This window comes from Mobula birostris, chromosome 11 (assembly GCF_030028105.1).
Source record: "Mobula birostris isolate sMobBir1 chromosome 11, sMobBir1.hap1, whole genome shotgun sequence".
NCBI lineage: Eukaryota > Metazoa > Chordata > Chondrichthyes > Myliobatiformes > Myliobatidae > Mobula > Mobula birostris.
In genome coordinates this window covers 12851390-12995568 of record NC_092380.1, presented here as the reverse complement: position 1 = coordinate 12995568, position 144179 = coordinate 12851390, and the positions used below count along the sequence as shown (strand labels likewise).

The 144179-nt window shown below is 45.7% G+C and overlaps 4 protein-coding genes across 7 annotated transcripts; 3 read left to right on the top strand and 1 right to left on the bottom strand.

Moving 5' to 3' along the window:
* Positions 1-6984: 6984 nt before the first annotated feature.
* Positions 6985-27660, top strand: LOC140204831 (apoptosis regulator BAX-like). Its single transcript, XM_072271668.1, has 6 exons — positions 6985-7132; positions 11664-11712; positions 14086-14253; positions 14728-14863; positions 23108-23212; positions 27260-27660. Exons 1-6 carry the CDS (start codon positions 7036-7038, stop codon positions 27353-27355), a joined length of 651 nt encoding a protein of 216 aa, XP_072127769.1. The 5' UTR covers positions 6985-7035; the 3' UTR covers positions 27356-27660.
* A 25672-nt stretch (positions 27661-53332) lies between these two features.
* cdaa (cytidine deaminase a) lies at positions 53333-67544 on the top strand. Of its 2 annotated transcripts, none has more exons than XM_072271667.1 (4): positions 53333-53612; positions 55685-55796; positions 62195-62249; positions 62502-67544. In XM_072271667.1, the coding sequence occupies exons 1-4, from the start codon at positions 53456-53458 to the stop codon at positions 62613-62615; spliced, it is 438 nt and encodes a 145-aa protein (XP_072127768.1). In that variant the 5' UTR covers positions 53333-53455; the 3' UTR covers positions 62616-67544. The 2 variants fall into 2 exon arrangements, with proteins under 2 accessions (XP_072127768.1, XP_072127767.1); XM_072271666.1 differs by having other exon boundaries at positions 62192-62249.
* Positions 67545-77363: 9819 nt separating this feature from the next.
* On the top strand, positions 77364-129860 carry LOC140204829 (uncharacterized). Of its 3 annotated transcripts, XM_072271662.1 has the most exons (10): positions 77385-77456; positions 77503-77658; positions 94328-94441; positions 96879-96913; positions 102820-102910; positions 104328-104622; positions 110628-110789; positions 120906-121047; positions 123228-123323; positions 124754-129860. In XM_072271662.1, the coding sequence occupies exons 3-10, from the start codon at positions 94351-94353 to the stop codon at positions 124859-124861; spliced, it is 1020 nt and encodes a 339-aa protein (XP_072127763.1). In that variant the 5' UTR covers positions 77385-77456; positions 77503-77658; positions 94328-94350; the 3' UTR covers positions 124862-129860. The 3 variants fall into 3 exon arrangements, with proteins under 3 accessions (XP_072127764.1, XP_072127766.1, XP_072127763.1); XM_072271663.1 differs by having other exon boundaries at positions 77364-77658; positions 94331-94441; XM_072271665.1 differs by having other exon boundaries at positions 77364-77658; positions 102823-102910.
* Positions 82757-87349, bottom strand: LOC140205373 (cytidine deaminase-like). Its single transcript, XM_072272968.1, has 4 exons — positions 87205-87349; positions 86355-86466; positions 85186-85237; positions 82757-82852 (listed from the first exon to the last, which is right to left on the bottom strand). The coding sequence occupies exons 1-4, from the start codon at positions 87347-87349 to the stop codon at positions 82757-82759; spliced, it is 405 nt and encodes a 134-aa protein (XP_072129069.1).
* Positions 129861-144179: the final 14319 nt, after the last annotated feature.

Sequence of the window (144179 nt, the reverse complement as noted above, 5' to 3'; positions counted from 1 at the left end):
GCAGATTTTCTCTTGTTTTAGAAACTTCAGAGAGCTGTGAACACATCTCAGCACACCACAGAAGCCAGTCTGTCCTCCATGGAATCTGCCTATACTTTTCGCAGCCTCGGTAAATAAAGCAATGCAAACGAAATATATGCAAAAGAATAAACACAGTAAAAAAACGTTTTACATTCATTGTGTCATGTGGTAAATACATTCAATGGTGCTAACTTATTTTAAAGCATAGCACTGTTATGTTTTTGTAACTTCAAAGCATTAAATTAACTTGAAAGGAAGACACGAGAGTCCGAAATGTGAACGGGTTTCCTTCAAGCGAGGCGGGCACGTATCGTGCGGTAGCGCGATGACGTAACAATTCGCGTATTTGTACATACCTGTATACGCCGCAATGAGGATTGAAACGAGCAAGAATGTTTAATCAAACAATAAATTTACAATATCACTCAAATATTAAATACACCGTTGCTACTCATGTGGGCCCCTCAGGGATGATATACCATTTCAATGTTTGAGCGGCTTCCCTTCCCTATTCAGGCTCTCCAGGTGTGGTAGCAGAAAGACCCCCGACTGAGGTCCTGCTGCACTGAGCGGCCTGGATCGTGCCTTCGGCAGCACTCCCCTTGCGGAGATCTCACTGTGATAGAAGACCGACAGGTTTCGGGAAGGCCAAAGGACTTGCACCAAGTTGATGATCTTCCAGCTGCACCCGACGTTTGCCTCAGCGTGTCCCCCCCCCCCGGGAACACCCGTAGATCAGAGAGTCGTCTGCTAAGCAACTGCTGGGGATGAACAGGGACACTTTCTATTCATAATATCTCACTCTCTTCCCGCCACCTCCCGGCTTTCTCTCCCTGTCTGTCCATCTGTCTCTCCGCAGTACAGCAGGTGGCGGTAGTGCACCGTTTCAGTCGGTCTACCAACCGTCGGAGAAGAAGACTTCTGACTTAAGGGGATGGACAGCAAGCGCCTCCTGAGGACAAGAGGAGGAACAGCGCAGGGAGCAGTCAAGAGTTACAGCTCCCCCAAGAGCCAGAGGAAAGCATCGAGAACGGTGCCCAAGTTCTGCCGGGCGCTGCCTAGGACAGAAGGAGGAAGAGGAATAACACACTTCAAAAAATTTACGCAAGTCAAATGGAACTTCTAAGGATATATTTTCATCAACAGAAACAGGATTCGGCTCTCTAGAGAAGCACATACAACTCTGATCAGAAGTACAAGCCACTAAACTTAAATGAGATACAACCCAGAAAAATGAAGAAAGTATCACTATTGAAGAAAAAGTTAACCAATGAAAGAGCATGAGCATTGATGGAAGGCAGCCCCATGATCTGAGCAGACTAGATTTGGACAAGGAAGCGTCAAACACCTGGATCAGAGTTGGAGACCACTTCCCAAAAACAGAGGGGGTTCCTCATGGCAATACAGGACCAGGTGGTTAACACAAAAAAAAGAACAAAAATACAGAATAAAAGTCCAACAAATTTAAGATGATAAATGCAGAAAATGCCAAGAGAAACCAGGAATAATCCAACACATTACAGGATCCTGCAGCAGTTTAACTCAACCTGATTTCTTACACAGGCACAATCAAGTGGCAAATCCCATTCATCGAAATCTTGCTTTAAAATACAAACTCATAACATAAATCATACCTTACTATAAATAAATGCCTGATCCAGTTTTAGAGTCAGAATATCAGAAATTATATTACGACTGATCTGTTATTTCAGATAGGATGATCCATAATAACCGTCCAGTAGATCAGGAGAGCTACCTGGACTTGATGTTTCAATCCCTATGGTAAGTTGGCACTCTCGATGTTGGCAGTGGGTTTGGAGTGATGACAAGGAGGGAGGGTCGGTACATCATCGGGATCATCAGGTGGGCACCCTCCTTCTTACAGGATAAACAAGCAAGAACAACTTACTTAATAGATATAGCCATTCCAAATACATACACAATTTATAGAAATCATTAAGTGAAAAAAAACTCCAGAAATATGCTGATTTAAAAGAAGAAATTGAAAGACTTTGGAACATGAACAGGGTATACATTGTCCCAATAGTAATATCGACAACTGGTATCATCCCAAAGACACTACACAATGCTCATTAAACAATTAGGGCTACTCAGCAATATATATGGAAATCTTCAGAAAGCCACAATACTAAACACTACTAGCATAATCCAAAAGTTACTAGCAATTGAGAAATGAGTGTACTTGGCTATGTCCGTACTTCAGGCTTTACCAGCTTGAGCTGAGGAAAAATAAATTCCTATAATAATATCAACTAATTAAATAAATATATAAGTGCCCAATGCTATTGACTTAAATTGTATTAAATTTTCAAGAACTTAACAATTTTCAAGAATTTAAACACCTGCTTATGCTTCTCTCTTGCTTCTTGTCCATACCCCACCAAACTATCCAAAATAACAATATTGCTTCCCAGCATCGACTTACTCTCCCACTCATGTGCCCTACATTCCAGCAACACATGTGAGACTGTTCCTGCAAGTTGGCACTGTCTATATTCACCTGAAGTACGTTTAGCAAGTCTAAACAATGTGGCATTTAAACCTATATGGCCAAGTCTAAGCCGAGTAATTATAACTTCTTCCCTTCTGGTCATTTCTCTCCTCCAAAGTAACCTTTTTTTCTAATTACATATAAATGTCTCCTCTTCAATTGTGTAACCCACAGTCCTCATCAGATTGAGAGAACATGGTTCTTAATTAATCCTTTGCCCCCCCCCACCCAATTTAGTGGAATCTGTGGTTGTCCATTGTGTCCAATGATAACAAGAAACCTGTGTGTGAGTTTTTTTAAAGTTACACTGGGCATATCCACTCTCTCTAAACCTCAGAATCCAGTGGTATGAACAAGCAAACTGAGATCTTCCTCGGTTACAGTGGATGACCATGACGTCTTCTGTGCCTTGTCATGCCCTTCGCTCTCCATGGAGTGTCGCAGTACCACCTTCCTGGCCGTTGGATCTCATCCACCCAGTCCACTGGAGCTGATTTTGCATGCTCGGAATGGTATGTCCCTATCTCAATGGGGTACGAGGCCGCCAGCTACCCTCACCTGGTTCAGCCAGCCTGTCGAAGCGATGTACCGGGGTGTTACTGCTGTCTCATGCAAACAGCAACTCGGAGCCACAGGTGAGAGCTCAGTGTCCAGCGGGGACCAAAGGTGACTCAGCTGCCCTGGAATGGACACGACAAGCCCCTTCACCAGAGGTGCTACCACTCCCTGGACACCCCAAACACCCTACTTAGTGGAATATCAGTATCAGAAGCACTGACCTTCATAGATTGTTAGCTAGCCTATCAACTACTTCATTTCCTTCCACCCCTGCATGAGCTGGGATCCACACAAAAAAAACCACTCCTAAATACAGCAGCCACTATAATGTTTGTCTAACTTCCTACAAAACGTCTGGATGATGACTGGACACACTCACCATAAGACTACATAATACAGAGAGGAATCAGAACACACAACTACACAGGTAGACTATAATCCTCTATCTGCTGCAATGCCAGAAGTATTGCCATAATTTCAATAGTATAAACTGAAAGTTTATTAGATAACTATTTTCTTTCTTTCTTTCTTTTTAAATCTTTTTACTAATTTTCCAAAATTATAAACAGAATAACAATATTGATACAGAGAGATTGGAATAATCTTATTGTTGATAAGCATGTACAAAAAAGGTTTCAAATAATACAGGTATAATAGATTTCCAAACTCTTAATATAATTAATCATAGAGAAAAAAGAAATAAAAGAAAACCATCCCCCCCAAAAAAACAAAAAAAAAGAAACTAAATACTAAACCCAAAAAAAAGCAAATGGAACAAGGCTAGACCAATATCTTAAATCAAACACGTTCAGTAATGTCGCCAACTCCGCTCCTCTATTCATATATTTTAAGTTAAAAAGGATTTGGAAAGGTCAAAGTACATCATATGAAAATGTTGAATAAATGGTTTCCAAGTCTCTTCAAATTTAACCGAAGGATCAAAAATGTCACTTCCGATTTTTTTCTAAATTTAAACATGATATAGTTTGGGAAAACCATTGAAATGTGGTAGGAGGGTTGATCTCCTTCCAGTTCAATAAAATGGATCTTCTGGCCATTAAAGTAACAAATGCGATCATCTGACAGACTGAAGAGGATAAAAATCTATGTTCTATCATCAGCAAACCAAAAATTGCCGTAATAGGATGGGGTTGTAAATCAAAATGCAAAACTATTGATATTATATCAAAAATATCTTTCCAGAATTTTTCCAAATGAGGACAGGACCAAAACAAATGAGTTAAGGAAGCCACCTCAGAGTGACTATAACCATTTTCTAATTGACAGCTGAAATCCTGGGACATAGACTGCAACACTGGCATTGTGAGACACTGGGTCTTCAGAGCCATCAGTAAACACCGGTACCATTCCATAATATTGATTATGCATATATAGGGTCATACTACCTATTCAGATACACACCAGGCACATTCTGACTGCCTCTCCAAACAGTCAAATCCATCCTAGGTGAAAGAAATCACCAGGGAGGAATAATGCTTCAAAATTTGCTATCTTTATGTTCCCAAAAATCTTTCAACATATTCTTAATTGAATGATTATCCTCATGACCACCAATAATTCTAAGCCATCTGCAATCTTCGCAAGTACATTGGCATCACCTGCAGAGCAGTAACGGGAGCAGACCCAAAGCTCCACAACACAGACAAAAAGCAGCTATTTTTTTCCAAAAGTGTCGCTTCCTCAGAATTTTATTTTCCTTATGATAGACTGCTTGCAGCTAAACATAATTTCAGGCTGCTTGTATCACATAGGAATTTGGAGAAACGAAGCATTATTTTTTTTGAATCTAATGTGTTTAATTGCACAACGGTGCTGATGCATTGTAATAGTTTAACTGAGCTGAAAATGTTTTGTTGATGATTTTCATTTATACTCAGTGTCTGAGGCTTCTTGCTTAAGAGTAAAACAGTAATCAACCAGCATTGATGGATTCCAGTTGCCCTGATTCTGTTTCTCCATGACTGTGATGTCCTGGTGAAACCTTTCCCCATGCCCGTCACTGACAGTGCCAATATCTGCAGGGACAAAGTCGAAATGGGAATGCAGGAAATGAATCTTTAGTGAAATTTTGCACTTCATGCTTTTGTATGCTTGAAGCATGTTGCCAACCAGCTGCACGTAGTTTGGTACTCTGTAGTTGCCAAGAAAATTTTTAATAACATCCTCGAATGCCTTCCATGTGATTTTCTCCAGTCCCACTAGAAGTTCTTCACACTGCCTGTCACTGATGACGTGTCTGATTTGTGGACCAACAAAAATGCCTTCCTTAATCTGGGCATCAGTCATTCTGCGAAACACCTGTTTCAAACATTGAAATTTTTGTGCCTGGTGACAGCAAATTCCATCCTTGCCGTCTTACTGAACCTAGTAATTCTGCTTTTGCCTTTGACAAACCCAAGTCGCTAACCAGGCATTTAACTCAGACTGAGTTATCAGATGAGGCTCACTGGACATAAAGTGTTCAAAATCTATACCAGTATCAGTGTCCTTTTCATTCCCGGCTTGAGCATCATGGCATCTTCTTCTGCCTCCTCTAGACTCCATGTCCCTGGTGGCCTCGGTACTAGGGAAGAACAGGTCTCAGGGCTGAAGGGCGATTGGGTATTCAGTAGATACATTGTTTTTAGTGGAGAAACCAGACGTACTGGTCAGGCAGAAGTCGTACTCTGTCACATGATCCCACTGCTCTCGCCATATTATCGGCACTGACTTCCGAGTAGCTCTCAGCCAAGCTCAAAGCTCGACAGCGCAGTCGCACAGTACGTGAGGACCCCAGGCTTTGTCTTAGTCGCAAATTTCACACCCAAAGAAGAGCGCTTGATACGAGGAACCATGCTCCGTCTTTCGTACACACGTCAGAAAGAATCGCGGCTGTTGTAACATCGGCGAGACAATTTGCTATCACAAATAATCCTGAAGATACACTCAATATGTTATGCGCGTAGAGCATGCGCATCAACGTGATCACAAACCGATATACACGTAAACGCAACGGTGTGTGTGTGATGCTTTTACAACCTTTCAAAAACCTGTCCCGCTCTGCCTAAGCATGCCCAGACATGCCTGGACAAGACAGAAATCTTTTCAGTTTACATTATGAGCAACATTTTAATTGACTTGAATTATGAATGTAAATAACAAATATAGACGACTCTTTGTGTGATAGTGAAAATTCATGGTGATTTTCGTGAGCAGCCGCCCACAATCCATTAGATACACCCACACGCATTCAGGAAGCAGTGCATCCCCGATTTTAAAAGCCATAATGTAAGACTGCTACAAGATAATCATACGTTCTCTATTAATCCCCCACTCATAACCCACCAAACACCGTAGCACATCAAGGACAGTCAAACATCTCCCAAGTATTTTGTTGGCATGATGCTGTCAAACTTCACATCCATCCACATACCAGGAACCTAATCACCGACACTTGTTCCGTCGTCTGTCCAGACCGTCTAAGATCCGTTTACTAAAACGAATAAACCGAGTTTTTTTTTTGCTACTGCAAATTTAAACTCCCCTGTACAGGAAGTGGAAAAATGGAGTGAGCAGCCTGAACCTTATCATTTACAAAATTTAGATTCCTGCCCTTTTTTTCCCATACAGCCCCCATCATCAGCATACAAGGACTTGGAAATGTCAGGATCAACTTTAGAAGAAAAAAAATATCATTTATCATAATATTGATCGGGACAGGACAACTCCGTTTTTGGGCTAGTCCGGAGTTTGAAGACTAAAGTCAGAAGTCTTCTTCAGTCAGGCGAAGCGTTCCGTGATTGGACGTTGGGCGGAGGACCGCCCGCCTTATGAATATTAATTAGCGGTGGTCAGCCCGATGGGCGGGCTCACGCATGCGTGTTGCGCCTTAGCAACCCTGGGAGCGCCGGGCTGCAGAGCTTCGGGTGGCGGCTGTGTGCGCGATGGCGGAAGTTGGCGGCGGTGATTGTGGCTGCGGTGATGCCGAGAGTCAGAAACAGAGACCGAGTGGCAGGACCGCGCCCGGGCGGGTGGCAATGGGTGAGGAGCAATCCGAGCGGGCCGGGCTCCCGGGGAGGCCTCTTGCGATTGCCTGGTGTGTTGGGGGAGGCCTCTCCCCTCCGCTCGGAGGGGGAGGCCCATCCCGTTACTGAGGCTGAGGTGGGTGGTGAAAGAGGCCTGAACCGTTGCTTGGGGCGTGGGCGGAGAGGCCTATTCTAGTCCTTAGATGTGATGAGCTCGCCGTTTTATCGGAACGCTGGAAAATTGAAGTTTAAAAAAAAATGCTGGGAATCCTCGGCAGGTCAGATTCCATGGATACAGAGTGAGGTCTATTTCGTTGCCCGGGGTTTTGTAGAGAAGGGAGAGGTTGGTCTCCTTTGCATCGGAGATGGCGGCTGCTGAAGAAGTTGGCGGGCGGCGGGAGCTCCGCTCTAGGTTAACCTGGTTTGTCACTTTTAGGGGACCGGAGGGTGGTGGTGCTCGGTAGTGTGTGTTGTAGGCCCTGTCTCCCTTGCTTGGATGTTGGCTGTCAGCTTGCCGCTGGGCTTTGTGCGTATACTGCTTGCGGGCAGGTTCCTTGAGTTCGGAAGTCATGCCCGTGGTCCTTCAGCTGCTGGGGAGATGGAGGCGCTATCTTCTTGCCGTGTTGGCCATAAAAGTCCAATTTCCCGGCTCCTTAATCAGGTTGGAGGGGCCAAGATCTAGCATTGATGTTGCATCGTGGGTTGCTAAAGGGCAGTCAGGGCTGTTTGCTTTTTCTACCGAGGCTGAGGGAACTTTTGACCTGTTATACTTCGAGAGTTGTGCTTCTCGCTTCCTTTGCTAAAATGACTGGTTTCGTATTGAACGTTCTCTTGGACATCATTGCACATGAAATCTATTTCATTTTGATTGTGTACGCTGTTTGTTCTTTACAGCTGTGTTTACTGGGAGATACAGTGCAGTTTTTGTAAACTTAACTAAACTGTTAGATTTATAATAATTGCGGTTTAAAATAGTTTATACTCGTCCTGGGCTTGTGTTTGTGTGTGGAACTCCAGCTGTTTTCGACCATAGAACAGTATGGTATAGTATGGGCCCCTTAGACCGTGATCTGCTGACCTTCGAACCGGCCCCAACTTCAACCTAACCCTTTCCCCCTGTATAGCCTTCCATATTTATTTCATCCATATAACAATCCAAGAGTTTCTTAAAATCTCCCTAATGTATCTGCCTCTACCACCACCCTGACAATTTACCATGCTCTGGGTAAAAGAAAAAAAAAGACTTTCTCTCCCCCCCCCCCCCCCCCCCCCCGCCCCTATCACCATAAAAGTATGACCTTGCATATTAGCCATTCTTGCCCTGGGCATAAGGCACTGGCTGACCACTCTGTCAGTGCTTCTTATCTTATTCACTTCTATCAAGTAACATCTCGTCCTCCTTTGTTCCAAAGAGAAAAGACCTAGCTTGTTCAACCTTTCCTCATAAGGCAGGGGTGGCCAACCTTTTACATTCCATAAGTCAATTTTTTTCACTCCTGAGTTCAGATGCGCCATACAACTCCTGTACCTCCATTCAATTCTTGCAGAAATATGTTAATATAGAACTTGTGCGTGAAAAAATTGACGCATGGAATGTAAAAGATTGGGCACCCCTGTCATAAGGCATGCTCTCCAATCCAGGCAGCATCCTGATAAGCAACACACATCAAAGTTGCTGGTGAACGCAGCAGGCCAGGCAGCGTCTCTAGGAAGAGGTACTGTCAACATTTCGGGCCGAGAACCGTCGGACTGTACCTTTTCCTAGAGATGCTGCCTGGCCTGCTGTGTTCACCAGCAACTTTGATGTGTGTTGCTTGAATTTCCAGCATCTGCAGAATTCCTCGTGTTTAAGCATCCTGATAAAACACTTCTGCATCTTTCCTGAAATTACTGAACACAAATGTGGTCCAATCAGAGAGTTGCAACATTACCCGGTGGCTTTTGATCTCAGTCCACCAACTAATGAAGGCCAACACAACGTGTTCAAAGTATTTTCCCTGATTTGTTGCTGGTCTAGATGATCATGTCTCATTTTGGGACCCTTGTGTTGTTCACAATATTTAACTGGATGAATTAATTGGTGTGGGTTTACTGGAAATGGCAATAACTACAATCTGTGTTATAGATCAAGTTCAATAAAACACTGACAGTGTCTTATCACAGCCTCGTTCCACCATCTTTCACTGTGAATAAAATTGTGCAAATAAATTCTGTGCAGTTAATCTGAATGCACCCAGCAAACCTCAGCAAAATGCTCGCTCATTGGTCAGTTTCTGCTGAACATTATATTTAAGAATGTGCTCAACAGATCAGGTAGCTCTTACAAATAAGGCAACAACATTGATGTTAATAGCTGTGTCAGGTCGGTCTGTTTGTGCCAAAGCCTGACCTGCCACCGTGGCTTAAAATTAATGTTAAACATCTCTGTTGGACAGCATATGTGGTGGTGGACCTAATTGTGCTTTTGTCTGGTGAAGAAATTGCTTTTCTGTTTGGGGTTGAACGCATGTCAGGTACTAGATTAAAGACAAGAGTTCCCTCCGAAGCTGCAGTTTGGTGTCACTGTGCACCTGCAAATCTGCTGTGTTCTTGACTTATGTTCTGAACCTCTGTACCTTGGGTTCTGCCAGGCACGTGCTTTGTCATGCAGTATAAGATCAGGTGCTCCAATTTCTTCCCATGTCTAAAAAAGACATGGTTAGGTTAGTGAGTTTTGAGCATGCTATGTTGTCACTGGAGGTATGGCGACAATTGTGGGCTCTCCAGCTCAATCTTTTATTGATTTGACACAATGGTGCACTTCACTTCACGATTTGCTGTACACGTGACAAACAAAGCTAATCTTTATGTGGCTTGGTTTCCTATCACAAACTGATTGCTACCCTGAGTCCTGGAACAACACACCCATTCTCACTTTTAATCTTGCTGTTATGTGTCCATGGCTTTATTTAGCTCTTCATGTTACATTATCTGCAGCAACAAAATAAGGCTCTCTTTGACAAAGTAAGATTAAATTGCTTCAGACACTGATCACTGTTCTGCTATTCCCTGTGAGTGTGTGCTTTCAATAAGTGCTTCCTAGTGCAATTTAAGGATGGTTAGCTAATACGGTAATAGTGCAAAGTAATTGCACCTTATCTCAACAAGCTGTGTTTAACACAAAGCCTTGGAACATTTGATTCAAAGCACAACTTCAAAAAGCTGACAAGCTAAAGGTAGAGACTTTATATCAAGCTGGAAAAAGATTTTTGTGGAAGTCTGATCAGAGTAATCTCTTGAATGGGTGAGAAGTTTATGGAGGCTTTTATGGAGTTTTGGATCTAGAGAGCTGAACAGCATGTCTGCTGGTGATAGGATGAGGCTGGAGGTAGAGGTCAGAAGAAAATAATACTCTTAAGCTTTCATTTCTCACTTTTTTTAAAAAAAAAGTGTTTCAGCAGGCTGCTGGTTGCCTATAGCTGCCTGAACGGTACTGGTTCCCTTCCTAGACCCACGCAATTCCCGCTGCTGTCTAGAAGGAGTTTGTATGTTCGCCCTGTGACCACGTGGGTTTCTTCTGAGGGCTCCTGTTTCCTGTTGGTAGTTTAATTGGTCATTGTAAATTGTCCCGTGATTAGGCTAGGATTATATCTGGGGATTGCTGTGCAGCGTGGCTCGAAAGGCCTGTTCGGCACTGTATCTCGTTTAAATAAATATGCTACAGGGATTCAGCAAGTCAGGCAGCATCTATGGAGGGCCTGCTCAGCCCGAAACACTGCATGTGACTGACTGGAAAAGCTCAGTGGCACAGGCAGCACCTGTAGAGGAAGAAAACTAACTTTTTTGATAACCTTTATTTAGAATATTTTTTTAAAAGTTGAGTAAGTTTTAAGTTGCAGAGAAGAGGGTCCGGGCTTGTCAAAGTTGGGCACCATGGTAGCGTAGGAGTTGAGCACAACACTATTACAATTTAGGGCATTTCCAGAGTTCTGTTCCGCTGCCGTTCTGAACAGATTCTCTGTGCATCCTCCTTGTGGAATGTGTGGATTTCTTCTGGCTGCTCTGGTTTCCTCCCATTGTCCAAAGACCTGCCGGGTAGGTGAATTGGTCGGCGTGTCTCGAAGGGCCAGCTTGACACTGTATCACTCTATACATAAAATACTGGTTAGAAAGCATTGAAGGGCATCTGTATATAGCACGATGCCACTGAGAGAAGACAGTGAAAGCTTTTGATAGCAGCTGATTTGTTTAGAGAAGGTGTAAAGGATGAACATAGGAGTGAAATGGAAGTTGCTGCTTCCTGTCTCAATCTTTTTTTTGTTCCATCCCCTAATTTGCTGTTGGTCCTTTTCCTACCTAATTTAATTTTTCAAAATATGGAACATCTCTTCCCCAGTTTAATGGTTTTTATTTCTGTTGAATTCTTTCACTTGCTGGGAGTGAAAGTTGTGCTGTATATTAACAATGACCGACAGTGTGTGATATCCTGCAGCTGGGCCTCTGTATTTATAGGTGACTATATTCAAACAAGGTGATCTAACTTTGTTTCTCTCTTTTTTTTTATATAGATCAAATTAGTGAGCAAATTATGCATACAGGGAAAACACTTTTACGTGAGTAAGTGTCAGATTTTTTTTGATTGCTTCATAACAGTCACTGCAAGGTCAGAATTGATGTGTCTTTGTGCTCAGATGTGTGGTGCAAATTCCCAGTTTTGGGCCATGTTAGGAACCAAGAACTGGCCAACTGTTTCTCCGTGGGTAAAAGATCTATGGAATATCTGGCGTCACCTGCAGTAGGTGTCTGATTTGCTGGTTAGAAAGCATTGAAGGGTGTCTGTATAGGGTAATGAGAATGGAAGGTTCTGAAAATGCAAAACAACTTGGCTGCATTTGTCGGGGTGGAGAGAGTGAGCAATTTCAAGTTCCTGGTTGTCAATATCTCTGAGGGCCTAACCTGAATGCAACATATTGATGCAACTATAATGAAAGCAAGACAGCGGTTATATTTCATTCGGAGTTTGAGGAGATTTAGTTCGTCAACAAAGATGTCTATAAATGTACAGTACAGTGGAGAGCATTCTGACTGTCTGGTATGGGGGTACTACTGCACAAGATCGAAGTGAGATGCAGAAACTTGTAAAATTAGTCAGCTCCACCATGGATACCGGTCTCCGTAGTATCCAAGACATCTTCAAGGAGTGATACTTTTGGGAGGCAGTGGCCATCATTAAGGACCCCTACCACCCGGGACATGTCCTCTTCTCATCGCTACCATCAGGGAGGAGGTACAGAAGCCTGAAGCCGCACGCTATGGTTCCGGAACAGCTTCTTCCCCTCTGCCATCCGAAATCTAAATGAACATTGAACCTATGAGCACTGCCTTCCTACTTTTTATTGCACTCATTTTAAGTTAAATATTTAATAGACTTGAAGGTAGTGGGTAGTGGCTCCATATGTCACTACTACAGGGCGTGACGACCCTGCCTTACACGAGTCCCGGGCTCAGCTGGCTCCGGCTGACAGTACCCGGTATGGGCCCCTATCCAGGGTGACGGATCCCACTGCCTTGTGGGTATCTTCGGGAGAAGAGAAGGCTAAGGAGTAAACCCTACACAAATCCGGAGTGGAGCCCCTAAGGCAGTACGATGACATATCATGTCAGCTCCTGCAGCCAAGCTGATGCCAAATGTACTGCTTGCATTCCTTTGGACCACATCCATGAGGCCGAGAGGGGGATCTTGATGCCTGGGCAGCCCAGGATCTCCATATTCATCACCCAGGTCTGTGCCCCGGAGAGAAATTATTACCGGGTCCATCCATTATCTACTTAGACGAAGCCATTATTATTATTATTTAATAGACTTAATGTAATTCAGATTTTTTACTCTATTTGTCATGTATTTCATTGTACCACTGCCATAAAGTTAACAATTTTTGTGACACAACCAGTGGTGGGTGCGTGAAATGCACTGCCGGCGACTTGGATGGGTGCATGGAGCTTAGAAAATAGAGGGCTGTGTGGTAGGGTAATTCTCGGCAGTTCCTAGAGTAGGTTACATGGTCAGCACAACATTGTGGGCAGAAGGACCTGTAATGTGCTGTAGATTTCTGTGTTCTATGCAGGTGATATTAAACCTGATTCTGATTGAACATATGCAAAGAAGACGGATGTGGCGTGGGTGTAAACGTAACTTCGCTAGATCAAATAACGTCAGCACAAAAAGATCATTACTTATATTTCCACCCGTTTATTTCTTCGAGCTCAGCCAGCGAGTGAACTTGGACCCAACGTCAGGGAAAGAACCTTTCTTACCTCCCGGGTGGTTCTACAAGTTCACTGCCGGATGTCAGAGTTGTCAGAAGTTATAAGGCCACTGATACAAAAGAACAATCAGTTTGATAACTATTCTGGTCAAGTCAATGGACTATTGATACAAAAGAACAATCAATTTGTTAGACACTCCAGCCACCTTAATTAAAGAAAAGAATGTCCTACCTGGTTTGCTGGAGCCACAAATTAATTACAAAGATAAGAACATCCGTCAAATTTATGCTTTGATTAAGAAAGGAATGTTCTGTCTAATTTCCATCAGGTATTGCTTTTTGTCAAAATCAAAAGGTGTGAAAAGCCCAGCGACATCTCATGTTGATCTGGGTGAACCTTAACCCTTATCTTCTCCAAAGAAAGCAGCTGTAAGACATTATTCAAACACACTGCAGTCACAGACATAGTCAGTACTGGATCTATTATTTTACAGGAATCTTGAGAATCCCCTTTCCCTTAAACTTTATCATGGGTTCAGTATAGATCTGTGGCCTGCAGGGTAAGGGAACCCTTGACCAATCAAAAAGAATTGTGGGATCCGAGGCACTGTGCACACTTAGCTGAACAGGGAAAGTGGGTAATTAATACTAAAGAAGGTGGAGGAACGGTAGGTTCCTCCTGCTTTATTGCTTCTGAGAAAGTAATGAGATATTTAAATTTCAGATTCATCGTGGATCGAGCAAATAGAGGAGTTGATGGTTGTGAGCTGCATTTAACTGCAGCTGAGCTTGGTGGTCGAGAGGAGGAACTGCATAATCCCGATGTGAAACGCCTTGCCGTCTGCCTGAGACAGATTGGGGACGAGCTTGATGGCAACAGAGAATTGCAAAAGTGAGGTGCAGTCCAAGAAATGTCCCTGTCCAAAGATGGGGTCCTTAGCTCTGTTACTACTGTATGCTTCATCTCACCACTGGCCAGTTTGGGTTCACTTCTGCCCAATCCCGACCCATGAGACATCCTTGCTCTCATCACCTGACTTTCCATTACAAAACACTTGGGGAAAGTGATCAGTTGGGAGTGGTTTGGTGTGAAAGTCCAGGAATGCTTTATTTGCTGGCCCACAATGACCTTGTGGCAAACTGGCACAAGTTGACACCATCAACCTGTCAACTGAAAGCCAGCTTTGGCGTAAACATCAGTACCTGGATGGTCTGGTACCATGTGATGAGGTACCTATGATTGTCAAACTTATCTCCTGATCATTCCTTATGCATTTCCTAATTTCAATTCTCTGCACCCTGAATCCTTGTAAGTGTAATGGTAATACAAGTAAACCAAGTAATTTGCACTTTCTGCTGCACACAGGATGATCGATGGTATTAGTGCCAAGTGTCCAAAGGAGACATTTATCAAAGTAGCCAAGGAACAGTTTGCTGATGGAGTCATCAACTGGGGGAGAGTGGTGACACTCTTTTACTTTGCCTGCAAACTTGTTGTGAAGGTATGAATGGTTACTGTGGGTGTGGGCAATGTGCCTGTTAACTTGAATGTCGATTATTCTGCTATTGGCAGTGAGATTGCTGCATTGGTAGATAGTCTTGATGTCATCCATGCATTCACCAACTTCTTGATCGAGTAGTAGCTCCCGGGGAAAGAAAGTAACAGGTTACCTGTGGAAGGAAAGGAATGTTTCTAACTTGCATCTGAATTTTTGAGTGATGCAGAATGATTAACCCCCGGTGTAGAGGGATGAGGGGGCAGAAATGATAATCTTGTGTAAGGGCAGGTCCATAAGTTAGAGAAGGAGAAAAGTTCTGCAGTCTAAAATAGTTCAGTGGGAAACACAAGAAAATCTGCAGATTCCAGAAATCCAAAGCATCGTGCGCAAGAACTCAGCAGGCCTGGCAGTATCTATGGAAAAGAGTAAACAGTTGATGTTTTCGACTGAGATCCTCCATTGGTCCTGTTTAAAGGGACACTTGGGCAAATCTATCAAATTTTAAGAGTGGGCTTACTTGAGTGAGGGAAACGTGAATTTGAAACAATGGAGTGATGTTGGTGAAGACAGATTAAGTGTTTGGAAGGGGAGGTTTTGAAAGCCTTTGAAGAAGGTTTGATAGAAGAGTTGGAAATCTGTTTCCTCACATAGTTCCATGCATTAGTAGAGAGAAAGATGACAAGTTATTTCATAGCCATTGCTAATAGAGAAGTTAATCTTCTGACTGCAGTCCTCTGAGGCACAATGCAAGCTGCTAGTGCACTTTCCATGGAACAGTAATAGTGGAGAAATGGTTTGGATTTGCTGATGACACACAGCTCTTAACCACATGGATCAATGATTGGTTTGAGCTTAATGACATGAGAAAAGTTAAGTAGTGGAAGCCTGTCTTTTAGTTACGGAAATTCTGGGTATGAGACTGATTTATGTTCTTTTTTTGTGTTCTCCTCTTTGTCTTTGCCTCATCCAGACATATTGTCACAGGTAATCTAAGTCCTCACCAACCTTTCTCAGTCAGCAGCGGAGCCATCACCACCTCTGTCATTGTCTTTCGCTCACCTTGCTATCATAGGCATTCTTTCCATTTCCTCCACCTTTGCCCTTCTTTACAACTAATGTATGTTTGATTTCTAAATTTTCTCATCAACCCGAGATGTTAACTCTGCTTTCCTCACACAGTTGTTCCCTAACCTGTTTGTTTCGAGCAGTTATCATTTATTTTTTTTTGAAAATAGGAAGCTGTGGGACTGGAGGCAAATTTTAACCTTTGATCCCCAGACTTTGAATTTTCGCTCCGTTTCTGATAATCCAACAATTCTAAATTAGTACTTACTGAGTCATCTTTCACCAGCTCTGTGTAGTGTTGTTGTCTCTGAATGTAATTAGAAAAACTACAGCACAGAAACAGGCCTTTTGGCCCTTCTTGGCTTTTTTCTGCTTAGTCCCACTGACCTGCACACGGACCATATCCCTCCATACACCTCCCATCCATGTGTCTGTCCAATTTATTCTTAAGTGTTAAAAAAGAACCCGCATTTACCACCTCATCTGGCAGCTCATTCCATACTCCCACCACTCTCTGTGTGAAGAAGCCTCCTCTAATGTTCCCTTTAAACTTTTCCCCCCTCACCCTTAACCCATGTCCTTTGGTTTTTTTTTTCTCCCCTTGCCTTAGTGGAAAAAGCCTGCTTGCATTCACTCTATCTATACCCATCATAATGTTATATACCTCTATCAAATCTCCCCTCATTCTTCTACGCTCCAGGGAATAAAGTCCTAACCTATTCAACCTTTCTCTGTAACTGAGTTTCTCAAGTCCCGGCAACATCCTTGTAAACCTTCTCTGCACTCTTTCAACCTTATTAATATCCGTCCTGTAACTTGGTGACCAAAACTGAACACAATAGTCCATATTGGGCCTCACCAACACCAATGCCTTATACAACCTCATCATAACATCCCAGCTCTTATACTCAATACTTTGATTAATAAAGGCCAATGTACCAAAAGCTCTCTTTACGACCCTATCTACCTGTGACGCCACTTTTAGGGAATTTTGTATCTGTATTCCCAGATCCCTCTGTTCCACTGTACTCCTCAGTGCCTTACCATTTACTCTGTATGTCCTACCTTGGTTTGTCCTTCCAAAGTGCAATACCTCACACTTGTCTGTATTAAGCTCCATCTGCTATTTTTCAGCCCATTTTTCCAGCTGGTCCAAGTCCCTCTGCAGGCTCTGAAAACCTTCCTCACTGTCCACTACACCTCCAATCTTTGTATCATCAGCAAATTTGCTGATCCAATTTACCACATTATCATCCAGATCATTGATATAGATGACAAATAACAATGGACCCAGCACTGATCCCTGTGGCACACCACTAGTCACAGGCCTCCACTCTGAGAAGCAATTCTCTACTACCACTCTTTGGCTTCTTCCATTGAGCCAATGTCTAATCCAATTTACCACCTCTCCATGTATACCTAGCGACTGAATTTTCCTAACTAACCTCCCATGCGGGACCTTGTCAAAGGCCTTACTGAAGTCCATGTAGACAACATCCACTGCCTTCCCTTCATCCACTTTCCTGGTAACTTCCTCGAAAAACTCCAATAGATTGGTCAAACATGACCTACCAAGCACACAGCCATGTTGACTCTCCCTAATAAGTCCCTGTCTATCCAAATGCTTGTAGATTCTGTCTCTTAGTACTCCCTCCAATAACTTACCCACTACTGACGTCAAACTTACCAGACTATAATTTCCCGGATTACTTTTCGATCCTTTTTTAAACAACAGAACAACATGAACCACTCTGTAATCCTCCAGCACCTCACCCATAGACACCGACATTTTAAATATATCTGCCAGGGCCCCTGCAATTTCAACATTAGTCTCCTTCAAGGTCCAAGGGAATACCCTGTCAGGTCCTGGGGATTTATCCACTTTAATTTGCCTCAAGATAGCAAGCACCTCCTCCTTTTCCATCTGTACAGTTTCTATGATCTCACTACTTGTTTCCCTTAATTCCATAGACTTCATGCTAGTTTCCTTAGTAAATACAGACGCAAAAAACCCATTTAAGATCTCCCCCATTTCTTTTGGTTCCGCACATAGCCGACCACTCTGATCTTCAAGAGGACCAATTTTATCCCTTACAATCCTTTTACTCTTAATATACCTGTAAAAGCTCTTTGGATTATCCTTCACTTTGACTGCCAAGGCAACCTCATGTCTTTTAGCCCTCCTGATTTCTTTCTTAAATATTTTCTTGCGCTTTTTATACTCCTCAAGCACCTTATTTACTCCCTGTTTCCTATACATGTCATACAACTCTCTCTCCTTTTTTTTAATCAGAGTTGCAATATCCCTTGAGAACCAAGGTTCCTTATTCCGATTCACTTTGCCTTTAATCCTGACAGGAACATACAAGCTCTGCACTCTCAAAATTTCTCCTTTGAAGGCTTCCCACTTACCGATCACATCCTTGCCAGAGAACAACCTGTCCCAATCCACGCTTTTTAGATCCTTTCTCATTTCTTCAGACTTGGCCTTCTTCCAGTTCAGAACCTCAACCCTAGGACCAGATCTATCCTTGTCCATGATCAAGTTGAAACTAATGGTGTTATGATCACTGGAACCAAAGTGCTCCCCTACACACTCTTCTGACACTTGTCCTAACTCGTCTCCTAACAGGAGATCCAATATTGCATCCCCTCTAGTTGGTACCTCTGATTTGGAAAACTTTCCTGAACACATTTTACAAACTCTAAACTATCTAGACCCCTAACAGTATGGGAGTCCCAATCAATATATGGAAAATTAAAATCCCCTACCACCACAACTTTGTTTCCTGCAGTTGCCTGCTATCTCTCTGCAGATTTGCTCCTCCAATTCTCGCTGACTATTGGGTGGTCTATAATACAACCCCGCTAATGTGGCCATACCTTTCCTCTTTCTCAGCTCCACCCATAAGGACTCAGTAGACAAGCCCTCTAATCTGTCCTGCCTGAGCACTGCTGTAACATTTTCCCTGACAAGCAATGCTGCCCCCGCCCCCCACCTTTCATTCCTCTGCCTCTTATCACTTCTAAGACATTGGAACCGTGGAATATTAAGCTGCCAGTCCTGCCCCTGCTGTAGCCAAGTTTCACTAATTGCTATAACGTCATAATTCCACGTGTCAATCCACGCCCTCAACTCGTCCGCCTTCCCCGCAATACTCCTAGCACTGAAATATGTACACCTCGGAAGATTTTTACCACCACTCACAACCTTTCTATTTGCAGCTTTGCTTGAACTTTTAACATCATTTATTTTCACCCCAGCCACACTGTCAGCTCTGGCACTCTGGTTCCCATCCCCCAGCAAATCTAGTTTAAAGCCTCCCCGATAGCACTAACAAACCTCCCTGAAAGGATATTGGTCCTCTTGTAGTTCAAGTGTAACCTGTCTCTCTTGTACAGGTCCCACCTGCCCCAGAAGAGGTCCCAATGATCCTGAAATCTGAAACCCTGCCCCCTACACCAGTTCCTCAGGAATTTGGTCACATCATCATGATCTGTTCCTCCCAATTCCTGTACATTATCCAAGATGTTGGTGGTTGCCTAGGTCTGCCTTCACTGCAAATAAAAAGTTAATGACAATTTTCTGATTGCTGGCCAGATCAGTCTCATACCCAGCATTTCCATAACTAAACTTAAGTGCAGCCAGAAAATATTGTTTGTTCTTTGTGTTATGTCACATGATGTGGGTGATCATGGTCTTTTCCTGACCATTGTTCTTGGCAAATTTTTCTACAGAAGTGGTTTGCTACTGCTGTCTTCTGGTCAGTGTTTTTACAAGACAGGTGACCCCAGCCATTATCAATACTCTTCAGAGATTGTCTGCCTGACATCCATGTCACATAACCAGGACTTGTGATGTGCACCAACTGCTCATACGACCATCCACCACCTGCTGCCATGACTTCATGTGACCCTGACGGGGGGAATAAGCAGGTGCTACACCTTGCCCAAGAGTGATCCACTGGCTAGCAGAGGCCTTGCCTCCTTTGGAAACATTTCTCCACCCTACCACCCAGAAGATATAAAATGTCCAATGCTGCTTAGATCCTGCATCAGTGCCATAGGGATGATAATGCTGGGTTAGATGAATCTGTGACTGGTCTTTCCACCTCTGCTACAAATGACCTCCCATATGGAAGGTACAAATATAGACCACCAGACTCCTTCATTCACTATGAATGTTGTTGATTTAGCTAGATCTTAATTCCCAGTCATAGAACACTTCAGCACAAAAACAGATCTATTGGCCCATCTAGTCTGTGCCAAACTATTAATTTGCCTGGTTCCATTGACCTGCACCTGGACCGTAGCCCTCCCTAACCCTCCCATCAAAGTTTAATGTAACATTTATTATCAAGGTACATGTGTCAGCACATACAGCCCTAAGATTCTTTTTCTGCGAGCATACTTAGCAAATCTATTGCACGGTAACAGTAAATGTCAGGAACTGTTAACAGTAAACAAACTGCAAATACAGATATAAATGAATAGCAATAAATAACGAGCATGACATAACAATAGACAATAGGTGCAGGAGTAGGCCACTCAGCCCTTCGAGCCAGCACCGCCATTCACCGTGATCATGGCTGATCACCCACAATCAGTACCCCGTTCCTGCCTTCTCCCCATATCCCCTGACTCAACTATCATTAAGAGCTCTACAGTGAGTCATAACATAACAATATAATATAATGAGTCCTTAAATGACTGTAGTTATCCCCTTTTGTTAAGAGCCTGATGGTTGAGGGGTAGTAACTGTTTTTGAACCTGGTGGTGTGAGTCCTGAGGCTCCTGTTCCTATCCAAATTTCCCTTAAATGTTGAAATAGAACTCGAATCCACCACTTGTGCTGGCATCTTGTTCCATGCTCTTATCACCCTCTAAGTTTCTAAACATTTCGCCCTTAACCCATGGCCTCTAGTTCTAGTCTCACCCAACCTCTGTGGAGAAAGATTGTTTGCATTAACCATCTACAGCCCTCATAATTTTGTATGCCTCTATCAAATGTCTCCTCATTCTTCTAGCTCTAGGGAATCAAGTCCTCACCTTTTCAACCTTTCCCTACAACTTGGTTTCTCAAGTCTTGCCAACATCTTTGTAAATTTCCTCTGCACTCTTTCAATCTTATTGATATCTTTCCTATAGGTAGTTGACCAGAACTGCACACAATACTCAAATTAGGCCTCATCGACATCTAATACAACTTCAATATAACATCCCATCTCCTGTATTCATACTTTAATTTATGACGGCCAATATGCCAGAAGTTCTCTTTAAGACCCTACCTACTTGCGATACCACTTTCAAGAAATTATGGATCTGTATTCCCATACCTCTGTTCTACTGCACTCCTCAGTGCCCTACCGTTCACTGTGCAAGTCCTACCCTGGTTTGTCCTTCCAAAGTGTGACACCTCACACCTGACTACATTAAATTTCATCTGCAATTGTTAGTCCATTTTTTCAGCTGTTCCAGATCCCACTGCAAGCTAGGATCACTGTACTTGCTGTCCACTTCGCCCCCAATCTTGGTGTCATCCATAAATTTGCTATTCCATTTTATTATGTTACCACCTAGATCGTTGATATAGATGGTAAATGACAATGGACCTAGCACCGATCCCTGTGGCACACTATTTGTCACAGGCCTCCAGTCAGAGAGGCAACCACCTACTACCACTTTCTGGCTTTTTCCACGATGCTAATATCTAATTCAATTTATTTCTTCATCCTGATTGCTAAGCACCTGAACTTTCTCGATCAACCTCCCATGCGGGATCTTGTCAAAGGCCTTGCTAAAGTCTATGTAGACAATGTCTACTGTCTTGCCTTCAACTTTCCTAGTACTTCCTCAAAACTATAAGATTGGTTAGACACCACCTACCAGACACAAAGCCATGTTGACTATCCCTAATCAATCCCTATCTATCCAACTACCTGTATATCCCTTAGAATACCTTCCAATAACTTGCCCACTACTATTGTTAAGCTCAGCTGCCTACAATTTCCATTTTATTTTTAGAGCCTTTCTTAAACAACAGAACAACATTAGCTATCCTCTAAACCTCCTGCACCTCACACATTAAGGACAGTTTAACTATCTGATAGAGTCCCTGCAATTTCTGCACTAGCCCCCAACAAGGTCGATGGGAACATCTTATCAGGATCTGAGAATTTATCTCAACAGTAAATGCCTCCTCTATAATCTGTATACAGTCCATGACCTCACTGTTGCTTTGCCTTGCTTCCGTAGACTTTGTATCCATCTCCTGAGTAAATACAGATGCAAAACATCCATTTAAGATCTCCCCCATCTCTTTCGTCTCAATGGACAGCTGACTACTCTGATCTTCGAGGACCAATTTTGTCCCTTGCAATCCTTTTGCTCTTAATATAATCTGTAGAACCCCTTGGGGTTCTTTAAGTACCTCATTTGTTCCTACTTGCCTATACCTTCTATTTGCCTGCTGCTTAACTCTCTTGAAAACTAAGTTTCCCTAACCCTGTTATCCTTGCCTTGTATTCTGACAGGAACATAAAACTCTGTCATCAATTTCACTTTTGAATGCTTCCTACTCACCAAACACACCTTTGCCTGAAAACAACCTATCACAAACTATGCGTGGCAGATCCTTTCTGATACCATTAAAACTGGCCTTTTTCCAATTTAGAATTTCAACCCAAGGTGCCAATTCTCCATAAGCTCTCCATTCTTAAATCTTTCAACAATGTATTTACCTCCATTTTATGTACCTCTAATGATATAGCTGCCACAACCCTGCAGGGTAGAGAATTCTTCAGATTCCCACTGATAGAAGAAATTCAGATGCAGCTCAATTTTAAACAGCACCCGCCTTAACTGTTCCTTTCAACTGAGAATCTCCCAGCAATGAAATTATCTTGACATAATCCAGATTATGTTTCCTTGAGATCTTGATATTCCTATTAGTTCCTCTTCCCACCTGTGTCCTACTTAATTCTCAGGACAAGGGTTTGTATTGGGTCTTCGGTCATGTACCAGTTGATATTTTCTTTAATTTAAAAAAAAAATTGCAACTTGTGTCCCAGTTTGTTGCAGTGATATATTTTCAATTTCTTTATCTCATAATAGAAAGATTAGTCTCTGGTTACTCCGTGTCCCTTTAAGGCATGTGTCCAATCAATAATCTGTCACTTCTAGGCCCTGTGCCAGAAGATTCCAGACATGATCCAGACTATAATCAGTTGGACTATGGAATACATCCAGGAGCACATTCTACGTTGGATTCGTGACCTTGGGGGTTGGGTGAGTACTTTGGTTCCTCTTGCTTTAAAAGTGCCTGGATAAAAGGTAGAGTGGAAGCTTTCTTCAATGTTGGAGTGTGACTAGTCATAGTCACACTTTATTGATCCTGAGGGAAATTTGGTTTCATTACAGTTGCACCAACCAAGAACAGAGTATAAATATAGCAATATAAAACCTTAAATAATTAAATAATAATATGTAAATTATGCCAGGAAATAAGTCCAGGACCAGCCTATTGGTTCAGGGTGTCTGACCCTCCAAGGGAGGAGTTGTAAAGTTTGATGGCCACAGGCAGGAATGGCTTCCTATGACGCTCTGTGTTGCATCTCGGTGGAATGAGCCTCTGGCTGAATGTACTCCTGTGCCCACCCAGTACATTATGTAGTGGATGGGAGACATTGTCCAAGATGGCATGCAACTTGGACAGCATCCTCTTTTCAGACACCACCGTCAGAGAGTCCAGTTCCATCCCCACAACATCACTGGCCTTATGAATGAGTTTGTTGATTCTGTTGGTGTCGGCCACCCTCAGCCTGCTGCCCCAGCACACAACAGCAAACATGATCGCACTGGCCACCACAGACTCGTAGAACACCCTCAGCATCATCCGGCAGATGTTAAAGGACCTCAGTCTCCTCAGGAAATAGAGACGGCTCTGACCCTTCTTGTAGACAGCCTCAGTGTTCTTTGACCAGTCCAGTTTATTGTCAATTCATATCCCCAGGTATTTGTAATCTTCCACCATGTCCACACTGACCCCCTGGATGGAAACAGGGGTCACCGGTACATTAGCTCTCCTCAGGTCTACCACCAGCTCCTTGGTCTTTTTCACATTAAGCTGCAGATAATTCTGCTCACACCATGTGACAAAGTTTCCTACCTGTTTCTCTGGAGAGAAGGACTGATTACGTAGTGGTGGTTGCAGCACCCTTCCCCTGCTCTTCACAATAAGCCCATAGGATAAGAAAACGGGAGTGCTCCATTCAACCCCTTGCTCCTGTACTGTCATTCAAAAAAATTGAGGTCAATCAGATCTTTGGCCCTATTCCCTTAACCCCTGATTCCCTTATAGTTGACATTCATACCCCCCTGGGGTAGAGAATCAAAATATTCTCAAAAGAAATTGACGCTCATTTCATCCTTAAAGGACTCAGTCTGTTATCTTGAACTTGTGCCCCATAGACCAGAGATGGCCAACCTTTTACATTCCATGCGTCAGTTTTCTCATTCACGAGATCAGATGCGCCATACAACTCTTGTACCCTCATTCAATTCTTGTAAAAATATGTTAATATAGAACTCGTGAAAAAATTGATGCATGGAATGTAAAAGGTTGGCCACCCCTGCCATAGACTTTCATTAACCCTCCCCCCCCCCCGCCCCCAGTCAGGTGAAATGCCTGTTAAGATTTCCTCACAAACTTGTGCTTCAGCGAGCTTTTCCTCTGCCAGGTATAACTTGCCCCTCAGCTTCCATAACAGATGTCCCAGCCCAATGAACCTTCACTATGCTGCTTCCAAGGTAGGTGTATCCTTAAATATCCTCCAAGAGGACCACAACCTTGTCGTGGCTTGGAGGCTTGTGTGCCCCAATGACCCGGACAGCTATATTGGCTGGAGACAGGGCCTTGTGCTTTGGCTCTTGGTAGGGTCACCCATGCCAAACAGGTCAAAGGGTAGAGGGCAGGCTAAGAATGGTCCACTGCCCGCCCCCAGGTTTGAGGGTTCAGCTCAGGGCTAACAACCCTGACTGGTAAAACAAAACTGTTACAGAAACAGCAATGAAGAACCGTACATCTGAGTGCGACGGTATTCCTGAGTCTCCACCCGGGACTTGCATGACTGACAGCAGTGAAAATCGAGAGGAAGCTACTGACACGATGAAGGAAGCTCTGAACATCACCAAAGATGGAGGACCTTCATTGTTGCCTTAAATGCCAGAGGCATAACAAGCAGTAAGTAAGGGGACGTAAATTGTGGACACTGCTCCAAATTGGTAAACCAATAGCTAGGGTTTCCAATGTTGTGCTCAGTCCCTTCCTTGCAAGAGAGGCCAGCTGCCTTGGTCTGTACCTGAGTACTGTCTTTCTCAGTTTGCAAATTGCTTGATGCTGATAATCACCCTATTGAAGTTCAGGCTATAACTGGATGAGAAATCAAGCAAGGGTGTAAAAGATTTTAAAGAGAGGGTAGAATTTTTTTCAATGTGAGAATTCTGTGCAGGGTGTAGAATGTGTTGCTTTATGCCTTCAAGCCAGAGATTAATTTTTCATTTTACTTGTTTTAAACTGTAGCTTCTATTCTTCCCTTGGCAGAATCTCATTTCTTGGTTCTGTCTATTCTCTTTGTCTCCTTCATGGGTTACGACTATTGTTCTCCCAGTGGCTGTATGAGTTTTCTCTGGTGTTTGCATTTCCTCATATATGCTGACAAATGAATTGGCATTTACATATTATCATTTAGTCTAGTTTACACTGGCAACTAATTTTTCCGAAATTCTTGCTTCCTCAATTTTTTTTGTTTATGATAGACCACTTGAACACAAATAAATATAATTTCAGACTACATGTATCTTGTAGGAATTTGGAGAAACAAAGAATTGACTTTTATTGAATATAACGCATTTAATTGCATAATGATACTAATGCTTTGCAGTAGTTCAGCTCAGCTAAAAGTGTTTTGTTGATGATTTTCACTCGTACTCAGTGTCTGTGGCTTCTCGCTTAAGTGTCCAACAATAATCACCCAGCATTGATGGATTTCAGTTGCCCTGATACCGTTTCTCCATGACTGCAATGTCCTGGTGAAACCTTTCACCATGCTCGTCACTGACAGCGCCAAGATTTGCAGGGATAAAGCCTAAGTGGGAATGCAGAAAATGAATCTTTAGTGACATGTTGCTCTTCATGGTTTTATGCTTGAAGCATGTCGTCAACCAGCTGCACATAGTTTGGTGCTCTGTAGACACTAGAATACTACAGCACAGTACAGGCCCTTCAGCCCTCGATGTTGTGCTGACCCATATATTCCTTTTTTAAAAAAAAAAAGTACTAAGCCCACACTACCCTGTAACCCTCTATTTTTCTTTCATCCATGTGCCTGTCCAACAGGCTCTTAAATACCCCTAACGTTTTAGCCTCCACCACCATCCCTGGCAAGTTATCCCAGGCACCCACAACCCTCTGTGTAAATAAAAAAAAAAAAAAACATACCCCTGATGTCTCCCCTAAACTTCCCTCCCTTAACTTTGTACATATGCCCTCTGGTGTTTGCTATTCGTGCCCTGGGAAACAGGTACTGGCTATCCACCCTATCTATGCCTCTCATAATGTTGTAGATCTCTTTCAAGTCCCCTGTTATCCTTCTACTCTCCAAAGAGAAAAGTCCCAGTCCTGCTATCCTTGCCTCATAAGACTTGTTTTCCAATCCAGGCAACATCCTGATAAATCTCCTCTGCACCCCCTCCATAGCTTCCACATCCTTCCTCTAATGACGTGACCAGAACTGAACACAATACTCTTAAGTGTGGTCTCACCAGAGATTTGTAGAGATCTGTAGTTGCCAAGAAAATTTTCAACATCTGTGAATGTCTTCCATGCAGTTTTCTCCAGACCCACTAGAAGTTCTTCGAATTACCTGTCATTGATGACCTGTTGATTTGTGGACCAACAAAAAAGTCTTCCTTAATCTTGGCATCAGTCATTCTGGAAATCATCTGTCTCAAATATTGAAATCCTTCATGGAAATTTATAGCTATTCTAAAACTTGCCCTGCCTAAGCATGCCTGGGCAAGATAGAATACTTTGCAGCTTATATTAACATTTTAATCTTCTTGAGTTATGAAATTAAATATAGGTGATTTAAAGAAAAAGTGTGTGATAGGGAAATTTTATGGTAATTTTCACGATCAACAGCCCAAAATCCATAAGATTCACCCAAAAGTACTCAGGAAGCAAATCTTTGTTTTCCAGTGTTACAGGGTGCTTGAGAATGTGGACAGTGTGATGCATGTATAGGTGGTTTAATGTAACATATTTTCCTTTCACAGGAAGCGCTGCTGGGCACCCCCACCTGGCAAGCTGCTGCCATCTTTGGCCTGGGAGTCCTCACCACTTTGGCTGTGGTACGATGGAAATCTTCCTAAAGCAGCGTGTGGAGTCCAGGGGAGTAGTAGAGGAAAGTGTGCTGGCATGACTGCACACTGCTTAATGACCTCAAGCTGCCACGGATCATCGGCTAGCCTGCCGGGCAGATTCCAGAAAATTAGACTTGTTTCTTGTCACCAGATGAGGAAGTGCTCCTCTTTTTTTTTTGTCTTAAGGAAACCCTGTGACAAAGCTCCATGTGTTTTCTCCAAGTTCCAACCCACTGTTGAGCAAGCATTTTTTTTAGTGCGGCCTAATAGGTATTCTATCAGTATTGTGAGAATCTAAACTGCACTTGCTTTAGCTGGGGTGGGTGGGTGGGGGGATAATTGGGAAAGTTGGGTGGACTTGTCAGCGAATCAGTTATGTAGCTGCCAGCTCTCCAACATTTTGCAGCCACTTGCAATTCTTCTTTCCATCTAGTCTCTGTGTGGAGACCTCTGGCAAAGTCACTGGTGGAGTGGCGTCTGACACGGAAGTGCGCAGGGGCAGTTCACACTCTAAGCATTGATTAGCAATAATTTGTTTTATAAAGTGATGGACCTCGTGGGTCTCAGATTTACAACACAGTACATTATTTGAGTTTGACTTCCATTGCTTGTTGCATGCAGTGTACATTGTTGGGCACATTGTATGGGGAAATTAGGAAACATTTAAAATGGAGATTTTCTGCCGGCATATGAGAGCTGAACAAACTGAACATACTTACGAGGGAAAGTGTAATGGAGATGATGCTCCAACGAATGAATTGATCATTTGCACACTGATTTATAGACTTATTCAAATTACATTAAAGCTTCGCTACCAAGAAAATTGGTTTATTCCTGAAACTGGGGCATTAAGGAATGTGTTTTCTTTGAAAGTACGTGCTAGTTTTGACTGTTGAAAAATAAAGTTCACAGGACTAGTGGGTTGGTGTTCATTCGTTGCTTCTGGGTAACAGTGGCAACAGGTCTGCAAAAGTAAGCTGTGAAGAACCCAGGCAAGGTTTCTGTTCTTGTTCACTGCCTCACTCAAATCCCTGTCCTGAAGAACATTTCATGTTCTGAAATATCTTGGTTTTACAATGGGATGGAAACATTGTCCTGCCAGGAAAGGAGCAAGGTCAGGGATTATTCCAATGTACATCACCTCAGAACAGGAGATCAGGTGTGTTTTCTGGCTTCCAGATTTTGTGTGCCAATGTTGAAGGCGGTAATTGTGGCTGTTAGCAGAATCGCAATAGTGGAAGGCGAGAAACCCAATTCCCTTTTTTTTTGTTCTAATTGGAGTTGAAAGGGCTAAAGTAAAATAAGGTGATAATAACGTCAAAGGATGGGCAAGAAGCGGTCCAACAGATATTCAAACTGTCAGTTTAAGTAATGAGTTCAGCAACTGGTACTGCCTATGAAATATGCAGGGTGCTGAGTATCCATTCTGTTGCATCTCTCTGGTTGCTTCACCTTCACTACATCCAGTATGAGCTGCTGTGCCAATTAGTGCCTTTCCGATTGCTTTGCTCAGTCAGTTTTACTGCCACTTCATTAAACAGGGCATGGCATTCAATTCCATTCCACCAGCACTGCAATGCAATACACTCAGGAATGTCAGAAAAACCATCTTCCTGTTGCGGTTGCTGAGCATCTGCTGACCACGGAGCAGCCTCTTGCCCTCGTGTGTCTTTATTAAAGGGAACAAGATCGAAGGGCCTGTCCATCTTGCCTTGGGGTGAGCTACCTCAAGACCAGATTTGTTTGTGTGCATTTGTTATACCAACTCTGTCGCAGAGTTTGTAAGGATGTTCTCCTTGAGCTTGCCTCCTGCTGAATCTGACAAGGCGAAATACCACTGTTTATCATATTCCTGTTTTTGGACTAACACATCGAGGTACAATCTACAGGTTTCTGTTAAAACCACCTTCATGACTAAATCTGGGACACGTGGCATCACATATGCTCTTGTCAGTTCTTGAGAGGTAACTCATCCCAAATCTTGTTCCCGTTTCCCTCTGTTCTCGACAGAAATGGTTAGGCCTACAGAATGTAATCCTCCAAAACCAATGCTACAATTTGGGCTCTACTTTTTCATGGTGAATTTGCAGTGAGTCATGAAACCATGAGTACAATTACATTTCATGATTGCGAGCAATGTTTGGAGGGTGCCTTAATGGAATGATGTTTTGAATTGTTTTGATTGTATGTAACTTGCCGCCATTGTTTCATATGTACCTTTTTAATGTGATAAAGCTAAGGGCTTTTAGATGGTAGAATTGCTGAGAATCCAGGGGAAAGGGACAAACCTCTTCTGCCATATAACTCTTCTAATGGTAGTCGGGTGCCTATGTAGCATCTGTTGTTGGCCAGTGTGCTCTAGCATGTTTGTATCCATGACATCCTTCAAATGCCTTATCTTGTATACAAGAATGTGAAATAACCTTTTATTGCTGTGAATATCCAAGGAGCAATACATCTAATTCCTGATGAGTTCTGTTCCTATATTTGTAATCCTTTTGGAAGAACCTGAGACCTTGCACATGTTATTTCTGGTGCTGTTTCTGACTTGCAGCAGGTTTGGGTACTGCAGCCTTGCATGGTGGGGTTGTGGTGCCCTGCACTGCGTGTGGTTTGATCTCTACATACAATGCCTATGCCACATATTCTTTATTTCAGGACTTTAGGCCTTTGGGAGGGGATGTCCTGTCCCATCTCCTCATTTAAAAGGATCAGAAAGCCAAGGTTCAGTACTGTAACTGTCCTCTGTGGGGATAGTTTTTAGTTACTTCACCATATCCTGACTCTAGGATTTTATACTGTACTAAAATGTATGCCTGTGTGTAGGTAGTTGAATCCACAGTAAAACCAGTTACTGATGCAATCCACAGGATGTTAAAATTGAGGGCCAAAGATTGGCACGGGTGAAGGTGACTGACAATCAGTTATCAATTCAGTGAATATTTAAACCTCTGTGCAATTCTATCCATAGACCTTCCTCATTTGTGACTGATCTGCATACACTCACCTATCATGGGAATGTAGCTTACGAACGCCTGAAATCGGAGCAGGTTGTCTTGTCCCTCAAATCTGCTTGGCCATTCAGTAAGATCTTACACAACTTCACTGTATTCTTTTATTTTTATTCAGTATTCCTTGGTACCCATTTTTACCAAATTTACCAATCTAAAACTATTCCACAGTCGATGAATTCTAAGACTTCAACCCTCTGGATGCTGATACTATCCCTCATTTCATCCCCAAGGAAGTAGCAGAACCCCCTTTCTGGTCCTATAGTTCCAGAGGGAATGCTCTGTCAGCATTTGCCCCCTCAAACCCAACCACTTGAACACTTCATTCTTCTAAATTCCAGTGAGTCTTGCACACGCTTCTGGGAGGAACTGTTGCCTTCCTGATCAGTTCCTTGAATGTAGGTTGCTGTCTCCTTCTTCTGGCATACGGACCAAAGACTTCTGCTACACTGGAAGTGATTTTAACAAACCTTATAGAATTGCAACAGAAAACTGACTTCCTTATACTCTAATCCTCTTCGCATGAAAACAAAAAAAGTACCATTTGCCTTCCTATAGAATGTTGTGCCTGAATATCTTGTGTAGGGACACCTGGTCCCCTGTATACACCTGACAAATCAGCTACCCAGATCAATCACATCACTTCTCCACACAATGACTTCTATCTATCCCCTATCATGTCCCTCCCAGAACTTATAGCCATTGAAACATCTTGCTTTTGAAAGTAGACACCTGTAATGTAGGACTTCATAATGCAGGCTTCATCTTCTCATTCATTTAATCTGATTTTTCTGCTCATGGGTCCCTTTCCTACCCAGCCTAATGCAATCAATAAATTTAGATGATGTGCATTTTTCAACTTAATCATTAGTATAGATTCTAAATAGTTGTTGGTATATCTATCCTTATCACAACAGCATACAGACTGAAAAGGATCCTTTAAATAGTCCAGTATGTATCTTAATCTGTGAGCTTCATATCATTTATCAACCCTTTTGTGTAGGACCTTGCCAGATGCCTTGTGAGAATCCGGATTACTCTACTTGCCAACTTTACATTCTCTGCCCAGCAAGCTGCATCTACAAATTCTCTTCTATGGAGTTGTACAATAAGATCCAGGGTTCAGCTACTCTGAAATTCTGTTGGTTCAGTGTCCACTTTGCCAGATAATCTTTGCTACGCTGCTGTTCAACTCACTGGGACCTGATTTTTCATGCACTCTGCAAAATAATTGGAGTAACTTTTCCTGCATTCCCCTGAACTTCTGGGAGATTCATTATAGTACAATATAATATCCTTTTTATTAAAAAAATGACTACATTTTAGTAACATCCAATATCTTAAAAACTCCACCAAAATCCTGCGTGTGCCGGATTATTGGAGTTCACGGTACTGCCTCTGAAATACATTCTCCCTTGTATCTACTCTTCCTTGTTCTAAACAGGGCTTCATTCTGCTGTCGTGACTAAACTGAGATAGCTCACAAATTCAGATTTGCAAGCAATGCAGATAATTTTAAAAACTATTATATAACTGCCCTTGATTTATACTGCCAACTGATCTTGATGACTGTAATCAGCACTGCTAGCTATAAATTGGGTTGTTGCTGTACACCGTGGTTTTACTGTGTTCAACAGCCTGTGCTTAAGGTGCAGAATTTTCTGTCTGAAACTTCAATCTCTTTTAATATAAAATGTAATGTGAATTAAATACTGTTAGACTCTATGGATTGGAAATGTTCTGAAAACTCTTTCATTGTACAATTATATCATGCTGTTATCTCAATTTCAATATCAAAAGACATTTTGTACTCTTGTTAAATTCCTTATTTTAGTGAATTTTTTTTTCCAGAATAAACAATAACTTGAATTTCAGTTGTTGGGTGATTCCATATGTTTCCAACTTAATGCATTGGTTCAGTGTTCCCAAGCATTGTTGTAGTAAAGTTGTTCCCAGTATTCCTGCATGGGCACCGCAAACAGATTCTGCAGAAGTAGCTCATTCGGTTACACCTGGATTTTCCATTCTGCATCTAATTGGAACCGGTAATTTTCAATCAATCCAACAAATAGTGAGTTGTTTTAATGAGGAAGGTTTTTTTTTTAAATTGCATTGACTGATTAACTCATTATAACAAAGCTGAAGGTTTTAACTGAGAGAGTGTCTATGGGATTGTATCCCAAACTGTACTGATGGAGAGGAGATTGACCTCCAGTGCCCACTGCCCTGTGAAAGTGTAATGGGGCTGTGCTCTTGCCAATCTGAGTTCTGCCAACACTGTGCTCTCTGGGCTGTTGCACCCAGGGAGGGTGCATTAAGTGGAATTGGGCACAGGACTGAGCAAATGCAGAGCAAAGTAAGCAAGTTTAATTCTAACACACTCACAGTTGATCTTATCACTCCCATAAATGTCCCTCATAAACACTAGATCTTTTTGACCCTCCTCATTGCCTGGAACCAGATCCAGAAATACCTCCCGCCTTGTCAGGATGGGAAAATGCTGCAAAGTTTCCTGAAAATAAATTCTCCCCCATTATGATTTCTATCACCAGTTTCCTCATTAGAACAATTTGACGGTTCTAACAGTTGCCTGTAAATTTGCTCTTTAAACTTCTCAGTTGTTGGACACTCAGTAGCGAACTGCTAACTTTTATAACTCCAGTAATGAGGACTATGACCTTGACATCTTCCCTCTCCAGCACTGCGACACCCTCCTTAGTTTCCCATCCCACCTTGTTCTGACCTAGTTCTATGCAAATGCCCCAACTTGCACCTACAGCTCATCTTTATCAGAATCAAGGTTATTGCTGATATGTTGTGAAATTTGTTTTGTGCAGCAGTACAATGCAAGACAAAATTACTACAGGTTACAATAAAAAAGTGTAAAAGAAGAATACTGAGGCAGTGTTTATGGAATCTGACAGCAGAGGGGAAAATGCTGTTCCTAAATGTTATGTGTGCATCTTCAGGCTTCTGAACTGTTGCTAGTGGTAAAGAGAAGGGGGCATGTGCTGGGTGGTGAGGGTCTTTTATGATGGATATGACAATACAAACTCCACACAGACAGCTTCGGCACTCAGGATTGAAGCCAGTGGTCTGGATCCATGAGTCAGTGGCTGTGCCCGTTGTGCCCCTGTGCTGTCTCGACCAATGTCCTGTACGACTTATTTTCCCCTTCCAATGCTGCATTCTGCTTCGTGTCTCTCACGGTGATGGAACGGAAACTGGTCTCGGATCCAATTTTTAAAAATCACACCTTGCCCCAAAGTGTGTCTTGGTACTTTATACTTACTTTGACACAGAAAGAAGCCATTTGGCCCATCAGTTCTCCGTTGGATCCCATTCCCCCTTTTACAGCCCATTAACCTATTCTCTTACACGCTCATCAACCTCTCCTTGCCTTTTCTGCCATTTACTGCCATCAAGGGCTAGTTTTACTGCCATTTACTGCCACCAGCACAACCTTGGGAAGTGAGAGGAAGCTGGAGCCCCCTGGGGGAACATAGAGCCAGCAGGAGAACATGGACACTTCCGACAGACAGCACCCAAAGTCAGGATTGAACTTTAGTCTCTGCAGAAGCACTAACTGGTGTGCTACAGGAATCTAAGTTTCTTTGTCCTGCGCCATCTTAACCACATATTTCTCTCAGCTATCCTCCTACTCCTACAATAACTACTGGGAATGTATCAGACAATTGAACTGGTTTCAATTACTATCCCAGAGGCAAGCCTCAGGAATGTGTCTGATTCGCCTTCTGTTCTCGCCCCACCCCTGACCCCACTAACCTCTTACTTGTCCGTCAGCACAGGGCTCTTTCTCCCTCATTCAGCCACAACACAAACAGTGCCACACGGTCGTAGCTCCAGTTAGTAATACTCAGTCAGTGGGCTCTTGTATTGTGGACGTCGCTCTCAGCCTCATGACTCACTCCAGCTACAGTAGCTCTCCTTCGTGATCCAAATATCTGCTCTGCCAACCAGTGCTGCTCCCTGCACCGTCTCAGACGGGAGACAAATGTGGTTTTCCACATGATGTAACAGTTCATTCATTAGGATTAAGAGGATTTACCTTCTCTTCATTGTATCAGTTAACTCGCTATTAGAAATTCTTTCAGTATTCTCACTGAACCTTATCACTTCTACTTGATTTGCTATTTTTAAGTTTTGTTAACCAACTATTTAATTGATGTGAGTTAAAAGTAATGAACCGTTCTGTTTTCCCTAATTATCTACATTTAATCTGCAGTTTACACCAAGATAGCAGTTATGCTCACGAGCCAATCAGCTTCTTGCAGAGCTCTGATGTCATTGTGATTTTTTTTAAATTGCTTTAAAGTTTGGAATGTCAGTCTGTTCCTTTTGATCCATAGAGAGGGGCCATTGAGTGCGGATCTCCATCTGTCATCTGGTAAGAGAAAATCCCTGAATGTCTCCACTGTTTGTACATGACTTTGTGTGGTTCCCTGTATAAGTGAATCACAGAGGCAACTTTAGAAGCAAACATCCTGTATAATAGGCAGTAACTCTCAACTAATATCTGCAAAGTGTGAAATCCACTGAGACAGCACTCGAGGTCAGGACTGAACCTAGGTCTCTACAGCAGAACGAATGGGTGTGCCAGAGGAATCTAACTCTCTTTGTCCTGTATTATCTTGGTTCTTGATCCTCCAAAATGTTCCGCGTGGAATTTAAACTGGAGGTAGCAGAGGGTGGGTTTAGGAAGGAGATTTTCGAAGAAGAAAAGCTGCCCTAAATTTAATTGGGTTTGGTTGTGTGACTGTGGTAGGATGAAGATTATTCCATGCTTTAATTGTGCGGGGGAGAAATGAATTGCTGTACACATCTGACTTGCTGCTCACTGCACCGTCTCAGACAGAAAGAATGTGGATTTCCGCGTGATGTAACAGTTACACTCACCAGGGTCTAGGTGGCTTCCCCTCCCTTTATTGTATCAAATGTTTAACTCACCGAAAAAGGATCTAGTGCTTTTCCTGGGATGTATGTCAAATAAACGCTTCAGGTATCAATTTTAACTAACATTTCAATGACAAACTCTTAAACTACATATTTATCTCTGCTATCCTCCTAATCCTACAGTCATTACTGGGAAGTACCAGACAATTGAACCGGTTTAAATTACGATCTCAGAGGCAAAGCACGGTATTGATTATAGCCTCAGGAATGCATCTGATTGTCCTTCTGTTCTTGCCCCACCCCCGAACCTACTAACCTCTAATTGTCCGTCAGCACAGGGCTCTTCCTCCCCTGTTCAGCCACAGCACAAACAGTGCCATATGGTCATAGCTCCAGCTACATGCTCCAGAGAGAGGATACCAGACAGTAATACACAGTCAGGGGTCTCTTGTACTATGGGCATAGTTCTCTGCCTCATGACTCACTCCTGCAACAGAAGCTCTCCCTCATGGTCCCATCTTTTGCTGTATCAGCAGATGCTGCTCATTACACCGTCTCAGACGGAAGAAGAATGTGGATTTCCACGTGATGTAATAGTTACACTCACCAGGATGGGTGGTATCAATTTTAACCAACATTTCAATGACAAACTCTTGCCATCTTCATCAGGGATGATCCCTATGTATGTCTAGTCCTGTGATATATACAGTTGCAAGAAAAGGTTTGGGAACCCTTTGCAATTACCTGGTTTTCTGCTTTAATTACTCAAAATGTGGTCTGATCTCCATCTTAGTCACAATAATAGACGAGCACAATCTACCTAAGCTAATAACACACAAACAATTGTAATTTTCATGTCATTGAACATTTTGTTTAATCATTCACGGTTCAGGCTGGAAAAAGTATGTGAACCCTTGTATTTAATAACTGGTAGAACCTCCCTTAGTGGCAATGACCACCACCAAACATTTCCTGGAGCTGCTGATCAGACTTGCACAGTGGCAAGGAGGGATTTTAGACCATTCCTCCATATAAAACCGTTTCAGTTCATCAATATTTCTGGGATACCTTGCACAAACAGCCGCCTTCAGGTCATGCCACAGCATTTCAATTGGATTAGGGTCTGGACTCTGACCTGGCCATTCCAAAACACAAAGTTTCTTCTTTTTAAACCATTTTGTCATTGATTTACTCTTTGTGTTTTGGATCACTGTCTTGTTGCATCATCCAATTTCTATTAATTTTGTTCAGTGTTTTTCTTTATAGTGGAGACATGAACGGAGACTTTAGCAAGTTTGAGAGATCTCTGCAGATCTTTTGCCGTTACCTTGGGTTCTTTTTCACCTTCTTCAGCATTGCATGTTGTGCTCTTGGTGTGATGCTTGCAGGATGCCCACTCCTAGGGAGAGTAGCAACAGTACTGAATTTCCTCCATTTCTAGACAATTTCTCTTACCGAAGACTGATGGGCACTCAGGTCATTAGAAATACTTTTGTGGCCTTTTCTAGCTTCATGCATCTCTACAATTCTAAGGTCCCCTGGAAGTGGTTTTGATTGAGGCATGGTGCACATAAACAGATCTTTCTTGAGAAGAACAGGCTCTTACCAGCAAACATGAGAAAATCTGCAGACGCTGGAAATTCAAGCAAAACACACAAAATGCTGGTGGAATGAAGCAGTCCAGGCAGCATCTATAGGAGGTACAGTCAATGTTTCGGGTCAAGACCCTTCATCAGGACTAACAGAAAAAAAGAGATAGTAAGAGATTTGAGAGGGGGAGGGGGAGACCCGAAATGATAGGAGAAGACAGGAGGGGGAGGCTCTCATAGCCAAGAGCTGGGAAGTTGATTGGCAAAAGGGATACAAGGCTGGAGAAGGGGGAGTATCATAGGACGGAAGGTCTTAGAAGAAAGGAGGAGGGGAGCACCAGAGGAAGATGGAGAAATGGCAAGGAGTTATTGTGAGAGGGAAAGAGAGGGGGAAAAAAGTAAATAAATTAGGGATGGGGTAAGAAGGGGAGGAGGGGCATTAACAGAAGTTAGAGAAATCAATGTTCATGCCATCAGGTTGGAGGCTGCCCAGACGGATTATAAGGTGTTGTTCCTCCAACCTGAGTGTGGCTTCATCTCGACAGTAGAGGAAACCATGGATTGACATACCGGAATGGGAATGGGACATGGAATTAAAATGTGTGGCCACTGGGAGATCCTGCTTTCTCTGGCGGATTAATGCTATCCACAAACCCATAAAGAAGCTCAAATCACAGCTTAGGCGCATCAAAGATGACCCTGGTATTCAGGATGGCTGGCACTTACAGGATTTCCTGTGAATGTGGAGCAGCGTATATCGGCCAGGTGGGGCACATGGTGGAAACCCGCATCGAGGAGCACAGCAGGTGCATCTGTTTGGGTTACCTGGTGAAATTGGCGGTAGCAGGACATTGCACCACAATGGCCACAGGATTGACTTCAGCACAAAACTACTGTGCCGAGCCAATGGCTTTTGGGACTGCCTGGTGAAGAAAGCCATTGAAATAAGAATAAGAATTTTAACAAAGACGAAGGTCTTGCTGTAAGTAAGAACTGGAATTCAATTGTAAACAAAGTGGGACAGTGGAAACCTGATTGGTTAGTCCTCAACCAATCAGGAAGGATAGACAACAGGGGTACATATACCATGAGACTAGACATGCCAAGGCATCATCCCTGATGAAAATGGTGGACTTTGTCATTGAAACGTCAGTTAAAATTGATCTGTACCTGGCTAGAAGCCTGAGAAGAGTTTATTTGTTAGACACGCTGAGAAAGCACTAAATCCTTTTTTTGTCTTCACCACATAAAGTGCCTATAAGAAGCATTCACCACCCCACGGAAATTTACATGTTTTATTGTTTTACAACGCAGTGAATTTAGTTTGGCTTTTTTTTGACACTGATCGACAGAAAAAGACTTTTGTGTCAAAGTGAAAACAGATTTCTACAAAGTGATCTACATTAATTGATTGCATAAGTATTCACCCCCTTTAATATGACACACCAAATCATCACTGGTGCAGCCAATTGGCTTTAGAAGTCACATAATTAGTTAAATGGAGATCACCTGTGTGCAGTCAAGGTGTTTCAATTGATTGTAGTAAAAATATACCTGTATCTGGAAGGTCCAACTGCTGGTGAGGCTGTATTCTGGCAAAAGCTACACCAGGGAGACAAAAGAACCCTCCAAGCAATTCTATGAAAATGTTATTGAAAAGCACAAGTCAGGAGATGGGGACAAGAAAATTTCTAGGTCATTGAATATCCCTTGGAGTACAGTTAAGACAATCATCAAGAAATGGAAAGAATATAGTAGATCTGCCTAGAGCAGGCCGTCCTCATAAAACTGAGCAACCGTGCAAGAAGGGGACAAGTGAGGGAGGCCACCAAGAGACCTGTGACAACTCTGGGGGAGTCACAAGCCTCAGTGGCTGAGATGGGAGAGACTGTGCATACAACAACTGTTGTCCAGGGGCTTCACCAGTTGCAGCTTTATGAGAGCAAGACAAAGAGAAAGCCACTGTTGGGGAAAAAAAACTCTCATGAAATCTCAGCAAGAGTTTGCCAGAAGGCATGTGGGAGGCTCTGAAGTCAGCTGGAAGAGGGTTCTATGGTCTGATGAAACCAAAATTGAGCTTTTTGGCCATCAGACTAAACATCTTAGCTCAGTCTCTCCCCACCTACATCCGCGATACATCCCATGCCCTCCACCTCTTCAATAACTTCCAATTCCCCGGTCCCAACTGCTTCATTTTTACTATGGATGTCCAATCCTTATACACCTCCATTCCCCATCAAGAAGGCCTCAAGGCCCTCCGCTACTTCCTGGATAATAGACCTCACCAGTTCCCCACCACCACTACCCTCTTCCGGTTGGCAGAACTGGTTCTCACACTTAATAACTTCTCTTTTGACTCTTCCCATTTTCTTCAGACTAAGGGTGTAGCTATGGGAACTCGCAAGGGACCCAGCTACGCCTGCCTCTTCGTTGGTTATGTGGAACAGTCTGTGCTCCAAACCTATTCAAGTACTGCTCCCCAACTTTTCCTTCAGTACATTGACGACTACATTGGTGCTGCTTCCTGCACCCAGGCTGAGCTCGTCAATTTCATCGACTTTACTTCAAACTTCCATCCAGCACTCAGATTCACTTGGTCTATCTCGAACACTTCTCTCCCCTTTCTCGATGTCTTGCTCTCCATCTCTGGAGACAGACTGTCCACTGACATCTTCTACAAGCCCACTGACTCTCATAACTACCTCGACTATACCTCTTCCCACCCCGCCACATGCAAAAATGCCATTCCCTATTCCCAGTTCCTCCGTCTCTGCTGCATTTGCTCCCAGGATGAGGCTTTCCGTTCCAGGACATCTCAAATGTCCTCTTTCTTTAAGGGTCATGATTTCCCTTCTGCTGTCATCAATGATGCCCTCACCCGCATCTCCTCCATTTCCCGTACTTCGGCGCTCATCCCGTCCTCCCGCAACCACAACAGGGACAGAGTTCCCCTTGTCCTCGCCTACCACCCCACCAGCCTCCGGATCCAGCACGTTATCCCCTGCAACTTCCTCCACCTTCAACAGGACCCCACCACTAAGCACATCTTTCCCTCTCCACCCCTCTCTGCCTTCCGCAGGGATCGGTCCCTCCGCGACTCCCTGGTCCACACGTCCCTCCCCACTGATCTCCCACCTGGCACTTATCCCTGTAAGCGCAAGTGCTACACCTGTCCCTACACCTCCTCTCTTGCCACCATTCAGGGCCCCAAACAGTCCTTCCAGGTGAGGCAACACTTCACTTGAGTCTGTTGGGGTCACCTATTGCATCCGGTGCGGCCTCCTCTACATCGGTGAAACCCGATGCAGATTGGGGGACCGCTTTGTCGAGCACCTCCGCTCTGCCCGCCACAACAGACAGGATCTCACAGTAGCCACCCACTTCAACTCTGCTTCCCATTCCCATTCAGATATGTCCATACACGGCCTCCTCTACTGCCGTGATGAGGCTAAACTCAGGTTGGAGGAGCAACACCTCATATACTGTCTAGGTAGTCCCCAGCCCCTTGGTATGAACATAGAATTCTCCAACTTCCGGTAATTCCTTCCCCCTCCCTTCCCTTATCCCTATTTCACTCTGCCCCCTCTCCCAGCTGCCTATCACCTCCCTCATGGTTCCGCCTCCTTCTTCTACTACCCATTGTTTTCCTGCCTATGACATCAATGCTTCCCCTCCCCCACCCCCTTGTCTTTCAAATTACTGGTCTTTCAACTGAAGCTACAAGCATTCTTCAAATCCTTCCCCCTCCTTCATTCTTCAGTCCTGACAAAGGGTTCCGGCCCGAAATGTCGACTCACCGTTTCCACTGATGCTGCCCGACCTGCTGAGTTTCTCCAGCGTACTGAAAGTGTTGCTTTGATCACAGCATCTGCAGATTATTTTCTGTTTAAGACTAAACACTTTGTTTGCTGTAAGCTAAAAACACCACACATCATCAAAAACACACCATCCCTACCATGAAGTATAGTGGTGGCTTCATCATGCTGTGGGGATACTTCACTGCAGCAGGCCCTGAAAGGCTTGTGAGGGTAGAGGGTAAAATAAATGCAGCAAAATACAGAGAAATCCTGGAGGAAAACCTGATGCAGTCTGCATGAGAATTGCGACTTAGGAGAAAATTTGTTTTCCAGCAAGACAATGATCCCAAGCATAAAGCCAAAGCTACACAGGAACGCCGTAAAAACAACAAAGTTAATATTCTGGAGTGGCCAAGTCAGAGTCTAGGCCTCAATCCAAGTAAGAATTTGTGGCTGGACTTGTAAAGGGCTGTTCACTCACGATCCCCGTGCAATCTGACAGATCTTGAACAGATTTGTAAAGAAGAATGGGGAAAAATTGTAGTGTCCAGATGTGCACAGCTGATAGAGACCTAGCCACACAGACTCAAGGCTGTAACTGCTGCCAAAGGTGCCTCTAATAAATACTGACTTGAAGGGAGTGAGTAATTATGCAATCAATTATTTTGCGTTTTATATTTGTAATAAATTTAGCCCTATTTGTAGAAATTTGTTTTTACTTTGACACAAAAGTATTTTCTGTTGATCAGTGTCAAAAAAGCCAAATTAAATCCACTGTGATTCAATGGCTATTACAGTAAAAGATGAAAACTTCCAGGGGGGTGGGGGGGGGTGGAATACTTTTTATGGGCACTGTATTTCTCTCTGCTGCCCCCTACAGTCAATACTGGTAAGTACCAGACAATTGAACCAATTTAAATTACTATCTCAAAGGCAAAACTCTGTATTGATTATAGCCGCATGAATGTGAATGCTTACCCCTCCGTTCTTGCCCTACCCCTGAACCCACTAACCTCTTAACTGCCCATGACTACAGTGTCTTTCACTCCTGGGCAGCCACAACACACAGTGCCACATGGTCAGAGCCCCAACTGCATGATCCGCAGATCCAGAGCTGGATACCAGTTCGCAATTCACAGTCAGGGGACTCTTGTACTCTGGGCGTGGCTCTCCCTTGTGGTCCCAGCTTTTGCTCTACCAATAGATGCTGCTCCCTGCACCGTCTCAGAAGGGCGAAGAATGTAAATTTCCAAGTGAGGAAACAGTTACACTCAGCAGGATCAAGGGGATTTCCCTTCTCTTCATTGCATCAAATGATTAACTCACTATTGGAAGTTCTTTCAATATCACTTTTTTACTTTGTCAAGTTATTATTTGATTTTCTATTTAAATTTTTTTTTGTAAATCAGCTATTTAATTGATGGGAGGTATTAACTTAAAAGTAATGAACAGTTTTCCCGATTATCTTCATTTAATCCCCTGCTTACACCAAGACAGCAGTTATGCTCACGAGCCAATCAGCTTCTTGCACAGCTCTGATGTCATTGTGATTTTTTAAATTGCTTTAAGTTTTGGAATGTCAGTCTGTTCCTTCTGATCCATAGAGAGGGGCCATTCAATGTGCATCTCCATCTGGTAAGAGAAAATCCTTGAATGTCCCTACTGTTTGTACATGACTTTGTGTGATTTCCTGTATAAACACTTAAACTTAGGCAACCATTGAGGTAAATGTCCTTGACTGTAGGTAGTAACTCTCAATCAGTATAACCATATAACAATTACAGCACAGAAACAGGCCATCTTGGCCCTTCTAGTCTGTGCCGAACTCTTACTCTCACCTAGTCCCACTGACCTGCACTCAGCCCATAACCCTCCATTCCTTTCCTGTCCATATATCTATCCAATTTAACTCTAAACGACAACATCGAACCTGCCTCAACCACTTCTGCTGGAAGCTCGTTCCACACAACTACCACTCTCTGAGTAAAGAAGTTCCCCCTCATGTTACCCCTAAACTTTTGCCTTTTAACTCTCAACTCATGTCCTCTTGTTTGAATCTCCCCCACTCTCAGTGGAAAAAGCCTATCCACGTCAACTCTATCTATCCCCCTCATAATTTTAAATACCTCTAACAAGTCCCCCCTCAACCTTCTACGCTCCAAAGAATAAAGGCCCAACTTGTTCAACCTTTCTCTGTAACCTAGGTGACAAAACCCAGGTAATATAGTGCAATGTATCAAGTCATACCATGCAGTAAAAACAGTTCTTAAAGACACGCAGCACCTGTAGATAGACAACACTGGTATCTTTTAAGTAAAGGAAACCAAGTGAACGATCACCCTTCAGAAAGGGTAAGATGATGGAACACACACCAGTCCTCACAGAGGGCTCAGATGTAGAAAGAGTGAGCATTTTCAGCTTCCTTGGTGTCAATATCCCTGAGGATCTAACCTGGACCCAACTTATCGATGCGGCTACAAAGAGCGCTCGACAGGGGCTATTTTTCATTGGGAGTTTGAGAAGATTTGGTATGTTTCCAGAAAACACCCAAATTTCTGCAGGTGTACTGTGGAGAGCACTGTAGCTAGCTGTCTCACCGTCTGGTGTGTGGGGTGGGGCGGGGGGTGCTACTGCACAGGATTGAGGTAAGCCGCAGAGAGTTGTGAACTCAGTCAGCTCCATCACGGGCACCAGCCTCCATAGTATCCAGGACATCTTCAAGGAGAGATGCCTCAAAAAGGTGGCGTCCATCATTAAGCACCCCCATCACCCAGGACATGCCCTCATCTCATTGCTACCATCAGAAAGGAGGTACAGGAGCCTGAAGGCACACACTCAGTGATTCAGGAACAGCTTCTTCCCCTCTGCCATCTGATTTCTGAATGGACATTGATCCCATGAACACAACCTCACTACTTTTTTAATTTCTATTTTTGCACTATTTATTTCATTTAACTATTATATATAAAATACACTGTACCTCAGTTTTTATTATCTATGATGTATTGCATTGTACTGCTACTGATTTCATGACATACTTTGGTGATATTAAATCTGATTCTGATTCTCTATGTAATAGTACAAGATTTAAACATTTATATAAAAATATCATTCAGCCACAATGAATTTACTTGGTTTCTTTGTCACTGAAATTTTCACTGCTAGCAATATATACATTTGAAATGTCTCTTGCAGGCCCTGGTAAGTCCAGCATCACACCTTGATTGCATCTGCTCTCACATCTTGCTCTGTTAATATAACCGTCATTATTTCTCTGAATGCCCCAGATTACTTAATCAGGTTTACCATCTTCTTGCTGTTGATTGTACCTTCTTGTCGACAGCCACAGTGGTTACAGTTGTATTTTAGTATGCCACCAGGGTGGTAATGCGATTACTTGAGTCAGGTATAATGTTGTCCTCCCCTTAATGACATTGAACAATGCGGGGGTCGACGCACAGGATACCACCACACGGTCCTTGACAGATCGGGGTCAGGGTCCAGTGGCCTGGAAAGCAAGACTGCTGCAGCCTTCCTCCACCTTTCCTGCTGTTGTGATGTGTCTTCACCTTCCACCAGATCCACCACTAGGTCTTGGTTGGATCACTCTTTGTCTGGAATGTCCCCCTTTGACCTTTCCACCATGGGTGACCCTACCAGGAGCTGATCTGCAGGCAGCCTTGGTCACAGAATCTCAGGAACTTACAAGCCTCTCCACTAATCCTTGGAGAAGTACCAGAGACCATGAAATCAACTATAACAGAGTCAGGAGTCCTATCCTGATTCATTGTGGGTATCAAACATTTGCCCTTCCCTGCCCTCACCTTCAAAGCCACAAAGTCATCTCCGACCTTCCTTGGGATCATCTCAAGGACTTTCAATTCTGGCACGATGGTGATCAGTCTGGTCTGCTTGTGTTGGCCACTCTATTGGGTTGACCTTCATGCTCAGTGTAACATTGGGACACCTGTCCTCTCTCAACAATATCCATCCATCCATTGCCCACTTGCCACTGTTTCCCAACTCCAACCCCCCCCCCCCTCACTACCCATCCTTTTCTCACCACTACCATCGGACAGGAGACACAGGAGCTTCCGGTCTCACACCAACAGGTTCAGGAACAGTTATTACCATACAATCATCCTGTCCTGGCTAACTTCAATCACCACAACTCTGAACTGATCTTCTGCCCTACAGATTCACTTTCAAGAATTCTTTACAACCCGCATTCCAATATTTTTTTATGTGCACAGTTTGATTCTTCTGCACATTGGTGTTTATGTATAGTTTTTCATAAATTCTATTGTATATATTTTCTTTTCCTGTGTGTCTCAAGGAACCGTTATACACACCTTGATAATAAAGTTACTTTGAACTCTAAGATCCTTTGCCCCTCCTCAGTCCACCAATCACCTGCTGTCTCACCACTCCCCCTCTCTTGTTGATACTGACCATTCCCCCCACCCCCCCGCAGCCTGATGCCAGGTGCTGATCCAAAATACTGACATTTCCTTTCTCCCCACGGGTGCTTCTCGACCTGCAAGTTGTCTGTTGCTCCAGATTGCAGAGTCTGTCATGTCTCCATCCCAGTCTGTGCGAGGTTCAATCCGTTCATAGGAGAAAATTTGCAGCTGCTGGAAATCCAAAGCAACACACGCACAAAATGCTGGAGGAACTCAGCAGGTCAGGCAGCGTCTATGGAGATGAACAAACAGTCAACATTTCGGGCCGAGACCCTTCCTCAGGATGGGGGAAGATGCCAGAATAAAAAGGTGGGGGGAGGGAAAGGAAGCATTTGATCAGAGGTGCAGGAGGAGAGCAAACACAAGACCGCTTTGAGTCAGTTGGCTGGACCATAAGATATAGGAACAGAATTAGGCCACTCAGCCCCTCAAGTCTGCTCCACCATTTCATCATGGTTGATCCATTTCCCCCTCAGCCCCAACTTCCCACCTTCTCCCCGTATCCCTTCGTGCCCTGACTAACCCAGAATCTATCAACCTCTGCCTTAATTATACCCAATGACTTGGCCTCCACTGCCACTTGTGGCAACGAATTCCACAGAATCACCACTCTATGGCTGAAGAAATTCCTGCTCATCTCTGCTGTAAATGGATGTCCGTCTATTCCAAGGGTGTATCCCCTGGTCGTAGACTCCCCCACCATAGGAAACATCCACTCTGTCGAGACCTTTCAACATTCGATAGGTTTCAATGAGATCCCCCACCCACTCTCATTCTTCTGAATTCCAGTGAGGAATTCTTCAACAGGTATGGACAATTACACCACAATCTTCACTGACTTTCTCAAGACCTGCACAGGTGTCTTAATAAAAATATACTGGGTCTTCCCAGAGCAGAAAGCCGTGGATGAACTGGGAGATTCGTAGTCTGCTGAGTTCAGAACTGATCATTCAGAGACCTACAAGAAATCCAGGCATGACCTTCAGAAGATCGTTGCGGGGCGAAGAGGAAACTCCGGAGAAAACCAGGGCCACAGACGGGTGCTGGACAACAGTGGCAAGGCTGAAACAGCCTCAGTTCCTGCAAGGCAAAGATGAACTTGAAGTCTTACGCACGTGCTGAGAGGGAGAATGCTGCCGCACTTCACGGTACTTGGTAACCCTGCATTCTCTGTCTTGGAGGCCAACGTCAGCACTTTCTCCTAGCCCTTGCAAGGCGCGTATCTAGTCAAGTGCTAAAAACCTGCTTTGACCAGCTGGCTGGAGGATATAAGAAATTATATAAAGAAAAGAATAAAGAAAGAAACAAGGTAGTAAAAGTGACAAAATAACAAGTCACTAAGCCATTCCTCACAACATACTGAAAGAGCGAACCACAGGTATCCTACAGTTTTTCCAGTCTCTCTCTATCCCTCTGTCTCAATATCCTTGTCTCCAACTCTTAGCACCAATCGTGACCCAGCCTGGGAGAAGATTCCCACTCGTCGCTGAACTGAGGCTGTGGTCTGCTCCTGCTGCAGTGATGCCTGGCTTCGTGTCTTTAATAAAACTTCAATTCTGAATGCTGTTTGCATATTTTTTTTCTCTCTCCGCTCATTTTGTTTGATTTTTTTTTAACGGGGTTGCTTTGTTTCGCGGCTGCCCTTAAAGCAACGAATCTCAAGGTTGTGTAATGTATACATACTTCGATAATAAAGGTACTTTGAACTCCATCTCCCATTAATCCAGCCAAGTTTCCAAAGGATGCATTTCTTCTATCCTTTGATAACCACCTGTGCTGTATCCTTCGATAGCTCCTCCAATTCTGTGGTGTCTGCAAACTCACTCATTACACCACGTACATTTTCACGGAGATCAGTTGTCGACATCAGCAGATGTCCCAGGACTGCTCCATTGGTCACAGCCCTCCTCCGCTGAGTGGTGACGTTGTTGAAACTTAGGATCCTAAATGTAAGGACATCGAAATACTTCATTTAGTAAGGGATTCTTGAACGAGGGGTCACAATTACATGATAAGTGGATCGAGGTTTAAAATTAGGGTACGTGGAACTTCATGTAGAGGGTGTAACCTTGGAATTTCTACCTTGGTGGGTTGTGGAGGCTAGATGACTGGAGGTATTTAAAAATGAAGAAACTGGGGTTCTTGGGAAGAGTATAGAGGAAGAATGGAGGTGTGTGGCAGATTGGCCATTATATTATTGAATGCCAGGGCAGGTCTGAGGGGCTGAGTGGCCTACTTCCCCACACACCTTGTACTAAAGATCTGATTTGGAGGATTATTTATAGCAGAGGTGGAAAACTCAGTCTGACTAATAGATCAATCCACCTCAATCAACCCAATTTCACTGCTCCAAAATCTAAGCAGCTCAGGAGAAACCATTGAACCACTTTATAATTTCTTGGGTGCATTTATTTTTAAGGTCTGAAAACTCTGGGCACGAGGTCGATCTGACCACCAACCACGGGCCTCCCAGTCGGGAAATGGTCACTCCGTCAAGGTTGGCAGGGAAGGCGGAACTTGTCAAAGTCTGACAGGTTGCACGGCCAATGGCACGGGACTGGGGAGGCACAGCTGATGGGCATGTGATCAGACTTCCAGGAACGACGTTCAGAGTCCATGGCACCAACTCGGGCTTGGTGAAAGGGACTTTGCCCACCAGCTAAATATTGTTTTAGGTCCCAGGAGGGCAACTTTCGGATAATCAGAAAAAGCAAAAGATCAACAAAGCCCCGGTTCTACGACCTCATGGTTTCTACAAAAGAAAACTCAATAAGTGTTGGAAAGAGTCAACAGTTTAGTAGGCGTCTACAATATTTCCCTCTTTTTTTAAAGAATTAAAAATTCTCTCTTACGTTTACGTTTCACTCGTACAAATTGATAGTTGGCATGTCTCCCTCAATCAATGTTCAGCTCATTAGCCAGCTATTGTAGTGTTTACCAGTCTAACAAAATGCCCTCATTAAATCGATTTAGATTGCAGAGATCTTTCAGCTCTCAGCTTGCGCCTCACTACCTCAGCTCCTGCTTCCACTCCACTCCCCTCATCCCTCCTACACCAACTGAACCTTACCCCACTCAGGGATTGAGGTGAAGTTTAAAACCCGGAAGCTCAGTCTTGTGTCTGCTAATCGCCCTCCCTGGGAGTTTACCAATAGGGCGCACGATTGACTTGATGGGAGAAAGCAGGGGGTGATGATGGAAGTTTTTTCTCGGAGTGAAGGGCTGTGGTTAGTGGTGTGCCTCAGGGGTCGGTGCTGAACCCACGCTTTGTCACCTACATCGATGTTTGAATATGGATGTGATTAGTTTGCACTAAAATAGGTGGTAGGGTGAGCAATGGAGAAGGGAATCAAAGTTCAAAGCATATTTATTATCAAAGGTTGTATGTCACAGGCAGCCTCAAAACAGATGTAACTCTCAGGTTCGGCTAGCCGCTTAATCTAGGGGGAGATGGCCTCCGGCCCGGCCAAACTTGAGAAATCTTGTCTGGATAGATGCTGCGGGATGTGTTCCCGTTACAAATCAGTACCAGGAAATAACAAACAGCGCACAATATGCAATTAAAACGATTGAGCTTTATAATTCTCAATTTGATGATAGGGTTAGTAAAGAAAAGAAAATGGGCCCATTTTAATGAAACAGTCTGATGCGCACTTTGAAGCTCACTGTTTTTGCTTCTGTTCGTTCCCTGTCGATCTCCCCCTGCCGCGGTTGACGTCTGACCCCATTCCAAGTCCGCTCAGTCCTGCAGTCTACGACTTCCCCGTTCTGGCATCTCCTCTCTCCATCTTCTCCCGAACCAAAAGCCCATGAATCCATGCTCTCAGGCACACAAGAAGAAACAACACGCCTCTCATTGGATGGCACACATTCCAAATCCCCCGTTATCTCCAGTCATAACCCAAACACTGCTGCTACAGATAAACCATTACATTAGCAGTGAAACCTTACAGAGTGTTACACTGAGAAACTCAAAGAATCCATGTGGGCGGGGGGGAAAGGCCAACAAGCACCCAACGTGCAGAGGGAGGAAAAAAAACAAATTGTGCCAACATTAAAAGTAAGCAAATAGCATTGAGAAGGAAAGTGAGTCCACAGAAACGAAGCCTGAAGCAGGCCTCAGCCTTAGTTCAGCACAGAGCAGGGAGCAGAACCAACCCCACCCTCACCTGTGGTCTGGACACCCTGCCTTTTTCAATCCAGCTGCACCAAGGTTTAAATCGTCCAAGCATTAGGTCCTTCCTTGCTCTAGGACCTAATCCCTGTCGTATCAATACGCCTTGGGTCTGGACCCCGCTGCCACGTTTCAGCCCTTATCCGACCTTTCCAAATCGTCCTGGCACTTAGATTGATCAAACCTTGCTCTTGGTTTAGGTGGATGGGCCACGAATCTGCCTCTCCTCTGCTCTTCTCACCCCGACTTTGCCTCGAATATTCCTTGTCCTCGCATTGCACTCGTTCACTTTGACCCTTCACCTCAGCCTCGCTTTCACTCGCCCCTCCATTGTTTGTGGTGATTGTTTGCCACAAATTTTACCGGTAACAGTGTTATTAATAAAGTATTTTGTTGTATTCTGTGTTTTGTTTGCTGCCAACAAGTAGTCACTGGGTTTCACCAGCGCCATCTTAAACCGGTATTGAAAAATACAGGGGGCACAAAACAACAAATTTCACATCATGTGTCAGCAAGAATAAATCTGATTCAGGTAGGACTTTCACAGTGAACGGCAGGACCCTGGGGAGTGTCATACTACAGAGGGAGTACAATTACATGGAACCATAAGACCACAAGATATAGGAGCAGAATTAGGCCATTTGGCCCTTTGAGTCTGTTCTACCATTTCACCATGGCTGATCCAATTTTCCTCTCAGCCCCAATCTCCTGCCCTCTCCCTGTATCCCTTCATGCCCTAACCAATCAAGAATCTATCAACCTCTGCCTTAAATATACACAAAGACTTGGCTTCCACAGCCGCCTGTGATACTAAACTCCACAGAATCACCACTCTCAGGCCAAAGAAGTTCCTCCTTGTCTCCTTTTTAAAAGGACGCCCCTCTATTCTGAGGCTTTTTCCTCTGGTCTTAGACTCTCCCACCAGAGGAAACGTCCTCTCCGCATCCACTCTATGAAGGCCTTAGACCATTTCATGAGGTCACCTCTCATTCTTCTGAATTCTAGTGAATACAGGCCCAGAGTCATCAAACGCTCTTCATATGACAAGCCATTCAATCCTGGAATCATTTTCATGAACCTCCTTTGAACCCTCTCCAGTCTTGGCACATCCTTTCTAAGATAAAGGGCCCAAACCTGTTCATATTACTCCAAGGTACCCTGAAAGTGTTGTACAGTGGTGACGAAGGCTTTCATCTAAGTCAGGCCACTGAGTACAAAAGTTGGGAGGTCTTGGTGTGGTTGTACAGGATGATGGTGAGGCTGCACGGAGTATTGCGTTCTGTTCTGGTTGCCCTGCTTTGGGAAAGATATTACTAAACTAGAAAGAGCGTAGGAAAGACTTACAAGATGTTGCTAGGACTTGAGGGTTCAGGTTACAATGAGAGTTTGGACAGGCCAGGACTCCTATTCCATGGAGGGGAGGAGATTGAGTGGTGATCTAATAGAGGTGTATAAAACCATGAGGGTCACAGATAGGGTGAATGTGCCCAGTCTTTTCCCCAGAGTTGGGGAGTAAAGAACTAGAGGGTATAAGTTTAAGGTGCGAGGGGGAAATATTTAACAGGAACTTGAGGGGCAGTTTGGTTGACAAATTAATGAGAGGAGAGATGGGATAAGGGAGAGAGAGATGGAGAAGGAGAGAGAATGAGGTGGGGACAGTGAGCAGAGAGTGACTCAAGGGACTGGTAAACACTGTGGAATGTGGTAAGAGCAGGTTCAGGGAATTAAAGTGAAAGGAGGTTTCCAGGAATGCCCAGAGGATCAGGCAGTGTCCGTAGAGGGAGGAAACTTCAGTTGATATTATGAAAGCCGAAGAAACTGCCCAGCCCTGAAAAAAAAAACAGAAAGTGTGCATTACATGAAAAATTGTGGAATTCAGTATTGAGGCCAGAGACTGCAACGCGCCCGGAGGCTCGTGGTGGGCCTCGTTGGAACAGTTCAGGGGGTTACTGACAGAGAGGGTCAGCTCTCCCCACCATGAGAATATTTCAGCAAGGCAGTGACCATCATCAGGGACCCCCACTGTCTGGGCCACGCCCTCTTCTCGAGATCACGCCATCTTCCCTCTTCTGGAAGATTCACACATCGAGGTTCAGCAACAGCTTCTTCCCCACTGCCATCAGGTTCTTGAACCCTAACTCCATCTCAGTCTATAGTCAGAGGGTGGTCATCATCAACACCATCAATATCATCATCAACACCATCAACATCATCATCATCATCATCATCACCATCATCAACATCATCATCATCATGGGCCGTGCCCAGTTTGAGCTTTGACTGCCATGGCCCACACACTCCTGTTTCGGGTCAAGTGGATCAATTCATTGGTATTCATTTCCAGTTCTCTGGCTGCTGTCTCCATCATCACTTGTCTTTGCCTTCCTCTTGCTTTCTTCAGACTGTGGTATCAACGTGGAATGAGCTGCCAAAGGAAGTGGTTCAAGATTCAAGATTTGACGGTACACACGTGTAAGAAAGAAAAAGAAGAAACTTCACACATCTCAATACCGAACTGATTCCAGAACCTACAGATGCACTTTTGAGAATTCTACAACTCATGTTCTCAGTGTTATTTCTTGATTTTGTGTGCTTACACTCTGTCTCCTTTTGCACATCGGTTGCTTGTCAGTCTTGTCTGTGTTCAGTTTTTCACTGATTCTAATGTATTTCTTTGCACTACTGTGAATGCCTGCAAGAAAATGAATCTCAAGGTAGATATATATGTACTTTGATAGTAAATGTACTTTGAACTTTGATTGGTTGAGTGCAGATTGGTGGCTAGAAGGTGAGGACCGGGGGAATTATTTTATTTCTCTGTCCTGGAGGAGTGGATGGGGTGGGGGGAGGGGGAGAGCAGAGACGTGGAATGTAGATGAAATGAGAACATCTTTGTCAAGCATGTTGGGTGAGAAGCCACCGACCAAGAACGAGGCAAATGTCAAAACCCTCATCATCCAAACAAGATTGAGGAACTGGGAGACTGGACTGGAGTAAGAGGCAGGATGGGAGGAAGTAGCATCACCATAGTTACAGGAGTCTGTGGGCTTGTAATGTTCGTTTGTGGCTAAGTGGTCTGGGAGGGAGACACATACAGAGTGGGAAGTGTTGGTGGGGGGGGGAGGGGAGTCACAGGACCACGTGAACGTGAGGTCATGGTGGAAACTGGTGGCTATAGTTTCCACTGAGTGCAGGAGGCAGCAACAGTACAAGGGAGAAAGAGGGAAGGAGCACGAGTAAGAATGGATCCCAGTGTCCCAGCAGAAACTCCCACTCAGTCCCAGCACATCTATGACCTGTTCCAAACAGAACTGCCACACACTCCTGGCAGAAACTCCCACTTACCCCCAACACATCTGTTATTTGTTCCAGACAGAACAGTTACTCACTCCCAGCTGAACATCCATTCGCTCCCAGCAGAAACCCCCACTCAGTCCCAGCACATCTACTGTCTGCAACAGAACTGCTACTCATTCCCAGCAGAAACCCCCCCATGTACCCAACATACTGCATCTGCTACCCCTTCTCAAAAGCCTAACTCCCACCCCCACCCTACAGAAACTCCCCACTCAGTCCCAACACACCTGCTACCCTTTCCCAACAGACCTGCCACCTACTCCCAGCAGAACTCCCATTCACTTCCAGCAGAAACCCTCTAGCCTCAGCATATCTGCCAACTGTTCCCAACAGACCTGCCACCTACTCCCAGCTGAAACCCTCTAGTCTCAGCATATCTGCCAACTGTTCCCAACAGAACTGCAACCCATTCCCACTCACTCCCAGCAGAAACCTCACTCATCCAGGCAGAGCTATTTCCACTACACCGCCACTCCCAGCAGAACTCCCACTCACTCCCAGCAGAAACCTCACTCATCCATCCAGAGCTATTTCCACTACATCAGTACCTACTTTAACCACTCCCAGTAGAACTCCCACTCACTCCCAGCAGGATCCAATTCATCCCCACACACCTCGCATTCTAAATAGGAAGTGTAAATTCTCCGAGAAGGCTAATTGCCTCATCCCGTGCTGCTGACACGTGTTTGGCCGGCTCCAGCTAACAGCGCTCACAGACACACACACGCGCGTACAGTCCGTCTCTGACACGGGAGCCTTCTCGGCGTTGTCTAAAGCCGGCCTCCGTGTGTGTGACAGGACAGGATGTGCACTCCCGCGGAGCAAACAGCCACCCAGAAAGCGCAGGAGGCCGACAAGCTGATCGAGAAAAGCCACGAGGCCAAGGCCTGTTCTTACTCTCCGTATAGCGGGTTCCCGGTGGGCGCCGCTCTCCTGACCGAGGATGGGAAGATCTTCACAGGTGAGGCGGCTGGCCGCGCACCGCTAACCCACGCCAGGCGGCTGGGCTGAGGGAGGTGAATGTAACGCAGGTAACTTCCGTGAGGACGGAGGAGCAGGTGGTCTGTATTCAGTGCGGTTCTGTTAGACTTCTGTGGAAGACACGGAGGCGCAGCCGGGGACCCCGGGTTCGATCCCGACCTCCGGCGTTGTTAGTCATTTGCGCGTTCTCGCGGTTCCTCGGGACGCTCCGGCGGTGCCACACGAAGTGCACGGGGGTAAATTAACTGCTCTAAGTTGCCCCGAGTGTGTGGGTGAGAGGTGGAATCTGGAATTGGGGGGGAGGGGGGAATAAAAGGAATTATTGATTGTTTCAGGAACAGTTGCCATACCAATATCGGGCTCCTAAATCGGCGTGGATAATCTCACCCACGGCAACTCCGAACTGATTCTACAACCCTTGACTCTTTCCAACTCACGTTGTCGGTATTTTAATTTTAATTTGCACACTTTGCCGTCTTTTGCACATTGGTTGTCAGTCTTTGCTTTTGTTTTTGTGAAGTCTGTTGTATCTATTTTTCTGTAAATGCCCGGAAGAAGATAAATCTCATGGTGAGATATGGTAACATATACGTGCTTCAGATAATTGTTACTTTTCTTTTTTACTTTTACTTTGAGTGTGAGTGTGTTGTTGATGGTTGACACGGCAGAAGGGCCTTTTCCTGCTTTATTCCTCTCTCTCACTAGTCTTGACTCCTTCCCTACCTGTGCTAGAGGGAGGACAACAGCCGTGAGCCGGGTGGGGCCTGAGTCTTAGGGCAAGGTGTGTCCATTAGGAGTCTGGCATGTGGAAGAAAATTTTGTTGCAGAGAATAAACTTTCTCAGGGCACACAGACTGTCGCCTGGCCTATCCAGAGCCAGGAGTCAGTCGCAGGATAAGGATCTAGGATAGGATCGAGATGACGAGGAAAGCTTCTCCTTTGAAACCCTCCTCCCCAGAGGACTCTGGGCGCCCAGTCATTGGACTTATTCCAGGGGGAGATTAGTAGAGCTTTGTCCACGGAGGGGCTGGGAAATGTAGTTCTGAAGATCAGCTCTAATCTTGTATTGAATAGTTTCTTCCCCCCAGCCATCAGACTCCTCGATACTCAAGAGTCTAGACTAGTCTACATCATTTATTATTACATTGTAATTTGTCCTCTACTGTGCCTATTGTCTTGTTTATTAATTATTGTATTGCCCTGCACTCTTTTGTGCACTTTATGTAGTCCTGTGTAGGTCTGTAGTCTAGTGTAGCTTTTGTGTTTGTTTTACGTAATCTAGTGTAGCCTTGTGCTGTCTGACATAGTCTAGTGTAGTTTTGTGTTGTTTCATGTAGCAGCAGGGTCCTGGAGGAACGTTGTTTCGTTTTCACTGTGTACTGTACCAGCAGCTTACGGTCGAAATGACAATAAACTTGACTTGACTTGACTTGAATTGTGGAACAGATCGGGTGAGCTGTCAATTCTACACCCATTTCCTCATCGCTGAATTTTAACCATGGCATTCCTGTACCTCTTACCCCAAAACATTCTCCCTTCCCTCTCTAGACCTGCTCCCTAGCAGCCTCCTCTGTTTAGCAAGCTCTCTTTTGGATGTGGCCCAAAAGAGAAATCCATTACCTGCTCCGGCCTCTACTGACCAAGAGTGACCACAGATGAGTCGGGATTTGGTCTTTGCTGACCCACGGGCACCCAGTCTGACCAATCTGCTGGATAACAGGGCCCCGCACACCCCGACACCAGCTGGCCTGCTGGGGGGGGGGGTTGATTCCTCAGGAGGGAGTGGTCTCTGTGGGTGAGGGAGGCGGGAGAATCTAAGGTCAATCGCCGTGGGTGAAGGAGGAGGAAGACTCCTGGGACACGGGGGGGGTTAAATCCAAGATCAGCCCCTGTGGGTGGGGAGAGTGGAGATATCTGGGACAACGTCCCTGTGGGTGGGGTGAGTGGAGATTCCTGTAGGTAAGGGAGGGGTGAACCTGAGGGGAAGGGGGGGTCCTAAATCAAAGAGATGGCGCAGAGTGCGGCCACTGACCCATTCTCCTCGTTCCCCAGGCTGTAACATCGAAAACGCAAGCTTAACGGTGGGCATCTGTGCCGAGAGAGTTGCCATTCACAAGGCCGTGTCGGAAGGCTGCACCAAGTTCAAGTCCATCGCCATCGCCAGGTACCCGCGGCATCTGGAAGCGTGACCCCCCTCGAGGCATTCGCACTTTCTCCACCGGCCCCCAGTATGACGTGCTGCAGATGCTCTGGAATCAGGAGGGTTGGGCTGAACGAGGTCAGAATGACCCCGGGGAGAGGCGTCAGAGTGGACAGACCCCACCCCCGTCTCACACAGAGGCTTCAGAGGGGCTGCTTTCATCCTGGGAACAGAAGAAATAGACCATGAGTAGGCTACTTGGCCCCTCTAGCCTGACCCCCTTTCTATAAAATCTTGGCTGATCTACCTCAGACCTCATCTCCTCCCTTGTTCCAGTTCCCTACAGCCCATGGTTCTCCAGTCACTCAAAAATATAAATCCCTTATCTTAAGGACGGCATAGCTCTCGTGACCAGAGAAGGCTCGCTCCCCCCCCCCAAGAAAAATAATGTCTATATGTCTTCTTTAAATGAGCTATCTTTATCTTGTAAATATATCCCCTTGTTAGAGATATTCTGACTACTGGAGACATCTCAAGATCTACCCTGTCCTTGTATATCGCATGTGGATCTAAACCATCCAACCTTTCTTGGAGGACAACCGTATCATCTCAGAAGTAGTTTGGGGAACCTCCTTTTGTACTTTGAGCCAACCCCCCCCCCCCCCCCCACTACTTAAGGAAAGATGTGCTGTCTCCAGACGAGGCTTGTAATCTCAGGCTTGCTACCAGTGCCACGTGCAGGCAGGTTTAGAAATAGTAAGATAGCGCAGATCAACACGTGGCTGAAGACATGGTGCAGGAGGGAGGGCTTCAGATTTATAGATAATTGGGCAGTTTTCCAGGGAAAGTGGGACCTGTTCTGGCAGGGCGGTTTACATCTGAACTGGCGGGGGGGAAAATATTCTTGCAGGTAGGTTTGCTAGAGAGGCTGCAGTGGATTTAAACTAGATACAAGGGGGGAGGGGAACCAGAGTTTAGGAACAGATGTAGGGGAGAAGGAAGAAAAAGGAGATTGTAAAGTTGTTCGCACCATTAGTGATAAACAGAGCAAGAAGTGGAAAATTTCTTAAATGCACTTATTTTAATGCTAGGAGCATTATAAGAGAGGTGGGTGAGCTTAGAGCATGGATTGATACCTGGAAGTATGATGTTGTAGCTATTAGTGAAACATGGTTGCAGGAGGGGTGTGATTGGCAACTAAATATTCCTGGATTTCATTGCTTCTGGTGTGATAGAATCGGAGGGACAAGAGAGGTAGGTGTTGCATTGCTTGTCAGAGAAAATATTACAGCGGTGCCCTGGCAGGATAGATTAGAGGGCTCGTCTAAGGAGGCTATTTGGGTGGAATTGAGGAATGGGAAAAGTGTAGTAACACTTGTGGGGGTGTATTATAGACCACCAAATGGGGAGCAAGAATTAGAGGAGCAAATTTGTAAGGAGATAGCAGATATTTGTAGTAAGCACAAGGTTGTGATTGTGGGAGATTTTAATTTTCCACACATAGACTGGGAAGCCCATACTGTAAAAGGGCTGGATGGTTTGGAGTTTGTAAAATGTGTGCAGGATAGTTTTTTGCAGCAATATATAGAGGTACCAACTAGAGAAGGGGCAGTGTTGGATCTCCTGTTAGGGAATGAGATAGGTCAGGTGACGGAGGTTTGTGTTGGGGAGCACTTCGGGTCCAGTGATCACAATGCCATTAGTTTCAATATAATTATGGAGAAGGATAGGTCTGGACCCAGGGTTGAGATTTTTGATTGGAGAAAGGCTAACTTTAAGGAGATGCAAAAGGATTTAGAAGGAGTGGATTGGGACAACTTGTTTTAAAGGAAGGATGTAACAGAGAAATGGAGGTCATTTAAAGGTGAAATTTTGAGGGTACAGAATCTTTATGTTCCTGTTAGGTTGAAAGGAAAGGTTAAAAATTTGAGAGAGCCATGGTTTTCAAGGGATATTGGAAACTTGGTTCGGAAAAAGAGAGATATCTACAATAAATATAGGCAGCATGGAGTAAATGAGGTGCTCGAGGAATATAAAGAATGTAAAAAGAATCTTTAGAAAGAAAGAAATTAGAAAAGCTAAAAGAAGATACAAGGTTGCTTTGGCAAGTAAGGTGGAAATAAATCCAAAGGGTTTCTACGGTTATATTAATAGCAAAAGGATAGTGAGGGATAAAATTGGTCCCTTAGAGAATCAGAGTGGACAGCTATGTGTGGAGCCAAAAGAGATGGGGGAGATTTTGAACAATTTCTTTTCTTCGGTATTCACTAAGGAGAAGGATATTGAATTGTGTAAGGTAAGGGAAACAGGTAGGGAAGTTATAGAAACTATGATGATTAAAGAAGAGGAAGTACTGGCGCTTTTAAGGAATATAAAAGTGGATAAGTCTCCGGGTTCTGACAGAATATTCCCTAGGACCTTGAGGGAAGTTAGTGTGGAAATAGCAGGGGCTCTGACAGAAATATTTCAAATGTCATTAGAAACAGGGATGGTGCCGGAGGATTGGCGTATTGCTCATGTTGTTCCATTGTTTAAAAAGGGTTCTAAACCTGTGTGGGCACGTGGCCAAGTAGTTAAGGCATTGGACTAGCTACCTGAAGGTCGTGAGTTCGAGCCCCAGCCGAGGGAACGTGTTGTGTCCTTGAGCAAGGCACTTAATCACATATTGCTCTGTGACGACACTGGTGCCAAGCTGTATGTGAGTTTGACGTCAGTGGTGGGTAAATTGATGGAAAGTATTCTTAGAGATGGTGTATATAATTATCTGGATAGACAGGGTCTGATTAGGAACAGTCAACATGGATTTGTATGTGGAAAGTCATGTTTGACAAATCTTATTGAATTTTTTGAAGAGGTTACTAGGACAATTGACGAGGGTAAAGCGGTGGATATTGTCTATATGGACTTCAGTAAGGCCTTTGACAAGGTTTCACACAGAAGGTTAGTTAGGAAGTTTCAATCATTAGGTATTAATATTGAAGTAGTAAAATGGATTCAGCAGTGGCTGGATGGGAGACGCCAGAGTGTAGTGGTGGATAACTGTGTGTCAGATTGGAGGCCGGTGACTAGTGGTGTGCCTCAGAGATCTGTACCGTGTCCAATGTTGTTTGTAATATACATTAATGATCTGGATGATGGGGTGGTAAATTGAATGAGTGAGTATGCAGATGATACTAAAATAGGTGGCGTTGTGGATAATGAAGTAGGTTTTCAAAGCTTGCAGAGAGATTTAGGCCAGTTAGAAGAGTGGGCTGAAAAATGGTAGATGGGGTTTAATGCTGATAAATATGAGGTGCTACATTTTGGTAGGACTAATCAAAATAGGACATACATGGTAAATGGTAGGGCATTGAAGAATGCAGTAGAACAGAGGGATCTAGGAATAATGGTGCATAGTTCCCTGAAGGTGGAATCTCATGTGGATAGGGTGGTGAAGATAGCTTTTGGTATGCTGGCCTTTATAAATCAGAGCATTGAGTATAGGAGTTGGGATGTAATGTTGAAATTGTACAAGGCATTGGTGAGGCCAAATTTGGAGTATTGTGTACAGTTTTGGTCACCGAATTATAGGAAAGATGTCAACAAAATTGAGAGAGTACAGAGAAAATTTACTAGAATGTTACCTGGGTTTCATCACCTAAGTTACAGAGAAAGGTTGAACAAGTCGGGTCTTTATTCTTTGGAGCGTAGAAGGTTGAGGGGGAACTTGATAGAGGTATTTAAAATTTTGAGGGGATAGATAGAGTTGATATGGATAGGCTTTTTCCATTGAGAGTAGGGGAGATTCAAACAAGAGGACATCAGTTGAGAGTTAAAGGGCAAAAGCTTAGGGGTAACATGAGGGGTAACATGAGGTAACATGAGGGGGAACTTCTTTACTCAGAGACTGGTAGCTGTGTGGAACGAGCTTCCAGCAGAAGTGGTTGAGGCAGGTTCGATGTTGTCGTTTAAAGTTAAATTGGACAGCTATGGACAGGAAAGGAATGGAGGGTTATGGGCTGAGTGCAGGTCGGTGGGACTAGGTGAGAGTAAGCGTTCGGCACAGATTAGTAGGGCCGAGATGACCTGTTTCTGTGCTATAATTGTTATATGGTTATAATCACAGGAATGAATGTTAATTTAAGAGGAGCGTTCACTGTCTCTGGACCATTACTCAATGGAGTTCCGAAGAATACTGAAAGAGCTGGATAGAGTGGATGCAGAAAGGGTGTTTCCGTCAGTAGACCTGAGGGTACTGCCTCAGAATGAAGGGAAGTCCCTTTCGAACTGAGATGAGGAGGAGTTTCTGAATATGGGGTGGCCATTCTGTGGAATTCACTGCCACTGAGGATAGTGGAGACCAAGTCAGTGAGGCAGAGGTGGACAGAGTCTTGCTTGGTGGAGGGGTTAAGGTGGGAGAATGGAGTTGAAAATGAAATCAGTCGACTAAATGGCCAGTTTGATGGGCCAGTCGGCCTAAATCCGCTCCTGGCTCACTGTCTGATGGAATCCGTCCTGTGCTGTGATATCCTTTCTGAGTTAAGGGGCTAGAACTGTACCTGGTGCTCTAGATGTGATCTCACCAACACCACACAATTGTAGCAAGGCTTCATTTCCTTTACCTCCACCTTCCCCCACCTCTACGTGGACTCTACCTTGCAGAGGCCAGATGGCAACTCTTGGACACTGCCTCTTACTTACCACTTAACCAAAACCCTACTGAGAAGCATCAGGCCACTGTCTCCCACCCCATCATCGACCTCATCACCTCTGGAGATCTCTCTGCAGCCTCCAACCTAATTGTTCCTCAGCCCTGCACTGCCTGTACTACCTCCTTCTCAAGATCCACAAACAAAATTGCCCCAGTAGGCCCATTGCTTCTACCTGCTGCTGCCCTAATCAAACTTGTGTCCTTGTATCTCCACTCCATCTTGTGCCCTTGGTTCAACCCCTTTCCACCTATATCCATGACACCTTCACCACTTCAACAACCTTCAGTTCCATTCCCGTGACCACCTCACTTTTACCATGGACGTCCAGTCTCTGTACACTTCTGTCCCCTTCCCCCCCCGTCAGGAAGTTTGAAGGGCTCTGTTCTTTCTTGAAGACAAGCCCAACCAGTTTCCTCCACGAACACCCTCCTCTATCCAGCAACTTGCAGCTCATCCTGCTTTCTTCAGACCCAAAGTGTGGCCATGGACACGTACATGGGACCATTTATGCCTGGCTTTTCCTTGGCTGTGTGGCACAGTCCATGTTCCAAACCTACATGAGGAATGCTTCCCAACTGTTGTCTGCTACATTGACGACTGCATTGGTGCTAATTTCTGCAGCCATGCTGAGCTCGTCAATTTCAGCAATCTCACTCGCAACTTCCTCCTACTTCACTCCGTCCACCTCCGACATCTCTGTCCCTTTTCTTGATCTCTGTCTTCATCTTGGGAGACAAGTTATCTACTGACAAGCCCACTGACACCCACAGTTACCTCGACTACACACCTTCCTACCTTGTTGCTTGCAAAGATGCACTTCCCTCTTCTCAGTTCCTCACCCGCATGATGAAACTTCGTACTCCAGGACATGCGAGATGTCCTCCTTAACCAGAAAACAAGGGCACCACCCCCCTTTCCCACTGTTATTGATGCAGTCCTCATCTGTATCCCTTATGCATCCAACGTACAATTCTCCGCAACTTCTCCAATGGGATCAGAGCACCAATCTTCACCTCCCTTCCACCCTCTGCTTTCCGCAGGGATCACTCTCTCTGCAATTTGTTCGTGCCTCCCCACCGATTCTCTCTCCAGGAACTTATCCCTGGAACCGTGCTCAGTATTACATCTGCCCCTACCCCTCTGCCCTCACCACCATTCAGGACCCGGAACAGATGAGACACTTGAATCCTTTGGTGTTATTTACTCATATCCCTTTTGCCGATCAACTGTAAAGCTCTTGGCTCCACCCCTCCCCCTCCTGTCTTCTCCTATCATTTCAGGTCTCCCCCCCTCCCCCTCCCACTTTCAAATCTCTTACTATCTCTTCTTTCAGTTAGTCCTGGCGAAGGGTCTTGGCCCGAAACGTCGACTGTACCTCTTCCTAGAGTTGCTGCCTGGCCTGCTGCGTTCACCAGCAACTTTTATGTGTGTTGCGTGTAATTTACTGTGTCAGGTTCTCCAAATGTGGCCTGCTCTACATCGATGAGACCAGATTCTGATTGGTGGGGGGGCGTTGGAAATTGGTTCATCGACCACTGAGACCTCCTGGTGACCAACCATTTTAATTGCACTTCCCATTCCCAGACTGACAGGCGTTTCTATGGCCTCCTCTGCTGCCACGTTGAGGCTAGACACAAATTAGAGGAATGATGCACACTCATATTTTGTTTACATACATCGCTCTGGCTGACGCCAATGAGGTTTTAAAGCTGTTCCGTTTTCTTTCAGCAGCAGGGCCGATGACTTCATCACTCCCTGTGGAGCATGCAGGCAGGTCATGAGAGAGGTGAGATCTTGTGTCCAGTGTTTCCCAGTGGCCTGTGAGGCAGGCAGTGAGCATGGGGCTCAGGCTGGGTTCTATTGGACATTCTGTGGGGTGGGGTCTGTAGTCTGTCCGGGATCTGGGGTCGTCATTATTTAAAAGGTTTGGGAAGAAAAATCTGCCGGTTGTGAAGAATTACCAACCTGTATTTCACTTGCTCCCCCTCACCTCCCTTCCCCCAACTCTCGCCTCCCCCCACCCCCCATCCCATCGCAGTTCGGAATGAAGTGGGAGGTCCACATGACGAAGCCCGATATGACCCGCAAGACGATGACTGTAGAAGAACTCCTGCCCATGTCCTTTGGACCCGAGGACCTACAGACCAAGTGAACCTGAGCAGACCTGGTGCGCAGGGAGTTCAGAGCAGAAAATACAGTCTGGACACACGCTTTGTATAATTTTAAATTATATTTAATTCTCTTTGAAATGGTGATGTATTTGTGATGTTATGGTTTTGAATATTTGAAAAGTTCTAGACACAAATGATGTTGAATTAGTTTTATTTCATTTAATATCAGGAAGAAAATTTCACCAATCACTCCGGCGATTTAGACTACGTCACGCCAGCAGCTGGAATGAAGTTGTTGTACCACTTGGGTGATTTTAGGACATAGACCAGTATAGCACAGGGACAGGCCATTCCACCTGCAATGTTGTGCTGAACCAGCTGAAAAGTAAATCAAAACCACTCAAACACTAATCCCTCTACCTACACAATGCCCAAGTCCCTCCATCTTCCTCACATCCAAACGTCTCTTAAAAGCCTCTAATGTACTTGCCTCTGCCACCATAGCAGGCAGCCACCACTCCCTGGGTAAAAACTTACCCCTTAATCCCCCCTGAACCTGTCCCCTCTCACCCTCTTGGTATTAGATGTTTCTACCCTGGGAAACAGATACTCTCTGCCCACTCTATCGATGCCTCTCATAATCTTATAAACTTCTATCAGATCTCCCCTCAGCCTCCAGTGCTCCATTGAAACAATCTAAGTTTATCCAGCTTCTCGTGATAGCACACGTCCTCTAAACCAGGCTGCATCCTGGTAAACCTCTTCTGCACCCTCTCCAAAGCCTCCACATCCTTCCTATGGTAGGGTGACCAGAACTGTCTGCAATACTCAGTTTTTGTGCATCTAACCTAGGACGGGGTGGCGGGGGTCTGAAAGTCAAAATGCAGAGGGAGCTTTACTCTGTGTTTAGCCTGTGCGGTACCTACTCCAGAAGTGACATAGGCAGAGCTTTGGACTGTGTCTAATACATGGCGTACCCTCCATGGAGCTTAATGACAGTGTAGAGTTCTGGTCCATGGTGTATCTGAACCGGGAGTATCTGAGGAACACTTAATGTTCTGTATCTGACCGGGGCTGTACCCCCCACTGGGAATATCTTATGGGTGATGTCTCTGTGCCCGCATTACTTTTGTCCACTCAACTCTGGACCTCAGGACCCTTGGGAATGCTTAGTGGAAAAGAGTAGAAGGAGCTTTCTAACCTGTCTTGTTTTCAAAGGGTGGGGAAGAGCGTAGAGCAGGAGTTCCCAACCTTTTCTTTTAAACAAAACTACAAAAGTTTATTTACACCCAAGTGCACAAAATACAAACATGAGGAATTTTTAAAAATTCATTTACGGGATGTGGGCATTGCTGGCATTTACTGCCCATCCCTGTTTTACAGGACAATGAACCCATTCAAATTAAAATATGACTATTACTGTCTATAAAACAGTTTCCGGAAATTCCCCACTGCTCCTTCTCCAAGGACACTAGGGCATGAAGTTTACCCTGGAAGAGGGGCAGGCGGGTGGCCCTGGCAGAGTTCTCAACTGTCCACCGCCCGGACCTGTGAATGGCCCCCCCCCCCGCCGTCCTGGGTGCCCATGTATCAGGAGCGCGGGGCTGAAGTGTGACCAAGTCTTGAGGAGCAGCCCCTTCAGATATTGGTTACCAACTTTTTTTTATGCCGTGGGCCAATACCATCCAGCAAGGGCCCTGTGGACCCCAAGTTGGGAAGTCCTGATGTAGAGGGAGCATTGCTCTGTAGATATCTGTACACACTGGTTTGCAGGGGGAGATGTCCAATAGAGGGAGGTGTAAAGGGAGCCTTGCTCTCTCTGTACCCACACTTTCCACCCTGAGAACATTGGGTCAGTGTGGTGGGAGATTTCCTCTTTATCAAAGCTGTGCCGTGTCCGCCCTGGACGTCTCTAATAGGGTCAGTGTAGAGAAAGCTTCACTCTGTGCCTGGTCTTCCTGCCTATTCCCATCCATTCATCTCTGGAGCTCCAGGCTTTGGTCCAAAGCAGCATAAAGAGAGCTGAAATCCAGAGTGAGCCGACAGCGTTTGACAGAGTACAGCGTCAAGGTGTCCGGGGAACGGAACAGAATGAGATTTGGGGGAAAGTGTCCGTGGACCGGATCACAACCGGCTATGGCGGGATGTGAATTACCTCCAGGATTTTAGTCAACTACACTCGACTCTATCCAGCTGATCCAGCAGCGGCACTCTCTTCAGGGTAAGGAGGTGAATCCCCCTTTGATAACTGCACGCTCTCCCCTTCCACTCACGGCTCCTTGGTGTGTCAGTCTCCAGGTCGGAAACTTAACAGGAGCCACCACATCAGAGTGTGGAAACAGGCACTTCGACCCAGCTCATCCAGGCCATCGAGTTACCCACCTCAGCTGCTCCCGTTTGGCCTATATCCTTCTCAACATTTCCTATCCGTGTCCCCTTCTAAATGTGCAGTAAAGATCACCCCCCCTTCCCTTCCCCTCCCCTCCACAGCCTCCTCTGGCAGCTTGTTCCACATACACACCTCCCGCTGTGTGAGAGAATTCTACTCCACACACACAAAGTTGCTGGTGAACGCAGCAGGCCAGGCAGCATCTCTAGGAAGAGGTACAGTCGACATTTCGGGCCGAGACCCTTCGTCAGGACTAACTGAAGGAAGAGTAAGAGATTTGAAAGTCGGAGGGGGAGGGGGAGATCCAGAGTGATAGGAGAAGACAGGAAGGGGAGGGATGGAGCCAAGAGCTGGACAGGTGATTGGCAAAAGGGATATGAGAGGATCATGGGACAGGAGGCCCAGGGAGAAAGAAAGGGGGAGCGGAGCCCAGAGGATGGGCAAGGGGTATAGTGATAGGGACAGAGAGAGAAAAGAGACAGAGAGAGAAAGGGAAAAAAATTTAAAATAATAAATAAATAAATAAGGAGTCGGGTAAGAAGGGGAGGAGGGGCATTAACGGAAGTTAGAGAAGTCAATGTTCATGCCATCAGGTTGGAGGCTACCCAGACGGAATATAAGATGTTGTTCCTCCAACCTGAGTGTGGCACACAAAATGCTGGTGAACGCAGCAGGCCAGGCAGCATCTATGGGACACAGTCCACGGTCTTTTTTTCTGCTACAATGAGGCCACTCTCAGGTTGCAGGAGCGACATCTCATACTCCATCCAGGTATCCTCCAACCTGATGGCATCAGCATTGATTTCTGCAGCCTCTGATAATTCTTTCCCCTCCCCTTCCCTTTTCTTCAATTTCTATTCTCCTCCCCCCTTGTTTTATCTCATCTCCTCATATACTCCTCCCCCGATGTCCCCCCTCCTTCTGTTTCTCTAATGGTCCACTCTCCTTTCCTATCAGATTCCTTCTTCAACAGCCCTCTACCTTTTCCACCTTTCACTTCCCTGCGTCTTACTTCATTCCCCCCCCCTTCCCTCCCACTTGGCTTCACCTTTCACCTCCATTCCCCCCCCCCACCTCCTTATTCTAACATCTTCCCCCTTCCTTTCTCCTGATGAAGCATTTCGGATGAGTTTGTTGATTCTGTTGGTGTCTGCCACCCTCAGCCTGCTGCCCCAGCACACAACAGTAAACATGATCCCACTGGCCACCACAGACTCGTAGAACATCCTCAGCATCGTCCGACAGATGTTAAAGGACTTCAGTCTCCTCAAGAAATAGAGACAGCTCTGACCGTTCTTGTAGTCTTCTTTGAGCAGTCCAGTGTTCTTGACCAATCCAGTTTATTGTCAATTTGTATCCCCAGGTATTTGTAATCCTCCACCATGTCCACACTGACCCCCTGGATGGGAACAGGGGTCACCGGTGCCTTAGCTCTCCTCAGATCTACCACCAGCTCCTTAGTCTTTTTCACATTAAGCTGCAGATAATTCTGCTCACACCATGTGACAAAGTTTCCTACCGTAGCCCTGTACTCAGCCTCATCTCCCTTGCTGATACATCCAACTATGGCAGAGTCATCAGAAAACTTCTGAAGATGACAAGACTCTGTGCAGTAGTTGAAGTCCGAGGTGTAAATGGTGAAGAGAAATGGTGAAGAGACTATTCCTATATTACTAATGCCCGATTTATGGACACCCCTACATACAAGTGAGCTCCCATATTATTAAATTCAAAAATCCAACATATGTACAAATATACGTTTCTAGAAAGAGCAGAGTTAGTTTCCTCTCTTAGTTGTAGTAAAATCCTTTATTATTAGTGTTTTGTAGTTTTTCAGTATTCTAGAGGTATGGTATACAACATTAGCTTGGTAGCCTGGAATTAGCACAACAGTTTATAGTGCAGGTGGTGTGGGTTCAATTCCTACTGAGGCCTGTAAGGAGTTTGTACATTCTCCCCGTAACCGCTTTGGTTTCCTCCCAAAGACCCGCTGCTGGTAAGGTTAGTTGTCCAAGGATTAATTTGGGAATTGTTTTTTTTATTTGAGTTGGCAGATCGATGTTTTTTTTTAATGGGAGCTTGTATGGCGTATAGCTCCGGGGTTGTGCTCCCGATGTCTTTTTTTAAATTTTTTTTTTGTTAGCAGGGTTTTTTTGTTTTAGTTAGTAGGGGTTCTTTTTTTTCCTTTTTTTTTTCCTTAAAAAAATATTCTTAACACTTTATTTTTCCTTCTTATTATTGATATATTGTCTTGCTTTGTTAATCAGTTATTTGGTAATTTAATTCCTCATTGTACATATTGACATGTTGACTTGATTACCGTCAAGTATTTTTTTTGTTCAATAATAATTAATCAAAAAGATTTTAAAAATGAAATTTGGGTATTGCTGGGCGGTGTGGCGCAAGGGGCCAGAAGAGTCGTATCTGAACACATAAATAAATATCAAGGGAATTTTGTGTATTTCATGACAAGGATAAAACTTATGGACCCTGTACGTATGGAACCTGTCTGTTAGTCTGTAACTGAATGGTAAAAAAATATAATATGTTCTATTCCCACTGTGAGATGGAGCAGTGAGATGGGTGCTACACTAAACCCATGCAGGCCCTGCCCTCAAAGTGCCGAATAATTATGTTATAAATAGTATTGTGTTACATATTGATCATATTTCCAAAGGGCAAGGTAGTGTGGGTTTTGGGGCAGGTGTGGCGCAGGAGCTGTTGTTAGCTTGGGTTTTGGACACTGCTCCAATTACCGCCCGTGCCCAGTTCACTGACCTGAGCGTGGGCCATCTGAGCAAACTATCAGGTGGGCAGCTGAGGTATCAGGTGAAGCCTCCCCTGGAGTTATCAGGTGGGCATCGGGTGCATATTGTAGGGATAGAGAAAGTGTAAAAACTGAAACAGGGGCAGGGAGAAAATCTGTGTATCAGAAATCCAAAGTCATTTGTAGATTAGTCCTGCCGAAGGGCTTCGGCCCGAAACGTTTACTGTAATTTTTTTCTATAGATGCTGCTTGGCCTGCTGAGTTCCTCTGGCATTTTGTGTGTGTTGCTCGGATTTCCAGCACCTGCAGATTTTCTGTTGTTTGTTAGTTTAACAATGAGTGGTTTTACAAGGCCTCCAAGAGGCCCACAACCTTATTGTGGTTTGGAGGCTTGTGCGCCTCAGTGACCCAGAGAGCGATGCAGGCTGGAGTCAGGGCTTTGTGTTTTGGCCCTTGGTAGGGTCACCCATGCCAAACAGGTCAAAGGGTAGAGGACAGATTGAGAGTGGCCCACCGGTCCTCCAGGTTCGGGGGTTCAGCTCAGGGCTAACAACTCTGACTGGTGAAACAAAACTTATGGAAACAGCAATGAAGAATCCTCCTACATCAGAGTGTGACAGTATTCCTGAATCTCATAGTCATACTTTATTGATCCCGGGGGAAATTGGTTTTCATTACAGTTGCACCATAAATAATTAAGTAGTAATAAAACCATAAATAATTAAATAGTAATATGTAAATTATGCCAGGAAATAAGTCCAGGACCAGCCTATTGGCTCAGGGTGTCTGACCCTCCAAGGGAGGAGTTGTAAAGTTTGATGGCCACAAGCAGGAATGACTTCCTATGACGCTCTGTGTTGCATCTTGGTGGAATGAATCTCTGGCTGAATGTACTCCTGTGCCCACCCAGTACATTATGTAGTGGATGGGAGACATTGTCCAAGATGGCATGCAACTTGGACAGCATCCTCTTTTCAGACACCACCGTCAGAGAGTCCAGTTCCATCCCCACAACATCACTGGCCTTACGAATGAGTTTGTTGATTCTGTTGGTGTCTGCTACCCTCAGCCTGCTGCCTCAGCACACAACAGCAAACATGATAGCACTGGCCACCACAGACTCATAGAACATCCTCAGCATCATCCAGCAGATGTTAAAGGACCCCACCCGGGCACTGCATGACTGACAGTAGTGAAAACTGAGCGGAAGCTACTGACATGATGAAGGAAGCCCTGAACACTACCAGAGATGGAGGATCTTCATTGCTGCCCCAAACACCAGTGGTGTAATGGGCAGTAAGTAAGGTTGTAGGAGCAAAGGTGCGGGCAAATAGGGGACGCAAAAGAAAATACGGGCATCTGTCTCTACCAGAGAGGAAACTCTTTGATCCAAGACCCTTCAGATACTGAATGGTTTAACATTGACCTGGGGAGTAATAGGGAAGCTGGATCTACTTCAAATAAATGTGGCTGGGTCTGGGTGGGAGGTCTGCTTTGGTCAGAAATGCTGGCTGTTACCCTTCAACCCTCCTTAGACGTGTCAGGAACCCAGATTTTAGTCCCTCATATCCAGAGAGGAACGGAAAGCTCAGTAAAAAAAATAAGGAAGTATAAACCCATAAGTAAACTCAGAAAGGTTAGCAGTAGGAAAGACAGAAGGCTGAAGACGGCAGAGTCAAATGCTGGAGGAACAACGTGGACAGTCAATGTTTTGGATCGAGACACTTCAACTGGATTGATACACGGAGGGGAGGTAGCCAGTACTAAAAGGTAGAGGGAAGGAGAGTCTGTCAACTCCTCTCCCACCTTTCACCATCCACTCCTTCTCTTCACATTTTGATGCTGGCTGTCTCCCCTCTACCTTTTAGAGCAGATGAAGGTTGGCAGAGATAACATTACTGGCACAGGGCATTTACCAACATGATTTCTATACTGAACACCATTTTAACATCTGCGGGGACTGGCAAGAGTGGTAATAACCAGGAGGATTGTGAAAGAGTTCAAGATGACATGTACATACCGTTGGGCCAGATCCTTGCAATTCAACAAAGGACAGTAAAGAGGCAAGTTTTACCAGAAAGAACAAGGCAATAGAACAGTGTAACACACACAAAGTACTGAAGGAACTTAGCAGGTCAGGCAGCATCCATGGTAAAGAGTAAACAGTCAATGATCAGGCCACGACCCTTCATCAGGACTGGAAAGGAAGGAAGGAGGGGAGGGAATGTTGACTCAGACCATGAGGGGCCTGCGTCGGGCATTTTCATGCCTTACAAGGCGCAGATTGGAAGTCTGTGTGGGGCACCACTCCTCGCACAGACTAGAGCAACATGTGATTAAGTGCCTTGCTCAAGGACACAAACACGCTGCCACAGCTGAGGCTCGAACTAGCGACCTTCAGATCACTAGACGAACGCCTTAACCACTTGGCCACGTGCCCAAGGAAGGGAGGAGTCAGACTAAAAAGGTGGGGGGAGGGGAGGAAGATGTACAAGGTGGCAGGTGATAGGTGAAACCGGGCGAGGGTGAGAAGGGTGAAATAAAGAGCCGTGAAATTGATTGATGAAAGAGATAAAGGACTGGAGGGCGTGGGGAATCTGATAGAAGATAGAAGACTATGGAAGAAAGGGAAGGGGCAGGAGCACCAGTGCTTTCGATTTCCAGCATCTGCAGATCTTCTGGTGCTTGTGAGTGGAACAGAAAGAGTTGAATTCTAAAATGATGCAGGAATAGAAATAGTGTCCATGTGTAGAAACTCTTCATGGTGGTAAGAGAGACTGAGGAAATGCTTTCAAAAGCATGTAGGTGGAGCAGGGAGCAGTCAGGGAGGTGTCTGGATATCCCACCAGGTCCTGGGAGGCCACTCTGCTGGTTTAGGAAGAGGTGCTGGGAACCACAGAACCAGGAAGCTCCACGATGGAAGGTCACATGATTGACACTGGCTCAGTGTCAACAAGAGCACATGCATGAGATAGCTTTGTATCTCAGTTTGAGCCACCTCACTGTGAATCATCTGCAGCTCAGAACACAGATGAGGCCACACCCAGGTTGGAGGAACAATACATATTCCATTTGGGTAGCCTCCAACCCGATGGCATGAACATTGATTTCTCAAACTTCTGGTCATGTTCCCCCCCCCCTTCTCCTTCACTATTTTCCATCCCCTTTTCCCTCTGTTACCTTATCTTCTTGCCTATCCATCGCCTCCCTCTGGTGCTCCTCCCCCCTTTTCCTTCTTCCATGGCCCTCTGTCTCTTTCAACAATCAACTTCCCAGCTCTTTACTTCATCCCCACCACCCCCCCCGCCGCTCCAGGTTTTACCTATCACCTGGTTGTTCTCTCTCCCCTCCTACCACCTTTTAAATCTACTCCTCAGCTTTTTTCCCTCCAGTCCTGCCAGAGGGTTTCGGCCCGAAATGTCGACTGTACTCTTTTTTTCCATAGATGCTGCCTGGCCTGCTGGGTTCCTCCAGCATTTTGTGTGTGTTGATCAGAACAAGCAAATGGGGACTGTTTTGGAAACTTGACATCTTAAGGAAGGGACAGTCTGATAAATTGTGAAAGAATAAACAGACCCTATGATAAGGAGCAAATGCTTCAGGTAAATTGCGGGAAGACATCAGCAGTTTTGAAAGGGTTAAATCAGGGAGCCCCAACCTGGGGTCCGCGGACCCCTCAGTTAATGGTAGGGTTCCATGGCGTAAGTATGATTGGGAACCCCTGGATTAAATAAACATTCATATGGATAAGGACAGGACTTGTAGCTGTACAGTTGGCAATAAAGAACCAAGCAATATCTCTAAGGTATGCAAAGAAATTTCTGGTCACCTCACTATAGGAAGGATGTGGAAACATTGGAAAGGGTACAGAGGAGATTTACCAGGATGCTGCCTGGTTTAGAAAGTATGCATTATGATCAGAGATTAAGGGAGCTAGGGCTTTACTCTTTGGAGAGAAGGAGGGTGAGAGGAGACATGATAGAGGTGTGCAAGATAATAAGAGGAATAGATAGAGTGGATAGCCAGCGCCTCTTCCCCAGGGCACCACTGCTCAATACAAGAGGACATGGCTTTAAGGTAAGGGGTGGGAAGTTCAAGGGGGATATTAGAGGAAGGTTTTTTACTCAGAGAGTGATTGGTGCGTGGAATGCACTGCCTGAGACAGTGGTGGAGGCAGATACACTCATGAAGTTTAAGAGACTACTAGACAGGTATATGGAGGAATCTAAGGTGGGGGCTTATATGGGAGGCAGGGTTTGAGGGTCGGCACAACATTGTGGGCCGAAGGGCCTGTACTGTGCTGTACTATTCTATGTTCTATGAAATGTCTAAAAATGTTGCCCTGTGAGATAACAGACAGCAGTAACTCCAAAAACCAACCACTGCGGAAGGCAACCCTGACTCAGGGACTCAGAATTTCCCAAGACTGAAGGTGTTACATATAGTTCAAAGGAAGCATTGTAGATATGGATTTGTTTGAATTGTCCATTGATCTTTAGCACATAAGATGTTGTGTAGTGTTGGGTCAAGCAGACCCTCTTCTGCTGAAAGGCATCTCAGTATGACCCCTGTAGTATCCCAAACTTACCAGTACCAAACTCCAGTGACTTCATTCACACAACACCAAGGTACAAGGGGTACCTAATAAAGTGGCCACTGCATGTAATTCTATATTTGGTATAATTGCTGAATGTTGTTTTTTTTTTGTTGCATGTAACAATAACACACCACAGCAAATTCCCAAAGCACGTAAGTGTACCTGGTGAATAAAATTGAGGAAGTAAAATGCCCTTTCTGTATTTGTGTCTGTTGTCATGGCGACAAGGCTCCCAGAGTCTTGGACTATGAGCCTTGGTGATGGGTGATCTTCTCTGCTACTCTCCGGCCTCTCCACTTTTCTGGTGTTCGGCCTGATAATCAGATCCTCTCCTCTGCTAAAAGGGGGCAAAGGCGGGGGGCAATTGGCAGAAGGTGACTAGGTCCATTACTGGGAAGAAAGCCCTTTGACCTGACTGCACTGAGTGCCCAGAGCTCGGGGTCACGGGGCTGAAGCAACCTCCCACGTACTCACTAACACTGATACTTCCAGAGGTTGAGATAATGGGCCATCCGGAAATCAGTAAACCAGCTGAAAATGTTGGAAGTGGGAGGCCATTCAATGCAATGCTTGTCACCTGATGCCTTTAATATAAATGGGGAGGACTACTGAATGATTGGACCTCTACTGGGGAACTCCACCCTCACCTACCTTGCAGAGTGCCTGGATGGAAGATGAGGAAGAGGAAGTGGAGAGTGTAAGTACAGACCCTACAGGGAACTCCTTCCCCCCCAATGAAGGTACTTTTAGGAGATGGCTCAAGTTGGTGGGATTGGGTCCCATGGTTCTTGGGCTAGGGTCTGACAAGAAATTCATGCCCAACATATGCAAGGTTGATCTGTAGGGCTCCGCACTCCCAAGACCCCTTCAGCATCCCCGGTGACCAGGGCCCCTGGAGGTGTATAGCTTGCTTCTCCAACGCCCAGTCTGTCCTGACCTCAGCTGGCCACCTCCATGAGTCAAATGTCATCTTTTATCTCCACCTAAACCCCTGTCAGTTTACAGGCCAGGCTTTTTCTGGGGAGCTCAGGGCAGACTCTTGGATAGAGGGGATGGGGCGCTGATCCACATGTTACCTCAAAAAGGCACAGCAGCGCCTCTTTCACCTCAGACGATCGAAGAAGTTTGGTATGGGCCCCCAAACCCTAAGGACTTCCTACAGGGGCACAATTGACAGCATCCTGACTGGCTGCATCACTGTCTGGTATGGGAACTGTACTTCCCCCAATTGCAGGACTCTGCAGAGAGTGGTACAGACAGCCCAGCGCATCTGTAGATGTGAACTTAACATAGAACACAGAACATAGAACATAGAATAGTACAGCACAGTACAGGCCCTTCGGCCCACAATGTTGTGCCGACCCTCAAACCCTGCCTCCCATATAAGCCCCCACCTCAGATTCCTCCATATACCTGTCGAGTAGTCTCTTAAACTTCACTAGTGTATCTGCCTCCACCACTGACTCAGGCAGTGCATTCCACACACCAACCACTCTCTGAGTGAAAAACCGTCCTCTAATATCCCCCTTGAACTTCCCACCCCTTACCTTAAAGCCATGTCCTCTTGTATTGAGCAGTGGTGCCCTGAGGAAGAGGCGCTGGCTATCCACTCTATCTATTCTTCTTATTATCTTGTACACCTCTATCATGTCTCCTCTCATCCTCCTTCTCTCCAAAGAGTAAAGCCCTAGCTCCCTTAATCTCTGATCATAATGCATACTTTCTAAACCAGGCAGCATCCTGGTAGATCTCCTCTGTACCCTTTCCAATGCTTCCACATCCTTCCTATAGTGAGGTGACCAGAACTGGACACAATACTCCAAGTGTGGCCTAACCAGAGTTTTATAGAGCTGCATCATTCCATCGTGACTCTTAAACTCTATCCCTCGACTTATGAAAGCTAACACCCCATAAGCTTTCTTAACTACCCTATCCACCTGTGAGGCAACTTTCAGGGATCTGTGGACATGTACCCCGAGATCCCTCTGCTCCTCCACACTACCAAGTATCCTGCCATTTACTTTGTACTCTGCCTTGGAGTTTGTCCTTCCAAAGTGTACCACCTCACACTTCTTCGGGTTGAACTCCATCTGTCACTTCTCAGCCCACTTCTGCATCCTATCAATGTCTCTCTGCAATCTTTGACAAACCTCTACACTATCTACAACACCACCAACCTTTGTGTCATCTGCAAACTTGCCAACCCACCCTTCTACCCCCACATCCAGGTCGTTAATAAAAATCACGAAAAGTAGAGGTCCCAGAACAGATCCTTGTGGGACACCATTAGTCACAATCCTCCAATCTGAATGTACTCCCTCCACCACCACCCTCTGCCTTCTGCAGGCAAGCCAATTCTGAATCCACCTGGCCAAACTTCCCTGGATCCCATGCCTTCTAACTTTCTGAATAAGCCTACCGTGTGGAACCTTGTCAAATGCCTTACTAAAATCCATATAGATCACATCCACTGCACTACCCTCATCTATATGCCTGGTCACCTCCTCAAAGAACTCTATCAGGCTTGTTAGACACGATCTGCCCTTCACAAAGCCATGCTGACTGTCCCTGATCAGACCATGATTCTCTAAATGCCTATAGATCCTATCTCTAAGAATCTTTTCCAACAGCTTTCCCACCACAGACGTAAGGCTCACTGGTCTATAATTACCCGGACTATCCCTACTACCTTTTTTGAACAAGGGAACAACATTCGCCTCCCTCCAATCCTCCAGTACCATTCCCGTGGACAACGAGGACATAAAGATCCTAGCCAGAGGCTCAGCAATCTCTTCTCTCGCCTCGTGGAGCAGCCTGGGGAATATCCCGTCAGGCCCCGGGGACTTTATTTTAACAACTCCAACACCTCCTCTCCCTTAATATCAACATGCTCCAGAACATCAACCTCACTCATATTGTGCTCACCATCATCAAGTTCCCTCTCATTGGTGAATACCGAAGAGAAGTATTCATTGAGGACCTCGCTCCCTTTCACAGCCTCCAGGCACATCTTCCCACCCTTATCTCTAATCGGTCCTACCTTCACTCCTGTCATCCTTTTTTTCTTCACATAATTGAAGAATGCCTTGGGGTTTTCCGTTACTCTACTCACCAAGGCCTTCTCATGCCCCCTTCTTGCTCTTCTCAGCCCCTTCTTAAGCTCCTTTCTTGCTTCCCTGTATTCCTCAATAGACCCATCTGATCCTTGCTTCCTAAACCTCATGTATGCTGCCTTTTTCCACCTGACTAGATTTTCCACCTCACTTGTCACCCATGGTTCCTTCACCCTACCATCCTTTATCTTCCTCACCGGGACAAATTTATCCCTTACATCCCGCAATTGGGGATTTTTAATTGGGGAAAGGCAAATTATGAGGCTATAAGGCTAGAACTTGCGGGTGTGAATTGGGATGATGTTTTTGCAGGGAAATGTACTATGGACATGTGGTCGATGTTTATCATAAATTACTATAAATTGCACACTTAGACGGAGACATTTAGAGATTTTTATTCCTCATGTATATGAAGGATGTAAGTAATAAAGTCAATTCAATTCATCTCCTTTGCCAGGGCCGCCTGACACATTCTTGGGCATTAACATGGCAATCAATATGTCCTGGCCCAGCACAAAGAAGGCATAGGAGGTTAAAGAGATTTCTGATGGAAGTATCTAGACTGGTCGCATCGCAGCAACTCCCACACACGGGTTTGCAAGAGGCGGTGGAGAGAAGTGGGCATGGGTCTCTCTACCATTGACAGATGCTGCCTCAGAAACGACCCGCAGAATCCAGACATGCCCGATTGTCACTGCTACTGTCTGGCAGGTGGTACAAAAGATTTAAGTCTCAGACCACTAGGTTGAGGAACAACTACTCTCCTTCAACCATCAGGTTCTTGCACAACACTATCCCTACCTCAGCAAATGGACACTATGGACTACCTCTTGCACTACCATGGGCTTGCCTCTTGATTGTGTCTATTTTTGCCCTTGTTTTGCCGTCTTTCTCATGCAGGATTTATATGTTCGTGTTTGAGTACATGATGCACTTGCAGGAGGTTTTACTGTGTACCTGCACCTCGCGGTGCTTGTGGTGACCACATAGACTCTGCAAAGATCCACGTGAGGGACATGCGGGTCTCCCGGAGAGTGGCAACTGCTGACAAGATCAGAGAGTAGGCAGGTCTCCTGGAGAGGGGCAACTACTGATGAGATCAGAGAGTAGGCAGGTCTGTCGGAGAGGGGCAACTACTGACAAGATCAGAGAGTAGGCAGGCAGGCAGGTCTCCTGGAGAGGGGCAACTACTGACAAGATCAGAGAGTAGGCAGGTCTACCTGAGAGGGGCAACTACTGACAAGATCAGAGAGTAGGCAGGTCTCTCGGAGAGGGGCAACTACTGACAAGATCAGAGAGTAGGCAGGTCTCTCGGAGAGGGGCAACTACTGATGAGATCAGAGAGTAGGCAGGTCTGTCGGAGAGGGGCAACTACTGACAAGATCAGAGAGTAGGCAGGTCTCTCGGAGAGGGGCAACTGCTGACGAGATCAGAGAGTAGGCGGGCAGGTCTAACTGAGAGGGGCATCTGCTGACGAGATCAGAGAGTAGGCAGGTCTGTCGGAGAGGGGCAACTACTGACAAGATCAGAGAGTAGGCGGGCAGGTCTAACTAAGAGGGGCATCTGCTGACGAGATCAGAGAGTAGGCAGGTCTCCTGGAGAGGGGCAACTACTGATGAGATCAGAGAGTAGGCAGGTCTCTCGGAGAGGGGCAACTGCTGACGAGATCAGAGAGTAGGCGGGCAGGTCTAACTGAGAGGGGCATCTGCTGACGAGATCAGAGAGTAGGCAGGTCTGTCGGAGAGGGGCAACTACTGACAAGATCAGAGAGTAGGCGGGCAGGTCTAACTAAGAGGGGCATCTGCTGACGAGATCAGAGAGTAGGCAGGTCTCCTGGAGAGGGGCAACTACTGATGAGATCAGAGAGTAGGCAGGTCTCTCGGAGAGGGGCAACTGCTGATGAGATCAGAGAGTAGGCAGGTCTGTCGGAGAGGGGCAACTACTGACAAGATCAGAGAGTAGGCGGGCAGGTCTAACTAAGAGGGGCATCTGCTGACGAGATCAGAGAGTAGGCAGGTCTGTCGGAGAGGGGCAACTACTGACAAGATCAGAGAGTAGGCAGGTCTGTCGGAGAGGGGCAACTGCAACAGGCAGGCGGGACTTGGGAGAGGAGGTTCGCCGCTTGCGTCACGCCGACGAACTGCCCGGTTTGGTAGGAGTACCGGCCTGATCCCCGTCCGCTCGGCGGTGAGGAGAACTTGGAGGAGGTGGATAGAGGGTGAGTGAGCTTACTCGGCGAACCCGGGGACTGCGGGGGCTGCGGGGGCTGAGCTGAGGGCCCGGCTTGCCAGGCCGGAGCCTCGGGCTTTCTGCACCTGCGTTCCGACTTCAGCCGGCGGGTTGGAGGACTGTAAATCGCTCGGTAGTGCAGCATAAATGAGAGCGATTCCCTCAGGCTCGGGCGGTGCCTGTTGCATGTCCTTAACCTGCCCCTAACGCCCTCAAAATTATTCTCTCCCTCCTTTCTGTACCTGCCACCCACTTCTCGGCACTCTTCGCCGTGTTCCACCTATCCCCCAGCATCTACCCTGTCCGTTTGCCTTGCCTTTCGCTTCTCCCCTCCCCTCTTACATCCTCTCGTTCTCTCCTCCACCCCTCCGCTCTCCCCTTCCCCTCCCCTGATCTCCCCTCCCCTGATCTCCCTCTCCCCTGATCTCCCCCTCCCCTGATCTCCCTCTCCCCTGATCTCCCCCTCCCCTGATCTCCCTCTCCCCTGATCTCCCCCTCCGCTCTCCCCTTCCCCTCCCCTGATCTCCCCTCCCCTGATCTCCCTCTCCCCTGATCTCCCCTCCCCTGATCTCCCCTCCCCTGATCTCCCTCTCCCCTGATCTCCCCCTCCCCTGATCTCCCTCTCCCCTGATCTCCCCCTCCCCTGATCTCCCTCTCCCCTGATCTCCCCCTCCGCTCTCCCCTTCCCCTCCCCTGATCTCCCCCTCCCCTGATCTCCCTCTCCCCTGATCTCCCTCTCCCCTGATCTCCCCCTCCCCTGATCTCCCTCTCCCCTGATCTCCCTCTCCCCTGATCTCCCCCTCCCCTGATCTCCCCCTCCGCTCTCCCCTTCCCCTCCCCTGATCTCCCCTCCCCTGATCTCCCCCTCCCCTGATCTCCCTCTCCCCTGATCTCCCTCTCCCCTGATCTCCCCCTCCCCTGATCTCCCCCTCCCCTGATCTCCCTCTCCCCTGATCTCCCCTCCCCTGATCTCCCTCTCCCCTGATCTCCCCCTCCCCTGATCTCCCTCTCCCCTGATCTCCCCCTCCCCTGATCTCCCCTCCCCTGATCTCCCCCTCCCCTGATCTCCCTCTCCCCTGATCTCCCCCTCCCCTGATCTCCCTCTCCCCTGATCTCCCTCTCCCCTGATCTCCCCCTCCCCTGATCTCCCTCTCCTCTGATCTCCCTCTCCCCTGATCTCCCCCTCCCCGATCTCCCTCTCCTCTGATCTCCCTCTCCCCTGATCTCCCTCTCCCCTGATCTCCCCCTCCCCTGATCTCCCTCTCCCCTGATCTCCCCCTCCCCTGATCTCCCCCTCCCCTGATCTCCCTCTCCCCCGATCTCCCTCTCCCCCGATCTCCCTCTCCCCCGATCTCCCTCTCCCCTGATCTCCTCTTCCCCTGATCTCCCCCTCCCCTGATCTCCCCCCGATCCCCCCCCCGATCTCCCTCTCCCCTGATCTCCTCTTCCCCTGATCTCCCCCTCCCCTGATCTCCCCCCGATCTCCCTCTCCCCTGATCTCCTCTTTCCCTGATCTCCCTCTCCCCTGATCTCCCCCTCCCCTGATCTTCCCCTCCCCTGATCTCCCTCTCCCCTGATCTCCCCCTCCCCTGATCTCCCCCCGATCCCCCCCGATCTCCCTCTCCCCGATCTCCCCCCTCCCCTGATCTCCCCTCTCCCCTGATCTCCCCCCGATCCCCCTCCGATCTCCCTCTCCCCTGATCTCCCCTCTCCCCGATCTCCCCCTCCCCTGATCTCCCCCCTGATCTCTCCCCTGCCCTGATCTCCCCCCTCCCCTGATCTCCCCCTCCCCTGATCTCCTCTTCCCCTGATCTCTCCCCTCCCCTGATCTCCCCCTCCCCTGATCTTCCCTCCCCTGGTCTCCCCTCTCCCCTTGCCCCCTCTCCCCCCCCAAATATTTTTCCCCTCTGCCCCCCTCCCCCTCACACTTCTCCCCTCTCCCGACCCGTAGGAACTTTTGAAGTGGGTGTAACCTTTCTGACCTCAGCATAACATTGTTTATGGTGTTTCTGACATACTACCTTTGTAATTATTTACAGGAAATTCAAATGTCACAGGTAGGGTGTAAATATTCCCTGCATTGTGTACGTGTGTGGTGTGAGGTATGCTAATTATGTATGTAATTAGCCAGTTTACCCAATTTCCCTCAGGATCAATAAAGTATGACTATGACTATGAATTGGGAGTTTGGAAAACAAAGAATACAGGCTTTGAGATGAGATGGGGTTTGTTCTTGTATAGCTGCATGGACCCTAGATCCTGGAGATTGGGAAATCTCTTTCCCGTATTCCCCACCTTATCACAGGGACAAACCTGAACCCTGGATAGAGCTCCTCAAGGGTTGGGAGGAAGTGGGAGTCATACCCTCTGTAGAGAAGGCCACTTAACCAGTGGGACCCAATGTTAAATAGTTCCCCATCTTCTGGGCCTGTTTGTGGGGAGACTGGTCTCTCTTTGCCTCAGGACCTGGCTCTGTCTGGACTTCAGGTTGGGGTCGGTGGGGCTATTCCTTGGGATATTGAGAGATTCTGGTCCATTGTCCAGATTCATCAGAAGACCTTCTATGCCACTGACCCTGGTGGTGGGAATGTGATGGAGATGGGCCTTGCCACAGCATGTAGCAGAGGGGGAAGAGATTGTGGTCTGTAACAGAAACGATGGGGTCGATATGGATTTAGGGACTCAGTCAGTGGTAGACTCCACGGCACACTCACTGAGACTCCACACTGAGGAATTACAGGCCTTGTTTTGGGGATAATAATTGGGTCCAACTCTGTGGTGGGAGCTGGTGCTGTCCATGGGGCTCCTGAGAGGATGATGAAGCATGCAGATACGACCCCTAATGAAGCAGTGTTGGTTTAAGGAGTTTCTTACTGGGCTACTGAGGCAGAAGGGGTTGGTGAGTGACTCTGTTCCCTCCCCAAAGTGGGGTGTGAGTGACGGCATTTGAGGCAGCAGTGGATGTGAACTTAATCATCACTAGCCTCGGCATTATCGATCGATAGGTTTAACAATCTCCTGGCCCTCCAAGGAAGGGAGATGTCCGCACTGTTCTGACACCACACGGTTTCTGCTGAGGTGGGTTGGCAATGGGATCTGTGTGGATTATCTCAGCTCAATTTCCAGTGAGGTAGGTGCTTTATTAGCTCTGATTATCAGTTGCTGGAATTCTGAACTAAGAACAGTGCTGGAAACACTCAACAAGTTGAGCAGCCCCTGTGGCGATAGAAACTACTTAAGGATAACCTTTCATTGACAGAAACAGTAATGACCACAAATGTGGCCTGACCTGAATATTGAGTGCTTTCTGTTTTTATATTTAGCTTGACATCGTGGTTACAGAGCCACTTGCATCTCAGTTTGACTTGGTGACGTGCTTTGCAATTTGTAAATATATACACAGCCAAGCCCAGTATTGTCTGACCATCCTTTAATAAAGCTTATGCTCTCTTGAGCTCCATCATTGGTGGAGGTGTGTGTCTGGTGTTACAGTTCCACACCCTGCGAGCTCTCTCCCTTCAAGTTGTGGCTACATCTTCAAGGATCCAGAGGGAATAGGCAACTCGGACCACACCATTTAAGGGCGCTGTGTTCCCTCTGGGTCTGCCCAGTACGAATTCGCGAATACTTGCGTAAGGAACTGCCATCAGTTGGCCCACGGGTCCGCGGGCAGAGCTGATCAGTGCCCACCACTCTCGGGAGGTAAGTCCCTGTGACTGACCGTGAGGGTCTTAGAGTTTCTGTGGTTGGGTGCTGGGGAAAGCGTGTGGAGACCTTGGACAAATCCTTCTCGTGGTAGCAAGCAGACAATGTCTGCTGCCCTAAAACAGGCAGCTTCTGCCTTTTAAGAAACTGGTTATGCTTGGATTAGCTGTGATCTTTGGAATGACAGGGGAGGGCTGAGGGGTTAAGTGATCTGTTCTTGCTCTAGGTACGCCTATGGTGGTAACACGGGCATGGCAATCATCTGCTTCTGCACTGGGCGCGTACCTCTGACTTGTGCATCTCGACCTGCATGTTTTCTTTTGTTCTGTCCTCCGCAAAGTGTCAACAGCAGGTGATCTCCCACACTCTTAGTAATTATTGAAGGTTAGTCTCACTGTCCGAAGAGTTAATACAGTTTGCATGGTGAGTTATGATCTCCCCTTTCTGGATTCCTACCTGCCAAAGGAGTGTCAGAGTTATGTTTGTGCCTGAGTGTTCCTGGCGGGACTTGTGATGTTTGGAATGTGACAGGGTTGGGTTCTCGGTCAAACAGAGCCCTAGGGATAAGGGCAGCAGCAATAGCTTAGTAAAATTCCCTGTACAATTCCTTATCAAATGCTGCCCCATATATATACCTTTCTTTCAGTTTCATTTCTCCAGAGCTGTTCTAACATTCCACAGTATCAACAAGTCTCTTTGTTCTTTTGTTCTTGTTTGTCTCTCTGACCTTGTGTCTCTCTGTCTTTTTCTCTCCCTGCCTCTCTCACTTTCTTTGCCTCCCTCTGTATGTGTGTGTGTCTCTCTATCTCTCCCTCTCCCTCCCCACCCATTCTCTCTCCCCCTCCTCTCTTTCTTTCCATCCCTCGCCTTTCCCTCCCTCCCCCCCTCTCCCTACCATCACTCTCCCTGTGTCTTTCTCCCCCTTGCACCACCTTCCCCTCTCTCCCCACCCCTTCCTCCATCATCCACAGGGACCGCCACTGGGTTCCCCCTTACTCCCAACTCCCAACCCTGGTTGTTTCTTGGATGCTCTTTCTAGTCCTCCCAACTAACAGTTGCAAGATGTGTAGAGACTAAGGATCTCACCAGTGAAATATTAATGCAAACACTCACTGCCATTCCGGCATTTCATTTTGCAGCATTTTGCATTCCAATTGTTTTGAAGTGAATAATTTTAAACATTTGCAGTGTGTAAATGTGTATTGAAGTTTCTGGGCAATGGTACAATTATGCTCAGGAACACAGTACCATTTCCTACAGAATTAAATGCAACTGGAAAAATGATCCCAAATGCTGTACTAAATCCGTACTTATCGGGACGACATTCCCGACCTAAACAAATCGGCCGAGGAGTCACCCGGCATTTGGTCCGCTACCTGTCCTTACTTTCCCAAGGGCAGTGGCAGGAGGTCGGCAATTGTCATGGTCTTGCGGCTCCCATCTTGCATGGTCATGTGGACCTCTGTCTTGTCTCCAAACTGCCACAAGAAAGGTAGAGAGGGTCAGGGCAAAGTATTGCTGCCTTCTCGTTCAACACTTGCATTCTCTAAAACAAGACTCTATTCCCGGGGAGCAGATGTGTTGGAGGAGGTAACTGGAGTGGTCACTAGCAGACCCAGAACAACACTGGAGAACACTGGAGGTCCTCAGCAGGTCGGCCAGCATCGAGGACGTATCAGAAACAATAGGGGGGGGAGTTGTAGATGTAGTATATTTGGATTTTCAGATGGCACATGACAAAGTGCCACGTACAAGAGTTGGTACACAAAATAATAGCTCATGGTAATGGGATAGATTGAAGATTGGTCAAAGGCTCAAAAGCCAGAGAGTTGAGATTAACTGAACAACACAAAATGGAAGAACTCAGCAGGTCAGGCAGCATCTATGGCGATAAATAAACAGTCGATATTTCGAGTCAAGACCCATCATCAGCATTGGAGTTGGAATTAACAGATCATTTTCATACCGGAATGATGTAGCTAGGAGTGCTCCAAAGCTAAGTTCTTGTTGTCAATTATTTATAGAATCATAGAGCACTCCCGCATGGAAACAGGCCTTTTGGCCTGTCTAGTCTGTGCTAGACTTGTTATTCTGCCCAGTCACATCAATCCATACATAGATCATAGCCCTCCATAGCCCTCTCATCCATTTACTTATCCAAACTTCTCTTACATGTTGCAGTCGAACCGCATCCACCACATTTTGCTGGCAGCTCGTTCCACACTCACACCCTCTGAGTGAAGAAATTCCCCCCTCAGTTTCCCCTTAAATATTTTACCTTTTGCCTTTAACCTATGAACTCTTAATTCTAGTCTCACAGAACCTCAGTGGAAAAATCCTTCTTGCATGTACCCTATCTATAACCGTCGTAATTTTGGATAAATATATCAAATCTCCCTTCATTCTCCTATCCTATTTATGATTTGATATTAATCACCTGATGAAGTCGGGTAACCAAGTTTGTTCAAGATCATTTGGGAGCATGCTTTTAGTGAGGATACTTGGATTGTCCAATGCGATGTAGATTGAGCGAGCGAAAGCTGGGCAAAGGGAATTTAATGTGGGAAGTGGAAGGTCAGGCACTTTGGTAAGAGAGATCTTGGAGGCAAGTGGTGATCTAACTGGAGAAAGACTGCATGTGAGCGAGGTACAGAGGGACCTAGATGTTCTTGTGTATGAATCACAAAAGGTTAGCGGGTACAGACAGCAGGTGGTTGGGAAGAAACATAGAAACATAGAAAACCTACAGCACAATAGAGGCCCTTCGGCCCACAAAGTTGTGTCGAACATGTCCCTACCTTAGAAATTACTAGACTTACCCATAGCCCTCTATTTTTCTAAGCTCCACGTACCTATCAAAAGTCTGTTAAAAGACCCTATCGTATCCGCCTCCGCCACCATTGCTGACAGCCCATTCCATGCACTCACCACTCTCTGAGTAAAAAACTTACTCCTGACATCTCCTCTGTACCTACTCCCCAGCACCTTAAACCAGTGTCCTCTTGTGGCAACCATTTCAGCCCTGGGAAAAAACCTCTGACTATCCACACAATCAATGCCTCTCATCATCTTATACAGAGAAATAGAGGGTTGGACTTTATTGTAAGAGGGCTGGCGTGAGAAAATAGGAAGTATTGTTACAATTGTACCGAATGTTGGTGAGGCCGCACCAGGATTATTATGTTCAGTTCTGGTCTCCTTAATATAGAAAGGATATGTTGGTGTTGGAGTTAGTTCAAAGGGTTAATTCCTGAGGTGAAAGGGTTGCCCAGTCACTAACAGCTTGGGAATTAGCTCTATATTCTTTGGTGTTTAAAAGAAAGGTGATCTTATTGAAACACTCCCTTTTGGAAGAATCTGGAACGAGGAGACACGTTACAAGAGTAGGGGGCAGCAGTCATTTATCATTGAGGGTGTCGAATCTCTGGAATTCTTTGTCCCGGAGGGTAGAGGAGGCTGGATCACAACCAAAGGAGGAAGTAGATAAATTATTGAATGGTAAAAGAATTGAGGGACATGGGGAACTGGCACAGAAGATGCAATCGGTGGAAGGTTGACCATGATCGTACTGAATGATGGGACAGGCTTGAGGGGTCGAGTGGCCTACTCCTGCTCCTGTGTTCAAAGATACTGCTTCAGGTGGAAGATCACTGTCACTGGGTCTTTCTTTCCGCAGATGCTGCCTGATCTGCTGGGTGTTTCCAGCATTTCCCCATTTTTATTTCAGATTCCCAGTATGTCCACTGGGGTGCTGTTTTCAGCTCAGTGCATTGTAATGGTACCTGCCAATATATTCAGACTGTGGCCTCACCTCTCTCAGCACCTGCCTGCAGCCACCACAGGGTGTGTAGTCCCTTCTGTCACTGTAAGAGAGCAAAATGTGGTCAGGATCCCACTGTTAAAGGCTGACTGTGTTACTTTTGTGTGTGTGTGTGTGTGTTGGTTGATTCTATGCCTTCTCTTCTCACATCACTCCCTTACTTTAACCAACCGTTCCCAAGTGATCCCTATCACAGTATGCAGAATTCTCTGTCCAGAAGACTCTGATCCTTTATTTCCTGCAGAGCTTCAAGAAAGCTCACCTCTGTCCCAGGATACTGACGGACTTTTACTGCCGTACCATTGAGAGCATACTCACCAACTGCATCTCAGTGTGGTATGGCAATTGTCCCGTATCAGACCGCAAAGCACTCCAGCATGTGGTGAAACCTGCCCAGCGGATTATTGGCACCCAATTGCCCTACATTGAGAACATCTACCATAAGTGCTGCCTGGGCAGGGTGAAAAGCATTATCAGGGATACATCTCACCCTAACCATGGACTTTTTACTCTCCTCCCATCCGGTAGGTGCTACAGCAGCCTCTGCTCCCGCACCAGCAGGCACAGGAGGAGCTTCTTCCCAGAGGCTGTGACCCTGCTGAACCTCACATCACAGCGCTAAGCAGTATTGCATCCGTATTGTACTGTCTCAGTACTTTTATATTTGTGTGCTGTAGCACTCTTTTTATTCGCAGTTATTTTGTAAATAACACTCTTCTTATTTCTGGTCAGATGCTAACTGCATTTCATTGGCTTTGTATCTGTACTCGGCACAATGACAAAGTTGAATCTAATCTAATCTGATCTAATCCTTTTGTATCGGATTCCATTGGCTGTCCTGTCAAGGAGCCCCACTCACCACCCCAACGTCTTGCCTGTCCTTGTGCATTGAGACCCTTCCCAGTTCCCTTCTCAGCCAAACATTGCTCTGGAAGGCAGCACGTTCCAGACAGGAAAGTCAGAGAGCGGGGCCACCTCCCTGGTCTCGATCGCCTGCTCCCTCCCCTCTCCAACCCTCCCACAGCGGGTAAAGCACTGCAGTCTGATCTTCCTTCAGAACATCCCACACCGGACTCCAGGCCCGACGTCCAGCCAGCGCTTGCAGCTGCAGGAAGTCACAGCTGCTCTATCGCAGGTCGGCAGGCCCGCTGAGTCGGTACCTGCAAACCGCCAGGGACTTGAACTTGGTGCAGCCTTCGGAGACGGCCTTGTAAATGGCAACGCACTCCGCGCACGCCGACATCCCCGGGCACGCGTTTTCGATGCTGCAGCCTGGGACGGGGACGAGGCAAGTGAGAGTGTTAGAATCGGTTAGATCCCTTCTTCCACATATCACCTCCCAGCTGCCTGTTTCATGCCTCCACCCACCCCTCACCCTGCCAGTTCGTGCTCCCCACTTCCTTGTTCAGGCTTCTGCCTCCCTTCCTCTCCAGCCCTGATGGACGATCATGGCCCAAAATCTTGGCTGCATATTTCCTCCTCAGACGCTGCCTGAATTGTTGGGTTCCTCCAGTATTTTGTGTGTGGTGTTCAAGATTTCCACAAACAACAGAATCTCTTGTGCAGATGCTGCTTTGTATTGATTTACCCCACTGTCCCCTGTCCCTCCCCCTACACAGGGACTGCCCCCCCCCCCGGGTTCTTCCCCTGACCCTCCCCCAAAGCATTGTTCATAAAACCATAAGGTATAGGAGCAGAATTAGGCAATTTGGACCATGGAATCTGCTCCGCCATTTCATCATGGCCGATCCATTTTTCCCTCTCAGCCCCAATCTGCTTTCTCCTCATGTCCCTCCATGCCCTGACTAATCAAGAACCTATCAACCTCTGTCTAAGTACACCCAATGACTTGCCCTCCACAGCCGCCTGTGGTGACGAATTCCACACAGACTCACCACCCTCTGGCTAAAGAAATCCCTCCTCATCTCCGTTCAGCTCCATTACACGCGGTCCGGTCACCTGGGGGCTGGGCGCACGGTTTGAGGGTAGAGTGCTGGTCAGATTACTCACCTGTGAATGTTTTCCCATTCTCAGTCAGCAGGGCGGCACCTGTTGAACACTTGGTGTATGGAGAATAGGCACATCCCTTGGCCTCTTGGCTTTTCTTGATCAACATTTCTACCTCATCTGATTTCTGGTCTGCGGGAGTGCACATCTTGCTCTGTCACACACAGATATCAAGAGTTTTAAAAAGTGTTGCGTTGGCCAACGGAGACCACTGGGCAAGAGGTACTGGAGCCTTAAGTCCCACGTCACCAGGTTCAGAGGCTGCTACTTTCCTGCAAACATCAGGTCCTTGAACTGACCTACTACACAGCCCCAGCCCTGCCTCAGCAACAAAACATCACAGGTCACCTCTTGCACTGCTGTGGACTTGTTCCTTCAGAATCAGGTTTAATATCAACGGCGTACGTCATGAAATTTCCTGACTTTGTGGTGGCAGTGTAATGCAATACGTAATAATAGAGAGAAGAAAACTGTGAATTACAGCAAGTATATGTATTAAATAATAACTACGTAGTGCAAACAGAAATAAAAAAGAAGTTAGTGAGGTAGTGTTCATAGACTCAATATCCATTCAGAAATCGGTTGGTAGAAGGGAAGAAGCTGTTTTTTAAATTGCATCAGAGTTCTGAATGGATAGTGAACCAACTCATGAACACTACTTCACTAATTTTGTTCTCTTTTTTTGCACTACTTGTATATTTTCTTACTCGAAATTTCATACTGTAATTTATAGCGTTTTTTATGTATTGCACTGTACTGCCGCTGCAGAACAACAAACTTCACAACATTTTTCATTGATATTAATGAAAAATTAATCGGAATTCTGCATGCTTGGCAGCCTCCATTTTCTTCACCATCTTGTATAATTCACGTGCAACTTTTGTCACGAGTGTTGTCTGAAACTACAGGTGCTGCAGTCGAGTTTTGACTTTTGCGCCCCTTACTGTGACACTAGGTGGATTAGAGAGCGTGTCTTATGAGGGTAGGCTGAGCGAGCTAGGGCTTTTCTCTCTGCAGCAAATGAGGATGAGAGGTGACTTGCTGGAGGTGTACAAGATGATAAGAGTGGACAGCCAGAGACTTTCTCCCAGGTCGGAAATGGCTCAGACCAGGCGACATAATTTTAAGTTGAGTAGAGGAAAGTATGGGGAGGGGGGATGTCAGAGGTAAGTGTTTTTTTCACATAGAGGGTGGTGGATGAATGGAACGCCCTGCCAGGGGTGGTGGTAGAGGCAGATACACCAGGGACATTTAAGAGACTCTTAGATAGGTACATGGATGATAGAAAAATGAAGGGCTGTTTGGGAGGGGAGGGTTAAGTTGATTTTAGAGTAGGTGAAAAGGTCAGCACAACATTGTGGGCTGAATGGCCTGTACTGTTCTATGTTCTATGCTCCACCACAGACATCACTAGAGGCCAGAATCAACCATAGATTTCTTGAGCCGTGAGACAGCAGCTCTCACCATGTTAATTAACTTTACTTAAAGGAAGACATGGTGAATCAGCGGCTACTTTAAATAATGGCACAACATTCAAAAATCCAGTCTCTCAACAGCTGGAGATTACTTACCGTGCTATGGCCAAGAATGTAGGTAAAAGCTGTTGACACAAATACGAAACTCTTAGCTGGGCACATGGATGACAGAAAATGGAGGGCTATGTGGCAGGGAAGGGTTAGTTCAATCATAGAGTAGGTTACAATGTTGGCAGAGCATTGTGGGCTGAATGGCCTGTACTGTGCTGCAATGTCCTATGCACTGGAAGAATTCGCCTTTGCCACTTTGTGGTAAAGTGGCAACTGAACTGTTCCTTAATACAGAACCCTCATCAAGTGGTACCTCTACTGAGGGCGACAGGAGAGGGGTGAGGAAGTGATTGGGTGGGGGTGGAGGTGCAACTAGTTAGGAACCCACCCCCACTGCGTTGCTCCCACAAGAAAGAGCAACCATATCATGCAAACAAAGGACATCATCCCACCGGCTGACTTGCACCCAGCGTCAGACAAGTGAGAGAAAGGTCAGATCTCAAGAGTCCCCTGCATCGTTGTGGTGATGGACCACGTTTGTCCATTCATAACTGAGCATCATTAAATCATCACCTCCAGGGGAATCTAAAGTTAGCCCTCCAACTCACAGCCAGTAACACTATCAAACTTGAAATAACATTGGCATTCGCAGCCAATGTTAGACCACTAAAGCAGAGAATATGTGTAATTTTAGTGGGTTGCCCCTTTTGACGATCTTCCCAAATTCCACTTACAGTAAAGGGTGTTGTTGAACAATCCAAATCAAATCTGTGTTACCCTTTCTAGGCCCGAGTCCAACTGACCCCAAGCGTACGATAATGGTGTTTGGGCTGTCAAGGTAACAAGTCCAAATATAGAGAGGGTCAACATAAAAAGGAGGGCAGATGATTACACAACAATGGATGACAATGACTGCCTAATAAGACCATCCCCTCCATATATGGAGAGTATGCTTACAGCTCCCACCAAGTAGTTGCTGATTGGACAGGAGCTATGATGCCATACCAAACATAGTAGAGTCTAGACCTGAAACATTATTTGTCCATTTCCCACCATAGATGCTGCCTGACTTGCTGAGTTTCTCCAGCACTTGTTTGCTGACAACAGTAAATGGCCACATTCATCCACGGCCTTTGTAATTCAGGGCAGACAAGTTAATTTTAAGTGCAATTTTAGGAGTACAAGATAAATTCGGGAATATTCTCTGATCTCATTCAGTAGTCAGTGCTGTTTAGGGGCCTTATATTGGCTGTTTATTATATTGAAAGAAAACTTATATTTTCCAGCTGATCATAAGCACAAGAGATTCTGCAGATGCTGGAAATTCAAAGATTCAAAGATTCAAAAAACTTTATTGTCATTCTAACCATACATCAGCTCTGCAGGGCAGAATGAGACAGCGTTTCTCAGGGGCAGTGCAATCATAACATAACAAACGCAACACTAAATAATAAACATAACAATAAATAGTAAAACACAACAGCCACATGTCAGTTAAAATCAAGTTATAAGTGTCCAGTGCAAGTTAAAAGTGTCCAAAGCAGAGTCAGGTAGAGCAGCTATTTAGCAGTCTGACTGCCTGTGGGAGGAAGCTGTTTAGTAGCCTTGTGGTTTTAGTTTTGATGCTCCTGTAACGTTTGTCTGATGGCAGAAGAACAAACAGTTCATGGGGAGAGTGTGAGGGGTCTTTAATGATGTACCGTGTCTTCTGGAGGCATCGACTCTGAAAGAGGTCTTGGACAGAAGGTAGGGAGACCCCAGTAACCTTCTCTGCTCCCCTAACCACCCTCTGCAAGGCTTTTTTGTCGACAGCACTGCAGCTGGAGTACCAGGTTGTGATGCAAAAGGTCAGCACACTCTCAACCACGCCTCTGTAGAATGTAGTTAAGATGTTAGTGGGGAGTGATGCTTGTTTAAGCTTCCTCAGAAAGTGCAATCTCTGCTGGGCCCATTTCACAATCCCAGTGGTGTTCCTGGACCAGGTGAGATTGTCCGAGATCTGCACCCCAAGGAACTTGATGTTTTCCACTCTCCACTGTGGAGCCGCTGATGCTGAGGTGTGTCTGCTCAGGCTGAAATCTGGAGTAACACACACAAAATGCTGGAGGAACTCAGCAAGTTAGGCAGCATCTATGGAAAGGAATAAACAGTCGATGTTTTGGGCCGAGATCTCTCATCAGGACTGTCCAGCTGATCTTTGCTTAGAAACAAGTCCAGCTCACACCTGACTGATGTACTGACCTTTAGCAGCGCATTCTGATTCTCTTGCTTTCTTGGAAAGAGCCGTCCACAATATCAAACTTAATTCAACCACGTCCCATAATCTATGCGGGTGATACAGTTCCCGCGTCTTGGCACAATCCAGTAAATGGTGCACCTTTTATGCACCCTCAGTTGGCAAGTTCATTCCTCTGGCACTCTACAGTGAGCCCAGAATTAGAGAGCTATTTTCCACCATTCACAGTGCAAGCTGTGTATAGTAATGATTGTGGATTATGGTACCTGGTTGTAACTGCTTTTGAGCAGCAGGATGTAGTATCAGAGGGGGTCCGGAGGATGTTCCCAGGATTGGAGGATGTTACGGGGTTACACAGAGACCAATGGGAAATTTAATCGCTATTTATAATACTCTAAGAGAGCTGAGCTGATCGAGCAGTTCCAGAGATGGGTGGAGGGTATGATAGAGGTAGGGTGTGGAGGTTTGCCTGGCTGTTCGCTCTTCGGAACCTACTCTCCCCTTGGAATTATGGGGGGCTGCAAAGAAAAGAGAATCACGGGGGCTGCTGAGCGAGCCTCCAGATGGCTGTGGATCAAGAGATGTGACCAGTGCTGCTGGGACACAAACCAGGACCTGATCAACCCTGCCTGGGTCGCCTGGGCGAGGGTATCCGAAGCACCCGAGGACCCCAGGTTACGTTACTGATGGTGCGTCCCAGCATGTATCCCGGCAGCTAGAACGATTTGGTGCCTCGAATTGTATAGAGGGAACTTAATTATTTCAGCACGGAACCAGAATCAGATTTATTACCGCTAACTTAAATGATGTGAAATTTGTTTAGTGGCAGCAGTACAGTGCAAAGACTTAAGCTTACTATACATGACATAAACAATAAATGGTGCAAAAAGAAGGACTAATCGGGAAGTGTTCATGGACCATTCAGAAATCTGAAGTATCTGTTTCTGAATCGTTGAGGGTGGATCTTCAGGCTCCTGTGTCACCTTTCCTGACGGTGGTATTGAGGAGAGGTCCTGGTCTGGATGGTGAGGGGTCCTTCTTGAGAAACCACCTCTTGAAGATATCCTTGATGGTGGGGAGTACCTTGAAAATAATAAGTCTTGCAGGGATGTGAGGAGAGTTCGCAAAGAGCTCCAGAACGTAAGGTAGAAACCATAGAAACCATAGAAACTACAGCATAGAAACAGGCCTTTTGGCCCTTCTTGGCTGTGCTGAACCATTTTCTGCTTAGTCCCACTGACCTGCACACGGACCAAATCCCTCCATACACCTCCCATCCATGTATCTGTCCAATTTATTCTTAAATGTTAATAAAGAACCCACATTTACCAGCTCATCTGGTGGTTGAGTGGTTGGTGGCATAAGGTAGTTGAGTTTGAAACCCTTGTCTTGCCGAGGAGCATTTGGATAGGAAGTGAGGATTGGGAGAAGTGTGACGTGCTCTTTTTTTTTCACCAGTGTGACACGTTGGGCTTTTTCCTGTGACGTGTCTGTCATTCTGTGCGTGAAGATAAAACCTGCAAATCTGTAACGTCACTTGATCTTCGGGAAGTGCCAGTCTGGAAATATTCTGAATACATTGATCGGTATGATTGGTTTTAGGGTGGCAGTTCACCCTGTGTACAAACAGGCCCTTCGGCCCACTGAGTCAGTGCTGACCATCAAGTGCCTGTGTTGCCAGTTTTGTGTGTGTGTGTGTGTATAAGAGAGAGAAAAAAACAGGAACACCTTTTTGCACAACTAACAATCAGAGCATTTCTGCTGGCAACCAAGCAGGAAGACTGCCAGCTCACCAGGTCAGACAATGAAATTTAGTCTGTCCATTCGGTGTGAAGTCAGAGTAACAAAGGTGTCAGAATGAGACTCAGCAGCTGATGGTGGGGGGCTGGGGGAGGGAGCGATTCACAGGTCAAAGGCTTCAGGGAAGAAAAGTCAAGGTGGAGTTTATTGCCTGCACAAGGACAGGTGTGCACAGGTGTGGCTGAAAACCAACACAGCAGCACCACAGGCACATCGCATGAGACCAGCAGCATTCACAAGAAAATCATAAGCTATAAATCAGACACATTTCTACTAGAAAGAGCATGACTAGAACAAAAAAACATGTCCCGCTTCGTGCAAAGTGTCCAGTGTTGCTATACTGAGGTAACGATGAGGTTTGTGCAGGGTGCTGAAGAACTGAATGGTTGAACCTGACGGTATGGGACTTCAGGCTTCGGTGCCTCCTTCCTGATGGTAGCTGTGAGAAGTTGGCATGGCCCAGGTAGTGCCTTCAGATGACAGATGCCCCCTTCTTAAGGCAGCACCTCATGTAGATACTGATGATGGGGATTGTGCCTGCGATGTATTGGACAGAACCTACTGCCCTGTGCAGCTCTGTACGTCTCTGCACATTCAGATTTCTGTACTAAACCATGATGCAACTAGTCAGGATGCTTTCAACAGTATACCTGTGGAAGGACAGCAGATTTGTGTAGATCCAGCTATCATGCATTAAATGATATATCGACCAGGGTAAGAGTGAAATCACCGGGCAGAGCGTGGAGGGAAACCTAAGGACTTCATGGATAGGGAGGCTCCATATAAGACAATCAACTGGTTGGAGAGAGTGGGTCTTATTTACAAATTATAGCGAACTATTGGACAGGGAAGAACTAGAAAGAAAACACAAAATACTCTGCAGATGCTGGGGTCAAAGCAACACTCACAACACGCTGGAGGAACTCAGCAGGTCGGGCAGATTCCGTGGAAACGATCAGTCAACGTTTCGGGCCGGAACCCTTCGTCAGGACTGTAGAGGGAAGGGGCAGAGGCCCTATAAAGAAGGTGGGGGAGGGTGGGAAGGAGAAGGCTGGTAGGTTCCAGGTGAAAAACCAGTAAGGGGAAAGATAAAAGGGTGGGGAGGGGAAACAGGGAGGTGATAGGCAGGAAAGGTGAAGAAGGAATAGGGGAAAACACAATGGGTAGTAGAAGGAGGCGGAACCAAGGGGGAGGTGGTAGGCAGCTGGAGGAGGGGGCGGAGTGAAACTGGGATGGGGGAAGGGAGGGGGAGGGAATTACTGGAAGTTGGAGAATTCAATGTTCATACCAAGGGGCTGGAGACTACCTAGACGGTATATGAGGTGTTGCTCCTCCAACCTGAGCTTAGCCTCATCATGGTAGTAGAGGATGCCATGTATAGACATAACTGAATGGGAGTGGGAAGCATTGTTGAAGTGGGTGGCAACTGGAAGATCCTGTCTGTTGTGGCGGACAGAGCGGAGGTGTTCAACGAAAGAACTAGAAAGACACAGTGGTAGATAGTTTAAATGAGAGACTTGCTCTTTCTGAGATTAAGAGATTAACATCTTCCACATTATTCCAGCAGGAGGTCTCGCCTACCTGAGGATGGAGTGTCCCATGTGTGGCCTTGAGTTTCCCATCATCATAGTTGAATACCATGCGTGGGAGTGCAATGGACGTGAAGAAGCCGATGAAGGTGAGGCTGAATGGCAGCGGAAAACACAGGCTGTCACACGACACTACGGGTGCAAATAACACTGGACAACTAATCTTTTAGAAAGTGTTGCTTCCTCAGAATTTTTTTTTGTTTGTGATAGAACGCTTGAAGCTGAACATAAATATAATTTCAGACTACATGTACCACATAGGAATTTGGAGAATCAAGAAATGAACTTTTAATGAATATAATGCATTTAATTGCAAAATGGTGCTGACGCCTTGCAATAATTCAGCCAAGTTAAAGATGTTTTGTTGATGATTTTCATTTGTGCTCAGTGTCTGAGGCTTCTCGCTTAAGTGTCCAACAACAATCACCCGGCATTGATGGATTCCAGTTGCCCTGATACAGTTTCTCCATGATCGCAATGTCCTGGTGAAAACTTTCACCATGCTCGTCATTGACAGCGTGAAACTTTGCAGGGACAATGCAGAAAATGAATCTTTAGTGACATGTTGCACTTCATGGTTTTATGCTTGAAGCATGTTGTCAACCAGCTGCACATAGTTTGGTGCTCTGTAGTTGCCAAGAAAATTTTCAACAGCATCCTCGAATGCCTTCCATGCAATTTTCTCTGGTCCCAGTAGAAGTTCCTTGAACTGCCTGTAATTGATGTTTGATTTGTGGACCAACAAAAATGCCTTCCTTAATCATGGCAACTTAATTTATGAATTGAAATAACAAATATAGGCAACTTCTGAAAAAATAGCACATGATAGGGAAATTCTATTGCGATTTTTCATGGTCAGTAGCCCAAAATCCATACGTAATTCAGGAAGTAAAATCTTTGTTGTCCGGTGTGATCTCTCTCTCAAGCTCAGACCATCTCTCTATAACCCTTTCCTTCGCAGAATCACAGCCACTGCTAACTTTGTGCACACTGCCTTCCACTACCCAACTGGGATTGGAGCAACCAGTTCTATCCCTTCCTTTCTGGATCTGAAACTCATCTTCACCTCTCCAATCCCAGAAAACTCCATTCCTTCACCTCCTCCCCTGCCTGGCATCAACCTTTAAGAGTATTGTTTCCCTATTCTTCCCAACAGGACCTTTCATTTTAAGACCATAAGACACAAGATATTGGAGCAGAAGTAGGCCATTCAGCCCGTCAAGTCTGCTCCACCATTCAATCTTGGGCTGATCCAATTCTTCCAGTGATTCCCACTCACCTGCTTTCACCCCATACCCTTTGATGCCCTGGCTAATCAAGAACCTATCTATCTCTGTCTTAAGTATACCCAATGACTTGGCCTCCACAGCCGCTCGTGGCAACAAATTCCATAGATTTACCACCCTCTGACTAAAGTAATGTCTCCGCAATTTTCTACCTACTGTTCTCTTGCCCGTTCACCTGACCTATCCACTTTCCTTTCTGTGCCCTCCTCATACTTCCCCACTTGGCAGCCTTGGATATGATGGTCTGTCTTTGCACTGCGGTCTGCCACCCCTACCCTGTTATTGGGATTGAGAAAGTGGAAGCTTATTCCATTGCTTTTTCCCTGGATGAGAGCTTTTCCCAACCCCATCCATCCCCCACCACACACTATGTCACTGGGATCAGAGACACAGCCGCTGTTGTCCGTGGCAATACTCCTCCCTGAATCAACACAGCAAGAACTGCTCGTTGCTCTTTGTTGAACCCTGTTTTGAATGTAATGTCTTCTGACTGTGACTCCTTAATAGGACATAATTCACTGGTTAGTCTGTTCTTAGAAGGTCTTTCAGGGTTAAGGATGACCACGTCCCACCATGTCCTTTCCAGGTCAACGTAGGACCAACGTGATGAGGCCGACATGGGACCCACAGACTGTGCCTGTGGGGATGGATGTGCTTGACAGGACAGTTGGGGTGGACAGTTGGGAGAGGAATTTGGGAGGTGGTGCTCTATACTGGGCCTCTGTGTTTATTTTTATTTACGGAGATACAATGCAGGTCCTTTGTGCGCCCCCCAGCCCCCATTCAACCCTAGCCTAATCACGGGACAATTTACAATGACCGATATATTGGACTGTGGGAGGAAACCAGAGCACCCGGAGGAAACTCGCGCAGTCACATGCAAACTCCTTACAGGCAACAGCGGGAATCGAACCCTGGTCACCTGTACTGTAAACCGTTGTGCTAACCACTACACTACTGTATTCTTCCATTGTGGTTATGATCCAGGGATTGCCAAGAATCGGTGGGAAGCCGCACAATTTTTAAGGATACTCTGTGAATACTCTTCTGGCATTTCTTCTGTCCGTCAAAAACAGGGCTCCAACCAGAGTGTCTTTTTTTTAAGGATATCTGGATTGCAAATCAATAATTAGGGCAATTAGTGTCATTGACCGGGATGTTAGGTATACTAATCCTGTGGAATTTTGGATATAATGGCGATAATTATGTTCTAATCACTGATTTTTATTTTGCTTTTAAGGTTCATTGATCCAAGAAAACACAGTGCCAAGTGCTGTAAGTTAATCTCATACACTTTTCTCCTTTGTTGGTGAGGCCTCCTGAAAACATGGGCTTTGGGGATTTGGAACCTACCCCAAAGGCCCCATTACTCTTGTCAAATTACATGGGGTGATGTGCGCTGCAATCAGACTCCACTTTTAGTGGGTCTTTCATACTATGGCAATGAACTCTTGATCTTTCAATCAACCTTGCACCTTATTTGGACGTGGTGAGGACGTTTCCAACAATGGGGGAGTCTAGACTCAAGAGGGCACAGCCTCAGAATAGAAGGATGTTCCTTAACAGAGAAGAGGAGGAATTTCTTTGGCCGGAGGGTGGTGAATCTGTGGAAATCATTGCCATAGATGGCCGTGGAGACCAAGTCATTAGGTACATTTAGAGTGGAGGTTAGTAAAGGGCATCAAACAGAGAAGGCAGGAGAATGGGTGAGAGAGAAAATAAATCGGTCATGATCAAATGGCTTAATTCTGCTCTTATGTCTTAAAGTGTTATTTGTCTACCTTCTTTGCCTTCTTTCAGTTAGTCCTGACAAAGGGTCTCGGCCCAAAACGTCGTCTGTACCTCTTCCTAGAAATGTTGCCTGGCCTGCTGCATTCACCAGCAACTTTTATGTGTGTTGCTTGAAATTCTAGCATCTGCAGATTTCCTCGTGTTTGTCTCCCTGTAATGCATTTTCTCTACAAGCGTAACGCCATGTTCTGCATTCTGTTTTGTACCATCTCAATGTATTTGTATTTGGATTGATCTGTCTGGACGGTATGCAAACAAAAGCTTTTCACTTTATCTCGATACATGTGGCAGCAATAAACCAGTTACTGGGCACCACCAGCAACACACCATGATAGCCAATTCCAATTAGCCAGTGCAAGCCAGTGTCATCAGCCCAGCCAACACTTTTCACGTCTCCCCATGAAATGGATTTTTGGTAGGGTACAGTTTCACATACTCTGCACATTCCACTACCACGGGAAGGTAAAGGACCAGGGGCATAGCCAGCAGAGCTGCTGCCTCACGACGCCCGCACCCCAGGTTCAATCCTGACCTTGCTGCTGCCCCTGTGCAGTTTGCACGCTCTCCTTGTGACCGAGTGAGCTTCCTTTGGGCACTCTTTTTTAAAGAAATTTCCCCAAGTCCCAAAGGCTGGTAAGTTACTTGTCCGTTCCATATTGACCTGTAAGTCAGCAGCAGAATCTCTGGGGAATTGATGGGAATGTGGGTGTCGGGCACGTGGCCAAGTGGTTGAGGCGTTCGTCTAGTGATCTCAAGGTCGCTAGTTCGAGCCTCAGCTGTGGCAGCGTGTTTGTGCCCTTGAGCAAGGCACTTAATCACACATTGCTCTAGTGTGAGGAGTGGCACCCCACACAGACTTCCAATCTGCGCCTTGTAAGGCATGAAAATGCCTGACGCAGGCCTCTCATGGTCTGAGTCGACGTTCCTTCCCCCCCCGCCTCCCCTGGGAGGAGGGGTGGTGGGGAGATAAAAATGAGATTCATGGAGGATTAGTGTAAATCGGTGGTTGGTGGCCAATAAAGACTCAAAGGATCTGTTCCCATGGGGTATCTACGCCTGAGCAAACACCCATTCGAGCCTGTCCTGCTCTGTTCAGTATGAACATAGCTTCATTTTCCTCCTAAATCTCCATAATTCATTGTGTGAAAAGCCTATCTCATCTGTAAGCAGACGGAATGTCTGTCTGCCTGTGGCTATCAAAAACTCCAATTCTCACATAGGCAGAAAGTAGCCTGTGCCCTTACTAGATCAATGATGTACAGTTGCTGGTAAGCTGAATGCTAGTTTGCTGTGAATAACAGTTAATTTGAACATTAAATTTATTCCAATCTGTATGCGTTTCATAGGATTACATTGGAGGAATGTGCTATGTTTGATATTGAGGGAGAGTGCAGAGACCATGAGGATGCCTGCAGCAGGCTTTTCAGCTGAATTGAGAACTCTACTTGTGCAATTTGTGAGCTCCTTCCATGTCGGACTGGCACAGGATTAACCCATAAATGACTGCAACAAAATGGTTCCAAAACAGTGTATTCAGCCAAATCGGCCCATACTGACAATTGTGTTTCATTCAAGCCTCCTCCTTCATTTTTAGCTAAATTTCAGTGTTATCTCTTCATCCCTAATCTGTTCAACCACACCAAGTTCCACAGGCCCCCGACTATTTCTTCTAAATTCCACATTGAATTTCTTGGTGACTGTTTTATAGCACTGACTTCTGGTTATGTTGTTCCCATAAATAGAACATTTTTTTTCAATCTCTCCTTGAGTAAAACTGTCCATAATTGTAAAACCTCAAGTAGGTGTAAAACCTCAGCCCGCCTTTGTCAAGAAAAAAAAGGACTGCTCATCTTCTCCTAATATGTACACACCTATGTCTTGGTTATCATCCTTGTAAATCTTCTCTGTTCTCTGCCACCATTCCCCTCACCCCTGGAAACTCTATATAGTTGTTTGTTTAGCAATACAGGGTGGAACAGACCCCCCCCAGCCCTTCGAGCCACACTGCCCAGCAACCCACCTATTTATAGCCTAATCGCAGGACAATTTACAATGACCAATATAACCTACCGACCGTACACCTTTGGACTGTGGGAGGAAACCGCAGCCTCCCAGATACAAACTCCATATGCTCTTACAGCTTGGTGTGTTGGACCTCAGAGGTCAAAGGTTCATTTTCATATCGAAGTATGTATGCAGAATACAACTCTGAGGTTCGTCTTCTCCAGATAGTCATAGAGTAAAGAAAACCATATAAATATTTGAAAGAAAGACATCAATCACCCCCACACGAAAAAGAAGAGATTTAAAAAAACACAAACTCACAAACCCCAAACACCCCCAACCCCTCTTTTGCACAAAAAACTAACAGATCACCCAAACTCCCAGCCTGCCAATCGGCAGCAAGAAAGAATGGGTGAGAACACAAAAAAAAAACATAGAGCTAAAAGAGGCCGATATGAACTACAGTCCAATCCATAAATCTCAAAACTTCAATAACATTTACGAGAGCATCGGGACCCAGCGGCAGCGACTATGAACTCTGAACTCTGCCCAGAGTTGCAATAACATTGAACTAACTGCCACACTACCAAGGCGCCAGTTCCAGTCAAGGTTGGATGCAAGCTTAAGTGTAATTAGCGCAATATAAATCTTACTGAAAATAAACTCTTTGGTACTTTTTTAATATATATATATATAGTAACTTGCCAACTTGTGGTTCAACGTTAAGTCATCAGTATATTTGTGCTCCAAGTTTGTAGCATTCACTTGGTCTTCTGAAATGCACCATCTTGTACCTATCCGTGTTGTCTTTCATTTTCCAATAATTTGTGCATTACGTATTTACTCAGATCATCAAGCATCACTTATGGAGAGGAATGGACAGTCGATGTCCCCTCCATAGATGCTGCCTGACCTGCAGAGTTCCTCCACCATTTTGTATGCTGCCTCAGATTTCGAGCTGCAGAATCTCTTGTATTCAGTGTTAAAGTTCTTTCTTTGAGTTATTATAGTTCTGTTAAGTACTGTAACCCTGATGATTTGGCAAGTTTAGATATAACAATTTTAATTTGTTGTTGTTCAGTCGTTAATTTGAGTCCGACTCTTCGTGACCTCATGGAGGATAGGGTCCATAGGGTTTTCATGGCAAAATACGGGAGTAGATTGCCTGACCGTTTTTCCGCACAGATACACCTGCTGCCCAGGTTGGGACCTGGCTGGGTTTGAACTCAGGACCTTCTGCCTTGAAGTCCAGTGCTGATGCCACTGCACCACCAGCCGGCCCAGTGATTTTAATTCCAGAATCTAAATTGTTGGTGTAAGTTGTGAACAGCTTTGGGGCCAGCATTGATTCTCTGCTATTGAACACCATCAGAACATTAGAACTCAAGAAAATAGGAGCAGGAGTAGGCCATTCAGCCCCTCAAGCCTGCCCTATATTCAGAATGATGATGGATGATTTGTCCTATGACTGAACTGTCCAGTCACCTTCATCCACTGTGAACAGCAACCTTTCACTTGTACTCTGCTGTCTGTCAATGCCAGCTGGCAAACCTTCCTCAGCACCACATTGGCAAATAGAGCTGCCACTTCACAGCTACAATGACCGGAGTTCCATTGGGACTTCTGATGCTCTCTGTGTAGAGTCTGCACGTTCTCCCTGTGACTGCACAGGTCTCCCTGGGTACCCCAGTTTCCGCCTACGTCCCAAGAATGTGAAAACTGACTACTCGAAATGGTCTCTCGTGTGTAGATGGGTAGTGAGATCTGGGGGAAGTTGGTGGGAGTGCGGAGTGAGTTAAAGTAGGGTTAATGTAAGTGGGTCAGCATGGACCCAGTGGGCCAAAGGGCCTTTTTTGTGCAATATGATTTATAGCTTGGTTTATTATTGTCATATGTGCCGAAAAACTTGTCTTGCATACTTTGAGGTACAATGAAAATTTTCAAGCCAAACAAGACAGTGTTACTACAGGGTCAAGATGCACAACATAATACCAACAGGCACACACAGCACAAAGAATACATAGCACATATAAGATAAGAAGATACAGCCTCTCAATAAAAGAGTCCCACACAATGCCGCTCAAATCTGCTGATGACCGCAACAGAGCTTGTCTTCTGCCAAGCGAACACTAGGGGGCAGCACCGACTCCAGCCTGGACACTGCGCCACACTGCCCCCTGGTGGAGCATGCCAGCTCCGAAACCTCTCTCCCAGCGGCTATAGACAGGCGACACCGCGACTGGAGGCCTAGTCGTTGCACATACAAGACAGCAAGCACATGTAGGATATAAATAATACAATCACGGAAAACATGTATGTATATAGTCCATATGAACACTTGGAGTGGGGAGTGGGGGCAGCACTAAATCCAGCCCGGTTGCTGTGCCAGTGGAATGCACTGGCTCCGATGCCTCTCTCCCGGCGGCCGTAAACGGGCAACACCGCACACCTCAGCGTTACCACCCACATACGCATTAGGGACCATCTGCAGTAACCAACCTGCACATATTTAGGATGAGGGAGGAAACTGGAGCACCTGGAGAGACCATGGAGATTCTATGAATATTCTGCTGTTTGTCCTCAGCTCTTCATTCTGACCTTGATCTATTTTATCTACAATACCATTCTTTTACTTTCCTGTTAGCTGCCCAAAAGAGCTCATGGTCAGCCACTGCAACCAAGGAATACCCCAGCTGGTGACGTTCATTCGGACCACTAGACCTGGACTTCTGAGGTTGAGAGGTGGAAATGCCCTAGTGGAACGGTCTCTCCTATTATCGTTGGACACAACGGACAACCAGCACCACAGCAGGCTCAAAGAAATTGGTCAACCAAATTCACTTTGGATTTCTGATGTTTTTCACACACTATTTGCCTTGATCTTTCATTTCGACTTAGAGTTTCCCTCGTTCCAGACTTTCATCTCTCCCCGCACTAACCACTGTCTGGTTTAAATCATCATCGATTTGCACCCACATCCAGAAAGGGGCTGCATCACATGAGCTGTCGTGACCAAAACAATTTTAAACCTCCTATTGTGGAGGTCTTCCCTGTGAGGGGAAGGGACAGTAAAGTTGTCAGGTTTCCTGTACAGGCCACTGAGGGATGATTGATGGGGAGAGTTTGCCTCCTGTTATTTGGGGGTTAATGTTACACATACAGAGTGCTGGAGGAACTCAGCAGGCCAGGCAGCATCTATGGAAAAGAGTAGACAGTCGACGTTTCAGGCCTTCAGCAGGTCTCGGCCTGAAACGTCGGCTGTTCACTCTTTTCCATAGATGCTGCCTGGCCTGCTGAGTTCCTCCAGCATTTTGTGTGTGTTACTTAGATTTCCAGCATCTGCAGATTTTCACTTGTTTATGGGGGTTAATGTTCTTGTCTTTCAGCAGGCAGCCTGTTCCCACGACGTCCAGCAAGCTGACGAAGGGGAATCTGCTTTCTCATCAGAAACCTCTGAGGTTCCACACCCTGACACAGGTAACATCAGCAACTGCCCTATGTGTCAATAGCCCTACCATTCTCTGTGAATGATTTTCCTCGCTGTCTTGGGCCAAGTGGATTGAAAAAGCAGGGCGTCGGGACCAGAGGCAAGGGTCGGGCTGATTCTGCTGTCTGCTCCACAACATTTACTCTGCTCTTCGGTGCACAGAGGCCAAAGCCGTGGGCCTGAACCGGCTACTCTGGGCTTCGTGTCCGAGGACTCACTTTCATTCTAAATGCTATTTGTTTACTTCTCTTGTTTGTACAATTGTTTTTTTTCCTCTCACCGCACGTTGGGTGTTTGTCTTTTTTTTTAAACGGGTTCTTTTGGGTTTCTTGTTCTGTGGCTGCCTGTAAGGAGATGAATCTCAGGGTTGTATAATGTATACACACTTCGATAATAAATGTACTTTGAACTTTATTGCCCAAATCTCCCTGTTCTGTCTCAAGAGGTGCACATGATCGCAAAGATTAACTCAACAGACACTGCCCCTCCCTGGGGTAGACATAGCACACTGATGGAGGAGTGCAGGTCAGTGCTAGTACTGGGGCACAGGCCCTCTGCTGACAATGGAGCATCTTTCCCATTGATGATGGAGCATGTCCCAGTCGATGTTGACTCTCATTGCTATACAGAACCTGAGGCTAATTGTTCCCAAGAAGCATATAACCATATAACAATTACAGCACAGAAACAGGCCATCTCAGCCCTTCTAGTCCGTGCCGAACTCTTACTCTCAGCTAGTCCCACTGACCTGCACTCAGCCCATAACCTTCCATTCCTTTCCTGTCCATATAGCTATCCAATTTAACTTTAAATGACAATATCGAACCTGCCTCAACCACTTCTGCTGGAGGCTCGTTCCACACAGCCACCACTCTCCGAGTAAAGAAGTTCCCCCTCATGTTACCCCTAAACTTTTGCCCTTTAACTCTCAACTCATGTCCTCTTGTGTGAATACTTTATACTTTATTGTCGCCAAACAATTGATACCAGAACGTACAATCTTCACAGTGATATTTGATTCTGCGCTTCCCGCTCCCTGGATTACAAATCGATAGTAAATATTAAAAATTTAAATTATAAATCATAAATAGAAAATAGAAAAATGGAAAGTAAGGTAGTGCAAAAAAAAAACCAAGAGGCAGGTCCAGATATTTGGAGGGTATGGCCCAGATCCGGGTCAGGATCCGTTCAGCAGTCTTATCACAGTTTGAATCTCCCCTACCCTCAATGGAAAAAGCCTATCCACGTCAACTCTATCTAACCCCCTCATAATTTTAAATACCTCTGTCAAGGCACCCCTCAACCTTCTAGGTTGAGAACCTTCTATGCATAAGTGTACAGGAATGTAAGAGTGCGGGCCATTAACGTTTACGATACTCTTATCTGTGTGTTTTGCTTTTAACTTAGAAAGGTGCCGGGAGAAAAATGAAATGCCAGAGTGCCCCCTTTGCTTTCGTTCTATTCCTGCGGATCTAATATTTGAACATGTGGCATTCTGCAATGGTCCTAGTTGCGGTAAGCTGCCACAGCAAGCGATCCGCGACTTCACAGAGCCCCAGGAGCGAATGACTTGCGACCACAGTGAACCCGAGGGGCAAGGGATCGGCGCCTGTTCAGAGCCCCACAAGGAAGTCATTCCCAGCTGCAGTCAAGCTGTGGGAAGCAGTGTTCTCACTGACCACATCATGCAAGTTTTCCACAGGTACAAATTGTTTCTTCCTCACATTTCCCAAACCGTCCAACACCCCGGGCCGGGGACCTGGGTCACGCTTGTGCTCTGCCTCTCTTCAGGGACAGTCTTAAGCGAAGCCGAGTTAAGTTTATTGCTTTGTGCAGAAGAACAGTAAGGTACAGGTACAATTTTAAAAACCCGCTGCAGTGCATCAAGCTTCTGGTTCAGACATACACGACATAAATTGTACAAGGCAAGGCAAGTTTATTTGTATAGCACTTTTCAAACACAAGACAGTTCAAATTGCTTTACGTCAAACAAGATATAAAAGTCAAACATCAAATCTCAGACAATATAAAATAGAATAAAATCACACAAAAATAGGTATGATAAATCGATTAAAAAAGAAATAAAAGCTACAGTGAAAAGAAAAGTTTTAAACCTCGATTTAAAAGAGCTTAAAGTTGGGGCAGACTTCAGATCCTCTGGAAAGATATGTGGAGCATAGTAACTGAAAGCTGCTTCACTGTGTTTATCTTTGACCCTGGGGGCAGTACGCAGACCTGCCCCAGACAACCTGAGAGCTTGGGAAGGTTCATAATGCATCAGGAGATTGGAGATGTGACCAGTCAGTGCTTTAGAAACCAGTGGTAGTAATACAGGACAGTGAAGCGTGATGAGTCAATTCCCTCAGAGGAGCCACTGGGTCCTAATGCTCTCAGAGGGACAGCTGGGTCCTGATGCTCTCGGAGATGCTATTGAAATTCTGAGACTTATGGATTGGACGGTAGGTCACATTGGCCTGTTTCAGTCCTATCTTTCTTTTCATGTTCTTGCCCATTCTTTCTTGTCGCCAACTGGTAGTCTGGGGGTTTTGGGTGATCTGTTAGTTTTTGTGCGAGGGAGGGGTCGTGGGGGCATTTGGGATGTGCGAGTTTTTGTTTCTTTTTCTTTTCATGCAGGGGGGATTGATGTCTTTCTTCCAACTACTTATATGATTTTCTGTAATTTATGGCTATCTGGAGAAGACTAATCCCAGAGTTGTATTCTGCATGCATACTTTGATAACAAAGTGGAACCTTTGAAGAGGGAAAAAAATGTATGCAAGAACAAGACATTAGTGCAAGAAATAACAATCAGAGACAGGTCTTTGGTAGTGCGAGGTTGGTGGGAGTATTCTGTGGCTGAGGTATGGTTAGGGCTGTGCAGGTCAGTTCAACAATCTGATAGCTGTAGTAAGGTAGCTGTTCCTGAACTTTGGTGGTGTGGGACTTAAAGCTTCTGCACCTCCTACCTAACACTGGAGAGCCTTGGGAGCAGGTTGGTGTTTGAGCTGAGCTCCCAGAAGTGTCTCACTGTTTGAGGAACATTATGAACACACGTTCCTCCTGAACCTGCCTCCTTATTGACCTGATTGTAACTTCACTCAACATCGCCAGCACCCTGACCTTTCACCCTTTGAATTGTAAGGAATGCGTCTGTCTCCAACTTGGCACACGTGAAAACTTTGTTGACACAAGCCATGCCATGACACCCCTCAATTCTTTAAACTCTTCTTATAACAAAGAAGATGCATAATAATTAATTAATGAAGCAGCAAATGATTTTTGAACAAGTCTTGTAAAATGTTTCTTTTATTTCAGTCTGTTTTGGTTCAAATGGTTCCATTTATTATCAGGGAATGTATACAGTGTACAATCTGAAATCCTTATTCTTTGCATTCATCCGCGAAAAGCAGAACCCCCAAAAGAAAGAACGACAGGAAGGCGTTAGATCCCCAAGGCCCCCTTTCATACTTTTATCAATCGTAAAACAAGTAACACATGTAACTAAACAACAGATTCATCCTGTTTTCCTTTTTAAAAAATGCCCATAATTATAATTACTAATTCACTAATCAATGAAAATCTCTGCTCAAAATTACCATGGCACGCAAGGGAATTTTTTTTAGAAGATTATCTTCAATTTGTACTCCTCTCCCTCCTTTTCCCCCCTTCCCTCCCACCTTTTTATTCTGGCCCCAGCCTCCTTTGTTTCTAGTCCTGAAGAATGGTCTCGGCCCAAAACGTCAACTGTTTATTCTTCTCCATAGATGCTGCCTGACCTGCTGAGTTCCTCCAGCATTTTGTGTGTGTTGCTCAGGATTTCCAGCATCTGTAGCATCTCTTGTGTCTCCCTCTTGCGTTTCATGTGCTTACAACATCTTTGAATTTTTTTTAATCTTAATGTTTTTGACCCTTTCCTTGCCTTCCTGATTTCTCCTTGAATACTCCTATTACAGTTCTTAGATCTTGCCTGCTATATTAGTCTCTCAGTGCCTGATACAGCTTCCCTCTTTTGATTCTGTCAGGCAGGCTGTTAATAGTGGGAGATGTCAATTACTAAAGCCAACAAATATCCAGTATAAGGTGAAAAGATTTCTTTGGCTGCATTCAGGAGAACTTTGTATACAGCACGCCCAATAATTGGTGCAAACCTACAGTTAGTTTTGGGGAAATTTGACAGCGGGGTGGGGGGAGAAGGAGTATCAGTAAGGAAGGGGGCAGGGATGGAGTATCAGTGAGGAAGCTCTTCTGATCATAATTCATTTAGTCTTGACACAGTTATCGAACGGGACAAACACTGTTTATTCCCCTCCATAGATGCTGCCTGACCTGCTGAGTTCCGCCAGCATTTTGTGTGTGTGTGTGTTGCTCAGGATTTCCAATACCTCTTGTGTCTCCCTCTTGCTTCGCATGTACTTTGCATTTCCTTTAATTTTACTTTTTTAACCCTTTCCATGCCTTCTTAATTTCTCCTTTACAGACATCCCACCTCTCCTGGAAGTTCTGGGAGTCTCCCGCATATTAATAGTGGCTCCCTGATGCCCGCAAATTATATACAATATCATGGAAATCAGTTTTTTTTGAGAGCAAGCGAGAGAAAGCAAGAGAGAGCGCAAGAGCGACCACGAGGGAGAGCGCGCGTGCGCGCGAGAGAGCAAGAGCAAGCGAGCGAGCGAGAGAGAAAGCAAGCTAGAGCGCACGAGCGAGAGCGAAAGCAAGTGAGAGCGAGCGAGAGAAAGCAAGCGAGAGTGCTTGGGAGCGTGCCAGCGACCGCGAGAGAGAGAGAGAGAGCGCGCCATGGCAGAGTGTTTCAAAAAAAATATAAAATGTACGTCACCCCAGACTACACTAAAGTGTACCCCTGCCTAACAGGGGTCAAAATAGTGACAGTGTTGCTCGCTGCGCTGTTTTTCTATTGCCCACGGTGGGTTAAGACTGTAATAGACGTGTTGAGGTGAGTTTAACAGGTGTCATTCGTTCATGGTGGAGGATTACAAGATAGATAGATAGATAGATAGATATACTTTATTAATCCCGAGAGAAATTTGGTTCGTTACAGCTGCACCAACCAAGAATAGAGCATAAATATAGCAATACAAAAACCACAAACAATCAAACAACAAAATGCAAACTATGCCAGATGGAAAATAAGTCCAGGACCAGCCTATTGGCTCAGGGTGTCTGACCCTCCACGGGAGGAGCTGCACGTTCGATGGCCACAGGCAGGAACAACCTCCTGTGCCGCCAGGTGTTGTATCTCGGTGGAGTGTGGCTGAAGTCCAACAGTAAAAAGTTCAATATCCAGTCTGCAAACATGTTCCTCAATCGTAATATACCCCAGATTGCATCATCTGTTGTTAGCCAGATCAGTAAACACCCCACTCCTTCACGCCGCTTACCGCTCTGGGTGCACTTCCCGTCAGCTGGAACAGTATTACGCACCAAACTCCTCTTCTCCAAAAGTCTCTGTTGTCTCGACCCGGTCCTCTTTCCTCGGCTTTGTGAACCCCTTCTGTGTGTTTTCCTCCGGATTTCAGCAGGGGTGTCTGCCGCTCTGTTCACTAAGCCGACCGGAATTTTCTGGTCCGTGGAATACACAATGCGACCTTGCTTCTGTCCCGCGTGTCGGGATGTAACCATTTCCAGCGCTAAAGAAAACCCAAATAAAACTCTCTCTACCAGCATATTAGAGAGGGTGCAGCTTCGACGTGTTACCGTGAGAAAAAAATACAAAAAATAACGTAAATTAAAAATTAAAAAAAACGTAAATTAATAACAAGTACCTGGGGTTATGAATTGACAATAAACTGGACTGGTCAAAGAACACTGAGGCTGTCTACAAGAAGGGTCAGAGCCGTCTCTATTTCCTGAGGAGACTGAGGTCCTTTAACATCTGCCGGACGATGCTGAGGATGTTCTATGAGTCTGTGGTGGCCAGTGCGATCATGTTTGCTGTTGTGTGCTGGGGCAGCAGGCTGAGGGTAGCAGACACCAACAGAATCAACAAACTCATTCGTAAGGCCAGTGATGTTGTGGGGATGGAACTGGACTCTCTGACGGTGGTGTCTGAGAAGATGATGCTGTCCAAGTTGCATGCCATCTTGGACAATGTCTCCCATCCACTACATAATGTACTGGTTGGGCACAGGAGTACATTCAGCCAGAGACTCATACCACTGAGATGCAACACATAGGAAGTCATTCCTGCCTGTGGCCATCAAACTTTACAACTCCTCCTTGGAGGGTCAGACACCCTGAGCCGATAGGCTGGTCCTGGACTTATTTCATAATTTACTGGCATAATTTACATATTACTATTTAACTATTTATGGTTCTATTACTATTTATTATTTATGGAGCAACTGTAACGAAAACCAATTTCCCCCGGGATCAATAAACTATGACCATTAGCATAGCTAACGTTATTTAAACTGACGAAGGTCCTGACGAGGGGTCTCGGCCTGAAACGTTCACTGCACCTCTTCCTAGAGATGCTGCCTGGCCTGCTGCGTTCACCAGCAACTTTGATGTGTGTTGCTTGTTATTTAAACTAGCTGGCCAGCTGCTAAGGAGCTACTCTATTGCAGACATCACATCCCTCCCGGAAGTCTCCCGCAAATTGATGGTGCTACCTCCCTGAAATAAGTTTTTGCAGAGTGGGATGTCTGCCTTTAAAACCACTATTATACTTAAACCCTTTGAAGAAAAGATTCTAAACAGGGGTGAGGCCTACTTTATTAGGGCGAAGAGGGATTGGAAAGTGCTGTGCAGTTAAATTAGCCTTTAGGGAGGAGCATGAAGGGGTAAATATGCCTATAGACCAAAGTGTGTGACTGCCATTTAGGAATTCAGCAGGACAGGCAATATCTACAGAGAGAAATAAAGAGTCGACATTTCAGGCCGAGACCCTTCTTCAGGACTGTGGATTTCCAGAATCTGCAGAATCTTTTGTGTTTATGAGTGACTGCCATATCTCGGTATTGGAATATCCCATTATTAGTGTTAGCAATTCTGCACTTGTCAAAAGGCTGCACAGGATCACTGTTCAATTACTTATGGAGTGTTTGGAAGGCTGAAGATAAAGAATCCATCCATTAGTGTTTACAAGTTAGGCTAGAAGTGTGAGCGGGCACGGGCAGTTGCTGGAACACAGCGGATTTGTGGGATGTTGCTGCGTCTACTATCCACACCACCCACACTCCGAGTGAGCGTGCCAACCTTTGATAGGATGTAAACAGAACTGATGCTGGAAATGCAGTACAAGGTCAGAAGCTGTTGGGAAGGCTCAGCAGGTCAGACGGCATCTGGGGAGAGAGACAGTGTTAATGTTTTGGGTCAAGGAGCAATCTGAAGTATTAACTCTGTTTTGCTTTTTATTGATGTTACCTTAGTGTTTTCCTGTGTTAGCCGGTGAGTTAAAGGCTGCTGAATGCTTCAGACCAGGAGTTCCCAACCTGGGACCCACAGACTCCATGCTTAGTGGTATTGATCCGTGCCATAAAAAAAGATTGGGTATCCCTGCTTTAGATGCTTGAGAAGTGGATTCAAGCCCCTGAATCGGACTGCCACCCACTTTCTAGGTTAAAAGACAAGTGCCCCAAGAATTTCGTGAATTGGTGAGGTGTGACGGTGACGTTTCTTTGCCTGGAAAGCATGCATCTGGTTCCATAAATCATTCTAAATCTTACCCCACCCCATTCTCATTCTCAGCTACGTCCGTGGAAAAGATGCGGTGGTTTCGAGAGAAACAACTTGGAGTGTGGAGCCCAAGAGCAGACAAGAAGACAATGAAACTTCACAGAACATCAGAAAAGCATTGCAGTGTCTTGGGGAAGTGCAGAGACGTTTAGACAATGACCCTGAATTAAATCAGTAAGTTAATGAACATCAATAGTACAAAGTCTTAGCCATTCTTTAGTTTTTGTTTCCTTTTTGGCACGGACTAGAAGGGCCGAGATGGCCTGTTTCCATGCTGTAATTGTTATATGGTTATATGTTATATGTGGTTTTGAACTTCCTTCAGTGAGATCTCACCCAGTGGTGTGTGCCTGCATCCCAGGCGAAGATTTCTAGGTAGGTTAATGGCGAGGAGCGAAGGAAATTCCCAACTGGCACTTGCAACGGGTTCACTGCTGATCTGTGAGAGTGGCGACTCTGCCAGCCAGAGCTAATTTTAAATTGAAAAATATTCAAAATTTGCATGTAAATGAACAAGCCAATTAATAATCCAAAATCAGAAATAAAATACTGTGGACACAAGAGGGACTGCAGATGCTGAAAATCTAGAGCTAAGGTACCGGTGACCCCTGTTTCCATCCAGGGGGTCAGTGTGGACATGGTGGAGGATTACAAATACCTGGGGATACGAATTGACAATAAACTGGACTGGTGAAAGAACACTGAGGCTGTCTACAAGAAGGGTCAGAGCCGTCTCCATTTCCTGAGGAGACTGAGGTCCTTTAACATCTGCCGGACGATGCTGAGGATGTTCTATGAGTCTGTGGTGGACAGTGCTATCATGTTTGCTGTTGTGTGCTGGGGCAGCAGGCTGAGGTTAGCAGACGCCAACAGAATCAACAAACTCATTCATAAGGCCAGTGATGTTGTGGGGATGGAACTGGACTCTCTGATGGTGGTGTCTGAAAAGAGGATGCTGTCCAAGTTGCATGCCATCTTGGACAATGTCTCCCATCCACTACATAATGTACTGGTTGGGCACAGGAGTACATTCAGCCAGAGATTCATTCCACCGAGATGCAACACAGAGCGTCATAGGAAGTCATTCCTGCCTGTGGCCATCAAACTTTACAACTCCTCCCTTGGAGGGTTATACACTCTGAGCCAATAGGCTGGTCCTGGACTTATTTCCTGGCATAATTTACATATTGCTATTTAACTATTTATGGTTTATTACTATTTAATTATTTATGGTGCAACTGTAACAAAAACCAATTTCCCCCGGGATCAATAAAGTCTGGCTATGACTACACACAATGTGCTGGAGGAGCTCAGCAGGTCAGGCAGCATCTGTGGATGGGAATAAACAGTTGGCGTTTCTCTCTCCTTCGTGCTTCTATGATTTTACATCAAACTAACAATCTTGAGCAGAAATTCCCAGGCTGACCCCTCAATTAATGGTAGGGTGTCCACGGTATTAAAAAAAAATGTTGGGACCCCTGATCTACAGGCCAAGGTTATGAAATATGTCTGTGTTCTGATGAAGTGTCCTCAGAAACACATTCCAGTATTCACTTTTTCTCTCATTTCCCTTCTAGCATTTAAATTTAATTTGTTGTCTTCTATTTGCTCCTCCTCAGAGTCTCCTTCAGTTACTCACCAGCTCTCACCCCTCCTCTTTCCTTGACTTTGTCTCATTCATTCTCTCCTGGTCTCCCTCCAAACCCTGACCTTCCCTCTTCTCTGGAATGTAACTTATCTTATTTCTAAAATTTTCCAGTTCTGCTGAAAGTTCATTAATTCAAAATGTTAATACTGTTTCTTGAAAGTCATTATCTTTTTAAAAAGATGTATTGTATAAACTCTAAACTCTGTTTACAGATTCTCTGTCCACCTCCCCCTCTCAGTCTCCCTCACATTCTCACTCTCCTTCTCCTTCTGCGTCGGAATCTTCTTTTGAAAAGATAAAGATTGGCTTTATTTGTCACATGTACAATGAAACATCCAACGAATGCATTGTTTGCATCAAATCAAGTTGGCGAGGATTGTACTGGGCAGCCTGCAAATGTCACCATCCAGTGCCAATAGTCATAGTCATAGTCATACTTTATTGATCCCAGGGGAAATTGGTTTTCGTTACAGTTGCACCATAAATAATAAATCATAAATAGTTAAATAGTAAAAAGTAAATTATGCCAGGAAATAAGTCCAGGACCAGCCTATTGGCTCAGGATGTCTGACCCTCCAAGGGAGAAGTTGTAAAGTTTGATGGCCACAGGCAGGAATGACTTCCTATGATGCTCTGTGCTGCATCTCGGTGGAATGAGTCTCTGGCTGAATGTACTCCTGTGCCCACCCAGTACATTACGTAGTGGATGGGAGACATTGTCCAAGATGGCATGCAACTTAGACAGCATCCTCTTTTCAGACACCACCGTCAGAGAGTCCAGTTCCATCCCCACAACATCACTGGCCTTACAAATGAGTTTGTTGTTTCTGTTGGCGTCTGCTACCCTCAGCCTGCTGCCCCAGCACACAACAGCAAACATGATAGCACTGGCCACCACAGACTCGTAAAACATCCTCAGCATCGTCCGGCAGATGTTAAAGGACCTCAGTCTCCTCAGGTAATAGAGACGGCTCTGACCCTTCTTGTAGACAGCCTCAGTGTTCTTTGACCAGTCCAGTTTATTGTCAATTCGTATCCCCAGGTATTTGTAATCCTCCACCATGTCCACACTGACCCCCTGGATGGAAACAGGGGTCACCGGTACCTTAGCTCTCCTCAGGTCTACCACCAGCTCCTTAGTCTTTTTCACATTAAGCTGCAGATAATTCTGCTCACACCATGTGACAAAGTTTCCTACAGTAGCCCTGTACTCAGCCTCATCTCCCCTGCTGATGCATCCAACTCACAGCTTACTAACCCTAACTGGACACCTTTGGAATGTGGGAGGAGACCAGAGCACCCGGAGGAAATGAGAACATACAAACTCCTTACAGACAGCTGTGGGGATTGAAGGGAGATCGCTGGCACTGTAATAATGTTACGCTAACCGCTAAGCCACTATGCCGCCCCTGTATGGTGCATATATAGATAGGGCGGCAAGGTAGTGTAGTGGTTAGCACAACGCTTTACAGTACAGTACCCGCCGCCACCTGTAAGGAGTTTGTACTTTCTCCCCGTGACTACGTGAGTTTCTTCCTGGTGCTTCGAGTTCCACTTCAATCCTGTGCGTAGGAGCCTCCATGGCAGGCAGTGATGCAAGCACCATACATCTACAGAGATCCTGTACGGTGTTTAGTGACGTATCAAAAGTTCCCAAAATCCTAATGATGTTTAGCCACTGGCGTGCATTCTTCACCATTGCAACAATATAGAAACCATAGCAGCCATAGAAAAACTACAGTACAGAAACAGGCCTTTTGGCCCTTCCTGGCTGTGCCGAACTATTTTCTGCCTGGTCCCACTGACCTGCACACGGACCATATCCCTCCATACACCTCCCATCCATGTATCTGTCCAATTTATTCTTAAATGTTAAAAAAGAACCCGCATTTACCACCTCGTCTGGCAGCTCGTTCCATACTCCCACCACTCTCTGTGTGAAGAAGTCCCCCCAATGTTCCCTTTAAACTTTTCCCCCCTCACCCTTAACCCATGTCCTCTGGTTTTTTTTCTCCCCTTGCCTCAGTGGAAAAAGCCTGCTTGCATTCACTCTATCTATACCCATCATAATTTTATATACCTCTGTCAAATCTCCCCTCATTCTTCTACGGTCCAGGGAATAAAGTCCTAACCTATTCAACCTTTCTCTGTAACTGAGTTTCTCAAGTCCCGGCAACATCCTTGTAAACCTTCTGTGCACTCTTTCAACCTTATTAATATCCTTCCTGTAATTGGGTGACCAAAACTGAACACAATATTCCAGATTCGGCCTCACCAATGCCTTATACAACCTCATCATAATATTCCAGCTCTTATACTCAATACTTTGATTAGTAAAGGCCAATGTACCAAAAGCTCTCTTTACGACCCTATCTATCTGTGACGCCACTTTTAGGGAATTTTGTATCTGTATTCCCAGATCCCTCTGTTCTACTGCACTCCTCAGTGCCTTACCATTAACCCTGTATGTTCTACCTTGGTTTGTCCTTCCAAAGTGCAATACCTCACACTTGTCTATATTAAACTCCATCTGCCATTTTTCAGCCCATTTTTCCAGCTGGTCCAAATCCCTCTGCAAGCTTTGAAAACCTTCTTCACTGTCCACTACACCTCCAATCTTTGTATCATCAGCAAATTTGCTGATCCATTTGTTGGACTTCTCCAAATGAGTTGGACCCCGATAGATCCTCTGAAGAATTGACGCCCAGCAACTTGAAGCTGTCTGGACTATTTAACATCTTAAGATATAGGAGCAGAATTAGGCCATTTAGCCCATAGAGATTGCACCAACATTTCATCACGGCTGATCCAGTTTTCCTCTCAGCCCCAGTCTCCTGCCCTCTCCCCGTCTCCCTTCATGGCCTGACCAATCAGGAATCTGTCAACCTCTGTCTTAAATGTACCGGATGACTGGGCCTCCGCAGCCGCCTGTGGCAAAGGATTCCCCAGAATCACCACTCTCTGGCTACAGAATTCCTCCTCATCTTCGTTTTAAATGGACACACCTCTACCTTAATGTTTTTCTTTGGGCGGGTTGGTTCCATGATTCTTCACAGACAAATTTCAGCATTGCATACTGCGGGCATACTAAATTCTCCCCATAACTAAACTCCCTTAATCCGGGTAACTTCCTGGAGAACCTGCTCTGCAGTCTTCCCCACACAATTGCATCCTTCCTGTAGGTGGATAAGCACTTCTACCAGTGCATTCCAAGGAAGCAGATACAGCTAACCTCTGGGCAAAGCTGGTGATGATGGATAATGCATAACTAGACGAGGAAGAGTTGTTAGAAGAGGCTTTGCTTTAGGTAAATAACCTGGTGCGGAGCTCTAAAGAGCTTGCCCATCCTCCCAGTGTAGAGCGGAAATCCCAGAGGACCAGGCGGTCGTCAGAAGGTTCGAGAAGGGTACAAGAATATGTTGGATATTAAAGTCTGGTTAATTCACGACAGGGAAGCATTTTGAAACAATCAGGGTTAAAAAAAAGTGTTTGGAGAAACTGGAGAAGAGTGACTAGAACTAGAACACATCAGGTTTACGACATGTTCTAGTTGTGGTTGCTCTTTCTTGTTACTACTTCTGAGCAATTTGTTTGAATCGGGCCGGCCTACGGATAATGAACACTGAGCTGAACTGTACTGAAATAAGCCTTTTGAGATTGTGTTTCGATATTCTGTGTTTTCACTGTTTTTTTTGTTGCCGTTTGCGTGGGGGGGAGGGAGGAGGAGGAGGGCTTGATGCTTTTCTTTAGGCGGGTTGGTTCCGCGGTTCGTTGTTTCGTGACTGTCTGCCGGGAAGACGAATTTCAGGGTTGCATACTTTGATAATAAGTGTACTCTGAATCTTTGAACAAAGCAGTTCGCGCTTGGAAGCAACAAAATGTAGCCAAATTGGGGTGTGGAGAAGTAAGTAAGAAATAATCTTCAAGTCCTTTAGGGGGTCAGTCAATGAGAATCTCCAACAAGAGAGAGTCTAACTACCTTTGACATCTGACCTCCAACCTGATGGCATGAACATTGACTTCTCTAACTTCCACTAATGCCCCACCTCCCCCTCGTACCCCATCCGTTATTTATTTTTATACACACATTATTTCTCTCACTCTCCTTTTTCTCCCTCTGTCCCTCTGACTATACCCCTTGCCCATCCTCTGGGGTTTTTCCTTCTCCCGGGGCCTCCTGTCCCATGATCTCCTCATATCCGTTTTGCCAATCACATGTCCAGCTCTTGGCTCCATCCCTCCCCCTCCTGTCTTCTCCTATCATTTTGGATCTCCCCCTCCCCCTCCCCCTTTCAAATCTCTTACTAGCTCTTCCTTCAGTTAGTCCTGACGAAGGGTCTCGGCCCGAAACGTCGACTGTACCCCTTCCTAGAGATGCTGCCTGGCCTGCTGCGTTCACCAGCAACTTTGATGTGTGTTGCTTGAATTTCCAGCATCTGCGGAATTCCTCGTGTTTACCTTTGACACCTAACTGTGTTATCATCAGTGAGATATCCACCATCCTCAGAAACATGGTAGTGTAGTGGTTAGCACAACGCTTCACGGTATCAGTGACCTGGGTTCAATTCCCACCGCTGCCTGTAAGGAGTTTGTACATTCTCCCCGTCACCATGTGGGTTTCCTCCGAGTGCTCCAGTTTCCTCCCACAGTCCAAAGTCCAAAGGTTGGTACGTTAATTGGTCATTGTAAATTGTGCTGTGATTAGCCTAGGGTTAAATCAAGGGTTCACACGAGGAAATCTGCAGATGCTGGAACTTCAAGCAACACACATAAAAGTTGCTGATGAATGCAGCAGGCCAGGCAGCATCTCTAGGAAGAGGTACAGTCGACGTTTCAGGCCGAGACCCTTCGTCAGGACTAACTGAAAGAAGAGCTAGTAAGAGATTCTTTCAGTTAGTCCTGACGAAGGGTCTCGGCCTGAAACGTCGACTGTACCTCTTCCTAGAGATGCTTAAATCAAGGGTTGCTGGGCAGAGTGACTCAAAAGGGCCGGAAGGGGCTGTCTGTGCTGTAAGTCAATAAGTGAATGAACAAACAATCATCTAAAACTTTGGACGAAGAGTTGGCTATTCAAGCCTGCTCCACCACCCAGTAAGATTGTGACTAATCTAAATTTGGGCTCAGCTCCATTTTCCGGCCTGTTCCTCAGACCTCTCAGCTGTGCATCCTTCGTCTTTTTTTACAAGACACTGCTGGATATTAAGCACATCAAGTGTGGCCGGTCTACCTCACCAGCGAGTTGCGGGATAGCAATGGAACTGGACGTGTTGCACCTGCTGCAGCCACCCAGGCAGTGTGCGGTCCAACGAACAGTGGAAATGTTTGGCTCGGATGTTTTCGTTGTGGACGTTGGTAATGTAAAATACTGTGAGTCTGACTTACTGGGTCATTGGCGACACCGGAGGGGAAGCCGTGTTCCCTCGGTTGTCACACAGACAAAGCCCATGAGCCCCGGGGTCGCTGGCGACAGAAGCTGCCAGAGTTGGCTGTGTGCTGCTGGATGCCACTCTGTTGGTGCTGCCCTCTAGAGCTCACTCTGTGGAAGACAAGCTGGATTGCACATGCGCAAAGCAAGGAATTTCTGCGGCTTGTTCTTGCAAAAATGTGTTTCCAGGACAACACGAGTGCACCATCAATCTACAGGCCATGACATTCAGAGACTTGGACTATTTTTAAAAAAAATTACTGTGTATTTTTCTGCTATCATAATTGTATGTGCTATGAGTGGCTGTTGGTTCTGTGTTTTGCACCCAGAGGAACACTGTTTCATTTGGCTGTATGGTTGAACATGACAATTAAACTTGAACTTCCTTGTAGTCCAAGAATATGCTCACCACATCCTGAATCTATTCAATGACCCAGCTTCCACAACCCTCCGGAGTGGAGAATTTGTGGCCCCCTGATGGAAGAAATTCTTCTGCATCTCTGTCTTAAATTGGTGAAATCTTATTCCAGAATGATGCTTCATAATCCTGGCGTCCTCAACAAACAGATGCAGCCTGTCAAGCCTCGTCGCCATCTGGCATTTCTCTCTGCAGATGCTGCCTGACCCACCAAGCCCCTCTGGCTGTGTGTGCATTGCACCACATTCCCAGCGTCTGCAGTCTCCCATGTCTCCTTGTAATCTCACCTGTTTCAATCAGACCACCTCTTATTCCAATTTCCAAATCAGTTTGGGTCCAGTCTGGTCAATTGTTCTTCATGAGCTAACTCCTGCAACTCGGAAATCCACCGAATGGTGCTTCTTATACAATGCAAGAATATCCACGGATACGGAAGCTAAGACTGTATGTCATCATTAATCCATCACCGTGTGCAAATGTAGGAAGCCTGAAGTCTTTTTTTTAATGACAAAAACAATACATTTGTTTGCTTTCCTGTTTGCTGTACCTGCACACTAACCTCACGTTCCCGTCCTGGACCCGGCATGTAAATGCAATTGGGAAGAAAGTACGGCAGCACCTCTACATCCTTAGGAGTTTGCAGAGATTTGGTATGACATCAAAAACTTCTTTGGATGTGTGGTGGAGAGTGTATTTATTGACTGGCTGCGTCATGGCCTGATACGGAATCACCAATGCCTTTGAATGGAAAATCCTACAAAAAGGTAGTGGATTAGACAACAGACGATAGACAATAGGTGCAGGAGTAGGCCATTCAGCCCTTCGAACCAGCACCACCATTCACTGTGATCATGGCTGATCATCCACAATCACTCTCTCAATAGCTAGAATGTCCTTCCTCAGATTTGGATTCGGCCCAGTACATCATGGGTAACGTCCTCCCAACTGTAGAGCACATCTACATGAAACGCTGTCGTAGGAAAGCAGCATCCATCATCAGAGATCCCCACCACTCTCTTCTTGCTGCTGCCATCAGGAAGAAGGTGCAAGAGCCTCAGGACCTCCACCACCAGATTCAATAACAATTACTGCCCCTTAACCATCAGGGTGGATAACTACACCCACTTGCCCATCCACTGAGATGTTCCCACAGCCAATTGTGTTCTACACTCTAGTTGATCTTTCATTGATCCTGTTATAGTTTCCAACCGGACTGTGCAGTGACGGCCCTGGACGTGCGTGGTGTGGCTGCCTCATCGTCGTATCAGCCGCCTGCCAGAATAAAGAGCTGCCAATGCCGTCCTGAGGAGTAGAGATGGAGAGGCTCAGCAGGTCAGATGACATCTGGGGAGAGAGAAGCAGAGTTAATGTTTTGGGTCAAGGAGCAACCTGAAGTATTAACTCGGTTCTGCTTTTTATTGATGTTACCTTAGTGTGTTCCTGTGTTAGCTGGTGAATTAAGGCTGCCTAGTGCTTCGGACCAGTTCCCAACCCGGGATCCAGGGACCCCTTGCTTAATGGTAAAAAAAAGGATTGGGAACCCCTGCATTAGATGCTTGAGAAGTGGATACAAGCCCCTGGATTGGACTGCCACCCCACTTTCTATGTTAAAAGACAAGTGTTGAACCCACTGCCCCAAGACAGTTCATGACCCAGCAGTGTGACGGTGAAGTTTATTACTGTGCCTGGAAAGAGTGCATCTGGTTCCATAAGTCATTCTAAATCCACCCCCCACCCCCCATTCTCATTCTCAGCTACGTCAACGGGAAAGACTCCGTGCTTCCAATAAAGTGACTTGGAGTGTGGAGCCCAAGAGCGGACAAGAAGACAATGAAACTACACAGGACAAAGAAAAAATAGTGCAGTATTTTGGGGAAGTGCAGAGATGTTTAGACAATGACCCTGAATTAAATCAGTAAGTTAACGAACATCAATAGTACAAAGTCTTAGCCATTCTTTAGTTTTTGTTTCCTTTTGAACTTCCTTCAGTGAGATCTCACCCAGTGGTGTGTACCTGCATCCCAGGGGAAGATTTCTAGGTAGGTTAATGGCGAGGAGCAAAGGAAATTCCCAACTGAGATATGAGAGGTTTGATGAGATTTGGCTTGTCACCTAAAACACTCAAAAACTTCTATAGATGTACCGTGGAGAGCATTCTGACAGGCTGCATCACTGTCTGGTATGGGGCGGGGGGAGGGGGGCGCCTACTGCACAGGACCGAAAGAAGCTACAGAAAGTTACAAAATTAGTCAGCTCCCTCTCAGATACTAGCCTCCATAGCATCCAAGACATCTTCAAGGAGTGATGCCTGAGAAAGGTAGCATCCATTTAAGGGCCACAGGACATGCCTCTCATTGTTATCGTCAGGAAGGAGGTACAGAAGCCTGAAGGCACACACTCAGCGATTCAGAAACTGCCTATTCCCCTCTGCCGTCCGATTCCTAAATGGAGATTGAACCTATGAACGCTACCTCATTTTTTAATATTATTTTGCACTATTTTTAATTTAACTATTTAATATATATATTTATTTATATCTGCATTTGCACAGGTTGTTGTCTTCTGCACCCCGGTTGATCTTGTTAGTACTATTCTATAGATTTGCTGAGTGTGCCCGCAGGAATTTGGATCTCAGCGTTGTATGTGGTGACATTGATAATAAACTTATTTGAACTTTGAACAAGGAACCTCCAACCGGACTGTGGAGTGGCTGCCCTGGACGTGTCTGGTGCCAGATTAAAGAGCTGCCAATGCCGTCCTGAGGAATAGAGATCTCATTGTTTCTTTGTTATTCTGCAGAGCTTTAGATCCCCTCCTGAGGTGCAGCAGGCCCCTGGAAATTCTGCAGATCTTGATAAAGAACATATTTGGCAAAGCTGCAGGCACCAGTGTCACCCCATTTGCCCTTTTCTTCTACCTGTCAAAAATGTTTTTGCCGAGGGTGAGTACATATCATTATATCATCAACTCTGCCTTGCATTAGTGTGTGGATGTCAACCAAGATAGCGTCTTGGGAGCATCGGGAGGGTGGTTGGTTAGCATAGAGAGAAACGTAGATCTAACTTTTGCTGTGTATTTTTTGATGCTGCCGTGCAGAGGCGGCTTTATCCAACTGATCGAATGTTTGGGGCGGTACAGGGAAACTAAAGAGAGCTTTATCGTGTAGTTGGTCTGGTGGTAGACCAGACTCTGGAGCTGCTGTATAAACACCCAATCAAGTTCATTCAATTGTTATTCAATCATACACATGTACACAGCTAAGTGAAAGTTGGCTCCTCGTGGCCAAGGTACAAAACACAGTTCATTCCCTGGTGCTGAAATCTAAGCTTAGAGTTAAGTAGAGCACCAAGCTTTAAAGAGTCCAATTCAGCCTGGGACCAGCTGAGCTGAGTGGAATACACTGGCTTTGGAGGTGTGTACAGAGGAGGTTCACCAGCTTGATTCCAGAGATGAGGGGGTTTGACTATGAGAAGAGATTGAGCCGCCTGGGGGGACTGTACTCACTGGAATTCAGAAGAATAAGAAGAGATGCTATAGAAATATATAAAATTATGAAAGGGGTAGATAAGGTAGAGGCAGGAAAGTTGTTTCCACTGGTAGGTGAGACTAGAACTAGGGGACATACCCTCAAGATTCGGGGGACTAGATTTAGGACAGAAATGAGGAGAAACTGCTTTTCCCAGAGAGTGGTGAATCTGTGGAATTCTCTGCCCAATGAAGCAGTGGAGGCTACCTCAGTAGATATATTTCAGACAATGTTAGATAGATTTTTGCATAATAGGGGAATTAAGGGTTATGGGGAAAAGGCAGGTAGGTGGAGATGAGTCCATGGCCAGATCAGCCATGATCTTATTGAATGGTCTTGACAGGCCAGATGGCCGACTCCTGCTCCCATTTCCTATGTTTTTATGAGTCTTGAATAGTAAAGGAATGTACATAGTTAGTACTGGGGACAAACGGAGTGGCTTTGGTCTTCCCAGTGTCGGAGAAAATTGTGGCACACGGTTGTTGGACAAGTAATCTGACTAAAGGGGGAACAAAGAATGCACAGTAAATGACAGGACCCGAGCAGCATCGATGTATGGAGGGATCTTGGGTTGCAAGTTCACACCTCCCTGAAACTACCAACACATGTTGTCAAGGTGGTAAAGAAGGCCAACAGCATTCTTAGCAACACACACACAAAATACTGGAGCGTTCAGCAGGTCAGGCAGCACCTGTGGAAGTGAATAAACAGTCAACGCTTCGGGCCGAGGCCTTCTCCAGGACTGAAACGGAAGGGGGGGGGGGAACACCAGAATAAAAAGGTGAGGAGGAGGAGGAGGAGGCTAGCTAGAAGGTGATAAGTGAAACCAGGAGTGTGGGGAAGACAATGGTCTGGAGAAGAAGGAATCAGTAGGAGAGGAGTGTGAGCCATAGAAGAGGTAAAAGGCCAGAGTGGGGAGTAGAAGAGGAAGGGAGTGGGAGGGGAAAATATTACCAGAAAGTTGAAATCGAGGGAGGGAAATCCCGTGCTTTGAAAAAGGAAGACATCTCTGATGTCCGGGAAGCAGGAACGGCAGAGGCAAAGGAACTGAGAAAAGCTAATAGCATTTTTACAAGAGACCGGGTGAGAAGATAACCGTGGGAATTGGTAGGTTTATAAAAGATGTCGGTTGACAGTTTGTCTCCTAAGATGGAGACCGAGAGCATGTATGGAAGTCAATAAACAGGTGACGGTTTGGAACCTGAAGAAGGGTCTTGCCTGAAATGTTGAGTTTATTTGTTTCCATAGATACTGTCCGACCTGCTGAGTTCCTCCAATAGTGTGCGTGGGTGTGTTCCATGTTGCTTTGCATTTCCAGCATCTGCAGACCTCCTTGTCTTAGTCAGTTGAGAATAAATGTTGGGAAATCTTGTTACAGCTTTATAAAATCTTGATTACTCTGCTTTCGGAGGGGAGAGACATTGAGGAAGGAGAGAGACCCAGTGTTTCACAAGGAGGGCAGCACCTGTAGCTTTGGTTAAATCCCCTTCAGTGTATCAACAGGCTATGAATTTAATTCTGGAGATCGAAGCAAGGAGCAACAATACTGTGCGCAGCAAAACTAATGGGTCTAGTTCTGTGTTTTTTATTTAAAGATTTTGGAAACGGACTCGTGGACTGTTTTGTTGAAGTGGTTGGACGTGATGATTAGAGACGTGGTGGTTCCATGGATCTCTAGGATGGGTGGCTGGGTGAGTAACTGTAGTGGTTGCTTGGCTGGTGGTCAGATGTGAACTCGCTAGATCGGCAAACACTTGAGGTGTATTCCAAAACTGTGGATATTATTTAATGGTTTGGTGTCTCAAAGCAGAGATACCCTCCTCCTCTCCTAATAGTGCAACCATTGCAAGGGATGTGGTCCCACTGGCACTGCCCCTGCAGGGATACGGTCCCACTGGCACTGCCCCTTGCAGGGATGTGGTCCCACTGGCACTGCCCCTTGCAGGGATACGGTCCCACTGGCGCCGCCCCTTGCAGGGATGTGGTCCCACTGGCGCTGCCCCTTGCAGGGATACGGTCCCACTGGCACTGCCCCTGCAGGGATATGGTTCCACTGGCACTGCCCCTTGCAGGGATGTGGTCCCACTGGCACTGCCCCTTGCAGGGATACGGTCCCACTGGCGCCGCCCCTTGCAGGGATACGGTCCCACTGGCACTGCCCCTGCAGGGATATGGTTCCACTGGCACTGCCCCTTGCAGGGATGTGGTCCCACTGGCACTGCCCCTGCAGGGATGTGGTCCCACGGGCACTGCCCCTTGCAGGGATGCGGTCCCACTGGCACTGCCCCTGCAGGGATGTGGTCCCACTGGTGCCGCCCCTTGCAGGGATACGGTCCCACGGGCACTGCCCCTTGCAGGGATACGGTCCCACTGGCACTGCCCCTGTAGGGATGTGGTCCCACTGGCACTGCCCCTGCAGGGATACGGTCCCACGGGCACTGCCCCTTGCAGGGATACGGTCCCACTGGCGCCGCCCCTTGCAGGGATACGGTCCCACGGGCACTGCCCCTTGCAGGGATACAGTCCCACAGGCACTGCCCCTTGCAGGGATACGGTCCCACGGGCACTGCCCCTTGCAGGGATGTGATCCCACGGGCACTGCCCCTTGCAGGGATACGGTCCCATGGGCACTGCCCCTTGCAGGGATACGGTCCCACGGGCACTCAAGATTTCCAGCACCTGCAGAACCCTTGCCTGTGTGTGTGTTTACTTATAGTTGAGATACAGTGCAGAATAGGCCCTTCCAGCCCTTTGACCCACGCCGGTCAGCAAACCTGATTTCGCCCTAGTGTAATCACGGGACAATTTACAATGACCAATTAATCTACTGAACACTGGGAGGAAACCCACGCATTCGACAGGGAGGACGTACAGACCCCTTACAGACGACGTTGGGACCGAAGTCCAGACTCCGACGCCCCGAGTTGTAATAGTGTCACGCTAACCGTCACACGGCCGCGAGGCCATGCTGTGCCTTTGTTCGGACTCTGCAGTCTAAGCCATGTTGTTGTTGTTGGCCTGAGAGTACTTGATGGGTTTGGGTAAAGGGAGCTGTACTGTAGCTGCTGTGCAGTACAGGTCTCTGAGAGTTAACGTGTGACATGTCTTTTACCGTTCACAGGGCGTTGTACTTGCTCTTCTTGGCTCTCTCATAGCTGGTGGTCTGCTGGTGGGGTTCACAATTAAACTCTTGAAGCCACAGAAACATCCCAGAGCCTCTGATGCCTGATGCCCAGGTCAACTTCCAACCTGCAGAAACTACGTTCAAGGAAAGCTTCATGTACCCGAAAATCAGGAAGGGTTCTCAATTTAATCATCTTTTTAACGGACGACAGAGTTTTTTAGACCTTTTCACGTCTGCTGGTCAGAACGATTTTTTTTTGCCTGTGAGGAAGTTGTCAGTAAAAATGATGGGCCGCAGCTGGTACAGAGGGTGGGCATGGGAGGAGGGGAAAGGCTGGCACAGAATGAGCAGTGGGACGTGGAGGGGGTTGGTGGGTTGAGGAGTGGGTGAGGTGACGATGAGGAGCGAGAACAGGAGAGTGGCTCCTGCCCTGACCCTATACCCAGTCTAATTCTCGGCCTTAACTCCATCTTCCTGCCTTGATCTTGGTGCAGGGTTTCAATCCAAAGCTTTGAGAATTCCTTTCCTCCCACAGATACTGCTCAACCTGTTGATTTCTTCCGGCACATTTTGTTGCTGCTGGTTGATCAGTCCTTTCTCATGACACTGCCCCATCCTGCCAGGAATCACCGCAGAGAACTTTCTCTGCGCCACTTCCAAGAAACATATCCTTCCCTAAATTCAGAGACTAAAACTATCAATTCTGTAAGTTCAGTCTCACTACAATGGTAACAATCTTCTGCTACTTTACCCAGTAAGGCCTAGCATTCCACTGGCCCTGACAATTACTTGCATCCACTTACTCTGCCCCATCCCACCATCCTATTCTGGTTTCTGCCCCTTTCCTTTCCAGTGTTGATAAAGGGTCTCAGCCCAAAACTTTAAGTGTATACTTCCCTCCTCACATGCTGCCTGACCTGCTGAGTTCCTCCAGCAACACTCACAACAAACTGGAAGAACTCAGCAGGTCGGGCAGCATCCACGGAAAAGATCTCTGAGGGAGGGTAATGTTGTGCCAATAACCCGCTCTGCTACCCTCACTACCCGTTGCAAGTCCTTCCTGTTCTGTTCTGTGCAGCTGGCAAACCACACTGCACAGCAACACGTAGGGAGGCTCTCTATAGTTCATGTAGATGAACCAGTTATGTAAGTTGGATTAGCATTGATGGATGCAGCAGTCAGCGTGGACGCATTAAGCCTGAAGGTCTGTTTCTGTGCTGTGCAACTCTGCGATTCCAGGGAAACTTCATCTATCAGCTTCTACAAGTTGAAGCAACATTGCCTGCCCTGAGCTCGTAGCTTGTTTCACAGCTAACTGAACATCATTAAATAATCTACTCCATGTTTATCTACCTCCAAGTAAAACACCTTACCTTGTAATGCAGGGGTGGTGAACTATGGTACTTAGAAAAATTTTATTGGCATGTGACATGCAGTGCCGTCTTGATTCTTTACAATCCTCCCATAATAAAAAAGATGCATAATTACCTTTATTTTCAAATGAAGTAGCAAATTGTTTTCTGTCTCAAATTGTTAAAAAAAAACGTGTCTCACACCGGCCTGGTGTCAGTGAGACAGTTGTGAGAACACATGGCGTTGGGGATACATTTTGAAATCCTCGTAGACCTGGTGTGCAGATGATGGAACATAGGACAGTACGGGCTCTTTGGCCCATGGTATTGTGCCAACCTTTCAATGTACTCCAAGATTAATCTAACCCTACTCTTCCCCCATAGCCCTCTATTTTTCTATCATCAATGTGCCTATCCAAGAATTTCTGCATTGTTTTTGCACAGTAAGGGAATTAATGGTTGTGGGGAAAAGGCAGGTAGATGGAGATGAGTCCATGGCCAGATCAGCCATGTTCTTATTGAATGGCGGAGTAGGCTCGACGGGCCAGATGGCCGACTCCTGCTCCTATTTCTTGTGCCTAATGTATCTGCCTCTACCACCACCCCCATCCATGCACCCATCACTATGTGTGTGTGTAAAAAAAACACAACTTACCTCTGACAACCCTCCCCCTGATACTTTCCTTCAATCATTTCAAAATTATGCTTCCTCATATTAGCCATTTCCACCCAGGGGAATTGTCTCTGGCTGTCCATTCGATCTGCGCCTCTTATCATCTTATACACCCCTATCAAGTCATCCCCCTTTGCTCCAGGGAGAGAAAGCCTTGCTCACTCCACCTCTAAGACATGCTCTCTAATTTACTATTTACAATAACAATACTAGGCCCAAAACACCAACTATCTATTTATTCCCATAGTTGCTGTCTGACCCGCTGAGTTCCTCCAGCATTTTGTGTGTGTTGCTTTTAATTTCCAGCATCCCTGACTTTTCATGATTTACTACTTAGAAGTGATGTTATTTTGCAATTGTCTTATTTAAAAGATTAACATTAATAATTTCTGAACAGGTTTTCTAAAATGCCTCACACACAAAATGTTTCAGGAACTCAGTAGGCCAGACAGCGTCTGTGGAAAAAGAGTAAACAGTCGACATTTATTTGAATCTGTCTCTGTTAGACTTTTATTAATAGTAAAACTATGAATAAGCAACAGGATTCATTCTTTTTCCTTTAAAAAAAAGCCAATATTATTGTTACTAATTCAAATGATAATCTCTGCCTGAAATTACCGTGGCTGGTAAGAGAATTTTAAAAAAATTATCACCAGTTTAGGGACACGCTCTCGCAAAGGTTAATCATCACTGCCTTATGTCATCTACAGAAAAGAATTCAAACACCTTCCAGCTTAAAGTGACGCGAGACTGTACCAGCGATGTATTATCACCTCTCACCACCACCTTACCACATTCCCTTGCTCCGTAGCTTCTGTTGGAAAGCTGCTATTCCAATGAGGCAGGTTCTTGCTGCAGGGTGAAGGTTGTGATGGGAACCAGCATACGCTTCCCTATAGAACAGAATGTCCCGAGAGCAGCTGGACAATCCGTCTCCCGTAATCGTGGATTTTTATAAGTTGTACAGCCCTTTCGGCCCATTGACTCTGTGCTGGCCCTCAACCACTCATCTGCACTAATCCCACCTCAATCCTAGTTATGTGTTTCTTTTCCCACCCATTCCCATCATCTTCCACCCGCCCCGACCCCAATTCTACCAGTCACCCACACAGTAGGGACAACAAGCCAGCCAGCTGACAGATCTTTGGGATGTGGGAGAAAACCTGGAGGGTGGGGAGGGGGGATTCCACACGGTCACAGACAACGATGGAAGTCAGGATCGAATGTAGGTCTCTGGTGCTGTGCTGCCCACTGTATGGAATGAAATTACCTAGTGAAAGTAGGACAGGAAAACAACAAGTTCACTCTGCAGTGATCCTTCCTGTCATCTGCAAAGCGTTTGAAAGCAGAGCCATCCTCAAAGTGCGTGTCCTTATATTTTGAAGTGAATTCTGAAGATTACACTTAAGATCAATTAAAGCTCAGGTTTATCGGGAGGGTCCAGAGGAGATTCGGGAGAACGAACCCGGGAATGAAATGTTTAATGTATGAGGAGTGTGGGCACATGGCCAAGTGGCTAAGGCATTGGACTATCGATCTGAAGGTCGTGAGTCCGATCCCCAGCTGAGGGAACGTGTTGTGTCCTCGAGCAAGGCACTTAATCACACATTGCTCTGCGACGACACCAGTGCCAAGCTGTATGGGTCCTAATGCCCTTCCCTTGGACAACATCGGTGTCGTGGAGAGGGGAGACTTGCAGCATGGGCAACTGCCGGTCTTCCATACAACCTTGCCCAGGTCTGCGCCCTGGAGAGTGAAGACTTTCCAGGCGCCGATCCATGGTCTCGCATTATTATTTATTATCTGTATGAGGAGTGTTTGATGGTTTTGTGCCTGTACCTGCTGGAGTTTAGAAGAATGAGGGGGGATCTCATTGAAATCTCTCGAGTATTACTTAAGAATGGCGGAGACAATATTGTGATGGGAGAGTGGAATGGGGTTGGATGGACAAGGGCTGGGAGGTTGAGTAGAATCAGGAGCTGGTCTCAAACTTGCTCTTTGGATATTGATTGCAAGCTGAATGATATAATTGAAAGCTCTTGTAATTTAAAAATATGTAGTTTTGATGCCTGGCAAATGCTTTTGAAAGTTCCGCAAGCGTTGCTTCAAGGTGGTCCTGTATTTAACGAGTTTATTGCTGGGATGTGTGGCAAGATCTCTTCTACATTTGTCCTGCTTTGATGAAAGCAGACAGGTTGTTCTAGAGCCTAGTGCCCTGCAGTCACATCTTGACTGGACAGGGCGAGTTCCCTCCCACGATAGGATGTTTGGTGATAACCCTACAGCCTCACCTCTACTGCAAGCAGCTTTCCCTTCCCAGTCTTGCCTCGAGACTAAATTTGAATTTTAGTGGGAAAAGATCGGGGCAGCGCGGTAGCACAGCAGTCAGCATAACACCACTACAGCCTCAGCGACCTGGGTTCAATTCCCGCCACTGCCTGGGATGTGTTTGCATGTTCTGCCCGGGACCGTGTGGGTTTCCTCCGGGTGCTCTGGTTTCCTCCCACAGTCCAAAGACATATGGGTTAGTAGGTTAATTAGTCACCTGGCGACGTAGACTTGTTGGGACAGGAGGGCTTGTTACCAATGAATAATTAAAATCCAGCGCTGTGGTTCTGGTGCCTGGATTTCACCATGCCTGCACTATGGGACAGCACTGCTAGAAGTAAGGTGTCTCTGTGCACGAGGCAGCCTAGCTGGAAAATATTCACACTCCAGAGGTTTGTGGGCAGAGAGGAGAGCGGGGCAACAATAAAACTGGAGGTTGTTAGGTTCTTTGATGGCGTCGAAGATTACGGGGAGAGGCAGGAGAATGGGGCTCAGAGAGAAAATAAATCAGCCATGATAGAATGGCGCAGTGGACTAGATGGGCCAAACGGCCTCATTTTGCTCCTGTGTCTGATGGTCAAACTTCAGGCATGACTTGGTGAAGGACAGGTCTAGCCACACATCCCTAGTAGCGGAGTGCCAACGGGAGCCAGCATTACTATGATGTCAGAACGTTCTGTATCTTCACTGCAACACTACCGTGCCTGGTGGAAACAGTTTGTTAAGACAATCCCACAGTTAATAAATTGTCATGGGTTTAATATTTCACCTGTTTGTTTGTTTTCCTGCGGATGGAATAGACTGATGATGCAATGGAGCTTTACAAACAGGGTGAACTTCCTGGGATGCTGTACAGGAAATTTGGTCTGCATGTCGTTTCCACACAGAGATACCGAGAGGAGTGGCACAGACTGGACTTTCACACAGGAAACGACGGGCACCACACAAACAGAACGAGGGAATCTTAAATAGATTATAGAAACATAGAAAATAGGTGCAGGAGTAGGCCATTCGGCCCTTTGAGCCTGCACTGCCATTCAGTATGATCATGGCTGATCATCCAACTCAGAACCCTGTACCTGCCTTCCCTCCATACCCCTTGATCCCTTTAGCCACAAGGGCCATATCTAACTCCCTCTTAAATATAGCCAATGAACTGGCCTCAACTGTTTCCTGTGGCAGAGAATTCCACAGATTCACCACTCTCTGTGTGAAGAAGTTTTTCCTCATCTTGGTCCTAAAAGGCTTCCCCTTTATCCTCAAACTGTGACCCCTTGTTCTGGACTTCCCCAACATCGGGAACAATCTTCCTGCATCTAGCCTGTCCAATCCCTTTAGGATTTTATACATTTCAATCAGATCCCCCCTCAATCTTCTAAATTCCAACGAGTACAAGCCCAGTTCATCCAGTCTTTCTTCATATGAAAGTCCTGCCATCCCAGGAATCAATCTGGTGAACCTCCTTTGTACTCCCTCTATGGCAAGGATGTCTTTCCTCAGATTAGGGGACCAAAACTGCACACTACTCCAGGTGTGGTCTCCCCAAGGCCTTGTACAACTGCAGTAGTACCTCCCTGCTCCTGTACTCGAATCCTCTTGCTATAAATGCCAGCATACCATTCGCCTTTTTCACAGCCTGCTGTACCTACATGCCCACTTTCAATGGCTGGTGTATAATGACACCCAGGTCTCGTTGCACCTCCCCTTTTCCTAATCAGCCACCATTCAGATAATAATCTGTTTTCCTATTTTTGCCACCAAAGTGGATAACTTCACATTTATCCATATTAAATTGCATCTGCCATGAATTTGCCCACTCACCCAACCTACCCAAGTCACTCTGCATCCTCTTAGCATCCTCCTCACAGCTAACACTGCCGCCCAGCTTCGTGTCATCCGCAAACTTGGAGATGCTGCATTTAATTCCCTTGTCTAAGTCATTAATATATATTGTAAACAACTGGGGTCCCAGCACTGAGCCTTGCGGTACCCCACTAGTCACCGCCTCCCATTCTGAAAAGGTCCCGTTTATTCCCATTCTTTGCTTCCTGTCTGCTAACCAATTCTCCATCCACATCAATACCGTGTGCTTTAAGTTTGCACACTAATCTCCTGTGTGGGACCTTGTCAAAAGTCTTTTGAAAATCCAAATATACCACATCCACTGGTTCTCCCCATCCACTCTACTAGTTACATCCTCAAAAAATTCTATGAGATTCGTCAGACATGATTTTCCTTTCACAACCCCATGCTGACTTTGTCCGATGATTTCACCGCCTTCCAAATGTGCTGTTATCACATCTTTGATAACTGACTCCAGCAGTTTCCCCACCACCGACGTTAGGCTAACCGGTCTATAATTCCCCGGTTTCTCTCTCCCTCCTTTTTTAAAAAGTGGAGTTACATTAGCCACCCTCCAATCCTCAGGAACTAGTCCAGAATCTAACGAGTTTTGAAAAAATTATCACTAATGCATCCACTATTTCTTGGGCTACTTCCTTAAGCACTCTAGGATGCAGACCATCTGGCCCTGGGGATTTATCTGCCTTCAATCCCTTCAATTTACCTAACACCACTTCCCTACTAACATGTATTTTGCTCAGTTCCTCCATCTCACTGGACCCTCTGTCCCCTACTATTTCTGGAAGATTATTTATGTCCTCCTTAGTGAAGACAGAACCAAAGTAATTATTCAATTGGTCTGCCGTGTCCTTGCTCCCCATAATCAATTCACCTGTTTCTGTCTGTAGGGGACCTACATTTGTCTTTACCAGTCTTTTCCTTTTTACATATCTATAAAAGCTTTTACAGTCAGTTTTTATGTTCCCTGCCAGTTTTCTCTCATAATCTTTTCTCCCCTTCCTAATTAAGCCCTTTGTCCTCCTCTGCTGAACTCTGAATTTCTCCCAGTCCTCAGGTGAGCCACTTTCTCTGGCTAATTTGTATGCTTCTTCTTTGGAATTGATACTATCCCTAATTTCTCTTGTCAGCCACGGGTGCACTACCTTCCTTGATTTATTCTTTTGCCAAACTGGGATGAACAATTGTTGTAGTTCATCCATGCAACCTTTAAATGCTTGCCATTGCATATCCACCGTCAATCCTTTAAGTGTCATTTGCCAGTCTATCTTAGCTAATTCACGTCTCATACCTTCAAAGTTACCCCTCTTTAAGTTCAGAACCTTTGTTTCTGAATTAACTATGTCACTCTCCGTCTTAATGAAGAATTCCACCATATTATGGTCACTCTTACCCAAGGGGCCTCTCACGACAAGATTGCTAATTAACCCTTCCTCATTGCTCAAAACCCAGTCCAGAATAGCCTGCTCTCTAGTCGGTTCCTCGACATGTTGGTTCAAAAAACCATCCCGCATACATTCCAAGAAATCCTCTTCCTCAGCACCTTTACCAATTTGGTTCACCCAATCTACATGTAGATTGAAGTCACCCATTATAACTGCTGTTCCTTTATTGCACACATTTCTAATTTCCTGTTTAATACCATCTCCAACCTCACTACTGCCTGTACACAACTCCCACCAGCGTCTTTTGCCCCTTAGTGTTACGCAGCTCTACCCATATCGATTCCACATCTTCCCGGCTTATGTCCTTCCTTTCTATTGTGTTAATCTCTTCTTTAACCAGCAACGCCACCCCACCTCCCCTTCTTCATGTCTATCCTTCCTGAATATTGAATATCCCTGAACGTTGAGCTCCCATCCTTGGTCACCCTGGAGCCATGTCTCTGTGATCCCAACTATATCATAATCATTAATAACAATCTGCACTTTCAATTCATCCACCTTATTACGAATGCTCCTTGCATTGACACACAAAGCCTTCAGGCACTCTTTTACAATTCTCTTAGCCCTTATACAATTATGTTGAAAAGTGGCCCTTTTTAATGCTTGCCCTGGATTTTGTCGGCCTGCCACTTTTACTTTTCTCCTTAGTACTTTTTGCTTCTACCCTCACTTTACACCCCTCTGTCTCTCTGCACTGGTTCCCATCCCCCTGTTGTGAACTAACCTCCTCACGCCTAGCCTCTTTAATTTGATTCCCACCCCCCCCAACCATTCTAGTTTAAAGTCACCTCAGTAGCCCTCGCTAATCTCCCTGCCAGGATATTGGTCCCCCTAGGATTCAAGTGTAACCCGTCCTTTTTGTACAGGTCACGCCTGCGCCAAAAGAGGTCCCAATGATACAAAAACTTGAATCCCTGCCCCCTGCTCCAATCCCTCAGCCACGCATTTATCCTCCACCTCATCGCATTCCTACTCTCACTGTCGCGTGGCACAGGCAGTAATCCCGAGATTACTACCTTTGCGGTCCTTTTTCTCAGCTCCCTTCATAGCTCCCTATATTCTCCTTTCAGGACCAGACACTTCATTATATCAAACCCACTGTGACAGACCAGGCAAGAACAAGATTGGATGGCCCACCACCAGTGAAAGGAATTGAATTGACTATTTCTTACATCCTTCATATACGTGAGGAGTAAAAATCTTTACATTACGTCTCTGTCTGAATGTAATTTATAATAAATATTATGTACAACAGGACAATCAATATAACATAGAAATACAATTGTATCAGCGTGAATTAATCAATCTGATGGCCTGGTGGAAGAAGCTGTCCCAAAGCCTGTTGGTCCTGGCTTTTATGCTGTGGTACCGTTTCCTGGATGGTAGCAGCTGGAATAGATTATGGTTAGGGTGACTCGAGTCCCGAATGATCCTTCGGGCCCTTTTTGCGCACCTGTCTTTGTAAATGTCCTGAATAGTGGGAACTTCACATCTACAGATGTGCTGGGCTGTCCACACCACTCTCTACAGAGACCTGCGATAGAGGGAGGTACAGTTCCCATACCAGGCAGTGATGCAGCCAGTCAGGATGCTCTCAGTTGTGCCCCTGTAGAAAGTTCTTAGGATTTGGGGACCCATACCAAACTTCTTCAACTGTCTGAGGACCACCATCAGATTTAGACAGGCAATGGTACCTTCAGCCCAATCTCTGCCACATTAGCCCATGAATACATTTACACAGACATCCCACAGATGAATCAGGCATTAGCCTGGCAGAGTTGTTTTCAATCATCACCCAAGCTGATGTTCGATCTGTCTGGCAGAATTGACCCACCAGAGGTTCAAAGTTCAAAGTAAATCTATTATCAATGTATGTACATTCAGTGGCCACTTTATGAGGTACATCTGTACACCTGCTTATTAATGCAAACATCTAATCAGCCAATCACGTGGCAGCAACTCAATGCATAAAAGCATGCAGACATGGTCAAGAGGTTCAGTTGCTGTTCTGACCAAACATCAGAATGGGGGAAGAAATGTGACATAATTTTCTTTGATCTTGGTGCCAAACGGGGTGGTTTGAGTATCTCAGAAACTGCTGGGATTTTCGTACACAAGTCTTAGAGTTTGCAGAGAATGGTGCAAAAACCATCCAGCGAGCGGCAGTTCTGTGGCTGAAAATGCCTTGTGAATGACAGAGGTCAGAGGAAAGTGGCCAGACTGGTTCAAGCTGACAGGTAACTCAAAAAAACCACAGTGCTGTGCAGAAGAGCATCTCTGAATACACAACATGTCAAACATTGAAGTGGATGGGCTACAGCAGCAGAAGACCATGAACGTACACAGAGTGGCCACTTTATTACATACAAGGGGTATGGGAGCTTCCCAATAAAGTGGCCACTGTGTGTATTTATTACCATATACTACCTTGAGATGCATTTTATTGCAGGCATTTACTGGAAAATAAAGAAATTCAATGAAATGTTTGATAACTGTAAATAACTGACTGACAAACAACCAAAAGATAAAGTGTGCAAATAATAATAAAACAGAATAAATAATATTGAGAACACAAGTTGTAGAGTCTTTGAAAGCAAGTGTAGGTTGTGGAGTCAGTGTAGTGTTGAGATGTGCAAAGTTATCCACGCTGATGGGTAAAAACCGTTCCTGAACACAGTGATGTGGCATCTGAGGCTCCTGTACCTCCTGCCGGACGGTGGTAGAGAGAAGAGAGCATGGCCTGGATGGTGGGGGTCCTCAATGGTGGTTGCTCCTTTCTTGTGATGGGGAGGGCTCTGCCTGTGGTGGACTGGGTTGTATCCACCACCTCCTGTAGGCTTTTCCGTCCCTGAGCGTTGGTGTTTCCGTACCAGATCGTGATGCTCTCCACTGTTCACCTGCAGAGCTTTTGTCAACGTTTGAGACTCTGGTCAGCACAGTGATGTCCAGGTGGGGCCTGGACTTAGACACCTGCGGAATCCCCCTGACTCCTGAAGACCTGATGGTGGGACGACTAGCCCTTTCTGCTCGTGTCTAAGCACTTGTGCTGGGTTCCGCTGCTGCCTTCCTCTGTTTGTGTGCCACTGACAGGAAGGCCACCAGGGCATGGAAAGTGAAACTGGTGTCCCAGTGAGGCTTAAAAAGCAACTTCAGAGGCTGAGCAATGATAAAACCCCTTTTTTGATTCGGCAGTGAGAACTAGTCAATGGACTGTCGGGTGAATTTTCATCTGTCCACACACTCTGCCTACTCCTCTTGCTGCCTGCATAATCAAAAATCCCACCACTCTGGACATCCTTAGTAGTAGTAGTAGTCATACATTATTGATCCTGAGGGAAATTGGTTTTTGTTACAGTTGCACCATAAATAATTAAATAGTAATAAAACCATAAATAGTTAAATAGTAATATGTAAATTGTGCCAGGAAATAAGTCCAGGACCAGCCTATCGGCTCAGGGTGTCTGACCCTCCAAGGGAGGAGTTGTAAAGTTTGATGGCCACAGGCAGGAATGACTTCCTATGACGCTCAGTGTTGCATCTCGGTGGAATGAGTCTCTGGCTGAATGTACTCCTGTGCCCACCCAGTACATTATGTAGTGGATGGGAGACATTGTCCAAGATGGCATGCAACTTAGACAGCATCCTCTTTTCAGACACCACTGTCAGAGTCCAGTTCCATCCCCACAACATCACTGGCCTTACGAATGAGTTTGTTGATTCTGTTGGTGTCTGCTACCCTCAGCCTGCTGCCCCAGCACACAACAGCAAACATGATAGCACTGGCCACCACAGACTCATAGAACATCCTCATCATTGTCCGACAGATGCTCTAACCTTGCCTAATTCTGCTCTGGCGTCTTATGGTCTTGCGAGTATGCACAGGTAGAGTGAGAAGCTCGCAGAAGCATTACAGGCATTATTCACAAGGAAAACAGATTCAGCACGACTTTTACACTATTTTAAGAAGAACACGACTGGAACAGAATGCAGGATGGTTTTTTGAACCAACATGTCGAGGAACCAACTAGAGAGCAGGCCATTCTAGATTGGGTATTGAGCAATGAGGAAGGGTTAATTAGCAACCTTATCATGAGAGGCCCCTTGGGTAAGATGACCATAATATGGTGGAATTCTTCATTAAGATGGAGAGTGATATAGTTGATTCAGAAACAAAGGTTCTGAACTTAAAGGAGGGTAACTTTGAAGGTATGAGACGTGAATTAGCTAAGATAGACTGGCAAATGATACTTAAAGGGTTGACGGTGGATATGCAATGGCAAGCATTTAAAGATCGCATGGATGAACTACAACAATTGTTCATCCCAGTTTGGCAAAAGAATAAATCAGGGAAGGTAGTGCACCCGTGGCTGACAAGGGAAATTAGGGATAGTATCAATTTCAAAGAAGAAACATACAAATTAGACAGAAAAAGCGGCTCACCTGAGGACTGGGAGAAATTCAGAGTCCAGCAGAGGAGGACGAAGGGCTTAATTAGGAAAGGGAAAAGAGATTATGAGAGAAGACTGGCAGGGAATATAAAAACTGACCGTAAAAGCTTTTATAGATATGTGAAAAGAAAAAGATTGGTTAAGACAAATGTAGGTCCCTTACAGTCAGAAACAGGTGAATTAATTTTGGGGAACAAGGACATGGCAGACCAATTGAATAACTACTTTAGTTCTGTCTTCACTAAGGAGGACATAAATAATCATCCGGAAATAGTAGAGGACAGAGGGTCTAGTGAGGTGGAGGAACTGAGGGAAATACATGTTAGTAGGGAAGTGCTGTTAGGTAAATTGAAGGGATTAAAGGCAGATAAATGACCCAGGGCCAGATGGTCTGCATCCCAGAGTGCTTATGGAAGTAGCCCAAGAAATAATGGATGCATTAGTGATAATTTTTCAAAATTCTTTAGATTCTGGACTAGTTCTTGAGGATTGGAGGGTGGCTAATATAACCCCACTTTTTAAAACAGGAGGGAGAGAGAAACCGGGGAATTATAGACCGGTTAGCCTAACATCGTTAGTGGGGAAACTGCTAGAGTCAGTTATCAAAGATGTGATAACAGCACATTTGGAAAGCGGTGAAATCATCGGACAAAGTCAGCATGGATTTGTGAAAGGAAAATCATGTCTGACAAACCTCATAGAATTTTTTGAGGATGTAACTAGTAGAATGGATAGGGGAGAACCAGTGGATGTGGTATATTTGGATTTTCAAAAGGCTTTTGACAAGGTCCCACACAGGAGATTAGTGTGCAAACTTAAAGCACACGGTATTGGGGGTATGGTATTGATGTGGATAGAGAATTGGTTGGCAGACAGGAAGCAAAGAATGGGAATAAACGGGACCTTTTCAGAATGGCAGGCAGTGACTAGTGGGGTACCGCAAGGCTCAGTGCTGGGACCCCAGTTGTTTACAATATATATTAATGACTTAGACGAGGGAATTAAATGCAGCATCTCCAAGTTTGCGGATGACACGAAGCTGGGCAGCAGTGTTCGTTGTGAGGAGGATGCTAAGAGGATGCAGGTTGACTTGGATAGGTTAGGTGAGTGGGCAAATTCATGGCAGATGTAATTAAATGTGGATAAATGTGAGGCTATCCACTTTGGTGGCAAAAACAGGAATGGTGGCCAATTAGGACAAGGGGAGGTGCAACAAGACCTGGGTGTCATTATACACCAGTCATTGAAAGTGGGCATGCAGGTACAGCAGGCAGTGAAAAAGGCGAATGGTATGCTGGCATTCATAGCAAGAGGATTCGAGTACAGGAGCAGGGAGGTACTACTGCAGTTGTGCAAGGCCTTGGTGAGACCACACCTGGAGTATTTTGTGCAGTTTTGGTCCCCTAATCTGAGGAAAGACATTCTTGCCATAGAGGGAGTACAAAGAAGGTTCACCAGATTGATTCCTAGGATGGCAGGACTTTCATATGATGAAAGACTGGATCGACCAGGCTTATACTCGTTGGAATTTAGAAGATTGAGGGGGGATCTGATTGAAATGTATAAAATCCTAAAGGGATTGGACAGGCTAGATGCAGGAAGATTGTTCCCGATGTTGGGGAAGTCCAGAACGAGGGGTCACAGTTTGAGGATAAAGGGGAAGCCTTTTAGGACCGAGATGAGGAAAAACTTCTTCACACAGAGAGTGGTGAATCTATGGAATTCTCTGCCACAGGAAACAGTTGAGGCCAGTTCATTGGCTATATTTAAGAGGGAGTTAGATATGGCCCTTGTGGCTAAAGGGATCAGAGGGTATGGAGAGAAGGCAGGTACAGGGTTCTGAGTTGGATGATCAGCCATGATCATACTGAATGGCGGTGCAGGCTCGAAGGGCTGAATGGCCTACTTCTGCACCTATCGTCTATTGTCCAGAGAAAGGGTAACACTGTGCAGTGACCTCCTTACTGTGAGGCTACATTAAGCTGTGTGTGAAGCCTGATAATGCAAGCGCTGAGTGTCTCTCTGCAAGATCGTAAGACATAGGAGCAGAACTGGGCCATTTGGCCCATTGAGTCTGCTCCACCATTCCATCACGGCTGACTTATTATCCCTCAACCCCATTCTCCTGCACTCTCCCCGTGATCTTTGACACCCTTACTAATCAAGAACCTATCAAGCCCTGCTTAATATATAAACTATGGCTTGGTATCCATAGAAACATAGAAACATAGAAAATAGGTGCAGGAGTAGGCCATTCGGTCCTTCGAGCCTGCACCGCCATTCAGTATGATCATGGCTGATCATCCAACTCAGAACCCTGTACCTGTCTTCTCTCCATACCCCCGATCCCTTTAGCCACAAGGGCCATATCTAACTCCCTCTTAAATATAGCCAATGAACTGGCCTCAACTGTTTCCTGTGGCAGAGAATTCCATAGATTCACCATTCTCTGTGTGAAGAAGTTTTTCCTCATCTCGGTCCTAAAAGGCCTCCCTTTTATCTTCAAACTGTGACCCCTCGTTCTGGACTTTCCCAACATTGGGAACAATCTTCCTGCATCTAGCCTGTCCAATCCCTTTAGAATTTTATACGTTTCAATCAGATCCCCCCTCAATCTTCTAAATTCCAGAGAGTATAAGCCTAGCCAATCCAGTCCTTCATCATATGAAAGTCCTGCCATCCCAGGAATCAATCTGGTGAACCTTCTTTGTACTCCCTCTATGGCAAGAATGTCTTTCCTCAGATTAGGGGACCAAAACTGCACACAATACTCCAGGTGTGGTCTCACCAAGGCCTTGTACAACTGCAGTAGTACCTCCCTGCTCCTGTACTTGAATCCTCTTGCTATGAATGCCAGCATACCATTTGCCTTTTTCACCGCCTGCTGTACCTGCATGCCAACTTTCAATGACTGGTGTATAATGACACCCAGGTCTCGTTCCACCTCCCCTTTTCCTAATTGGCCACCATTCAGATAATAATTTGCTTTCCTGTTCTTGCCACCAAAGTGGATAACCTCAAATTTATCCACATTAAATTGCATCTGCCATGAATTTGCCCACTCACCTAACCTATCCAAGTCACCCTGCATCCTCTGAGCCTCCTTCCCACAGCTAACACTGCCGCCCAGCTTTGTGTCATCCGCAAACTTGGAGATGCTGTATTTAATTCCCTCGTCTAAGTCATTAATATATATTGTAAACAACTGGGGTCCCAGCACTGAGCCTTGCGGTACCCCACTAGTCACTGCCTGCCATTATGAAAAGGTCCTGTTTATTCCCACTCTTTGCTTCCTGTCTACCAACCAATTCTCTATCCACATCAATACCATACCCCCAATACCATGTGCTTTAAGTTTGCACACTAATCTCCTGTGTGGGACCTTGTCAAAAGCCTTTTGAAAATACAAATATACCACATCCACTGGTTCTTTCCTATCTACTCTACTAGTTACATCCTCAAAAAATTCTATGAGATTCGTCAGACATGACTTTCCTTTCACTAATCCATGCTGACTTTGTCCGATGATTTCACCGCTTTCCAAATGTGCTGTTATCACATCTTTGATAACTGACTCTAGCATTTTCCCCACCACTGATGTCAGGCTCACCGGTCTATAATTCCCCGGTTTCTCTCTCCCTCCTTTTTTAAAAAGTGGGGTTACATTAGCCATCCTCCAATCCTCAGGAACTAGTCCAGAATCTAAAGAGTTTTGAAAAATTATCATTAATGCATCCACTATTTCTTGGGCTACTTCCTTAAGCACTCTGGGATGCAGACCATCTGGCCCTGGGGATTTATCTGCCTTTAATCCCTTCAATTTACCTAACACCACTTCCCTACTAACATGTATTTCCCTCAGCTCCTCCATCTCACTGGACCCTCGGTCCCCGACTATTTCTGGAAGATTATTTATGTACTCCAAACTAGTTATTCAATTTGTCAGCCATGTGCTTGTTCCCCATGATCAATTCACCTGTTTCTGACTGTAAGGGACCTACATTTGTCTTAACCAATCTTTTTCTTTTCACATATCTATAAAAGCTTTTACAGTCAGTTTTTATGTTCCCTGCCAGTTTTCTCTCATAATCTTTTTTCCCTTTCCTAATTAAGCCCTTTGTCCTCTTCTGCTGGACTCTGAATTTCTCCCAGTCCTCAGGTGAGCCACTTTTTCTGGCTAATTTGTATGTTTCTTCTTTGGAATTGATACTATCCCTAATTTCCCTTGTCAGCCATGGGTGCACTACCTTTCCTGGTTTATTCTTTCGCCAAACTGGGATGAACAATCGTTGTAGTTCATCCATGCGATCTTTAAATGCTTTCCATTGCATATCCACCGACAACCCTTTAAGTATCATTTGCCAGTCTACCTTAGCTAATTCACGTCTCATACCTTCAAAGTTACCCTTCTTTAAGTTCAGAACCTTTGTTTCTGAATTAACTATATCACTCTCCATCTTAATGAAGAATTCCACCATATTATGGTCACTCTTACCCAAGGGGCCTCGCACGACAAGATTGCTAACTAACCCTTCCTCATTACTCAATACCCAGTCCAGAATGGCCTGCTCTCTAGTTGGTTCCTCGACATGTTGGTTCAGAAAACTATCCCGCATACATTCCAAGAAATCCTCATCCTCAGCACCCTTACCAACTTGGTGCACCCAATCTATATGTAGATTGAAGTCACCCATTATAAATGCTGTTCCTTTATTGTACGCATTTCTAATTTCCTGTTTAATACCATCCCTAACCTCACTACTACTGTTAGGTGGCCTGTACACAACTCCCACCAGCGTTTTCTGCCCCTTAGTGTTATGCAGCTCTACCCATATCGATTCTACATCCTCCCGGCTAATGTCCTTCCTTTCTATTGCATTAATCTCCTCTCTAACTAGCAATGCTACCCCACCTCCTTTTCTTTCATGTTTATCCCTCCTGAATATTGAATATCCCTGAATGTTGAGCTCCCATCCTTGGTCTCCCTGGAGCCATGTCTCTGTGATCCCAACTATATCATATTCATTAATGACTATCTGCACATTTAATTCATGGTCATAGTCATAGTCATACTTTATTGATCCCGGCGGAAATTGGTTTTCGTTACAGTTGCATCATAAATAATAACTAGTAATAGAACCATAAATAGTTAAATAGTAATACGTAAATTATGCCAGTAAATTATGAAATAAGTCCAGGACCAGCCTATTGGCTCAGGGTGTCTGACCTTCCAAGGGAGGAGTTGTAAAGTTTGATGGCCACAGGCAGGAATGACTTCCTATGACGCTCTGTGCTGCATCTCGGTGGAATGAGTCTCTGGCTGAATGTACTCCTGTGCCAACCCAGTACATTATGTAGTGGATGGGAGTCATTGACCAAGATGTCATGCAACTTAGACAGCATCCTCCACCTTGTTACGAATGCTGCTTGCATCCACAATCACCTATGATTAGATTAGATTAGATTCAACTTTATTATCATTGTGCTAAGTACAGATACAAAGCCAATGAGATTCAGTTAGCATCTGACCAGAAATGCAAAGAATAGTGTTATTTACAAAATAACTGTGAATTAGAAAGTACTACAGCACACAAATATAAAAGCACTGAGACAGTACATGGATGCAATACTGCTTAGCGCTGTGATGAGAGGTTCAGCAGGGTCACAGCCTCAGGGAAGAAGCTCTTCCTGTGCCTGCTGGTGCGGGAGCGGAGGCTCCTGTAGTGCCTACCGAATGGGAGGAGAGTAAAAAGGGCAATGAATTCCACAGATTCACTACTCTCAGGCTGAAGGAATTCTTCCTCATCTCTGTTCTAAAGGAACATCCTTGTGTTCTGGTCATAGAATTCCCCACTATAGGAAACATCCTCTCCACATCCACCCTGTCAGGGCCCTTCAACATTTAATTGGTTTCAATTACATCCCCCGACCCCGCTGTGGCTTCAGATGTCCTCAGGAGTTATGAAGGACAGATCTGAGTTCATTTCTGCACAGCTACCCAGGCCATTGGATTCTGATGCACCCTTGTTCCACTTAGAGATGTTTGATTAATAAAATACCTTTGACCACAAGTCCATCAGGCAGTGGTGTCAAAGTCTGCTGACCCATCGACCTGCAGGCCCTTTAGAAGGACATAGTACTTCCTTCAAGATGGCTTCCTGAGCAGACTGTCGGAGTCATTTGGCAGACAGCCTCACCACCGCGAGGCTCAAACGTGCACAAAGGCCTGAGATGGGTGGTGATGAGGGGCCCCTCCCTCCACACAACGCACCTTGCCGCAAGGTGACTGCAGGGCAGATTGACCACAGATTCTTGTGGTTTCTGTTCTCACCAAGGTTGGTACAGTAGGCTTTGATTAATTTGGTCCTAAGCTGCTACGTAACACAGGACTCAATTATTGATGATCTATTCCCAGGGAAACAGACTGAGATAGATATTAATCATTGCTGAAAGATAATCAGTTTTTGATCATCAGATATTGATGATTTGTTCCTGGGGAAACAGACTGAGATAAATATTAATCACTGCTGAAAGATAATCGGTTATTGATCAGTTATTGATGACCTGTTCCCAGGGAAACAGACTGAGATAGACATTAAATGCTGCTGAAAGATTATCAGTTCTGTGGAAGGTACACCTCAATTCACCTGAATTGGAATTGGTTTATTATTAGATTAGACTAGATTTGGTTCAACTTCATTGTCATTGTGCCAAGTACAGATACAAAGCCAATGAAATGCATTTAGCATCCGACCAGAAATGCAAAGAATAGTGTTATTTACAAAATAACTGCGAATAAAAAAGTACTACAGCACACAAATATAAAAGTACTGAGACAGTACAATACGGATGCAATACTGCTTAGCGCTGTGATGTGAGATTCAGCAGTGTCACAGCCTCAGGGAAGAAGCTCTTCCTGTGCCTGCTGGTGCGGGAGCGGAGGCTCCTGTAGCGCCTACTGGATGGGAGGAGAGTAAAAAGTCCATGGTTAGGGTGAGATGTATCCCTGATAATGCTTTTCACCCTGCCCAGGCAGCGTTTATGGTAGATGTTCTCAATGGTGGACAATTAGGTGCTGATAATCCGCTGGGCAGTTTTCACCCATACAGCAAAGAGCTTGCCTTGCTTTCTGCTCATGCAGATCTAATCATTACCCAGTGCATTGGTCAGAACAAGGTAGAACGACAACGGAATGCAGAGTTAAGTAACAGCTAGGGGGGAAGTGCCATTCAGGTAGACAATAAGGTGCAAGATCATGACCAGGTAGGCTGTGAGGTCGAGAGTCCATCAGTGTGACGAGGTGTCTGTAAAGGAACT

Coding starts and splice junctions, on each gene's coding strand:
- cdaa (XM_072271666.1), top strand. CDS start 53,456: ATGTGCACTCCCGCGGAGCAAACAGCCACCCAGAAAGCGCAGGAGGCC. Junction 53,613..55,684: donor GGATGGGAAGATCTTCACAG/GTGAGGCGGCTG, acceptor CTCGTTCCCCAG/GCTGTAACATCGAAAACGCA. Junction 55,797..62,191: donor AAGTCCATCGCCATCGCCAG/GTACCCGCGGCA, acceptor GTTTTCTTTCAG/CAGCAGGGCCGATGACTTCA.
- LOC140204831 (XM_072271668.1), top strand. CDS start 7,036: ATGGCGGAAGTTGGCGGCGGTGATTGTGGCTGCGGTGATGCCGAGAGT. Junction 14,254..14,727: donor GGCAACAGAGAATTGCAAAA/GTGAGGTGCAGT, acceptor TGCTGCACACAG/GATGATCGATGGTATTAGTG. Junction 23,213..27,259: donor TTCGTGACCTTGGGGGTTGG/GTGAGTACTTTG, acceptor TTCCTTTCACAG/GAAGCGCTGCTGGGCACCCC.
- LOC140204829 (XM_072271663.1), top strand. CDS start 94,351: ATGGAGTGTCCCATGTGTGGCCTTGAGTTTCCCATCATCATAGTTGAA. Junction 102,911..104,327: donor GGTTCCACACCCTGACACAG/GTAACATCAGCA, acceptor CTTTTAACTTAG/AAAGGTGCCGGGAGAAAAAT. Junction 110,790..120,905: donor AATGACCCTGAATTAAATCA/GTAAGTTAATGA, acceptor GTTATTCTGCAG/AGCTTTAGATCCCCTCCTGA.
- LOC140205373 (XM_072272968.1), bottom strand. CDS start 87,349: ATGTGCACTCCCGCAGACCAGAAATCAGATGAGGTAGAAATGTTGATC. Junction 86,467..87,204: donor GAATGGGAAAACATTCACAG/GTGAGTAATCTG, acceptor TCCCCGTCCCAG/GCTGCAGCATCGAAAACGCG. Junction 82,853..85,185: donor GCAGGCAGGTGCTGAGAGAG/GTGAGGCCACAG, acceptor TTCTTGTGGCAG/TTTGGAGACAAGACAGAGGT.